The 144,179-nt window shown below is 41.9% G+C and overlaps 1 protein-coding gene across 2 annotated transcripts; it reads left to right on the top strand.

Annotated features, from left to right (window-relative positions):
• The first annotated feature begins 57,747 nt into the window (after window positions 1-57,747).
• On the top strand, window positions 57,748-139,661 carry LOC126335590 (cytochrome P450 9e2-like). 2 transcript variants are annotated; one of them, XM_049999029.1, is made up of 8 exons: window positions 57,748-57,924; window positions 90,492-90,883; window positions 112,285-112,416; window positions 112,493-112,695; window positions 118,054-118,234; window positions 120,492-120,719; window positions 124,520-124,786; window positions 136,300-139,661. In XM_049999029.1, the coding sequence occupies exons 2-8, from the start codon at window positions 90,526-90,528 to the stop codon at window positions 136,464-136,466; spliced, it is 1,536 nt and encodes a 511-aa protein (XP_049854986.1). In that variant the 5' UTR covers window positions 57,748-57,924; window positions 90,492-90,525; the 3' UTR covers window positions 136,467-139,661. The 2 variants fall into 2 exon arrangements, with proteins under 2 accessions (XP_049854986.1, XP_049854987.1); XM_049999030.1 differs by lacking the exon at window positions 57,748-57,924 and adding an exon at window positions 65,140-65,204.
• Window positions 139,662-144,179: the final 4,518 nt, after the last annotated feature.

The raw sequence follows: 144,179 nt of genomic DNA, 5'->3' as shown, positions 1-144,179 counted from the left end.
TCTCCGTTTGGCCATGCTGATTTAGACTTCGTGTAATTTCCCTAAGATATCAGCTTGTGGCCACACTCGCTTCTTCACCGTCTGAACGCCACTTCTGTCGTAACGAATCGCAAGCGATGCCTCTCGCTGTTCGACTTCCATACATCTCTCTTGCGTTAAGCTGAAAATAGGTCTATGAATGCAGCTCCTGGATTGTAATCGGCTTTTGTGCTTTTCACGGTTCTTATATATTCCAGAACTGGAATTCGCACACTGCTGCACTCCTTCCGTAACGCTGCGTTTTTCAGTGTCATTATAAATTCTTTTGATGATGAAAGGTTTTCACTTTGGTCCGATTTGCACGTAAAATCTGATTGTTTCTGGCACGTCTCTTGACAGAACATCTTTACTTCTCCTTCACATTCAATTCTTACAACCAAAAAGTCGTTATTTTTCGTTCTACTAAAGTTCGCTACCTCCATCGTCCTCCTTTTTTATAATGTTGTTGTTGTGGTCTTCAGTCCTGAGACTGGTTTAATGCCCCTCTCCATGCCACTCTGTCCTGTGCTAGCTTCTTCATCTCCCAGTACCTACTGCAACCTACACCCTTCTGAATCTGTTTAGTGTATTCATCTCTTGGTATCCCTCCACGATTTTTACCCTCCGCGCTGCCCTCCAATACTAAATTGGTGTTCCCTTGACGCCTCAGAACATGTCCTACCAACCGATCCCTTCTTCGGGTCAAGTTGTGCCACAAATTTCTCTTCTCCCCAATCCTACTCAATACCTCCTCATTAGTTATACGATCTACCCATCCAATCTTAAGTATTCTTCTGTAGCACCACATTTCGAAAGCTTCTATTCTCTTCTTGTCCAAACTATTTATCGTCCATGTTACACTTCTATACATGGCTACGCTCCATACAAATACTTTCAGAAACGACTTCCAGACACTTAAATCTATACTCGATGTTAACAAATTTCTCTTCTTCAGAAACGCTTTCCTTGCCATTGCCAGTCCACATTTTATATCCTCTCTACTTCGACCATCATCAGTTATTTTGCTCCCCAAATAGCAAAAATTCCTTTACTACTTTAAGTGTCTCATTTCCTAATCTAATTCCCTCAACATCACCAGACTTAATTCGACTACATACCATTATCCTCGATTTGCTTTAGTAGATGTTGATCTTATACCCTCCTTTCATGACACTCTCCATTCCGTTCAACTGCTCTTCCAAGTCCTTTGCTGTCTCTGACCGAATTACAATGACATCGGCGAACCTCAAAGTTTTTATTTCTTCTCCGTGGATTTTAATACCTACTCCGAATTTTTCTTTTGTTTCCTTCACTGCTTGCACAATATACAGATTGAATAACATAGGGGAGAGGCTACAACCCTATCTCACTATCTTCCCAACCACTGCTTCTCATTCATGACCCTCGACTCTTATAACTGCAATCTGGTTTCTGTACAAATTGTAAATAGACTTTCGCTCCCTGTATTTTACCCTTGCCACCTCAAGAATTAGAAAAAGAGAGTATTCCAGTCAACATTGTCAAAACCTTTCTCTAAGTCTACAAATGCTAGTAACGTAGGCTTGCCTTTCCTTAATCTAGCTTCTAAGATAAGTCGTAGGGTCAATGTTGCCTCACGTCTTCCAATATTTCTGCAGAATCCAAACTGATCTTCCCCGAGGTCGACTTTACCAGTTTCTCCATTTGTCTGTAAAGAATTCGTGTTAGTATTTTGCATCCGTGACTTATTAAACTGATTGTTCGGTAGTTTTCACATCTGTCAGCGCCTACTTTCTTTGGGATTGGAATTATTATATTCTTCTTGAAGTCTGAGGGCATTTCGCCTGTCTCATACATCTTGCTCACCAGATGGTAGAGTTTTGTCAGGACTGGCTCTCCCAAGGCCGTCAGTAGTTCTAATGCAATGTTGTCTACTCCGGGGGCCTTGTTTCGCCTCAGGTCTTTCAGTGCTCTGTCAAACTCTTCACGCAGTATCGTATCTCCCATTTCATCTTCATCTACATCCTCTTCCATTTCCATAATATTGTCCTCAAGTACATCGCCCTTGTATAGACCTTTTATATACTCCTTACACCTTTCTGCTTTCCTTTCTTTGCTTAGAACTGGGTTTCCATCTGAGCTCTTGATATTTGTACAAGTGGTTCTCTTTTCTCCAAAGGTCTCTTTAATTTTCCTGTAGGCAGTATCTATCGCACACCCAGTGAGATATGCCTCTGCATCCTTACATTTATCCTCTAGCCATCCCTGCTTAGTCATTTTGCACTTCCTGTCAATCTCATTTTTGTGACATTTGTATTCCTTTTTTCCTGCTTCATTTACTGCATGTTTATATTTTTTCCTTTCATCAATTACATTCAATATTTCTTCTGTTACCCAAGGATTTCTACTAACCCTCGTCTTTTTACCTACTTGATCCTCTGCTGGCTTCACTACTTCATCCCTTAAAGTTATCCATTCTTCTTCTACTGTATTTCTTTCCTCCATTCCTGTCAATCGTTCCTTTATGATCTCTCTGAAACTCTGTACAACCTCTGGTTTAGTTATTTTATCCAGGTCTTATCTCCTTAAGTTCCCACCTTTTTGCAGTTTTTTTCGGTTTTAATCTACAGTTAATAACCAACAGATTGTGGCCAGAGTCCACATCTGCCCCTGAAAATGTCTTACAATTTAAAACTTCCAGTATCCCCAGGCTTCTTCCATGTATACTAACTTCTTTCATGATTCTTGAACCAAGTGTAAGCTATGATTAAGTTGTACTCTGTGCAAAATTCTACCAGGCTGCTTCCTCTTTTCATTTCTACCCTCATTCCATATTAACCTACTACGTTTCCTTCTCTTCCTTTTCCTACTATAGAATTCCAGTATGCATGACTATTAAATTTTTGTCTCTCTTTAAAATCTGAATAACTTCTTTTATCTCATCATACATTTCATCAATCTCTTCGTCATCTGCGGAGCTAGTTGGTATATTGACTTGTACTACTGTAGTAGGCGTGGGCTTCGTGTCTATCTTGGCCACAATAATGTGTTCACTATGCTGTTTGTAGTAGCTTACCGGCACTCCCATTTTTTTATTCATTATTAAACCTACTCCAGCATTACCCCTGTTTGATTTTGTATTTATAACCCTGTATTCACCAGACAAATTCTGGGAATTCCGAGACTTTTGAGAATGTTTTAGGTTTGAAATCGGATAACAAATAGCAAAACAAATATTTTTTCTTGTGATATAATTACTGATTAGCAATTTTCTGGCTTTTAGGATTCCACGCCTCAGTTTGTAAAAATGGAACATTTATATGAGCGATTTGTTGTCCGTCAGTCGGTCTGTCTGTGGTCCCTCGTCTATGAAAAAAAGTGATGTTTCTAAGTCAGTTCACTCAAACGAAACGGTCATTTATCTCACATACTTTTATACTCGAAAACTCACTCATCAAAACCTATATGGTACCTCCCGTTGACCTAGAATCATGAAATTTGACAAAAGAGAAGGTTTCACAGTACGGTACAAGTAATGAAAAAAACCCAAAAATTGTTTATCTCTAATTATATAACACGAAAAAATATTAGCTTGTCATTGTCCATCGGTCTGTCTGTTTGTCTCTCTGTCTGTTACGACCCCTGTTTCTCTTCAACAAATTGGCACATCAAATTCAAACTTTTTTTTTTTTTTTCCCTACGGTGCCTTGGCGGTGGAAAAATTTGAAGCATCTACGTCAATGCAGTCAAAAGATGCGGCCATTTGTGTGACTAGAAAATTCACTCGTCAAAACCTATAGGGTATCCCTGTTGACGTAGAACCATGAAATTTGGCAATGAACAAGGTTTCACAGTGAATGTAAAGTAAAAAACTCTGAAAATTGTTAAACTGAAATCACATGAAAAACCTGTTTGTTGTTAGAACATACAGCATTCACCTTCCTTCAAAATTGTACGAGACGAACAATACTGTTGTAGTTATGTCTTTGTAAGTAAATAAAAATGTTTCATTAAATCTTCTCTCTCTACATATATAAACTGAAGTATCCTCGTCGCTTTTTTTTATGTCCGGGCTAACGAACTGGCGTAGAGATTCTGATAAGATCTTGGAATTTCGGGACCGATATCTTCCCAGTACCTACATCCAAAACAGGCAAAAATCGTTGAAATTCTTGATTCCCAGGGTGGCTGAACTATCTGTTTTCAGAATGAAGTATGTGCGGAACCGTTATTAGCACTTGGCCATTTTTTCCCTTTATTTGTGCTGTGAAGCGTTGCTTCTTACCAGATTTCTTGCTTCTAGGGCAACGGAAGTACGGTACGAGTTTTGATAAATGGGTTTGCGAGTATCAAAATATGTGACATACCTTTTGATTGCAACGACTTAGCTTACGTTTTTTTACACCACCAAAGGACCTTAGTCCTTAGTATGCGACATAAATTTCAGCTTGATAGTCTGTTAATTATCTCCTGAGAAAAGGGGGTCTTAACAAACGAGTAGAGAGACAATCGAATAACAAATTACAAAAAGAAGTATGTTTTCATGTGATGTAACTATAAGTTAGTACTTTTCAGATTATTTGCTTTCGTTATACTGTGAAAGCTTGCTTCCTGTCAAATTTCATGTTTCTAGGTCAATGGGAAGTACCATATAGGTTATGATGAGTGAGTTTTCGAGTATCAAAATATGTGACATGAATGGCCATATCTATTTGTGTTCACTGGCTTCGAAGCTTACACTTATTACGCCGCCGAGGGATTGTAGACCTTAGTATGTGACATAAATCTCAACTTGATACGTCTGCGAGTAGCTGAGAAAAACGTCTCTTAACAGACAAACAGAGAGTCGGTCCACAAATGACAAAAATTTTTTTTTCGTGTGACGTATTTACAAATTAACATTTTCTGACTTTTGTTCCTTTACTTGTAATGTTAAATTTTGCTCGTTACCAAATTTCATGATTGCAGGCTGACGTACAGTACACTAATAGATTTTGATGAGTGATTTTGCGAGTATCAAAATATGTGACATAAATGGCCATATCTCTCGATTTCACAGACTTAGAAGCTTACATTTAATACGCCGCCAATGGGGTATAGAACTTAGCATTTACCATAAATCTCAACTTGATACTCCTACCCGATCCTGAGAAACAGGGGTCTTCAACTGATGGACGGACGAACAAACCGTATAACAAGCGACAAAAAATTTTCTTTGTTTGATGAGTGATCACTTTCCGTATTTTTTCCTTTATTCGTACTGTGAATCCTTGCCTATTGCCAAATTTCATAGTTGTAGGCGAACGGTAAGTACCCTATAGGCTTTGATGAATGAGTTTGCGAGTATCATAATATATGACATAACTGAGGGTCGTATGTTTTGATTGCATTGACTTAAAGCTCACATTTATGACACCGCCATGCGACCATAAACCTTACTATGCGACATAAATTCGAACTTGATACGACTACCCGCTGCTGAGGAAAGGGGTTTCTAACAGTCGAACAGACAGATAGACGGACAGACGAACAAAAAAGTGATCCCATACGGATTACGTTTTTATCCGTTCAGGTACGGAAGCCTAAAAATATATCCGTAAATTTTTTGTGATTAGACGCTGACTGTTTACGAATATAAAATTTGCTAGTTGTTTCCATTCACGAATTAACCTTACATAAATTATCAAGAAGATAAAACTTGGAAAAAAAATATTTTAAAAGTTTATAGAGTTGGTACTTGTCACACACTTTGTATCTTACAGTGTGAGTAAATGGTCAAAGAGTTTCTATAGGAATGACCTTGTTGGTCTAGCCTCAGAGTTGAGCCTGGGGACCGTACCCACCGCTGCTTATAACAAGCAGATTGGAAGCAGTTAGTCCAATAAAGGCTCACACTGCAGTGTCCGTTCACTCAGAGGACATCAACGGCAATAGTGCATGGTGCGGTACTTTGCGACCACACGAACGGCGCAGTAACCAATGGCAGAACACCGCAGAAGGGGACGGGCCAAAGGGACTCCTAGTTCAGAATAGTAAGCGCCAATAGATGACTTAAGACCCAAAAGGCTCTTGACGTAACATGCTATATTATTTTACTATTTGTATGTTAACATTTCATACAAAACACAGGAAAGGTGGTCATGTAGTGCACCTATGTCCGGATGTATTTGAATCTGTTGTCAGCCACTGAACCGTATTTGTCTACTTCGAACTGAATGAAAGATACTACACTTACAAGTAAACTCAAGATGTGTAAGGGAAATATTCTAAACTTTCTTTCATATGTTACATAGTGAGCACTTGTTGCTGGACCGTAGCGGACCTCTACCGTCAAGCAGATCCACGAATCAGACGAATCCTTACTAAAATTAAATGGCTCTAAGCATTATGGGCCTTAACATCTGAGGTCATCAGTCCCCTAGACTTAGAACTACTTAAACCTCACTAACATAAGGACATCACACACATCCATGCCCGAGGCAGGATTCGAACCTGCGACTGTAGCAGGAGAGCGGTTCCAGACTGTAGCGCCTAGAACCGCTCAGTCACAACGGCCGACTTTCTAAAATAACATAGCATTATATAATACTCTTTTTTAAATTTTTATCGACCTACTATATGAAGCAATCGAAGAATTGTTTTTCCCTTTCAAGGCATGCAACAGCAATTCTTAAATGAAAAGTTCCGCCTTGGTTGGATATAGGCTCTTTCATATAAGGTCTGGTACTTCATTCTGAAAGGAAACATTTTCGCCAATCTTCACCTGTACGTGAAACTTCTTGTAGTTGACACTACCTTACATTAGTGAAATCATCAAAACTACATGGAATCTCGGGTGATTCCCGCACTTAGACGCAAACGCCGAACACTAATTTTTCCCAAATGAACGTAGTCTTCCATCGAGGGATTTCCATTTGAGTTAACGACGGGTCTCCACACTGACTGAACTTGTAACACATCTAGCGGCTCGCATCTGAACTGCTTCTACATCTTCCTTTAATGCGATCGGCAGGAGATTCCAAACACTCGAGTAGAACTCAAGAATGGGTCGCATTATTATTCTGTAATCGGTATCGCGAGAACGTGCTGAAAAGTAATGCCTCCAAATATTTATGCAAAAACTCTTAAAGCTTCTTAAATAAAACAAACGTTATAAATGCTCTACATCTTTAATCTTCGTGTCTACATATTTGCAACCCCCTGCTGCTAAGGGGCTGTAGTGTGTAACTTGGCAGCGGGCAACGTAACAACGTCGATGCGTGAGAAAAGCCGCGTGCTGTAATCGAGTTTACAATTAGAACAGTTCGTCCACATATGCAGCACCCTCCCCTTTAACACGACAATCCAAGACAACAGAGGAATGCCGCGACATCTGCAACAATCCGACTCCTTGCGTTCACTGTTACCCCGTAAAGTCCACACTTGTCCCCATTCGACTTTCATCTCTTTCCAAAACTTAAAGAGCACTTTCGGTGACTTCACTTTGACAGCGATGACGCGGTGCAAGCAGGGGTTAGCTTGTGGCTCCGTCAACAAAGTCAGACGTTCTACAGTGACGGGATCAACAAACTGCTCCCTCGGTGGGAGAAATGTGTTCGAGACAGCACCACCCCGCACACGTGGCTCGTAACACCGACCCATCAGTGTTGCTTACGTTGGCGCCGTCCCCGCTTCTGTGACGTCTACAGGATAAAAAAAAAAGGGTGGAGCGCCTCCTCGCCCATACCGACGTGGTGGCCATCTCAAAACATCTACTGTCACCTCCGTATTTGTCAGTTACTAATCGAGGACTTCACGTCATGTGAGGCAATGATGTTATCCCGGCGTCTGGGTAGGACTACACATTAACACTGTCGTATCGAGGAGATAATGGACGAAACGCGAACGAAGGGTAGCGGTTTTAAGGGCAGAGAGCGAAAAAGTGCCGAGGCAAGCGCCAGGGGAAAAAGACCTCTGCGAATGTCTGGTTGGGTAGTAAGAGCAGTAGCGGTTTTCTTGCAATCTCTGACAGAACATGGACGGGTCGGGTGGTTGTTAGTTTTGGGTATCGTGCATTGCTCGGTACCGTTATCACTGCTAGGTCGTCATAAAGAGCGTCAGTCCTTTCGACGTGGGCTACTGTTGGGCTGGACACCTGTGAAGTCTCCTGGGCCAGCTGCTGCGTCTCTACCTCCAACATCCCAAGACTGTCACGTAAGTAGGCGATTGGTGTGTTAATGTCCTGGTGGGGTTTGGTTGCGTTTAGTGTGCAATACGACTTACCTGCGTTACCGGTTGGTCGGCTAATTTACACCTCGTACTGCCAGCTAATTTTTCTGTGCTGCAGGGGTTCACCAGTGTTCATCAAGTTCTAGGCGCTACAGTCTGGAACCGCGCGACCGCTACGGTCGCAGGTTCGAATTCTGCCTCGGGAATGGATGCGTGATGTCCTTAGGTTAATTAGGTTTAAGTAGTTCTAAGTTCTAGGGGACTGCTGACCTCAGAAGTTAAGTCCCATAGTGCTCAGAGCCATTTGAACCTTTTTGGTTTCCACCTATGGTTATGATAGTAGTTACCCAGATTGAGGATGAAAGCATTGTTCAAGTGTCTCGTTTTCTTGTACAGTCGTGTGGAAAATTTTTTGAATACCTCTGTGCGACCCTAAAGGCTTCTCTGTCGAAGTTACGAACGATAATGTGGTATCTTGAGTTAGTTCCCATAATAACAGGGGAGTCAGAAATTTAAATAGATTTATCCAGCTACGTCTCACAAATGCAGCGCGTTCCCAGTCAGTTCGATCACACATGATCGCTTTTACCGCGCTGTTGGTTCTATGTTAACAATGAACGGTGAGAATTGGATCGTAGCATTTACTTTGCCGCATCTTGACTGTTTAAAAAACTAAAGAAACTTGTGAGTACTCAACGTTTTATGGTATGACACATTTGTAATTGTTCAGTGTTTCTATTTCATGTACTCTTCACTTGAAGATGCATCTCCGCTGATGCGAAGAAGGTCGTGACTTTTTAGTAAAACTAGTTAACAACCTGTGTGGGAGATTTTGTTCATCCTATTCACCATCGCCAGCGTGTTTATGTTGGGAAATAGATATGTATACACGAAGAATAAAATGTAACATCTCAGTAAAGTTTGTTTAATAGAAAAAGCATTAAGAGTTTTCACATAAAAAATTCGGAGGTATTACTCCTCAGCGTGCCCTCGTACACCGTTACATGCTTGAGTGTAAGTGTAAACTTCAACCGTTCGTTGTAAAACATGTCAACTTCTTCAGTGCTCACGATTACAAATCTGTTTGGAAAACGGTGTCAGCATGGTGAGTGTATTGCCCATTGACACTCGTATCGCCTGTTTTCTCCATCTATCTCGTTTTCATTTCACGTACGTTGGTACTTTTGAAACTATCTACAGCGGCCCAAACGATCAGAGAGGGCCTTTGAAGGAGTGACTAATATTTTGTCCGGCGTTTACGATTGTCTAAACAACAGACATCTCTTAGACAGGCGAAATATTTTTCTTATGGCTTTTACGTTGCAATGCCCAGAGCGCGATTCGAAAACTACCCGCTTTGAAGAATGGAAAACTTGATGCACCTAAAGTACGAGGCTACACGAAAGAATAAGTCCAACATTTACGACTTCTAGCTTAAACAGTGATCAGTAACAAAGGAACAGATTTTTGGATGGAAAATTTATTACGGACTAAAATAGTCATTCATCCAAAAAGAAACACTAACCACTTGATTGTAAAATCAATCTGACGCACATCATGTCTTGAAGACTCATCCTTCACAGATCACTAAAAAATTGTGTGCGATGGCGTGCTGAAAAGTAACGCGTCCGATTTGCTTATGTGAAAACTATTAAAGCTTTTTAAATAAAACAAACGTTATTCACATTCTTCATCTTTATTCTTCATGTATACATATCTGCAACCCTCTGTCGCTAGAGCATTCCGAATTTTACCTTGTCGGTGCTTGAGAAATAGTGTTGTAATCGTGTTTCGAATTCGACGAGTTCGCCTATCGAGGACTTCACTTCGATAGTGATGAAGCGCTGCAATCAGAGGTGAGATTGTGACTCCGTGAACGGAGACAGATATGCTACAATAACGGTATCAACAAACTGGCCTCTAGCTGGGAGAAATGTGTTCGTTGCCAGGGTTATTATGTTGAGAAACAGGATACTTATACGTGAAGAATAAATATGTAAAATGTTAACAAAGTTTGTTTTATTTAAAAAAAGTTTAATATTTCCTATATAAAAATTTGGCGGCATTACTTTTCAGCACGCCCTCGTATTTAGCTTACAGAGGCCTGCAAAGGCTCGCAAACCCGAAACATGTAGTGACACCAAATCAAATTGTTACCTGTCAATTGTTTTAGGTTATTGGCCAGATGATCAGAGAACGTTACGGTACGTACTGAACTACTTTCCGGCTTAGTAGCAACTACTCTAATGAAACTTTCGGGCAGATTAAAACTGTGTGGCGGAGTGAACTCGAACTCACAACCCTTGCCTCTCGCGGGAAACTGCTCTACCTGCTGAGCTACCCAATTAATCCTGTACTTTTTCCAGTCTCTCAGCTCCTACCTTCGAAACTTCGAAAAAAGTTCTCCTGCGGAACTTGCAGGAGAGATTCTGTGAAGTTTGGAAGGTAAGAGATGAGGTGCTAGAATAACTACAGCGTGTCTTTGGTAGAATACCTACCCACAAGCACAACAGATCCCGAGTTCGAGTCTCGGCACGAGAAACAGTTTTCACCTGCCAGGAAGTTTCGCATCACCGCACACTCCGCTGTAGAGTGGAAAATTTATTGTTGGAGCTGTACTAATGACTAACGAAGGTCATTTTTTTTCTTCTAATGTTGTAGCTGTGGACAGTGCTATTGTTACCAAAGTGAGATGCATTTTTACGACTAATTTCATTAGCTAAAATATTTGAGGGTGTAGTTATTATGCTTAACTCGTTGAAGAACCAGTTTCAGTATGAATATGGGCGAATATTACATACTGTTTTCACTTTTTTAGTGGTTAGCTGTCTAATAAAATTGTGTCACAAAAGTCAATAAATCTAATATCCAAAACTGTTACGTCAGAATAATTAGTTAACTAATGCAAAATTAACTAAAATGCATAAAGTGATTTTCCAAATACCACATTTAATATTACAAGAACAAGTAAATTAATAAATATTAGAAGACGAAAGTTAGCCCCCAAGTGCACTGGAGTGACGATGTACTCCGAGACCTGTCCCAGAGATAGTTCCACTGCACACGAAATCAGAGTGGTTAGGCATTTGCTGCACTCTACGAACCACATGGTCTGAATGTTCACAAAATGCATCTAAGAATGTCTAGTTCAGACATGATTCTCAACAGTAAGCTTTTACTTGCGGTTGTAACCTCCCCACAAAATAAAATAATAGAAATAATATTGACATTTAGTGTAACCTCCCAACAGACAAATTCCTAAACCTTCCAGCAGTAAAAAATATAATTATGTCGTTCACATTCAGTATAACCTACCAACAGAAAAACTGCGTAACATATCAATAATAAAATGTGACCAGTCTCTCAGTAATAAAAAGGTGACTCACTTATAACCTATCAATAATTGACTGTCAATTTACCCTGGTAAATTTTGGACGTCAGCAGTGCTGCGTCATGGCCCTGAAAAATCATACTGAATAAACTGAAAATTCTACCTGTCTGGTCGCCAGATAACGCATATATATCTGCTCCTATATGAAACTAAACTCTTCTGGCACAGCCCAGTGCCATGCTGGCCGATAGATTTGTCATGTATAAAAAGAAACAACTGATTTTTCTTTACAATAATCGGGATGACCATGGATTGGAGAAACTATTAAGTTCTTTAAATCGCGATAAATGATTATCAAAAGTTAATTTTTTATAAGAAAGATTATTATTAAGAGTCTTAATCTGCCAGGAAGTTTCATATCAGCGCACACTCCGCTGCAGAGTGAAAATCTCATTCTGGACGTTTCTCCATGTTCGCAAAATAACAGTTCGGTCTCAGTATAAGAAAAAATTTCTGGCTCGGTAATGTGCGTAACTTCAATGAGTATACCAAATTAATTTGTTAACAAGCTCGTCATGGATACATAATAACCAGTTGTTGCTGTCAGGGTGAGAGCGGCGAAACAGAATATTATTGCGTACAGTGTAATCGTTTCTGATGGTAACATTATTCCTATCTTGCCATAGGTGTTTAATTTCTTTCCATGCGTTGGCTTTGTTCTGTTCTTGTCTACGTCTCGTAATGACGACGAAATGAAATTTTCAAATTCAACTTGTTGAATATAGATGACGCTAGAATTTGCTTGGCAGAAGCTGGTTGCGATGTCTTGCTGATTGTTGCTGAGAGAACAGAATAGTGCGTCTGCTACAACATTTTGTGTACCGGGAATGTGAACAATTGTAAAATTAAATTCCTGTAAATAAAGTTTCCATCTGCTTAACCTGTCGTGTGTAAATTTTGCGGAAAGTAAAAACAGTATAGCTCTATGATCTGTGTAAACGGCCGTATGTCTTCCATAAAGCAAATGCCTAAATCTCGTAAATGCCCATACAACGCATAACGTTTCAAGTTCTGTGACAGAATAATTGCATTCAGCAGGTGACAGAATGCGACTTGCAAAGGTGAAGTTTTTAATTACTGTAGTACCGTCTTCAATTTCCTGAAAAATGTGTACGCCTAAAGCTGTGTTAGAATTGTCGGTGGCAATGGAAAAATTTCTAGTAAGATCTGGGTATGATAAAAGAGGTGCATTCAACAAGGAATGTTTCAAATTAACAAATTCAGAATGTGCTTGGCTATCCCGGGACCAAATAGCGTTTTCACCCATCAATTGGCATAATCTAGGGGTGTCTAAAGCAGAATAATGAATAAATTTACAGAAAAAGTTAATTAATCCCAGAAAGCTGCGTAATTGTTTCTTTGTCGTTGGGACAGTAATGTCACGTAAAGCTTGAAGCTTTTCCGGGTCAGGCGCAATACCTTCTGCTGAAATTACATGTCCAAGAAATTTTATGGAAGTTTTGCCAAAGTGCGATTTGCTAAGATTAACTGTGAGTCCTTGTGCACGAAAAGTTTGCAACAGTTGTTCAAGAATCAGATCGTGTTCAGAACAGTTAGCGTCTGCAATAAGAATGTCGTCTACATACGTTGTGATTCTGTCTTCTAATTCTGTCGGAAGTATAGTATTCAAACCGCGAATAAATGCTGTTGAAGAAATTGTTAAACCGAACGGTAATTTGCAAAACTGAAAACAGTCACCAAAACAGAGAAATGCTGTGTACTTCCTGCAGTTCCGATGGAGCTGAATTTGACAAAATTCCGATTTCAAATCTAATGTGGAATAAACAGCAGTACCATGAAATTTCTGTAGAAGCTCTTCTAGTGTTTGAGGGCGATCTGTTTCATTAATAATAATGTCATTGATGTGACGCGAATCAAGTACGAGCCGAAGTGATCCATCCTTTTTCTTAATAATATGGAGCGGGTTTATGTACGGACTAACTGCCGGTCCAATAATTCCTTGGTCAAGCATAGCTTGCAACTCTTTCTTACCTTGTTCTCTGTGAATATATGGTATGGGATGCTGTTTAACTTGAAATTCATACATAAAATCGGACATGGTACCAGGGATGTTGTCAAAAACTGGAGCTTGCTGTAAAAGAATTTTGCGTAGCTCTGTACGTTCGTCGTCTGTATTTGCACTGCTCTGTTTAACTTTATCAGAAATCATTTACATAACGACATAGTCGGCTTCGTCTGGTGTATTGTAGTTGTGAACATAGGTATCTGTGAACAATGTGGAATGACAGTTTATGTTACGTGATGCAGAAATGACCTCTGTCCGATTAATTGTTTGTTCTTCTGCAGATACAGGGTGCTGAAATTCTAATGCCAGTTGTACATTTTCATCCTTTAACATTAAATAGGAATTTTGAAAGTCAATAATTGCGTCGTGTTGTACCAGAAAATTCGTACCTAAAATAACGTCTGTTGTCAATAAGGGAACAATCCAAAAATTTGGTGAAACGTATGATCTGCAATACAAAATGATAAGTGTGTCCTTAACTTTACATCTACTCCTTTACTAGATACTGCTCCTTTTACTTTAGTTCTGCCTAATGGTAACGTAGGATAAATATTCTCTTTGTTACATTCATTGAAGGTTTCTTCATTTATGTCTGACATGGGTGATCCAGAATCGATTACTGCTCAAAATTTGGATGATCCAATCTTTACTTCAATGACAGGGTGCGAAATGGTTTTTCGAATAACTAGTTTTTCCTGCAAAAGAGTGTCTCGGATGTCGTCAAAAGTAATAACATTTTCCTGAACAAGATTCTCTGTGTCAAAAGTATTGCTTGCGTTGCTGGAAGATGCAACCTGTACTGTATCTAGTTAAATTCTTTCTGACGTGCTCTTATTTGCGGGAGGATGCTGTCGCATTTTAACTATTTGTACTGTTCTGTTATTTCTTCCTGACGTATTACGTTCAGGATGATATCTACTGTCTGGTTCATTAGTGATAATCTGTTGTTGCGGATGATTATGCTGCTCGTAAGACCGATGTTACGCTGAAAACTGTGCTCGTTACTTTTACGTGTCATAATAATCATTGCTATACGGCGCGTTGCAATAGGAATTGAAATGATGCGTCTTCTGTTCGTTGTGATTTCCTTGTTGCTGTGCGTTACTATTTGGCGGAGCCGACGCTATATGTGTAACATCAAGACTTGGTTGACATTGCAGACTACATTGTTGGTTAGGTATGCTAACCGACTGGTTTTGTTGATGTTGTGGGGAAAAGCCTCTATTGTTGCCAAACTGTCTTTGCTGTTGCTGATAACTATGAGGATACTGATAGTTAACATTTTGTGTTATTAAAGTTCTGGTGGTTGTCATTCCTGGACCGTCAATCACCTTTGCTATTGAAATAGCGTGGCTGATCGTAATTACTGTAGGTTGGTTGCCCTTGGTTATGTTGTGAAAAATTTTTGTTTATGAAAGAATAATCTGATTGCTGAACTTCCAAAAGCTGTAACAGATCTCTAAATGCCGAAATATTGTCTTTCTGCTGTCCTGTTAAAAGAGATACTCTTAACGATGGTGGTAATTTAGAAATACACAATTGGATAAGTGCTGATTCACTATATGGCTCACATAAGTATTGGTTTTGTTGGACCAGGTATTCAAAAAATTGCGTGACAGTGGGAAAATTTGAGTTCTCATAATTCGGTAAGCTAATTAATTGATCCTTGATTCCACGCTGTGTCGTCTTCGACCAATACGCTGACAGAAAAGCATTCTGAAATTCTTCTACCGAGTAGCATTGTCTCGCGATCGGTCTCATACGAGTTGCCGGTTCGCCTTCCAAAAAACTGCAAATAAATTCAAGTTTGTGTGTTACGGGCCAAGTTGGTGGAAAAGCAAAGCTAAACTGTTGTACCCAATCCAAGGGGTGAATCTGCGTTCTGTCAATCTTGAATACCTTAAATTTTCTCACGGATAGAAAGTGCTTATAATCAAAATTATCGTTTCGGAATGTCTGATCAGGTTCAGGATTGTATGCTAATCTGTTTGTCTGTGACGGTTCGGAATCTAAGTCACGTACTCTCTGTAAATTACCTAAATTATACTGGCTGTGCGAGTATGAGAAATGTTCGGAATGTGGCGTATGCTGTGCCGTGTCAGAGGCTGAAACATTTTTAATCTCTGTCACTCCTTGCTGTAAAGACGACATTTTTCTACGCAATGTATTATTGAACGAACTCATCTCACTGATTGTCTGCTGTAAATTTTGGAATTCGGGTGTCTGATTGAACGAAATTGGTGACGTATCGTCTGATTTGGTGTCATTGTTATTTTCGACAACATCAATACGACTGGCCAGTTCAACAAATTTTTCAGTCAATGCTTTAGCCTGATCATCATTTTTAGTATCACAAGCATTAATTTGTTTTTTGATTTTACGTGTGTTTTTGTTTAATTTCTTAACGTCTCCTTTAATAGCATCGGGATCCGGTATTAATTCCAATTGTTCAAGGCTGCTGGTCACTGTCTGAAAGTCTACTGTGTGTGTGTGTGTGTCTGTTTTGTTTTAAGATCGGAGATTTCATCATGCAATTCGGTGTTCAACTGTTTGGTTTCGTCTGATAGTGTAGCAATGTTGTTGCCTACGTATGTTTTTGCTTTCGTAAATAACTTACGCTTATCTTCCTGTCTCTGTGCCGTAATTGTTTCCATGACTTGTTTCTTTACTTTATTCTGTTCCTGTATAAATTTACGGTAACGCGTTTCGATGTTGTGTAGGTGGTGATTAAAACGTTCGTCAATTTGGCTATTTTGTTGTTCAAATTTCGTGTCTACTTTGGTATCCAATGTGCGTGAAAGTTCTAATGACATTAATTTAAACTCGACGCGTAACTGTGTTGCGTTTTCAGAACATTGTTTAGCGATTGCACTAATTTCATCTCTAAGTAATTTGGTTGTGGCTGCATGTGTATTACTTAAGTCTTGTGCCACAGATCTAATTTCTTCACTACTGTTCCTAGTACAAGCCTTAATTTACTCACGTAATTGTTCTTTAGTATCATGACATTGCACGGCAACGGCTGTAATCTGTTCACTAAATTGTTTGAAATGGTTGCCTTGTTTTTCATTCGACTGTTTGAAATTTTCATTAAGTTGTTTGTTCGATTCATTAAAGTTGCGTGTTTTTCATTCAACTGTTTGAAATTTTCATTAATTTGTTGTTTGAGATTTTCATTAAGTTGTAGCAATAATGCCATAACTTGATTCATGCCAAAATTAGCGACTCTATTTTCTGTGTTGTGTGATTGTGTACCTGCAAGTGTCACGTTTTGTGTGTGTTGTGTGATTGTGTACCTGCAAGTGTCACGTTTTGTGTAACCATTTGGTCATTGTCAGATTCACGAAAAGGTTTGTTATTTGGATGTGCACTGTTGGTCACTACATCGGAATCAAACAAATCTGACGTACTTTGAGTACATTGTTCACCTTCGTTAGAAACAATTATCGGTTCGCTATGTAAATTTTGCAAATCAGGCGTGTCAAACTGGACAGCGTTCATTGTAACGGAAAGTGCCACGGCATCAATTGTCGTTAAATTTACAGTGGACACAATTGAATTTGTTTGCTCATCATTTAGATTAGAATCATTACTGGTGGTCGGTACGCACTGATTGTCTGTAACTGGAGGATTATCATCAAGACACTGAGTGTCGCTAGTATTATCAGTCAAATTATTCAAGTCGGCTTTTTCACTCATTACGGATCGCGATGTACTGTTAGCAGTTTTTCGCGGCATTTTCACAACTTAAAGTTAAGCACAAAATCAAACAAAGACAAAGCAAAAACGGAACAAATACAATTACAACAAAGAGGAATAAATTGTCGATGATCTGTGAAAGAAAGAGTGACAAATTAGTATATGCGTTGCACCAGATGCAAACTACATTTAATATTAGGTAAATAAGAGCAGATATATAATTGACTACTTCTCAGAAATTCACAAAAATACGATCCTGGCCGGTTGTCGACAAGTGTAACCTCCCCACAAAATAAAATAATATCAATAATATTCACATTTAGTGTAACCTCCCAACAGACAAATTCCTAAACCTCCCAACAGTAAAAAATATAATTATGTCGTTCACATTCAGTATAACCTACCAACAGAAAAATTGCGTAACCTATCAATAATAAAATGTGACCAATCTCTCAGTAATAAAAAATGTGACTCACTTATAACCTTTCAATAATAGACTGTACCCTGGTAAATTTTGGACGTCAGCAGTGCTGCGTCATGGCCCTGAAAAATCATACTGAATGAATTGAAAATTCTACCTGTCTGGTCGCCAGATAACGCATATATATCTGCTCCTATATGAAACTAAACTCTTCTGGCACAGCCCAGTGCCATGCTGGCCGATAGATTTGTCATGTATAAAAAGAAACAACTGATTTTTCTTTACAATAATCGGGATGACCATGGACTGGAGAAATTATGAAGTTCTTTAAATTCAGGTGAGTGATTATCAAAAGTTAATTTTTTATAAGAAACATTATTATTAAGAGATTTTTTAAAAAACTTTTACATGGGGCTGGACATATCAATAGTACATATGCGCGAGGCTGCTTTTACGTTATATTATATCGCTCAGGCTCCGCCATCGCTCCACACGATCGGGCCAGCCAACTTCACTCTCCAGACTGCTCGCTAGCAACTTCTTACCCCAACTACTACACAGTTGCTACTGCATACAACACTGCTCTTTGGTCTGAGATTCTCTTATAGCTTACATATCGCAGGCAGCGCGTGAGCAATCCATCGAAATTAAATCTTCTCGAGTGCGCTAATAACAGATTCCTTAATCATGGACCTCTTACACGGTGACGTATTTAATTTTAGGTTCTTCAAAAATCATGGTATAGACAAGCAAGTAGCACGACGGATTGAGTTACAGGAACAGTACAACCCCATGTCAAAAGCAGTTAAGCATGTCTTCTTTATCTGATCTGCTTGGAATTATTTGAACCTAACAAGCGCAACGCCATAATAGACACGTCATTTAGATAGAGCGGCAGAAACTGTACGAATGCTTTGCGCCAGTGAAACATGCCAAGTATACCCGACCTTTGGATCAAATCACGGAGCAGATTAATGTAAATGCCTATTTTCAGGATTGTAAAAGCGTCTTAGTGAAATGAAAACCTAAATAAAGTATAAAATCAACCAATTTAATTTTTTTTTAGTTTCAGTGTGTGTCTCAGAATATTAACATACCTATGATTCCGTCGACGTATTTCATAAACACGTAGTATTTATTTTCTTATGGTCACTCATGGTGGCACAATGTGCCGAATTATTCCTTTGGAAAATTGTTTTCAATTATGGACTTCAAACAGGAAATTTCGAGATTTGTTTGTTAACTATATCTGGGGGACTAAAAGATAAAAGGACCTAAGAACGCATTGAGAAATGCAGGACTTTATGTCCAGTAGTGCTGATATCTGATTCTAATTTCGCTGTGGTATGAGAAAGAACTGACTAGTGCCACCAGCAAAGTAGGTGTGGATATTGGTATTCACCAGTCCCTTAACAGAAGTGGAGCACAGATTCCTGAAGATGTGGCAATGATGAAATCGTTGTTTTGTGTGTATCCGCCCGTTCTTGGACGGAAGTGGTGTCGGTTAGATCTGCGGCCCAGGCGACCAACACGTGCGGTTGCTGCCGGCACTCGGAACGAAAACACGCACGCCTCCCTCGGCCTTGACACAGTGGCTCAGGCTGCTTGCCTTGTCGAAGCGGGCAACAGCTCTGCCCTAACGACCTTCCTCTATTCTAGACACTCCGCTCCCCTCCACTTCCCACGCACGCCCATCCCCTCCCTTTCCCCCGACTACGGATTCAGTACACGTGGTAGACATGGCATGAATGTCATGGATCTTCGACGACTTACGCTGCGCTGGCTTTCTTTATACAGCAGAATAAGGATATTATAAAACTATCTACCCATTATTATTAATGCCGGTTTGTGGGTGTCACTCCCGGCAACAACAGTTGCTCAATTTTTTACGGAAATGTGTTCACGAGGTACTTGCTACTACCTTGTCAGGAGACGGATGCGATTGTTCACATTATAGCGGAAGTATTTGTCATTGTTTATCAGTGTGTAACTACCACCACTTGAGTGAAACATAATGATAATTACAGTGACAACCACATATTTATTAACACAAAGTTCCAATTTCCTCCTTGGCAGTGTCAACTTGACAATAGCGATGTTCTGTGAAACGTATCATGACTTTTACATTCACTTATGTATTTCGTTGCCGTAGCAGCGTTATCCAAGTGGTTGACGACTACGTTCTCTCGTTCGGGTTTACTAGGCCAGCAATTACAATGAACATGTTAGACGTCCACTGTATACACCCACATAGGGTGACTATGTAAAATACGATGATATGGCAACACGTAATGCAAATCTCAAGAGAAAGCACTTGAAAGGGGCACTTCAATGAAACACTGTGAAAATACATTAATGTGGTCGCAAAACAGCAGGAGTTGAAAACAGAACTGTCTTTTAATAAATAAAAATGATAATATATAGAAATGAGGATACGGATTTTGAAATGTGTCCATCTTGTCATCGTACTTAGCATTCTCCTCGTTAGGTTCTTGTCGAATGTCAGTAGTGACATCTAATGGACAACAGTAAATCTACATCACACGCCGCAAGTTTCAAAATAGCTGATCCCCCCCCCCCTCTCCGTTGTAGGTAAGTGTACGTCTACACTGCCTGTGATGCGGTGCGACGCGACACGATGTGATGCGATGCATTGCGGCGCATAATGGTCAAAGCGATGCAATGCGATGGAACGTTCACATTGCACACGATACAGCGCGCGCTATCTGGCCAGCAGTTCCTGAGCAGTCTCGGCACGATGTCGTTTTTCCTAGACCCAGTAAATTATTTTTTATTAGAAAACAGTGCTCTGAGAATTCAACGCAGTCGTGAATGGCTGCATGAACTCAACAAGGAGAGGAGGGCTTTAGGAGAATTTCATCATTTGTACAGTGACTTAGGAAAACATGACGATAAATTTTGGAATTATTTCAGAATAAGTACAGAGACATTTGATTATATAGTGTCGTCGGTTTCAAATAGATTACAGAAGCAAAACACAAATTTCAGAATGGCTATTACCCTTGAAGAGAAAGTTATGGTCACCATCAGGTAAGTACACAATATTAAGTTGACAGCAATCATTTTATTATAAAATATTTACAAATTGTAATAGATTGAAACTTTCTTTTAATAAATTTTGACGTAGTTGACAATGAGAAGTAAAATACATCACAGTTCACTCACTTAAGTATCTTAAGTTTTCAGAATCTTGGTGGCTTGAAATACAATGTCATCAGGTTGAATTTCAGAAATGACTATTTCATTTTGCGGATTTCCAGCAATTACGATTTCAAATGGATTTTCAGGTGCATAGGGTGACATCAACGAATGTGTAGAGGAAGTGGTTGATTGTTCCAATTCTTCCAAAAGAACCTGCTGAATTTTTATCCTGGCTCTCAACAGAGCAGCTGGTGATAGTTATCGCATTACTGTCAGCAAACTCACTACAAAATGATAGCTGTCATCTTGCGTTTCTGATTTCGACATATGCTGCTCAATTAGAATCAACTTTTGCTTCTCTATATTTATCAACTCAGGGTTTGTCGATTTCTTGGATCTCTTGTTTTGGTTTGTGTGTAGCTTGGGTGAGGGAGGAGGCATCGAAACGCTACGCTCTGAACTTACTGACAGTCTTGAAGAGCCGGCTTGGTTTCATCAGGTGAAACACACTCTCTCTCTGTAAGAGCTGGTGAGAATGGTACGCCGTCGTGTGCGTCGTCGTGTTGCGATGCTGTTCTTTTACTGTAATGAACATTAGTCTTCGTCTTCCGTGTCGTCATTATGTCAGTCAGGAAGGTCATTACCTTGTACCACGGCCAATTGGATTGGAAAGGCGGCATGCCACCTTCGTCTCCTGAACGTTCAGAATGGAAAGTGCCACGTAGGTTCTTCCATTTATTCTTCAGTACCTCGCCTGAAAATATAGACGTGAAAATATGCGTAAATAATTAAGTACACTGTATACTTAATACATTTTTGTCCTTAGCACTTTAAGTGGAACACCTACGAAGATCCTACACATCCTTCAATTAAGCTCCTTTCATTCTTTTTCAGACACTTGTCGGTTGAGATGTCTTTCATGCACTGACACAGTCGTTTCGGAAGGGTCTAACTACAGTCACACAATGTGCGCATGAACCGTGCGCCACAATATGTGAAATTCTGAGCCCAGTACACCTGCCTTCTCCTACTATACGATTGCTTCACACTGCTGCAAAACACATGTATGCCAACTGGAATTTCCCGAATTGTGGGGGGCCATTGATGGTAAGCATGTTCGGATTAAGTGTCCCCCTCATTCAGGGACAATGTACTACAATTACAAAAAATATTATTCGCTTGCTTTACTAGCTGTAGCCGATGCTAACTGCAGGTTAATAGTTTTTGACATTGGAGGCTATGGCAAGCAATCAGATGGTGGCACATTTAGAGCAAGTAACTTGTACAACAATATTTTGAACGAAACTGGAAACTGGCCTCCACCGAAAGAACTACCAGGTACTTCAGTAAAAGCTCCATTAGTGTTGGTTGGAGATGAAGCCTTTCCACTACTGGAAAACTTAATGCGCCCTTTTCCTGAACTCTCACTGACTGAGGAAGAGTGGTTATTTAACAGGATGCTATCGAGGGCTAGAACGGTGGTGGAAAGCACTTTCGGAATTATGGCCAGCAAGTGGCGTCTTCTCCGAAAGGAAATTGAAACTTCTGTAGAACATGCAGACATTATTATTCAGTGCATCTGAGTCTTGCACAATATAATAATCGATAAAGATAGGCCTGACATTTCCCTTCAATTGTCTATTGACCAGGACATAACATAACACAGTGCTTTAGCAGCATGCTTCCAAAATGACAGAGCAAACAGCAGTGCTTCAAAAAGAGCGAGGATTGTCATAGGCCTTTCAAAAACTATGTCAACACTCATTAATGAAAATATATTTCATGTCGAAAGTATCAAATACTGTAACTATTGTGAACATCATTTCATTATCAAAATACTGTAATAGTATATATACACAATTAAAATTAGAAAATAAACGAAGTTTTTTGTATTACTTATTTCTTGGAGCCTTGGAGCTATTTATTTTACTTTTTTGTACTTACTGTCTGTTCCACAATCTTGAGCTATTTCATTCAATGCTTGACGAACAAAATCCGTATTGTGGTAAAATATATTTTTCTGGTCCCACAACACGGGGCGTTCACGCACATTGTTACGTAGTCTTTCGACGTCCAAACGCATGCGCAAACAAGCAATCGCTCCAAACACTCGCGCGAAACACAAACTCAGTTGCGTCTGCAGCAGAGTCATTGCATCTCACCGCGTCACATCGCTCAGCCCTGCCTGCTGTCTAAACGGGCACCGCTCTGTTGCCACTGTTAAACCAAGCCTGGCCATTGTCACGCAGTTTCAGCGCGTCATCGCTCCACTTGGCTGTGCACCGCGTCACATCGCTCGGCCCTGCCTGCTGTCTAAACGGGCACCGCTCTGTTACCACTGTTAAACCAAGCCTGGCCATTGTCACGCGGTTTCAGCACGTCATCGCTCCGCTTGGCTGTGCACCGCGTCACATCGCTCGGCCCTGCCTGCTGTCTAAACGGGCACCGCTCTGTTGCCACTGTTAAACCAAGCCTGGCCATTGTCACGCAGTTTCAGCGCGTCATCGCTCCGCTTGCCTGTGCACCGCGTCACATCGCTCGGCCCTGCCTGCTGTCTAAACGGGCACCGCTCTGTTGCCACTGTTAAACCAAGCTTGGCCATAGTCACGAGGTTTCAGCACGTCATCGCTCCGCTTGGCTGTGCACCGCGTCACATCGCTCGGCCCTGCCTGCTGTCTAAACGGGCACCGCTCTGGTGCCACTGTTATACCAAGCCTGCCCAGTGTCACGTTGTTTCAGCGAGTCATCGCTCCGCTTGCCTGTGCACCGCGTCACATCGCTCGGCCCTGCCTGCTGTCTAAACGGGCACCGCTCTGTTGCCACTGTTATACCAAGCTTGGCCATAGTCACGAGGTTTCAGCGCGTCATCGCTCCGCTTGGCTGTGCACCGCGTCACATCGCTCGGCCCTGCCTGCTGTCTAAACGGGCACCGCTCTGTTACCACTGTTAAACCAAGCCTGGCCATTGTCACGGGGTTTCAGCACATCATCGCTCCGCTTGGCTGTGCACCGCGTCACATCGCTCGGCCCTGCCTGCTGTCTAAACGGGCACCGCTCTGTTACCACTGTTAAACCAAGCCTGGCCATTGTCACGCGGTTTCAGCGCGTCATCGCTCCGCTTGGCTGTGCACCGCGTCACATCGCTCGGCCCTGCCTGCTGTCTAAACGGGCACCGCTCTGGTGCCACTGTTATACCAAGCCTGCCCAGTGTCACGTTGTTTCAGCGAGTCATCGCTCCGCTTGCCTGTGCACCGCGTCACATCGCTCGGCCCTGCCTGCTGTCTAAACGGGCACCGCTCTGTTACCACTGTTAAACCAAGCCTGGCCATTGTCACGCGGTTTCAGCGCGTCATCGCTCCGCTTGGCTGTGCACCGCGTCACATCGCTCGGCCCTGCCTGCTGTCTAAACGGGCACCGCTCTGTTACCACTGTTAAACCAAGCCTGGCCATTGTCACGAGGTTTCAGCGCGTCATCGCTCCGCTTGGCTGTGCACCGCGTCACATCGCTCGGCCCTGCCTGCTGTCTAAACGGGCACCGCTCTGGTGCCACTGTTATACCAAGCCTGCCCATTGTCACGTTGTTTCAGTGAGTCATCGCTCCGCTTGGCTGTGCACCGCGTCACATCGCTCGGCCCTGCCTGCTGTCTAAACGGGCACCGCTCTGGTGCCAGTGTTATACCAAGCCTGCCCAGTGTCACGTTGTTTCAGCCCGTCATCGCTCCGCTTGGCTGTGCACCGCGTCACATCGCTGGCACTGTAACTTCAGCCTTAAGCCTCTAAGCCTCTCTATTAGCTCTAATGTCTGCAGCTCGTGGTCGTGCGGTGGCGTTCTCGCTACCCACGCCCGGGTTCCCGGGTTCGATTCCCGGCGGGGTCAGGGTTTTTCTCTGCCTCGTGATGACTGGGTGTTGTGTGCTGTCCTTAGGTCAGTTAGGTTTAAGTATTTCTAAGTTCTAGGGGACTGATGACCATAGCTGTTAAGTCCGATAGTGCTCAGAGCCATTAGCCTTAATGTCTCGAATTCTTTCACCCTGGCCATTTCGCGAGAGGTATGTGGAACGAAGTAATATGTTGTTTGACTCTTTCCAGAAAATACTCTCTCGTAGCGTCTGCCACTGGAGCATCTCTGTACTAAGGATCCCAAATTAGTGAACAGTGCCGGCTGATGTGGCCGAGCGATTCTAGGCGCTTCAGTCCGGAACCGCGCTGCTGCTACGGTCGCAGGTTAGAAACCCTGCCTTGCGCATGATTGTGTGCAATGTCCTAAGGTTAGTTAGGTTTAAGTAGTTCTAAGTTTAGGGGATTGATGACCTCGGATGTTAAGTCCCTTAGTGCTCAGAGCCATTTGAACCATTTGACGAACAGTACTCAAGAATCAATCGAACCAGCGCCTTGTAATTCACATCTTTCGTATATGACTTGCATTTCTTTAAGATTCTTCCCATGAATCTCAGACTGGCATCTGATTTTCCTACTATTTGCTTTATGTGGTCATTCCACCCAACTTCGCTCTGGAGAGTTACTTCCAGAAATTTTACGATAGATACTGTTTCCAACAGTTTGTCAACAATGTGCAGTAGTGGATTTGTTTTCCCATGTAGGCACAATATGTTAAGTTTATTTACGTTCAGGATCAACTGCTAGAATCTGCACCGTTCATCAGTCCTCTCCAGGTCGTTCTGCGAATCTGGCGTTGCTACTTTGTTATAGACAACCGCATCAGCTGTGGACAGTCTTCAAGAGCTTTCGACGTTTTCTACTAAATCATTCACATACAATTGTAGACAGTAAAGGTCTATCACACTTCCTTGCGGCATTCTGGAAATTACTTTTGCATTAGTCGATATTGTTCTCTTAAGAGCGACCTGTTGAATTCCGTCTGCAAGGAAACCTTGAATCCAGTTGAAAATCTGGTTCAATACTCGGTAAGCTCTTATTTTTTTCTCTAACCGGCAGTGCGGATAGGTGTGCAATGTCTTCCTGAAGTCAAGACACATGGCGCGTCAACCTGACAATGAACATCATTGTCTTCACCGCTATGAATCTCATGGGGGGAACAGAGGAGCTGAGTTTTACAAAATCTCTGTTTGTGGAATCCATGTTGATGTCTATGGAGGAGATTTTCGTTCTCCAAAAAGTCATGATTCTTGAACATAAAATATGTTCTGTAATTCTGCAACGATTTAAACCCAGAAATATGTGCGTCTGTCATACGACCCTTGTTGAAAACAGTAATGACCTGAGCGTTTTTCCAGTCGCTAAAAACTTTCGTCGTGCGGTTCTAGGCTCTACAGTCTGGAACCGCGAGACCGCTACGGTCGCAGGTTCGAATCCTGCCTCGGGCATGGATGTGTGTGATGTTCTTAGGTTAGTTAGGTTTAAGTAGTTCTAAGTTCTAGGGTACTGATGACCTCAGAAGTTGAGTCCCATAGTGCTCAGAGCCATTTGAACCATTTGAATACCTTTCGTTGCTCCACCGATCTACAATGAACTGCTGCTAGAAGGGGAGCAAATGCTTTCGTATAATTTTTGTAGAATCATACAGATATGTCAACTGGCCCTGACAATCTTCCGCGGTGAAACAATTTCGGATGACCGAATTCAGTACTTCGGCCTTCACTCTGTTACCTTCCCTTCCGGTACCAGTACTGTCACTAAGTGAATGAATAGATTTCGAACCGCTTACTGATTTTACGTGAGACCAAAACATCTTAAGATTTTTAGTCCGATCGGCTGACAAAATTTCACTTTCGAAGTCACTGATCGCTTCTCTCATTGTTCTCCTTACGCTCATTTCGCTTCGTTCAGCTTTTGTTTGTCAGCTAGGTTTTGACTGCTTTTGAATTTTTCCCATTTGTGTTCCACATGTTCGCCCTGTGATTTGATGCTGAGGGAATCTTTCCAGAGGAGAAGTTGACTGTTCAGAATAAGAGTGTGAAATAATGAGGTAACATTAGCAGATGATAGGAAGAACACAGATATAAGAGGGGACAAGATAAGTAGAAGTAGTATACAGCGTGACAGAGATGCTGCTCCCTGTTGGATAGAAAGAAAACAGTTGGAATAAGCCGAGAGGGAAACTACGCCGATGTAACAGAAAACGCTTTAATCTCCTCTTGAATGCGGAGCGGCTTTGGATTAGACGCCAGTTACGTGGTACTTTGTTCTACAGCCTCATGCAGAAGGAGGTGGAGAAAGATATAGTGTTGTGCAGAAGTACAGGAAAGATGCCGGACTTTTCCGATCTCGTATGCAGTTACAGAAAGACGATAGCTGTTTGACACGTGAGAAGACGTACTGAAACACTTGTGGTTAGAAAACTGATGAAGTAAGGAGTGTCTGTGAGAATCACGTCACCCATTCCGTCGCCTCCAGCCTAACTGAGCGTAGTAGCGTAGTGAGGACCGCTGTGATCAGAGAGACCACAACCAGTTTGAGTCGACAGTCGAAGTTTGTTCTTTTGGCGTGTACAATCAAAATGCGTCAACTCTGCGCTAGCGCATGTACATCTAATTGTAGACGCCTTCGTTCGGTCTAACGGAAAATTGAAATCAGAGGGACTTTTGTGGCTCTGAGCACTATGGGACTTAATATCTGTGGTCATCAGTCTCATAGAACTTAGAACTACTTAAACCTAACTAACCTAACCACATCACACACATCCATGCCCGAGGCAGGATTCGAACCTGCGACCGTAGCAGTCGCGCGGTTCCGGACTGAGCGCGTAGAACCACGAGACCACCGCGGCCGGCGGACTTTTGTGGAGCCTAACGGAAAACCACATGAAGAAACGTTTTGTACGAAGAAAGGAACGAGTGCTGACGCTGTGCGGACGCAACTGCGTCGTACTTGAAAGAAAACCATCACCTGTACACTGATGAAGAGCTGAATTGGAAAGAAGGTTCTCCTGGCGCTACAGCGAGTGGAACAGTTTGATGCGTCGCGTGTACGAGAATGACGGAAGTCTCCTGAGGCGATGCATCCATGTTGTTGACAGTTCACTACTCGTACAAGTAGTGAAGGTATTCTTGAGTAAGCCATCGTTGATCTACTTAAGAACGTACTTTCCACTCACACTACACAGTATAGGTATGTTCAGCAAGACAGTCCATCGTCTCTGGACCAGAATCCTATCGCCCACATTTGGGACTTCGTCTAATGAGATGCGGGCACACTGGACCCAGCCGCGATATATTTTCGTGGTTTTCGGCGGCGGTTGACCGTTTCAGAATCAGGATTACTTCCCAGCACTGCCACGATATTGCAGACTCCATGAACAGGCGTGTCATTGCCATCAGGACGTAAAGGTGTGCGCAGCAACACCTCTCAGTTTCAGTGCTAGTTCGATGCGTTGGCTGTCATACACCTCTGTTCTCGTCCCTTGGCAAAGACTGGTGACGGAAGCCACATACCAGTCGTGTCAACTCCATTCTCTTTCAGATTCAAATTAGTGCCTTGTTTGCCAATTTCTGTCGTCTCTCTGTCCAGCCTATCATCATATCTGCTCGTGGCTACCATATTACTGCTTTTTTTGGTGGTGTATTGTAAACATTTGCATCGATCAGCTCGTTTATAGCTTTCATGATGCGACGCATCGCATATTTAAAAATATTTTTCATTCTATCAATGAAATTCAGTTTTGTTATAATTCAGTTCCTAGTAGTAGATTACTGAAAAGACAATTTTGTTTTTGTAATTTCAGCAGTATGCGCCATTTTAGGATAATTTGCTTAGTAATCGATTTCAATTATAATTTTGGTAGTATTATTAAAAACTTATATTTTACACAAACTTCATCATAATTAATATCGAATACTGGGAAGAGTTAAAGTGCTGGCCTGTGTGGCCGTGCGGTACTAGGCGCGTCAGTCTGGAACCGCGTGACCGCTACGGTCGCAGGTTCGATTCCTATCAGTCTCGAACCGCGTGACCGCTACGGTCGCAGGTTCGAATCCTATCAGTCTGGAACCGCGTGACCGCTACGGTCGCAGGTACGATTCCTATCAGTCTCGAACCGCGCGACCGCTACGGTCGCAGGTTCGAATCCTATCAGTCTGGAACCGCGTGACCGCTACGGTCGCAGGTTCGATTCCTATCAGTCTGGAACCGCGCGACCGCTACGGTCGCAGGTTCGAATCCTATCAGTCTGGAACCGCGTGACCGCTACGGTCGCAGGTTCGAATCCTATCAGTCTAGAATCGCGTGACCGCTACAGTCGCAGGTTCGAATCCTATCAGTCTGGAACCGCGTGACCGCTACGGTCGCAGGTTCGAATCCTATCAGTCTGGAACCGCGTGACCGCTACGGTCGCAGGTTCGATTCCTATCAGTCTCGAACCGCGTGACCGCTACGGTCGCAGGTTCGATTCCTATCAGTCTCGAACCGCGTGACCGCTACAGTCGCAGGTTCGAATCCTATCAGTCTGGAACCGCGTGACCGCTACGGTCGCAGGTTCGAATCCTATTAGTCTGGAACCGCGTGACCGCTACGGTCGCAGGTTCGAATCCTATCAGTCTGGAACCGCGTGACCGCTACGGTCGCAGGTTCGAATCCTATAAGTCTGGAACCGCGTGACCGCTACGGTCGCAGGTTCGAATCCTATCAGTCTGGAACCGCGCGACCGCTACGGTCGCAGGTTCGAATCCTATCAGTCTGGAACCGCGTGACCTCTACGGTCGCAGGTTCGAATCCTATCAGTCTGGAACCGGGTGACCGCTACGGTCGCAGGTTCGAATCCTATCAGTCTGGAACCGCGTGACCGCTACGGTCGCAGGTTCGAATCCTATCAGTCTGGAACCGCGTGACCGCTACGGTCGCAGGTTCGAATCCTATCAGTCTGGAACCGCGTGACCGCTACGGTCGCAGGTTCGAATCCTATCAGTCTGGAACCGCGCGACCGCTACGGTCGCAGGTTCGAATCCTATCAGTCTGGAACCGCGCGACCGCTACGGTCGCAGGTTCGAATCCTATCAGTCTGGAACCGCGTGACCGCTACGGTCGCAGTTTCGAATCCTATCAGTCTGGAACCGCGCGACCGCTACTGTCGCAGGTTCGAATCCTGCCTCGGGCATGGCTGTGTGTGATGTCATTAGGATAGTTAGGTTTAAGTAATTCTAAGTTCTAGGGGACTGATGACCTTAGATGTTGAGTCCCATAGTGCTGAGAGCCATTTGAACCAACCAGTTAAAGTATACAATAACGAAAACAAAATCGTTGCAATAAACATGGCTTCACATACTAAACTTTCAGGAGATAACTAAGAATGTGCATATATGAGCCCCAATTGATATTAGTATATCATATGTCATTGTACATATTTCTTTAAAGTGTGAAGTTTACGGCCAAAACTCCTTGCAATTGGGCTCAAATTACATATGATCTGTGGCAGTGGCTCCCAACCTTTCTGAATCACTATCCTAGAGTGAATCAGATGTTAGCTGGTAACCCCCCCTCCCCCAACCCCACGTGCTCCCTCCACCATTTTCAACAATGACACCTAGTTATACTTTAGAACGGAAAAGAACTTTCTTTGGACACTTTCATTTTTAAAATGATGACAGATGAATGATATTTAGTTTCTGTAGATGTTTTTATTAAACTACAAACTAATGATTCAGTGAGACAATTGGTATGGCTTATTTCTAACCACATTTTTAACAAAATAATGTCTCAGTTCTCAATGCGTCACGAGTGCTACCTACATCTCCTCCTCAGAGAAGAAAGCTATCTTCATTGTGGGCGGACACTTGTTACGAAACATGCTTCCTTTGCACCGCTTCTCTTCCGAGCGACACTTGCTTCAACCACACCTTGCACCCCATCTAATATAATAATAATTCCGTGTGGCTTAACGACTGGTCCGTCTTTCAACTGGAGGCCACCTCGGCGACCTGTGTGTCCCTAACCCACCCCAGTTATCCAAGCACAGAGACAACTCCTACATTTTAACTTTAGGAATCCGCGTCATTTCTGGCGATTCATTACAGCGTTACGGTTTTGGGTTAAAATACAAACTGAAAAACTCGTTTTCTGATCGGTATTCGATCCCGCAAGCTTTCCGTTTCCACGCGTTCGTTTTACCAGTTGATCGCCAGGCTCAACAACCAACACTGAGGCCTGCTGTCTGCACCTCACTTACTTGCTGGTTTCCTTACTTCTGCACAAACAGGAAGAGGAAGCCTCAGGCTGCCATTGCTTTGTTCAAAATGGCTCTGAGCACTATGGGACTTAACATCTGAGCTCATCAGTCCCCTAGAACTTAGAACTACTTAAACCTAACTAACCTAAGGACATCACACACATCCATGCCCGAGGCAGGATTCGAACCTGCAACCATAGCGGTCACGCGGTGCCAGACTGAAGCGCCTAGAACCGCTCGGTCACAATAGCCGGCTGCCAGTGCTTCGTGCCTGAGCACTGCCGGTAATAATAATAATAATAATACAGTTTAGGCTCTTCAGCAGAATAGTAGCCACTACATAGTTACTGTTGTGTTTTGCTGCCAATTAATTCGTTTATTGTTGCGAAGTGAAGAATGAAGCAATTTATGGCCTATTGCTGGAGCTACCCACAATTAGGAGAAGGCATTTGCATGAGGTGTTTAAGCATAGGTGATGTATAAATACATCTCAGTTTTACTGTCATAGGCGAGTACGGGTGGAAATTATGAGAAAGACAATGTTTATGCATTCGTTTCATTGTTGTAACCTCCACCACATTGTGTCACGTATTATTGTTACTATTTAAAAATTTGTATTATTATTTGTAAAGTATGTAACAGTATTACAGTTTTTCAGAATAATGATAACAGTTTCTTATCCCTCAGAGAAATATATTTTACCCCTTACAGGGTACTTACTCCCACATTGGGAAACACTGATATATGGCAGGGAAAAGTGGTCGATTAACGATGAGGCACCGACATATTTCGATGCTAGAGCAAGACCATATCTAAGGCGCCAATGTGGACCAAGACTGATTGGTCGACCACGGATACGGCCTTGAAGATCACCATGTAGCGGCTGGTCTGCAGTTGATGAATGATATGAATAACACTGGGGAAATCACTGCCTTTCACTGGGTCCGTTTCAGACTCATCTGCTATGTGCTGTCACTGGACCATGAACACTTCTTCACTTGGCAGCTGTTTAATCACCTAATTTATAGTTTACTTTAAAGTGAACGAGGCACTGGGAAAGTTGCAGAAAGACGTCAGCCAGTAAATGCGATTAAATTTGAATGTATATTGCAGGAACACTCACAAATGCGAGGTAGACTGTCACAGTGTTTTATAGAGAGCATCAAAAATTCCGGACGGCTTGGCGAGATGCCGCCTTATTGCAGGACAAGGAACACAACTTAAAAAAAAAGCACATATCGAACACAGCAGTGAGATATCTACACGAGAGTAGATCCAGTCCCTACAGAGGGCGGGGAATATTCAACTGAAAGGAATAGATAAATACAGCTGCTATCCACGAGTTGCGTTTTACGAAGCAGAAGCAAGGGTCAAACGACATGTGGATTAGTATATTTATGCCGGTTTCTCAAGGCCAAAAACAGCTTGATCGCGCGAAAGCAACCACCGTAATAGCTCCGACTTCCCTAACGCGAAACATGCTGGACAAACTACACGGTCTTAACGTAAGCCTTCTCCCACGATGATGGAGGGCAATACTTGCAAAATGGCGGTTACTGCTGCACTCACTCTATCTGTGATGTATGCTCGTCCAAAATGAACAACAGGATGGGGCTGGAGAAAGTCAGGGGACTTGGAACACCTGTTTGGGCGCCAATTCCCCAAATGAGGTAGGAACTGGCATGCCTCCGCCAGCACGTGGCGTCAACATAAATTAAGATCTAACGGCCAGGAACTATTAAGGAATTCCACCGTCTGGAGCACTTCAGAGATCCTCTTGGGCGGGGAAAAATTAGTTGCATATACTCATCGATTAAGTTTTATTTCTTATCAATTAGTAATCCGTGCAGTCTGTAATTACTACCAATATCATCGGATAGTTGTAGGCAACCCTAATCACTGGTTGGAATTATTTTATCTATTTTATCTATCCCTCTCTGTGATAGGGACTGGCCGAGACAGCTCATGTGACCGCGGCTTGCGCGCTGTAGGCCTTCAAAAAGTCTCCACATTACAATCTGACTTCGGTTCTCCGGACTTTTATGTCTAGGTTTATGTCAGCAGTATCACTGATATGAATTAAAAACTCGAGCAGTGAGTTATACAGCTTTCTCCAGATTTAAGGGAGATCCGGGATTTGGAATTCACTGGGGACGAGAAAAGTGTTGCACCCAAATGCGAGGGCGACCCACAGGACATCTCCTTAACAGGTAGGAGATTAGACCTACAGTAAAGTGCAACATGTATCTCGCCGAAGCAATACAGTTTTTGTCAAGTTACACCGTAGGTGAAATTTGAGTGCAAGTTGGTCGGAAAGTTTACATTTCAAATAAACTTGAACTAAGTAGAACAATATGTCATACTATAGATGGCGGTCCTTAATCACACTTTTGTAATTATGTAACAAATTAGTCATTTGTAGACCATGTCTAGTGGAACGTTTGTGCTTATCTTATCGTATACTTTCACCAGCTATTGATTCTGATGCGCCCTGCACAGATACAAGCTCACATATTGATCGCAGTGATCATTTTACGTACTTCAAAATTTAGGGTCCTAATGTCAAAATTGAAAATAAACAAAAATATTTTTGAAAAGTGTGGCTATCGAAAAATATTGAAGTCTTGTGAAATTCAAATATCGATCGCTATTTCGTACACTTTTCTTTGTTGTAGCACCATTATTTGCCAGCCGCATGACTGTACAAGCTAGTTGTAGGGTGCAGCTCTTGTGAAAATGATGTTGTTTGGTAATAATGGAGACAACTATGAATTAATAATATACCGACTCTTGTGGGCAACCAGTTACTGTAAGCAATGTACGGCGTGTTGACGAATTTAATAAATGAAATATGTAGGCAATTTGATTTTCCACGTGGTAGTATGAGCCCGACCCCGTAAATTTGCCAGTACTACAGAAAAACACCCGCAATCGAGCAAAAAAAGATTTCAACTAAGACTAAAAAATTTCAGCAGTGGCAGATGAGTATATATTTTATTTTACAGTTGTGTTTGTCACATTAAAAATTTTTAAAAAGTCCAAATTGCAGTAAAGTTTGAATCACTTGGGCACTTTCATGAAACCTTCAAGTGAAGTGAAACTAAAGTATATTTGTGCCAGTTGTGTCTATTGTCTAGTTTTTATTAAAGGCAAACATGCTCCGCCCGTCACGGGTTATTTTCCTGCCTAGATACCACTTCACGTCGTCTACTTCGCGATTCCCAATTCTGATGTTAAGTTTCTCCCTGTTCTAATTTCTGCAACTTCTCACTATTTTCAACTTTCCTCCATGTACTGTCAGTGCATGTTCTGTGCCCATTAAACCGTTCATTCCATTCAACAGATAACTGCACTATTGTCTTACACACTTTTTAATTCAAGCACTTCGTTGTTCGTCTCCTGCCCTTATTGTTCCCTATTGATTCTTGTACAATTTATACATTACCCTTCTATCCCCGTCGCTTACTTTCTTCATCTTTATCTTTCCTAAAGGGAAACTGATCGTCACCTAACAGATCCTTAATTTTCTTTTCCATTCTTCTCTACAATATACTTGTCAGCAACTTGTATGCATGAACTGTTAAGATGATTGTGCCATAATTCTGGCACTTGTCGGCTCTTACAATGTTGGGAATTGACTGGTTGATGTTTTTCCGAAAGTCTGATGGTGTATCGACAGTCAACAGTTTTATTACCACTTCCAGTGGCGTAGCTGGTGGGGGGAAAGGGGGGGGGGGGCGTTTGGTGTGGCTCTCTCCAAGTGGGGATAACACCCATGTATCGAGTACTTTTTTTATACGCATAGTAACCAAAAACTGTTGTTTCTTTCTTTTGATTAAAATTCTGTTCGTGACCTCGAGACTGGGTAGAATACTGACACAAATATATAGTCTTTGCATCAATAATGAGCTCACTACAGGGAAGTTTGCTGACAGATGGAATTTCCGTGCGGGGAAAAGCGCAATTTAATAACTCTCACGTTTAAATGTGGTATGGTATGGCAGCAACAACACACACAGTGGGTAATAAGTCGTACCACAGCTAATGCAATGACGTGCTAGTGCGGAATATTGTTGCAGTGTTGCACAACTCCCAACAATTTTACACTACATATGTTCCCTTTTCTTATATATATTGATTTAGTAGCTTAACACATACCATGCAATAAGTTACAGGACTTTAAGCGCAGCTGGGTTCGAGGTAAACTTCGCTCTGGGGGACAGCGTGGTCCATCGAGCTTAAAGCGGGATCCAGTACAGACCTGTCTGCAGCTTAAGGTAGCTCTGCAGTGACTTTACTGCCTGTTGTAATCGACGAGAAACAATTCTAAATGCACTGCGAGGGGGTGGGGGAGGGGTAGTATAACTCTATGCAGAACATTTCTCCCAGTCTTCTCCCACCCCTAAAAGTTACTTTTTTAACCTCTAGCTGTTGGGGTTTGCACTCAGAATATGACCAATATTCATATTCCAGCAGCAATCATAAAACGTTTGCTTCATTCACATGTTTTGAGGGTAAAAACTCACAGGAAATGTCATCTGATCAGCATAACTGTATTTTATATTTTTGTCGGTCGTGAATAAAGAACGTCTGGACCCCAGGCGCCGAGACACGCGATTCTCTCCCTTGTAAGCGTCACAAACACGCAATCTAGAAATTTCAGTGCAATACCCACCGGCCGGCACTGTTAGAATGAATTCCAGTTACCGTGCTTAGTACGAAACAATAGATCGTTAGTTCGGCGGCTGTGATAAAAGGCACGAAGTACGACTTTTACGGAGTTCAGTTTCAGTGTTTGAGCTCACTATGGATTGTAGAGCCTGTTTTGGACCCACTTTCTATTGGAATTTATTTGAACAGCTCTGCGGCTCGATCGGGTTTCCCCCAAAATCATCGTTGCTTGTCCGCTGTTTCATTGACTGACTTGCAGTGAGTCATTGTTATGTTAATAGGGTGTTGTGAAAGAGCTGAAAAGGTTCGTTTTCGTACCATCTCTTATTTAACATCCTGTTTTTGCCGTACTGCCACCTCGTTATTTTAATTTGAATTACTTGTGTCGAGTGGCTGCTTTGCCTGCCCGTGAGCGGCAGCAGCAGCGCTTATCGATAATAAGCCCTGCTGTATTATCTTCGCTGGACTGCAATCACTTGCCGTTCGTGGTGTGTCAAGCAGTGAGTGGAATGCGCCAGCAGATAGTCCGGGCCTGTTGGTGTCTGAGTTGGCACGCGGCACAAGTTGAGTCGGGGCGCGGCATACCGCCATGGCTCGCCCGACGGTTGAGACACGCACGATCTGAGTGGCGGCGACTGGCTGGCTGCCGGACGGTCGCCTTGCCGGCCGGCGATCGCTTTATGGGTCGGCGGTGCGTCCCTGTAATTGTACGGGCACTGCCGTTAGCATTCTCTAGTTCTTCGTGCAAGTGTTCGTGAAACTGTGTGTAGTTTGTGGGCTTTTGACTGAAAAGTTACTTCAAATGCTGTCGGCGTACTGCCTCTGAGGAGTCGGTCGGTTGGCGTGGAGCCGTGAGGAATTCTCGGCGGAGCGTAGTCTGGCCTCCAAGCAAGTCATGGCTGTACACATTGTGCCGTGTGGAGTTCCTTGTCGGCTGTTGGGACATTCCGGCGAGCAACAACCTGCTTTACAAGTTGGAAAATTCTAGCCAACCTCCGGTGGAGTTTCCCTGTATTCGGTGATTTGAATTGAAGTGCACCAGCGGAATCTTCTGCGTTGTGGCCGTCAACGTTTCGCTTACCTGCCCTGGGCGTTGACGTAAATTTCAAGTAGTGTAGTTTCCTCATTGTGTCGTTGCTGTCCAGCACGGTGTGTAGTTTGACAGCTCCGTGTATGATTGGTTGTGGGCGCCAATATCTTCTACGTTGTTCCGTTGACCTCCCTATTGTGCCCTGGTCGGATGAAGTGGACTTTATCTTGTCGGCGGGTCCGCTGACTCGGTCGGTTGGGTTGTCGTCGGATCGTGAATGGTTGGTCCGACTGCCCGTCTCACGTGAGCGAGCGTCAGTGTTTGAATTACAGGCCGACCTTCGAACATCTGGGCAACCTTGTGTGGACTGCCTTATTTTTTTCTTTTTTAATTTGTTCTTGTTGTTGGTACTTCTATGGCTTCTAGCCGGTTTTGTGTTTTAAATTAGAGTTCTTTCACTCTTGAGGTCTTCAGCCTAGTTTAAAGTACTGTTTCACGTGACCCCTATGGCATTTAATTTTTTTTTTATTTTTAAGTCTTCGGCCTTCACCCAATTTGAGTTTTAGTTGTTCGTTCTTAAGGCCTTCAGGCTAAATTAAAGAACTGTTTCACGTAACTAATTTAATTTTTTTTAAATTAATGTTTTGGAATTTTAAGTGTTCGGTCTTAGCCGATTTGAATTTAACCTGTTTACTTCAGCCTAACTAAAGAACTGTTTTAAGGTAAGCCTTGCCTTTTATATTTCTTATTATGCTTGCGTTTTAGCTTATTGGCCTTCAGTCGTTTTTAAATTAAAGTGGCTTTCAGCGGGTAATTAAGTCCCAAAGATTAAAGCTGTGTGTTTCAAAAAAAAAAATTGGGCTCTTGTAATGTTTGATGAAATAATAAATTTGTATGTTCGAGTGTAACTGACAGCGCCTTATTTTGGCCCCTTTCCACAATTTATTCTATCTGTCCTTTTCTGCGAGATAAGCAGGGTGTTTCAAAGGTACTTTGTAAAAAACTAAATCCAAAGTAAGTGGGTAGGATACTTTAATAATTTGTATCAAAACATATCAATATTGTATACATGACTGCAGTCGCTTTTAGAACTGTGATATAACTCAGGGCCGCGTGGCGGGTGTGGCATCTTGCCACGGTTCGCGGGGCTCTCCCCGTCCGGGGTTTGAGTCCTCCCTCGGGCATGGGATTCAGTTAATGTGTAATCCTAGGTACCGATGACCTCAGCTGTTTGCTCCCATAGGAACGTACCACCACCATACAGTTCAGGCTGAAAAATATAGCCACCAGTTGAGCTTGGAAAGGAATTTATCTTTGGTTGGTTTCGTTTAGCATACACTGTCTATTTTCAAAAATTGGACCCGAAATATTTGTGGCGTGTCTGTGTGTGGGCATCATGCCACATACATAAGTCATAACAGATATAGTAATAATCACTTTTCAGTTAATCATAGTGCGGCCAGCTCATTCGTGCTGACTGTACCTCTTCTGTTAGGGTTTATGTATGCGACTTAGAATGCGCCTAGCACAAACATGTCATAAATCATCTCGTGTAACTTTAGAGGACTGGTTATGCTACTTGAAACTGTTTGTAACATTACCGTATCATTTTTAGTATGTAATGTTGCGTTTTGCAGACACGTGTAGTAACTAATATTTCATTTCATTCTGTGGAAATAAGCTTTTAGAAAGCCTCCTTTCTGCTGGACTCAGTAGAGCGTCGATTATCTGAACTAAGGGACAATGGACGTCGGGAAAACTACTGTAGTCTATGTGGACAATCAACCGAGCGAAGTGGCGCAGTGGTTAGCACACTGGACTCGCATTCGGGAAGACGACGGTTCAATCCCGCGTCCGGCCATCCTGATTTAGATTTTCCGTGATTTCCCTAAATCGCTCCAAGCAAATTCCGGGATGGTTCCTTTCAAAGGGCACGGCCAACTTCCTTTCGCATCCTTCCCTAATCCGATGAGACCGATGACCTCGCTGCTTGGTTTCTTCCCCCAAACAAACCAACCCCCTATGCGGACAACCGAACCGCATTCAGCAGAAACTCGTTTAGACGTTTCTGAAGACAACTGATTACTGTAAAAGTGAGATTAACTTTAAAATGAATCTTTTTAATATATTCGTATTAACTTTAAATAAAAGTAAAATGGAAGATACATATACTGCAGGTAGTTTTCAGGGGTGGCCATTGTTCAGCTGTTCAGCACGTTTTTTCACAAAGCAACATATATATGATGTCGGCTATAATAACTTAGAACACTTTTTTTATGTAGGTGTACCAAAGACCTGTTCTTGTTGTTGTGGTCTTCAGTCCAGAGACAGGTTTGATGCAGCTCTCCATGCTACTCTATAATGCGCAACCATCTTCGTCTCCGAATAACTACTGCAACCAACGTCCTATTGAATCTGCTAAGTGTATTCATTTCTTGGTCTCCCTCTACGATTTTTACTACGATTCCCTCCAGTACTAAATTGGTGATCCCTTGATGCCTCAGAACATGTCCTACCAACCGATCCCTTCTTCTAGTCAAGCTGGGCCACAATGCGGATTTATCAATAAGTGTTTCATTTTTCTTCCAAGGGTTCACCTTCAAGCGAACTCGCCCGTATGGGGTGTAAAGGCGCATGGTGATTCTGGCAGCAAATATGTTAACTTTATTCGACACCTTCTGCCAATTTCACTTGTTTCTGCATGCCGTCATGTGTTAAGTTTCCTTAACAGATGAGTCACACTGTCCCAGGATTCTTCCAACAAAGTGAAGCTTTCCATTCAGCGTGCCTTCTACTGATATCCCATGTTTCATATTTTCCTTGGCCATACCCCCGAAATGGACGACCATTAGTGTAATCGGATTCTAAGGCGCTAATTTTCTTATTTTTCACCAAATCCACTTATGGATTGTTAAAATGACTGTCAGTACACTGAGTAAAGATATGGTGTACGCTGTTCAGTATTTGCTTGAAATCGCCCAGGTACTACGGCAGCATGTTCCGCGAACAACCTGAGGCTGCTGTTGACGCTGCCTTACATCGCTTATGTAAATTCTTAACATTAGGATCCTTTTTCTTAGCCTGGGGCCGTATCTGGTGTCAGTTACCTTCCTGTTGAACTTTCGATGTCTCGCAGAATGTGACGGCTTCTTTACGCCAGTCACAACAGGGGAAAGAGGACGCAGAACGACGTGTTGACGTTTGTCTCCAGCTTCTAGCAACGACTAAAGTTGACTAGGGCTGGCCCTGGACCATCCTGTGGACAGAAGAAGCTCGGTGTTCCCTGCTGCTACCTGAAGGACAAGGTTTACCTGGAAAAATTCAACATGTGCTGATATGAAGCGCAGCACATCAAGAGAAGAGAGGTAGCCAGCATAGCTGAGGACGTGATTCGTTGACCTGCCCCATCAGACTCTTCTGTAGGCTGATGCGCGCCGCATTGAGCCCCTTCTCTGGCGGTGGTTCGTAGCAGCGCATTAAAAGTGTCTCAGTTGAATCGACTCTTCATTACTTCTGTTCCCCACGTCCTTGACATTATTGTTACTATCTTTGGTCCTCGTACGATAATTAGTTTCAGTGTTACAGAGTGTTAAATGGGGAGAGTTTAATTACAACCATCGGGTACTCTACAAGCATTCAACAGCATTAGGGGCGTAAGTTATCTCTCAGCATATTACTTTCATGTTAGCTTTTAGTAAAGAAATACGAAGTGTAAGATAAGAAATAGAAAATAAACTATTTGAGGAATGAATTGTTAAGGAAACTTTACAAATATAGTAATTTCTTTGAAAAACATTGATTATTGTCTCATTGATAAGTATGTAAATGTAAACAGCATTAATTTTTATATGTCAGTACTTGATGAAAACTCAATAGTTATTCTAAAGGTCTTCGTTCATTTATAGTTTTGCGCTCTCTGTGCCTCCCCAAATTCGATCAGCTCGCGGGAACAAAGAGCCCCCCCCCCCCCCTCGCAAATTGGTTTAGCTCGCGGGAAAAAAGCCGAAGATAAAAAACCAACGTATCGAAGGACGTCACAATACATTCTAAAATATTGAACTTTTATGCTTACACACATGTTCATGACTCACAGTCATACTTATTGTACAGATGGAATCTCAGATTTTATACACCTTTCACTATTTACACAAATATAAATGTTTGTTCATAGTGTTCAAAACAATGTTTTTCCAACGTAGAAACTGACTAATAGATTGATGAAATTCCTCTCTTTGCTTTAGGTCGATATTTTTTGCGAGAAGTAGGGTTTTGGAGCATATACTGTATTCAAACATTATGAATCACCTCGAAGGGAACGATCTATTGACACGTAATCAGCATGGCTTCAGAAAACATCGCTCTTGTGCAACGCAGCTAGCTCTTTATTCGCACGAAGTAATGGCCGCTATCGACAGGGGATCTCAAGTTGATTCCGTATTTCTAGATTTCCGGAAAGCTTTTGACACCGTTCCTCACAAGCGATTTCTAATCAAGCTGCGGAGCTATGGGGTATCGTCTCAGTTGTGCGACTGGATTCGTGATTTCCTGTCAGGAAGGTCGCAGTTCGTAGTAATAGACGGCAAATCATCGAGTAAAACTGAAGTGATATCAGGTGTTCCCCAGGGAAGCGTCCCGGGACCTCTGCTGTTCCTGATCTATATAAATGACCTGGGTGACAATCTGAGCAGTTCTCTTAGATTGTTCGCAGATGATGCTGTAATTTACCGTCTAGTAAGGTCATCCGAAGACCAGTATCAGTTGCAAAGCGATTTAGGAAAGATTGCTGTATGGTGTGTCAGGTGGCAGTTGACGCTAAATAACGAAAAGTGTGAGATGATCCAGTACAATTCTCAAGGCTATCAATTCAACAAAGTACCTGGGTGTTAAAATTACGAACGACTTCAGTTGGAAGGACCACATAGATAATATTGTCGGGAAGGCGAGCCAAAGGTTACGTTTCATTGACAGGACACTTAGAAGATGCAACAAGTCCACTAAAGAGACAGCTTACACTACACTCGTTCGTCCTCTGTTAGAATATTACTGCGCGGTGTGGGATCCTTACCAGGTGGGATTGACGGAGGACATCGAAAGGGTGCAAAAAAGGGCAGCTCGTTTTGTATTATCACGTTATAGGGGAGAGAGTGTGGCAGATATGATACACGAGTTGGGATGGAAGTCATTACAGTATAGACGTTTTTCGTCGCGGCGAGACGTTTTTACGAAATTTCAGTCACCAACTTTCTCTTTCGACTGCGAAAATATTTTGTTGAGCCCAACCTACATAGGTAGGAATGATCATCAAAATAAAATAAGAGAAATCAGAGCTCGAACAGAAAGGTTTAGGTGTTCGTTTTTCCCGCTCGCTGTTCGGGAGTGGAATAGTAGAGAGATAGTATGATTGAGGTTCGATGAACCCTCTGCCAAGCACTTAAATGTGAATTGCAGAGTAGTCATGTAGATGTAGATGAATTAGTTCAGCAGAAACATTTTGTACATAACAACAAAATGACTTTGTCGAGGACTGAACCAAGTCTTGCCACAACGTTGTCGAGGGCAGGTGGCTGAAGCGGGCATCGTGTGTCGCCAGGTGACGTCAGGACGGCGCCCAGCTTAGCGTCAACAGGGGCAGCGCCCGGCCGCTGCGCGGGTCGGCTGGCGTGTTACTCTTCAAAGCGCTGAACATCAAATGTCGGTAGGGGCAGTATCCGTTTCTCATTGAGTTTTGACACGATTGCTGCCCTGTGATAAGGTTGATTAGCACACATTCATTTTACAATTATAATTTACACACACACACAATATACAGTATATATATATTGAGCCAACAAACTGGAAAATGGTATGCCTCCCTATTATCGTGTAGCGCCCCCCGCGAGCACGCAGAAGTGCCGCGACACGACGTGGCAAGGACTCGAGTAATGTCTGACGAAATGCTAGAGGGAACTGACACCATGAATCCTGCAGGGCTGTTCATAAATCCATACGAGTTCGAGAGGGTGGAGATCTCTTCTGAACAGCACGTTGCAAGGCATCCCAGATATGCTAAATAATGTTCAAATGGCTCTGAGCACTATGCAACTTAACTGCTGAGGTCATCAGTCGCCTAGAACTTAGAACTAATTAAACCTAACTAACGTAAAGACATCACCCACATCCATGCCTGAGGCAGGATTCGAACCTGGGACCGTAGCGGTCTCTCGGTTCCAGATGCAGCGCCTAGAACCGCACGGCCAATCCGGCCGGCTCAATAATGTTCATGTCTGGGGAGTTTGGTAGCCAACGGAAGTGTTCAGACTGAGAAGAATGTTCCTGGAACCACTGTGGAGCAACTCTGGACGTCTGGGGTGTCGCATTGTACTGCTGGATTTGCCCAAGTCCGTCGGAACACACGCTGGACATGAATGGATGCAGGTGACCAAACAGGATGATTACGTACGGTCGCCTGTGACAGTCGTATCTAGATGTATCATGAATCCCATATCACTCCAACTGTACACGCCCCAAACCAATACAGAGTCTCCACCACCTTGAACAGTCCCCTGCTGACATACAGGATTCATGGAAACATGAGATTGTCTCCATACCCGTAGATATCCATCCGCTCGATACAATTTGAAACGAGACTCGTCTGACCAGGCAACATGCTTCCAGCCATCAACAGTCAAACGTCGACGTGCCCAGGCGAGGCATAAAGCATTGTGTCGTGCAGTCATCAAGGGAAGACGAATGGGCTTTCGGCTCCGAAAGTTCATATCAATGATGTTTCATTGATTGGTTCGCACGCTGACACTTGTTGATGTTCCACCACTGAAATCTGCAGCGATTTGCGAAGGGGTTACACGTTTGTCATGTTGAATGATTCTCTTCAGTCGTCATTGGTTCCGTTCTTGCAGGAACTTTTTCGGCCGCAACGATGTCGGAGATTTGATGTTTAACGGATTCCTGATGTTCACGGTGCGCTCGTAAAATGGTCGTAAGCGAAAAGCCCCAGATTGAAGAAGAAATAGGAAAAAATGTCTTAGAAATTGGATGCCCTGGCCATGTTCTCCACAATATTATATCAAGCGCTGCTAGAGTCTTAACAGTCGACATTGAAACAATCGTAATGAAAATATGCAATTATTTTTCAAATTCACGGTAAAGAGAGAGAGACTAAAAGAGTTTGCTTATACGTTGATGTCAGTCATCAGACTCTTCTACCTCACTGCAAAAAAAAAAAAAAAAAGGCTGTCTTTAATGCCCGCAGGAGAGGAAATTCTTAAGCTTCGGAATCCACTAAAACAATTTTTTGACGCCGAAGACAGGCCACGTAAATTATTTTCGGATATATATAAAGCGTGGAGAAGAATAAAGTCTAGATAATTGAAATAAGAAATATATTAATCAACACTCAAAAATGTCTGAATGAAAGGAAGACTGCCAGTTTTATTGGCGTGCAAACCAAAGTGAATTTGAACAAATTGAAAAATGAGAAGCCTAACCGAGAAGCAATAAATTTTATTTCGAAATCTGAGGAAGAGGTAATGGTTTTCTAACCATTTCATTTGCTTTACTTAGAGAAATGGGCTATTTATGTTAATAAATATCAAATATTTGATTTGATGACGTTACCTAAAAACCCCAGATTGGGTGATGATTAAAAACACTATTGTATACCTGACTAAAAATGATGTGAAGAAGTCGGGCGGTAATTTTTATCAGGACTCAGCGTGACTCGACAGAATGGAAGTCGAAACAGTCCATGGAAGATAGGTGGATTTACTTTCTTAAGGAAACCGAAAATCCCGAACTGAAATGGTAACCGCTAAAATTATGCTAGTATTTCTTTTCTATTCCTGCACACAACGCCACTATGGAAATAGTGTTTTCGCTGATGTCGGTCCAATGGACTGATGAAAGAAATCGACAGCTGCCATGGACTGTGGAATCAGTCGTACATTGAAACTTCCTGGCAGAATAAACCTGTGTGCCGGACCGAGACTCGAACTCGGGACCTTTGCCTTATCGCGGCAGGAGAACTTCTGTAAAGTTTGGAAGATCGGAAACGAGGCACTGGCAGAAGTAAAGTTGTGAGGACGGGGCGTGAGTCGTGCTTGGGTAGCTCAGATGGTTGCCGACACGGTAGCTCAGCGTGTTCGGTCAGTGGGTTACGTGCCCTCTGTAATAAAAAAACTGAGTCAACCGATCAACAACGAACATAAATGGATGTCTTACGACGTCCGCCCCGAGCAGATGCAACGAACAAAAGCGAAAAAAATCAAAATGAGAGTAAAAAAAAAGGGGGTAGAGCCCTTGCCAAAGAAAGGCAAAGGTCCCGAGTTCGAGTCTCGGTCCGGCACACAGTTTTAATCTGCCAAGAAGTTTCATATCAGCGCACACTCGGCTGCAGAGTGAAAATCTCATTCCAGTCGTACATTGCTAGCTTAACTACAAGCTGACTTGTATGGAGTTTTATAGATACGTAAAAGGGAAAAAAGACTTGCTGTAAAAGGTGACATCTAACGAAAACAGTGGCGTACCAACTGCTTCTGTTGCAAAAAGTTCCATGTAATTGTGTTCTTAATAAAAAGTAATTGTATTAAATAAATTTTTTCGTTAATTTCTACACTCCAATCTCAGGGTATCCCGACGAGGTACCAGCTAGATATGGAAACCTGACCTCGCCCCTCTCCGTTCCTGAGTCGCATGAGTTCTATGTGGTGTCACCGCCAGACACCACACTTGCTGGGTGGAAGCCTAGCAGCGGTCCGGTAGTATACGTCGGACCCGCGTGTCGCCACTATCAATGATTGCAGACCTAGCGCCGCCACACGGCAGGTCTAGAGAGACATCCTAGCACTTGCCCCAGTTGTGCAGCCGACTTTGCTAGCGATGGTTCACTGACTTCTATGCTCTCATCTGCCGAGACGATAGTTAGCATAGCCTTCAGCTACGTTATTTGCTACGACCTAGCAAGTCGCCAATATCAGTACTATTGATATTGTAAACCATGTATCGTCAAGAGCGACGTTCGTCATTAATGGATTAAAGTTAAGTATTCCACCAGCTACGTCCGTTTATCTCAATTCTAATTCCCTTGTCATGTTCCAGACCTCACGCAGGCTGCGTGAGCTGAAACGCCTGCATTTTGGCCTCCTTTACAAACACGGGATTGGCTCTCCTGCCAACCACAACATTCTACACGGTAGACTGGCTGCTTTCGCTTCGTTCGGATGTAAGCAACTCCAAGTCCGCAATGTGACGTCGATAGTTGTAAAAGAGACGGGCAATACTTGTTAGCTGTTACATTTATTTTTTATCTCGATTGTTAGAAAATAATTAGTAAGTATATATACCGTAGCCTGGAAAAATAGGTGTATATATGTACATATACATATATTGTAATTTCGAGTCGCTTAAAAATTTGTAGAATAATAAAAATCTATTAAAATTCGAAATGCACACATACAGAATTAAGAATCAAGTATACTGCTGTATAGAATTAACATGGTATATTGCTGAAATGTAATTTAATCTACACTCCTGGAAATCGAAATAAGAACACCGTGAATTCATTGTCCCAGGAAGGGGAAACTTTATTGACACATTCCTGGGGTCAGATACATCACATGATCACACTGACAGAACCACAGGCACATAGACACAGGCAACAGAGCATGCACAATGTCGGCACTAGTACAGTGTATATCCACCTTTCGCAGCAATGCAGGCTGCTATTCTCCCATGGAGACGATCGTAGAGATGCTGGATGTATTCCTGTGGAACGGCTTGCCATGTCATTTCCACCTGGCGCCTCAGTTGGATCAGCGTTCGTGCTGGACGTGCAGACCGCGTGAGACGACGCTTCATCCAGTCCCAAACATGCTCAATGGGGGACAGATCCAGAAATCTTGCTGGCCAGGGTAGTTGACTTACACCTTCTAGAGCACGTTGGGTGGCACGGGATACATGCGGACGTGTGTTGTCCTGTTGGAACAGCAAGTTCCCTTGCCGGTCTAGGAATGGTAGAACGATGGGTTCGATGACGGTTTGGATGTACCGTGCACTATTCAGTGTCCCCTCGACGATCACCAGAGGTGTACGGCCAGTGTAGGAGATCGCTCCCCACACCATGATGCCGGGTGTTGGCCCTGTGTGCCTCGGTCGTATGCAGTCCTGATTGTGGCGCTCACCTGCACGGCGCCAAACACGCATACGACCATCATTGGCACCAAGGCAGAAGCGACTCTCATCGCTGAAGACGAGACGTCTCCATTCGTCCCTCCATTCACGCCTGTCGCGACACCACTGGAGGCGGGCTGCACGATGTTGGGGCGTGAGCGGAAGACGGCCTAACGGTGTGCGGGACCGTAGCCCAGTTTCATGGAGACGGTTGCGAATGGTCCTCGCCGATACCCCAGGAGCAACAGTGTCCCTAATTTGCTGGGAAGTGGCGGTGCGGTCCCCTACGGCACTGCGTAGGATCCTACGGTCTTGGCGTGCATCCGTGCGTCGCTGTGGTCCGGTCCCAAGTCGACGGGCACGTGCACCTTCCGCCTACCACTGGCGACAACATCGATGTGCTGTGGAGACCTCACGCCCCACGTGTTGAGCAATTCGGCGGTACGTCCACCGGCCTCCCGCATGCCCACTATACGCCCTCGCTCAAAGTCCGTCAACTGCACATATGGTTCACGTCAACGCTGTCGCGGCATGCTACCAGTGTTAAAGACTGCGATGGAGCTCCGTATGCCACGGCAAACTGGCTGACACTGACGGCGGCGGTGCACAAATGGTGCGCAGCTAGCGCCATTCGACGGCCAACACCGCGGTTCCTGGTGTGTCCGCTGTGCCGTGCGTGTGATCATTGCTTGTACAGCCCTCTCGCAGTGTCCGGAGCAAGTATGGAGGGTCCGACACACCGGTGTCAATGTGTTCTTTTTCCCATATCCAGGAGTGTATATTTATTTGTAAAACACCTAGTTTCATGAATTTATCCAGCTTATGGTAAAATTAAAATGTATATTTCGGCGTGTATCATTGCAACTTTTATTTCATTAACCATAAACTTAGAACTAGTGGTGGGATAAAACCCTACTTATTAAAAGCGAGAACCTGTTTTTTTAGGTTTGACTTCCGGTTTTTCAGTTTTTTTTGTCTTACTTAATGCTGGTTATTTTATTTATTTTCTATTAAGAATCGATTGGTAAAACCACCAAAACCATCTTTCCTCGTCTTTGCTCCCAAAACTTTCTGTTTTTAAATAAAGTGTTCGTTTACGATTTTGAAACGCAGTGTTTTTTGTTGTTGTCCTGGATCGTAACTTTAGACACTGGGCAAAGCAAACAGAACAATTCCAGCAGATTTAACGAGGCGCAGTCAAGTAAAACAAGAGCTGGCTGTCACCACATTCGTGATCCAATAGACGGGATGTTTGGCGCCCTTGTGTGTGTCACGAGTATGGTACCACCGGCAATATGGAAATATATTAGCATACGCAGTGCGAGTAAGAAGTTCTGAATTTATGTTTTAAAGGGAATTTAAGTCGGGGGGAAGCACCCAAAACAGTCCTTGGAAGAGTAGATTTTTCTTCCGTAGGAACTCGTTGTATACTATAGTACACGATTTTATAATCGGCAGCCACTTCTTTTATGTAGGCGGAGCTCTTGAGATTGTTGCCTCAGCATCAGATTTGACCTCTCGCGGAAAAGTTATTGTTCTGCACTAAGTACGCATTAAGTTATCAGTTGATCTATAGCTTTCTCGTTTACAGTTCCTTTCTTTTCAATATCCATCCATTTCAAAACTTCTTGTAGCATGATTTTCTGGAGTGATGGGTGGAGATGTACAGACAAACGATGATTAGAGGTTCCGATAGTGAGAGGTGTTCGGGAAACTTAATGAACGGCAAATCCCAGGCAAAAGCTGCCAGCCATCATGAAGCACCTTCTATGTGCATCGAGACGAACGCATCCACCGACAAAGTATTTTAGCCACTGACTTTCATGTGGATGGAAAAATCGACGCAAAGTTGAAACGCTACGTACAATGCCTACTGCAAAATTTGACATGGGCATTCGCGTAAATTTTTTTGAAAGTCTAAACCAAAACAAAGGAATAAATAATGCCTCTCATATGACAAGTTTGTCTTCAGAAATAAATGAATACTTCAGTTACTTACCTTTATTTCTTAATTTCAGCGCGACCCCCACCTTCAGTTAGTTATCCTGTATCACCGTGCACAATCACAGGAACGTCCGGTATTGGCTTTTCCTTCCTTCCGTTTTTCTCATAAAACCGGTCGCTTTACATATAATGTATAACCTTAAACGTACAGGTAAAAACGTAACATAAGGTCAAGAAGATATACTGGCGGCAACAATACAACTTCTAAAAGATATATAAAAGTATTGCATGGGTACAGCTTACATTATTTTCCGCATAAAATATCTAGAAGACACACAAAACGAACACAACCTAACATGCTCCTTGAGTGAAATGTAGAGCGGCGTAGAGAGCGCGCACGACAATGGCCTAAGCGAAAAGGACGAGGTAATGATGTCTGTACCGCACCAGCTTTGGAGTTTTTATAACTTTCGATTGACCTAACATCGGAACATTTGGCGTCCCGAATGTGGATGAATCGAGTGGTCCCGCGAAAATAGAGGACTCCTGGCAAACTAGTTCGGGCACTTAACCGAAAAGTGATGAATGAAAAGGTACTAATTATGTCTGATTGTTCGTATCCGAACAATCTGCCGCCAACATCACCTATTTTTGGCTGAAACATGAGAAGATAATAGCATAAAAGATTAAAAAGCCAGGTAAATGGCATGAATTAATAATAGAGCCGACAAAATTCAGAAAGTTTCGGCATGTTAAATGCAATCACAAACGTAGCTTCTTTATCATTAAAATATACATTAGCAATTACGAGGATAAAATTAGGGCAAAAAAAATAATGAAACGTTTTAATCTCCCCCAGGTACTAGGTATACGAAATGGAATGATCTCATAGGGTCATTCGTGGGTAATGTAGTTGGTGGGCTTCGGTTTACTAGTAGAATACTGGGAAAATGCCATCTGTCTACGAAGAGTGTGGCGCCACTGCATTGCCTGTCGTTTGGAGTATGGGGACGAGCCCAAGTTTCATCTCCTGCCACTACTGAGTTGAGAAAAGCCTCGCCTTCAGTCTCAAAACGCTCAATAAATTCGCTAGCGGCACCGACAGTTGATTTTGTGTGCTTCAGTAAGCATCATGGGCACCCATCTCGCACGCAACTTGCGATGATTTAGTCGATCAGTTGTGATTTCATGAACAACAGTTCGTGAAATGTTTGGACAAACTGCATGCAGGCCGTCAATTGTCGAACGGCGATCAGAGAGAAGACGTTCAGTTGTCTGCACCACATCATCAGTCACAATAGACAGCCATCCGCTGCTGTCTTCACCGTGAATTTCGGTCCTTCCAAAATTGGAATTCCTTACCCATTTCATCACAGGCTGCCTTGACATTACGTTCACTGCATAAACTGAAACAATTTCGCCAAGAATCGCAGCGGCGTTCATGCACTTAGCATTTAGGCAGCGAATTACAGCGCGCACTCCGCATTTGGCTGGAGCCGGAATGAGGACGCTTATTTCCATCAGTCAGCACAACACTAATGGACCAGTTACTAATTGCTGGGAACGCTCGTTCCTTCCGCTGGCTTCCCGCTATATGGCAGTGGTACCAACTAACCCCACGGACATTCAATGCTGAAGCTACAAGCCTTGTAACCGTATTTTCCGGACAACACTCGTACTACGAACAAGTGAATGTCTAAGAGCATTAGTCCCTATTTTAAGTTCACTTCAGAACGAACTAAATATCTGAATACTGTCTGAATTCCAACGGTCTGCTCAAATTTGTAATATGCCGGGACTACAGAGCGCTTTCGCTGCAGAAGGTGGCAGCGTCATCGACGCCGTCCTGCTGGACTTAAATTTTACTTTAAAAATATCGCGGGAAGTCATTCTTTCTTTTTATCCGTCAAAAATTTTACCTGTTACCGCACTATTTTTCTCGCAAATTCAACTCTGACAGACCACTCCATCGACTGAGGGATGTCTTAGCATATTTATTTTCCGGAAACTTTAAGTCCAACTACGTGAGTATTCTCGGCGTTGAGCACTGTGCTTTCACGTGGACACCTTCCGGTCACGCAGCTACTTTGTATCCCCACCTACGGCAAGGCTGTGCTTATTACGTCATCTCCTGACACGACTCTGAATGCTGCCATCTGGCGTATCGCCTCTAACCTACAGTCCACTGGTTTCTTTTATGGCTGAAATATTTATGCATTTCATCTTGGAAAAAATTCATCCTTCATCTAGACGTATTGGAAACTCATCAAATGATCTTCAATTACGATTAAAAGATGTTATGTTATGTCAGATACAGAAAGTAACGTGTGTACGAGAAGGCTATATTAGCTCGACATAAAAACAGTTGAGTTGCCATGCATTACACGTACATAGTAAATATTGACTGTTGAAATTTGTCGTCATTAGCTCTATTAGTGGTAAATTTTGTTTTAATAGCAATGGCGGTAAAAGTAGACTACTGCCCATTAAAATTGGTACACCATGAAGATGACGTGCTACAAACGCGAAATTTAACCGACAGGAAGAAGATGCTGTGATATGCAAATGATAAGCTTTTCACAGCATTCACACAAAGTTGGTGACGACACCTACAATGTGGTGACATGAGGAAAGTTTCCAACCGATTTCTCATACACAAACAGCAGTTGACCGGCGTTGCCTGCTGAAACGTTGTTGTGGTGCCTCGTGTAAGGAGGAGAAATGAGTGCCGCCACGTTTCCGACTCTGATAAAGGTAGGATTTTAGCCTATCGCGAATGCAGTTTATCGTATCGCGTTGGTCGAGATCCAATGACTGTTAGCAGAATATGAAATCTGTGGGTTCAGGAGGGTAACACGGAACGCCGTGCTGGATCCCAACGGCCTCGTATCACTAGCAGTCGAGATGTCAGGCATCTTATCCGCCTGGCTGTAACGGATCGTGCAGCCACGTCTCGATCCCTGAGTCAACAGATGGGGACGTTTGCAAGACAACAACCACCTTCACGAACAATTTGACGACGTTTCCAGCAGCATGGACTGTCAGCTCGGAGCCCATGGCTGCGGTAACCCTTGACGCTGCATCACAGACAGGAGCGCCTGCGATGGTGTACTCAACGATCGAATCTGGGTGCACGAATGGCAAAACGTCATTTTTTCGGATGAATCCAGGTTCTGTTTAGAGCATCATGATGGTCGCATCCGTGTTTGGCGACATCGCGGTGAACGCACATTGGAAGTGTGTATTCGTCATCGCCATACTGGCGTATCACCCGGCGTGATGGTATGAGGCGCCATCAGTTACACGTCTCGGTCACCTCTCGTTCGTATTGACGGCACTTTGAACAGTGGACGTTACGTTTCAGATGTGTTACGACCCGTGGCTCTAATCTTCATTCGATCCCTGCGAAACCCTACATTTCAGCAGGATAATGCACGACCGCATGTTGCAGGTCCTCTACGGGCCTTTCTGGATACAGAAAATGTTCGATTGCTGCCCCTACCAGCACATTATCCAGATCTCTCACCAGTTGAAAACGTCTGGTCAATGGTGGTCTAGCAACTGGCTCGTCACAATACGCCAGTCACTACTCTTGATGAACTATGGTATCGTGTTGAAGCTGCATGGGCAGCTGTACCTGTACACCCCATCCAAGCTCTGTTTGTCTCAATGCCCAGGTGTATCAAGGCCGTTATTACGGCCAGAGGTGGTTGTTCTGGGTAGTGGTTTCTCAGGATCTATGCACCGAAATTGCGTGAAAATGTAATCACGTGTCAGTTCTAGTATAATATATTTGTCCAATGAATATCCGTTTACCATCTGCACTTCTTCTTGGTGTGGCAATTTTAAAGGCCGGTAGCGTAATAGTAGCAGTAGAAAATGGGTTGTTGATGACGTCACAAAATTGGAAATGCAGTATAGTAGATTATTGTTGAAAATGAAATAGAGTCACATTTAAAGAAGGATAACAGCAATGACAAGGCGAGAAAAAGTTAATCCTTTTCTGCTCTATAAACGGATGACCAACTATGAATTGGAACCGACGGGAGAGTAGAACTACACACAGAGTACAATGGGTGATCAAAAAGTACCTGTCCCAGAGCCGTGCAGTCCAAAATCGCCACACCAGTCAGGCAAAATCGCCATGACCGTCGAGGCAATCATCCCACAGACGCACCATTTTGAAGGTACCTGTTTGATAAAACACCGAATCCTGATGCGTGGAGAAGTTGGTAACTGCGTGCCCCACATCCAGGTCCGACAGGGATCGTCGACCTCTCAACGACCTTTTTAAGGGACAGAAGGCGTGACGGAGTGGAGAGATCTGGGCTTGGGGGCGTGTCCTCGAGTGCTTGCCACGGTGATGAGCTCGACCTCCCAGAGCGATCGGCGTCTTGTGTCGAATCGCGACCAGAACGGAACTTGGTGCAGCATTCCACAACGGTGCCCTTCTACAGATATGCTGCGCCATAAACGTTCTTCACTCTCCGATGGGGCATTCTCCGATGGATATCTACCAGTGTTTTTCTTATTCGGCAGCCAAAACGAGAATAGCAGCACGCTGACCTTGCTTGGACGCATATGGTAATAGCGTTGCTATATTTTACTTTCTCGCAGTTGCCGCACGCACACTAGACTCTTACCTATACGTCGGTGCTTATAGACGCTGAGCGGAGCCCCGCTACGGTGTATCTTCACTCCAGCTAGGCCTCTCAAATAGAACCCGTTTAATCGCTCCTTATAATATATCAGGCGACTGTAATAAAATTAATGCCACAGCATAAGAATTAGAAAATTGTCCTTTTGTGTGCAGCTACTGTAAGTTTCTTAATGGGAGTCATTTTCCTACGTACGCCGTTCTTTTATTTCGTTACTTTACTAATGAAATGGAAATGTCTCCATTGAAGATAATAAGCACCAATACTTTTAATTTTTATGGACACTATTCTTTGCAAACAACTGTAAACTATAAATGTACCCTGTAAGACTCCCTTTTAGACACCACAGTGAAGAGCCGGTAGAGAATAAATAAGAAAAGAAAGTTTGTTTTCCCTACCGCTCATTAAGCCACGGAGACGTTCGAAGGCTATCGAGCTGACGATACAACGCACTAAGTGCCTACCAGATGATGCAATTCAACATAGAACAAAGTAATTAACACTCACCAGAACTGAGGTGTGCAATGCATCCGTGATGTAAGCCTCAGCTAGTCACAACTGACAAATTTAAGATGACTAAATTTATGTCTGAAAACGCAAAGAATTTTTTTCAAACCAGTCGCTAACGATTTCAGTGTGCGACATTCCGCCGTGGTTCATGAGAAGGGGAATTCGACTGTATGACTGTTCATTCAGATTTAGTTTTCTATGAGTTCCCTGAATCTCTTTACGAGATTTCCAGAGCGGCTGCTTAGAAAAAGCCATTGCCACGTAATGTCTCAATCCAGTTCCAAGAAAAAGTGCTATGTCTCTAAAAGAAACCTAAATTTTGATTAAAAGTTAAACAGTAGCCTCCCAAAAGTTTGACAGCTCTTAGCTCTGCAGTGTACTGCAGACTCAGAAAATAAAATCTTTGCTAAGCTACGCAAATTTCTCAAAATGGGTGCAGTGGAAGGCTTAGCACTTATTTCCAAATGACTGGATCTGTTTTACTGAAGGAGCTAAATCGACGCACATACCAGTATAAATCAACATTATGCTGCACAGTAACCTGTACCAGTTTAACTCTTGATTCACTGTGGAGAGCTATGCTTTTTAAAGATGTGTAGAAATCCAATGAAAGTGATTGCGTGGTCAGCATTTGAGCTGTTTCCGATCGTCTGGGAAGAACAGAAAAGTTAAGAATTAACATTAAGTATGCTGAAATCAGTGGAAGTGCGGAAGTAGTCCAGTTGGACAAAGGCAACAATAATTGGCACATTCCTATTAGGGAAACCAGGCAAAACCTAAATCACGAATTTGAATCGCAGACCTTTCGGTATGAATGCAGTGTTTCGTCCACTCCCGAAGTTGCGCTGTCAGTAAGTCGTCAGGATCTATGATGAATCTTTCACTCTGCAGAGGAGTGTCCGCATCCTGACAATTTAAAACTACATGCCCGAACAGTTGACACTCGCGGTCTAAGCTCTTACTGATTGAGCAATGAAGGAACGACACGTTCTGTCATCCTGAAATGTGCCAGTATTTCACTCGCGATTTCTAAACTTCAGAGAAGTTCTTTTACATAACCTCTCGAGTAGCAGTCGTCGAGGAAAGCGTATCGTGGAGAAATTGTTTAGCCAGAGTCTACAGGTTGCTCCCTGAAGAGATCTTTCACTCTACGGCTGAGTGTGTGCTGTTCTAAAATGTTCTGGGAACTTAAAACTGCATGCCAAGTAGTCTCAGACAACTACTGCTACGCCCGACTTGCTTTCAGAGGTCAAGTTATTATTCAGCACACAATTTTTACTTCTCTGGAATGTTAATTTCAGCATTCAGCCTGCTGCCGAGTGAAAGTTTAGTTCCTGTAGTTAACAACAGAGCCAGGTGGATCTCTTCCCTCTCTACCCCCATCAGACTTGTGTACCCATTAGCGCCTAATGTTACCCCATGCGAAATTGTGTGAGCGTTCTACACGTTTGCGAATCGTGGAACTGTGGCGGTATGTGGTTACCAGTACAGTATTCTACAAGCAAGATGTGGGAAACCGAACAAAATCCACATCCAGGCCGATCTGAACAGCGGCCCTCGTCGTCATTCCACAGGGCGGTAAGTTAATGAATGAATTACGTATACTTTAATTCAGAGATGTCTCACCTATTCTGAAGTACCGTTTCATGGGGTAAATCTAATTAGGATCATAAATAACACTGAAAGCTGTACAGTTCGAAAACTTCCATTTCACTACGTGAGAGTTCTGAGAATTCTAAAAGCAATGTAACAGTGTATTTCCTCCCTGAGGAACTTTGTTGAGAACATCTCACTTGATAGCAACAAAATTATTCCATATAAAAAATCTGACAAGGGCGATCTGTGTAAACCATTCTCTAAAGAGTTTCGCGTTGGCCACTAACGAAGCAAAGTGTCTGTTAAACAGCACAATAGTGTTTAAATACCTACTAGATTTATTTCTCGCTGACAACACCTCCTCCGCGATACTTGAGTTCTTGAGCAAGATTGTTGTATTCCCCGTTCATGGCAAACAAATCTGCCACAGCTGCAAAATATCTGGTTGATCGAAGTCTTGCAAGACAGATGCCACTACACATTGCCACGGTTTCGAGGTCCTAGCCCTATTATCTGGTGTATCTGAAATCTAGCAGCAGCAGGACGTCATGTCCATGTCAATTCACGCTTACAGAAGTCTTTGATAGTTCTACCATGCGAAATATGCTGTTTCATGCAGCTAAGGAGAATTCGTTACTTCATCAGCTTCACGGGATAAAGACCATGAGGTGCAATAACATTCGGACAACTCTTGGGGTTATCGTATTACGTTCATAGGCCACTGCAAAGGAGCGCTTGAGTATTTTGATTTGCTCTCGTTCGGTGTGAACAAGATAACCTCAGATCGTGATTCTGCAAATTTCAAATGCACAGACGTCTAACCCGACGCAAATACTTACCAGAAAACGGAAAAAGTCGGCACAGATTAGTTGAGCGTGACAAGCGTTTCTAGAGTCTATATCTATATTCACAAAGTTACTACGTAAAAGGCGGGCCATCAAAGGTTTGCGAGCAAGATATTTTAAGTATATAAACTGCAATGTTTGAAATTAGGTCATAAAATTAACCCAAACACAAAAAAATCTGAACACGCATATAACTCACGGTGAAAAGTCTTCATCCAAAGGAAGGGCTGGAAATTTATGTATATAAGTTATCGTGAGACACAGCCCCCAAGGAAAGGCCAAATAGTAAATCGACCCTTTGAAATGACATGGTTCCAAATGACAAAATCGAAGAAAACGAGTGGTTGGTGTGACAAGGTTCATCTAACTTCTGTTACAAATACAATGTACTTGCGCTGCAGTCTTTGGAGAAATAGCCGAGTTAGAAGAACGCCCAAGTTCCAACTGATATCACTTTGATGACAAGGTTCTGTTTGACAGATGGAACTTATTTTTTATTATTGAACCATTATCCTTGTATGTAATAATAAATATAGTTGAATATTTGTATAATTACCAGTTTTCATTAATCAAACATTATCATATAAACAAACGTTAGCATTTAAATGGGGAATTTATCTACCATCTAAAGTGTTCATTCTTGGGAGCGGAAAAAACAAGAAAAAGGAAATTAGCTGTTATAAATCGAATGAAGAAACGAGCGTAGGCGTAAGTTACACGTGAAAATGCATGAGCTGCTTGAACATCGTGATCAGATGCTAATTTCTTGTAGTTTTCAAAGGTCGTTCGCAGCAGCAATTTTACAAAGAATGAGGCAGTAGGAAGTTTAACAGAGTTACGTTGCATTTTTATTACAATGTTTCTGTAAATGTTCCTTACGGTTCATTGTGACAAACATTGATTGGCATCATATCAGAAAATCTCTACTGTAGGTGGAGAGGCAACCGAATAATGAGTTAATGAAACTTTGACCATCAGTTCTCCGAAACCAATGTAGTATTATTTGACACCTTGTCATCCCAAAGGGTCGAAATGTATTCCGAAACATTTATTTTCGTTTATGACATTGGATCCAGCCGCTTTCCATCCTTGCATTGTGTAAGCCTTGCATGAAAACGACCGCACGTTCGGCATGCGTTTGTACAACTGTAGATGGTGCGGTATACATCAGTACAATTTTACTGTCATGTTGGTATCTATCGCGGCTAGTTTCTGTATTTTGGCATGAGAAAGCTGTGTGCTGTTGCGTCGATATCTCCCACAGACGGGTCCCGGCAGCCAGCAGCAGTGTGGACATTGTGCCTCGGTTACACGATAAGCTCACACGGAGGATAGTAAAGCAGTGCTGCCAGGGAAGAGACACGTATCAGCTGACCAAAGTATTACTGCAGCTGGTAGCGAGGCCGCTTCAGTCGGCTTACGGCGAGTCAGCGAGTAGTCGGGCTTGTGCAGGGAAGGAAAGACGGTAAACTACAATTACGCAATGATAACTGCGCTCACCTTGGTGATGGGTTATGAATATTGTATGTCCATCATACAAAGGGTGGCCACCAAGTTCTTCATCTGCTGTATCTGCTTCATTGAATCGCTGTCTTCGTCGTGTGCTACATATTCATCTTCACTCTCCAGGCCAATGTTGATTATTGAGAATTCCCTCCCTAGGCCCGACAAGACGCCTCCTGAGACGCGGCAAGGTAGGAGTAGGCAAAATGCGACAGGGAATAACAATATTAATGTGCTAATAGTAAACTGCAGGAGCGTCTATAGAAAGGTCCCAGAACTGCTCTCATTAATAAACGGTCACAACGCCCATATAGTACTAGGAACAGAAAGTTGGCTGAAACCAGACGTAAACAGTAATGAAATCCTAAACTCTGATTGGAATGTACACCGCAGAGATAGGCTGGACAGTGAAGGGGGAGGCGTGTTTATAGCGATAAGAAGTGCAATAGTATCGAAGGAAATTGACGGAGATTCGAATTGTGAAATGATTTGGGTGAAGGTCACGGTTAAAGCAGGATCAGACATGGTAATTGGATGTCTCAATAGGCCCCCGGGCTCAGCAGCTGTTGTGGCTTAGCACCTGAAGAATAATTTGGAAAATATTTCGAGTAGATTTCCCAACCATGTTATAGTTCTGGGTGGAGATTTTAATTTGCCGGATATAGACTGGGAGACTCAAACGTTCATAACGGGTGGCAGGGACAAAGAATCCAGTGAAATATTTTTAAGTGCTGTATCTGAAAACTACCTTGACCAGTTAAACAGAAAACCGACTCGTGGCGATAACATATTAGACCTTCTGGTGACAAACAGACCCGAACTATTTGAATCAGTTTATGCAGAACAGGGAATCAGCGATCATAAAGCGGTTACTGCATCGATGATTTCAGCCGTAAATAGAAATATTAAAAAAGGTAGGAAGATTTTTCTGTTTATCAAAAATTACAGAGTACCTGACGGCTCAACACAAAAGTTTTGTCTCAAGTGCAGATAGTGTTGAGGATCAGTGGACAAAGTTCAAAACCATGGTACAATACGCGTTAGATGAGTATGTGCCAAGAAAGATCGTAAGAGATGGGAAAGAGCCACCGTGGTACAACAACCGAGTTAGAAAACTGCTGCGGAAGCAAAGGGAACTTCACAGCAAACATAAACATAGCCAAAGCCTTGCAGACAAACAAAAATTACGCGAAGCGAAATGTAGTGTGAGGAGGGTTATGCGAGAGGCTTTCAATGAATTCGAAAGTGAAGTTCTATGTACTGACTTGGCAGAAAATCCTAAGAAATTTTGGTCCTATGTCAAAGCGGTAGGTGGATCAAAACAAAATGTCCAGACACTCTGTGACCAAAATGGTACTGAAACAGAGGATGACAGACTAAAGGCCGAAATACTAAATGTCTTCTTCCAAAGCTGTTTCACAGAGGAAGACTGCACTGTGCTTCCTTCTCTAGATTGTCGCACAGTTGACAAAATGGTAGATATCGAAGTAGACGACAGAGGGATAGAGAAACAAAATCGCTCAAAAGAGGAAAGGCCGCTGGTCCTGATGGGATACCAGTTCGATTTTACACAGAGTACGGGAAGGAACTTGCCCCCCTTCTTGCAGCGGTGTACCGTAGGTCTCTAGAAGAGCGAAGCGTTCCAAAGGATTGGAAAAGGGCACAGGTCATCCCCGTTTTCAAGAGGGACGTCGAACAGATGTGCAGAACTATAGACCTATATCTCTAACGTCGATCAGTTGTAGAATTTTGGAACACGTATTATGTTCGAGTATAATGTCTTTTCTGGAGACTAGAAATCTACTCTGTAGGAATCAGCATGGGTTTCGAAAACGACGGTCGTGTGAAACCCAGCTCGCGCTATTCGTCCACGAGACTCAGAGGGCCTTAGACACGGGTTCACAGGTAGATGCCGTGTTTCTTGACTTCCGCAAGGCGTTTGACACAGTTCCCCACAGTCGTTTAATGAACAAAGTAAGAGCATACGGACTATCAGATCAACTGTGTGATTGGATTGAGGAGTGCCTAGATAACAGAACGCAGCATGTCATTCTCAATGGAGAGAAGTCTTCCGAAGTAAGAGTGATTTCAGGTGTGCCGCAGGGGGGTGTCATAGGATCGTTGCTATTCACAATATACATAAATGACCTGGTGGATGACATCGGAAGTTCAGTGAGGCTTTTTGCAGATGATGCTGTGGTGTATCGAGAGGTTGCAACAATGGAAAATTCTACTGAAATGCAGGAGGATCTGTAGCGAATTGACGCATGGTGCACGGAATGGCAATTGAATCTCAATGTAGACAAGTGTAATGTGATGCGAATACATAGAAAGATAGGTCCCTTATCATTTAGCTACAAAAAGCAGGTCAGCAACTGGAAGCAGTTAATTCCATACATTATCTGGGAGTAGGCATTAGGAGTGATTTAAAATGGAATGATCATATAAAGTTGATCGTCGGTAAAGCAGATGCCAGACTGAGATTCATTGGAAGAATCCTAAGGAAATGCAATCCGACAACATAGGAAGTAGGTTACAGTACGCTTGTTCGCCCAATGCTTGAATACTGCTCAGCAGTGTGGGATCCGCACCAGGTAGGGTTGATAGAAGAGATAGAGAAGATCCAACGGAGAGCAGCGCGCTTCGTTACAGGATCATTTAGTAATTGCGAAAGCGTTACGGAGATGATAGATAAACTCCAGTGGAAGACTCTGCAGGAGAGACGCTCAGTAGCTCGGTACGGGCTTTTGTTAAAGTTTCGAGAACATACCTTCACCGAAGAGTCAAGCAGTATATTGCTCCCTCCTACGTATATCTCGCGAAAAGACCATGAGGATAAAATCAGAGAGATTAGAGCCCACACAGAAGCATACCGACAATCCTTCTTTCCACGTACAATACGAGACTGGAATAGAAGGGAGAACCGATAGAGGTACTCAGGGTACCGTCCGCCACACACCGTCAGGTGGCTTGCGGAGTGTGGATGTAGACGTAGATGCAGATTGTATTCTCATTGCTTCTTCCATTAAATCTTTGCGCCAATGTTCACTTTCAGTTGTCTTTAAGTATTCGCAAGCTTTTATCCAGTCATGTTGGATAATCTCAGGTAAAGATTCTTCGGTTATTTTTTTCAGGGTAGTTACACTCATAAAATAAAATGTTTTTTCTGCAGTTTTTTGTTTCATTGTGTTTAGATTAGCACTATAGGGTTCAAATCACAGTGGTTTGGAGGTAGCGTCAGAATCGTGTATCCATTACGTATTAAAAAAGCATCTGTTCACAGTGGGATAAATGTTCTATGGTTACAGCTGTGGCAGCTACTTTTAAAATAACGAACTGTTTACTGGTATTTAATATTTTTGTTTGCAAGGGCATGTTTCGCAGCATTTGTTAAAATCAATTGTCATTGGTTTTCCGTCTTGAACTTACTGCAATTTCGTTAAATAGAATTACACCCCAGACGGATTTCGCTTTTATTTATAAAGCATCTTCGGTGGTTATTCTGCAAATTGCATACATACAATTATGCATTCATGGTTGTTTTAGGTTGAAAACAGAGTTTTGTTTGTAAACTGGCTATTCAACTTAATTAAGGTGTTGTTTACATATTCTCCAAACCACTGCTTGTTCCCTCCTTGCTAGCAGCGGTTGACGTCGAAATATTTTGATTCGCATATGCACTTCGCAGTTTTTGTCATTCTGCAGTATTTCTTGCGCTGCATATTTACACCTCATTTTTGTACATTGAACTAAAGTTATGTGTGTTTCTTACTCTGCACAGTAACAGTGTTTATGTCTGTTCGTTTGTTTTCGCTCACGTTTGAGTGTTGCCAGCATGTGACACAGTGACATACACACATGAATTAATGAAGAACTAATTTCACAGGTTGGCAATATTCAAAATGGTTCAAATGGCTCTGAGCACTATGGGACTCAACTGCTGTGGTCATTAGTCCCCTAGAACTTAGAACTACTTAAACCTAACTAACCTAGGGACATCACACACATCCATGCCCAAGGCAGGATTCGAACCTGCGACCGTAGCAGTCGCACGGTTCCGGACTGCGCGCCTAGAACCGCGAGACCACCGCGGCCGGCGGCAATATTCACATCGTGAAGGAAAACAAATGAAGAGACATAAACATTGTTAATGTGCATAGTGAGAAGCACACGGAACTTCAATTTACAAAAGTGAAGTGTAAATAATGCAGCGCAATAAATACTGCACGATCGCAAAAACATCCAAGTGCATATGCGCAGCGAAGTCTTTAGACGTCAACCGCTGCTACCTAGGAGGGAAGAAACAGTGGTTTGTAGAATATGTGAAGAAGCACCCTAAGTAAATTGCACATCAACTTTAGGAACAAACCGCTGCTTTTAACCTAAACGACCATAAATGTACAAACGTATGTATCCAATCTGCAGAATAACCATGGAAGATGCTTTATAAATAAAAGTGAAACGCGTCTGGTGTAAGTTTCTTTAATTAAATTGCAGTGAGCTCAGCGCGGAAAACCAACAGTAACTGAGTTTACTTACTTCTTTCCGTATGACAACCTATTATATAAGTTTTTATAAAGTTATTCGTGTTGCGAATTGTTCTTGCCAGTTATGAAATGAAGTAAATCAGTTTCTACCAAACCTCCAATTTCTTTTATTAATAAGTATTGAGAAGGAGATACGGCATGTTGTACTACAGTAACGGGGTACAGACTGTCGATGATCACCTTTCAAGTATCAAATAAAATTGGAAACCGTAATTGTTCATTTAAAGTTCCTGAAGATCGGCGATTAATCCTACGAAATTCGCAGAATTATTTAAAAAGGGCACTATCGTGCAGCTGGAATTTTATTTACAGTAAACAAATACTTTAACTGGCGTATTTCTGCAAATAACAGAGGTAGATTTTCCTGCTGTTGCCACAATAATTTAATCAACTTTACTCTTACATAGAACAGACGGAAATCTTTCGTTAAGGTTGCAACCTCAGGGCAATCGTAGATCTTCGTCTCGCAGTACTTAAGAGTGCAAAACACTTCGCACACCTGTGAAGCTCAGTGGCATACTTCAGTCTAAAGAAGTTTTGTAATGTGTACCCAAAAGAGTAAAGGATCTAAGTCGACCCAGGAAATGATGGAGCTAAGAGCTGACGCTAGAATAGGTTCCTCGAAATTAATCCATAAATGTAGATGATGAAGACTTCATTCTAGGGGTATTAAAATATCTGTGTTTTAATTATTTTTCAACATATCACTTTGATTCATTCTAAGCTCATCCACAACAACAGATACACAATACCAAATGTAAAACGTGTAACGTTTTCGCATTGTTTCCAATTCTCACTCAGTACATTACGGTTTTATTCTTCTTCTTTTCTTCCAGTATCTAGAGGTAGTTCTTATGATTCGCTCTGAAAAAATAATATCCTCGAAAACTGTAGATACTGCCTGTTCACAAATTGCTGTGGCTTCTGTTTGTATTCATTCGCAAGGACAAAGTTTTCTTTCATTTCTCAACAGCTCTGTTGCTATTCTTTGGAACAGACTACTTCCTTGAACATTGCCAAAAACAAGGCAGCAGTATATCATTGGCTTAAAGCGTAAAGGACATACTGCAATTGACTGATATGGGTGTTTCGCATTAACAAGTTTTGAATTTAATACAAGAAAGCTTACACAGAAGATTTTATAAGATTCAGCACCTGATACTGAACCAGCAAACACATGTGCTAAAAGTTTTCTAGGAGAATCTGTGTACACCTTATTTTGGCAACTTAATCTCGTTGCTCACATCGGTTCCCAAATGAGAGTTTTGGAATATTTCTTAAGGTATACAGTTCATTTTGTACCGAACAAGCAAACATTCATCTATAGAAACAATTTTACGGCACATACACGAGCGACTTTGCCTCATAAAACACAAGTCTAATGCCCCAGTTTCCTTACGGAACACACTCCACTCGTGATAGTTACGTCTAGTGATGGGGAGCTCGTGAATGAGTCGTTCAAATGAACGCTTCACTCCAGTGGAGTGTGAACTAACAGCTCGATTTCAATGAACTGGTATTTCAAACTCTTCACAGATAGCACACTCCACACTTTTCTCTAGTTCACTCACTCTCTTCCCCTCTCCCTCTACATCGGCGCTACGTCACTCATCCTCCCTTCATTTCAGTCCTCCCTCTACTGCCTGTCGACAAATCGCGCGGTGTTTGTGGGGAACGTTGGGTTTACGAAGGGTTGGGGAGGTGAGGGGCGAAGGGAAAGCAGCGTCAGTTGCTTCCTGCTCTGCTGACACTTTTACCCGTGACTATTCGTGCAGTTAAACTTCGCGTCTACGGATAGCCTACCGTTGGCAGCGCTTGCAAACGAACGAATATTAAACATACAAACGAGGCACACCCAGCCAACATGAAAATAAAAGGTTTGTTTATAACACTGAAAGAGGGATTTTACCTGAAATCGTACCAATGGCTACAGGTGACAGTTTACATTTTGAATCTGGAGGGTTATTATTCTCAACAAAAATAAAATATACAGGAAAACTTCTGAATAATTGCTTAACGTAGGTATATAGACTTTGTGACAGTGGTAAACATACTCATTCTATTTTGGATTAAATTTTAAAAGGAACATAAAATTGGACTGCAATTCGTTGGTAGCTCTAGTTTTCAGTCCACAAATACATCAAATAATGTTTCATCTGGCAAATAAAGACTTTTTTGGGCGCTTCATGAGAAAATGTCGCGCAAGATTAAATGTAATACCTTCTTTATATGTGACAGGCTTCTCTGTTTATCTTTCCTTTGTCCCCTTCGACCATGCTCTATTTAACTCAGGCGCTGTAAGAGCGTAAAACGTTTCGTGCACGTTACTGCATAGTTCGGCCATCTGTTGGTAAAATTATGAAGTATTACGAGCTTTATTGTACGAGCGAGGCGAGGCGAGCGTAGCCGCAGCTTAGCGGCGAACTGGGCAACTTCGCCAAGCTTCCGCTTTTCATGAATGAACTACTTCATTTGAATGCTTCACGGCAAAGAGTGAAATGAATGAAGTAATTCACGGGAATGAACGAGTTCGACCCATCTCTGGTTGTGTCGCTTGCTCGCGCCTGTTTTGTCTGGATGAACTGCGCATGCGCAGCAGTCTGGCGCCCACGTGACGACAGCCATTTTGTATCCTCGCTAACAGAGGTTCCCTCTAGCGGCGTCGCGTGACACAGCATCAGTTCGAATTGGCAAGGTAAGATGGTAGTACACGATCGTTTGGTGCTGTTCGGTGATTAAAGCCCCCATTTTGTACTGTGATTTCAGCTGCTCATGTCACTCCGTTGTTCGTTTCTGGATTAACTGATGAAATTAGTGAGAAAGTGGCCTACATGTTAATGCAGTTGTCTTTTGTATGCAGACTTTCGCGATCCTAGCGTAACTGAAAGTTGTATCATATGAAACCCAGCTCCACACATGTGATATCCCGAGAGGTAACGAGTTGTTGTCTAGTGCGCTTCAGACAGCCTTTTATTCAGGATTCCACATTCCACTGTCGTAAAAAAAGTAATACTGGAGTCGTTACGTTGTGTCAAGCAGAGTGCTGTTCGTTTTACTGGTCGAAGAAGCACCTCAACAACCTGAAATAATTTTGGGTGGGGCCAGTGGAAATCTCACAACACCGGCATACCAGCACTGCTCATATTACATATTTATACATTAGCAGATAATATTGGTTGCAGTTTCGAACTATTCACAGATGAAAAGTTCCAGAAGGCGGTAGCATATCAAGAGGGCTCTGATATTGTGGGCTGCCTCCAGAATAATTTTAAGTTGTGGGCTTTACAAAAGATAAAAATTTCCTTTCCTTCATTTACCTAGCTAGCGACCTCTTAAAATGATATATGAATTGCAGCTTGTGAGGATACGAAGAGAGAATATTACAAAAGCTCAAACACAGTACAGACAAGCAGTTGTGAACTTCTAGACGAGATACTGCGATAATGTAGTTAATCTGAAAAAGAGATTAGAAATTTCTTAAATGGCGTATATTGGATTTCGTATTTCTTTCACAATCTATTATGATAATTACTAAAAGATGGAACATAACTCCAAAATTTCTGTATGACCATTATATTTATGATAATTATTATTATATGCTAAATGTTATGTTCCCAAAAAACTACATCCTACAAAGTTATTTACCCCTGTCCCAACAACTGTTCCTATTATTGCTACTGCGATTAAGGTCACTACACTTGTTCTTTTCTTAATTCACTCCTTACGACCACCGTTTCTTTGTGATGTATATATTTTTAATGAAACCATTCACCACTGGAACCGTCCAGAGTCCACCCTGATAAACAGCCACTGTCTGCAGGATTCCTTGAGCACTGGACAGTACGTATGTAGCGTTTCCATTGCAGCAATCGATTCCTTAATTTACTGAACCATCACAGTTTTCAAATCACTTGCGTTACTACACATTCGAAATTAACACCAAGAACAGTCTTGTAATCAATTTCCTGTGGCGATTTCCGAATTAATGCTTCTGCAAAGAAGTTCCACTAGCAGAGAAGGTAAGAATGTCATGTATATACTGAACTCGTGATCATTGCGAGCAATTGCTTTAACCAATTAGACAGCTAGCACATGCCGGCAGAACTGACGCAAACGTTTAAGGTCACATTTGTTTTACAATGTTTTCCGCCAGACTGAAGAACAAACAGCCGTAACTGTTTAACTTCTTGTAGCTGGTTTCACGGTCATCAAAAATTTTGTAAACGACATTATGTTTGTCTCTGACAGTTTAGTTATTTATTTCCACAAACAAATATTGTCATTTCAGCCGTGTGGCCATTATCAAGTGGAAGTTATTGATGCTCGCGGCTAGATAATGGTAAGCCACATACTGAGTACATAGGAGATTTTTTACACTGTTAATACCTGCACAGGATGGCAAGTCACTGGTGGAGTAGGATTTGAAGAGACCAAGAGATGGCACCACACACTCAATTGTTACGTATTGCATCAAGAGACAGCACGTCAATTTTGTGGTTTAGTATGGGATGCAGAAGGAACAGCGAGACTTATTCAGCTGAAAAAAATGCATCGTGGAACCTATAAGGAAGCCAGTTGTTTTGAGATGGCTATGACACGTTATGTAATTATGGAGCATTCTATATTACAGCACGTTATTATGTGGTTATCAAGACAGTGCAGTACATGTAGTACTCTTAAATAATACTAACATTTAGCTAAACCATAACTATGAAACAATTTCTTAGACGTTTATCTGGAGCCCACTGAGTGTAAACCACTTTCGTGCTTGTTATGGACACCACTAGTGGTTGCTGTTGGGGTTATTGCGGCTTGCCATTGTAGTACTTTTCAATTTAGTTTCATGTTATCAGTAACTTTTGCATTTTCTCTTTTGTATGGATAAATACAACAAAAAGAAATATTGTAATGTATGGATACGCGATTAACTTTTCAGAAGCTATAATGCTCTAATTTTTGGTCCCAATCTCTGATCCAGTTTTCCGGAAGCACACTGTTCATCGAGACTCTTGTAAAATTAATGTCAAGAAACGTGGCCGTTGATTGTGAGCTTAACATCAGAAGTATCGTACGCCTGTTTCTATACAGCACAAATAAACAAAACTTTTACTGGGGCAAGTAAAAGCATTCTCTTACGTTACATTATTTTTAAAGTTAAATGATAGTGAGATAACTGACTGATGAAAGAAGCATCTGCATAGAGTTAAAGGAAGTGGATTTTCGCGCTCTTTGCTGGACATAAGAAGGTCTGATTGTACCCTCCCCACGCCTCCCTTCATTAGTCGTCGCTGCCTTGGCCACGAATTATTCATCTTGTTTTGATTTTGGCGGTATTTCTATCGTATTTTGTCTGTGGTTATTAGAAAGTTTCCTCCGCCCTTTTCAACTGCTGCCAACTTAGGCGGTATACCATGCATGACGCTGGAATAGTCATTACACGGTGAACAGTTTATTGTTGTTACTGTCGCTTTGTTAGACGTTACGTGAAACTGCATCGCGATACGAAGAAAGCTTGCAACCCCTGTTCCAGTCAGTCGCACCCCTTTCCCCGCACCCTATCGTCGTACGCCACAATTTCTGAAAATGTCAAGTGATACGCAAAGACAAAAAGTCTGGGAATCCCTGCTATAAGGCATAAGAAAGTCTGACGTAATGGACCTGCTTCTCTATATACCTGCGGTACATCGTGGACATTTTTTAGCCCTCATTCAGTATGAAGCCATACAGCAGGTTGAAGAACCTGACTTGACTGATGGCAGTATGTTATATTAGCCTGAGAGCAAAGTGAATTGTGATTAGTAAAGCCGGCCGTTGTGGCCGAGCGGTTCCAAGCGCTTCAGTCTAGAAACGTGCGACCACTGCGGTCGCAGGTTCGAATCCTGCCTCGGGCATGGATGTGTGTGTTATGTCCTTAGGTTAGTTAGGTTTAAGTAGTTCTACGTTCTAGAGGACTGATGACCTCAGATGTTAGTCCCATAGTGCTCAGAGCAATTTTGGATAAGCGAAGCCAAATATTGGCACTGAATCTTTGATGATATACAATGACAAGCCAAAAGGTTATTGTCTTGCTTCATAATACTGTTTTTGACTGTACCCAGTAGTTAAAAATGTTCTTTTTCATTTGAAAAGAATGTTTTTGAGTTCGTGGTTCTACTGACTAATTATGTTGTTTTCGTCGCTCCCTTGTGGGATGCCTTGTAAAAACTGAAATAATAATAACGTTTTTTATTATATATAAAAGTTACGTATAGAATACTGCTACCCTCCGTGCGAGACTTCAGCTTGCTACTCGTTAAACGACTTGTCAAATTTCGGTACGAAATTACGTACAGCTACCCTCATTTCTTTCTTCACACAAGGTCGTGATCTGTACTTCGTTTTAATGACAGCCACTGTCGAAAACCACTCTCGCAAGATAGACGGTTGCGAAGTTGGTTAATACCTTCAGCGCTTTCTTGCTCAAGCTTGGAAACTCTTTTCTTACTGAATACCACAATTTTGGCAATGTCGGTTTTGAAAACGTCACTTGTAGCGAAGAATCTGACGAAAATTCTATCAACTTCCCCTTCTGCAGTATCGAATTCAAAAGGAGAGCCATTACTGAAGGGATTTTGAACCCACTGAAATCTATTACATTTTTCAGGAGGTCCGAATAAATGTCCTTGGGTTATGGAAAACAATATCTGCACTAAGGCCTACCTCATTGTCGATTATAAAATGCTAACATGGAAATTAGTTCACTTTTCTCTTCCAAAGAAGAAGCTTCTTTTTGATGGACGAAATTTATCAATAATCTGAATTAAATGAGTCCCATTTCTTTGCAGAGACTTGTTCAGTGACTTTAACTTCTCAAATATACCACAAAAGTATGCAACCTTTAAGGAAGAGTGAGTGTCTACAAAGTACTTCGCACTGTTATGATTTTCTTCTTCCAGGTAAGAACAGACTTCTCGCATACGTTCAAGAACGCGCGGTAATAAATTCCCATAGAAAACCAACGAGTGCTGCTATAAAATAAGAGAAATGTATTAGATTGGTGCGTAAGCTCGTAGAATGCTATGGCAGCATTTATTGACTGTCATTTTCTATTTGAAATGATAATTAAATGGACACCCTAGCTGCAAACAGACGTTGATGTACTTCATGTACTACTATTTAAGCAAGAGATCCCGGGTTCGAGTCCTGGTCGGGACACACATTTTCAACATGTCCATAATGAAGTACATCAACGCCTGTTTGCCGCTAGGGTGTCCATTTAATTATCATTTCATTTCTAGCAAAAGCTGCATGGTCATCTACGGTACTATCGTCATGTATTTTTTCTATTTGCCTTTCACCGTTGCTATTTGAGTTTAAGTGTTGTCATTTTGTAATTTGGGGATAGTGAGTGGCGTTGTGGACGCTAGAAAATGGAATGACAAGTGGCGAAATCGGAACGATTCTGACACATTCTTCTGTTTGGGTGATAGCATCGGATGCAGTCGGTAACACGTGCGCCTGTATGGGGGTTAATGTCATTAGTCATAGCACGGCAAAAAAAGGGTTTTCTCGTTTCAAACAGGATTCTTTTGACATTAGTGTCTTTCCAGGTTCAAGAAGAACTTCAGGGTTTGATGAAGATCGCTTGAACGCATTAATCCACAATAATCCACGTTAGTGCACTGGAGGACTGGTAAATGCCACGAATTTTTCATCATTCCATCATTGAGTGACATTTGATGCAGTGGGAAGGGTCAGAAATCGGGCGTATGGGTACAGCATGCTCCAAGTCCAAAAACCAGCGGGTGGCCACGAGCGCTTCGCTGCTTGCTTACCGTCAATTGGTTCGTGAACAACACCAACCATTCCTGCCCCTTTTCATTATTGGTGTCGACGAGTTTAGTTTTTATGCTAACATAAGGAAACTACAGTAGTACCTGCCCTCCATGAACCATGGACCTTCCCGTTGGTGGGGAGGCTTGCGTGTCTCAGCGATACAGATAGCCGTTCCGTAGGTGCAACCACAACGGAGGGGTATCTGTTGAGAGGCCAGACAAACGTGTGGTTCCTGAAGAGAGGCAGCAGCCTTTTCAGTAGTTGCAGGGGCAACAGTCTGAATGATTGACTGATCTGGCCTTGTAACACTAACCAAAACGGCCTTGCTGTGCTGGTACTGCGAACGGCTGAAAGGAAGGGGAAACTACGGCCGTAATTTTTTCTGAGGGAATGATTAAATGATGATGGCGCCCTCTTGGGTAAAATATTCCGGAGGTAAAATAATCCCCCATTCGGATCTCCGGGCGGGGACTACTCAAGAGGATGACGTTATCAGGAGAAAGAAAACTGGCGTTCTACGGATCGGAGCGTGGAATGTCAGATCCCTTAATCGGGCAGGTAGGTTAGAAAATTTAAAAAGGGAAATGGATAGGTTAAAGCTAGATATAGTGGCAATTAGTGAAGTTCGGTGGAAGGAGGAACAAGACTTTTGGTCAGGTGACTACAGGGTTATAAACACAAAATCAAATAGGGGTAATGCAGGAGTGGGTTTAATAATGAATAGGAAAATAGGAATGCGGGTAAACTACTACAAACAGCATAGTGAACGCATTATTGTGGCCAAGATAGATACGAAGCCCACGCCTACTACAGTAGTACAAGTTCATATGCCAACTAGCTCTGCAGATGACGAAGAAATTGAAGAAATGTATGATGAAATAAAAGAAATTATTCAGATTGTGAAGGGAGACGAAAATTTAATAGTCATGGGTGACTGGAATTCGGCAGTAGGAAAAGGGAGAGAAGAAAACGTAGTAGATGAATTTGGATTGGGGGTAAGAAATGAAAGAGGAAGCCGCCTGGTAGAATTATGCACAGAGCACAACTTAATCATAGCTAACACTTGGTTCAAGAATCATGAAAGAAGGTTGTATACATGGAAGAACGGTGGAGATACTAAAAGGTATCAAATAGATTACATAATGGTAAGACAGAACTTAGGAACCAGATTTTAAATTGTAAGACATTACCAGGGGCAGATGTGGATTCTGACCACAATCTATTGGTTATGACCTGTAGATTAAAACTGGAGAAACTGCAAAAATGTGGGAAATTAAGGAGATGGGACCTGGATAAAGTGACTGAACCAGAGGTTGTACAGAGTTTCAGGGAGAGCATAAGGGAACAATTGACAGGAATGGGGGAAAGAAATACAGTAGAAGAAGAATGGGCAGCTTTGAGGAATGAAGTAGTGAAAGCAGCAGAGGATCAAGTAGGTAAAAAGACGAGGGCTAGTAGAAATCCTTTGGTGACAGAAGAAATATTGAATTTCATTGATGAAAGGAGAAAATATAAAAATGCAGTAAATGAAGCAGGCAAAAAGGAATGCAAACGTCCCAAAAATGAAATCGACAGGAAGAGCAAAATGGCTAAACAGGCATGGCTAGAGGACAAATGTAAGGATGTAGAGGCTTATCTCACAAGGGGTAAGACAGATACATCCTACAGGAAAATTAAAGAGATCTTCAGAGAAAAGAGGACCACTTGTATGAATATCAAAAGCTCAGATGGAAACCCAGTTCTAAGCAAAGAAGGGAAAGCAGAAAGGTGGAAGGAGTATATAGAGGGTCTATACAAGGGCGATGTACTTGAGGACAATATTATGGAAATGGAAGAGGATGTTGATGAAGATGAAATGGGAGATACAATACTGTGTAAGAGTTTGACAAAGCACTGAAAGACCTGAGTCGAAACAAGGCCCCGGGAGTAGACAACATTCCATTAGAACTACTGACAGCCTTGGGAGAGTCAGTCCTGACAAAACTCTACCATCTGGTGAGCAAGATGCATGAAACACGCGAAATACCCTCAGACTTCAAGAAGAATGTAATAATTCCAATCCCGAAGAAAACAGATGTTGACAGATGTGAAAATTACTGTACTATCAATTTAATAAGTCACGGCTGCAAAATGCTAATGCGGATTCTTTACAGACGAATGGAAAAACTAGTAGAAGCCGACCTCGGGGAAGATCAGTTTGGATTCCGTAGAAATGTTGGAACACGTGAGGCAATACTGACTCTACGACTTATCTTTGAAGCTAGATTAAGGAAAGGCAAACCTACGTTTCTAGCATTTGTAGACTTAGAGAAAGCTTTTGACAATGTTGACTGGAAAGCGCTCTTTCAAATTCTGAAGGTGGCAGGGGTAAAATACAGGGAGCGAAAGGCTATTTACAATTTGTACAGAAACCAGATGGCAGTTATAAAAGAGTCGAGGGACATGAAAGGGAAGCAGTGGTCGGGAAGGGAGTAAGACAGGGATGTAGCCTCTCCCCGATCTGTATATTGAGCAAGCAGTAAAGGAAACAAAAGAAAAATTCGGAGTAGGTATTAAAATCCATGGAGAAGAAATAAAAACTTTGAGGTTCGCCGATGACATTGTAATTCTGTCAGAGACAGCAAAGACTTGGAAGAGCAGTTGAATGGAATGGACAGTGTCTTGAAAGGAGGATATAAGATGAACATCAACAAAAGCAAAACGAGGATAATGGAATGTAGTCGAATTAAGTCGGGTGATGCTGAGGGAATTAGATTAGGAAATGAGACACTTAAAATAGTAAAGGAGTTTTGCTATTTGGAGAGGAAAATAACTGATGATGGTCGAAGTAGAGAGGATATAAAATGTAGGCTGCCAATGGCAAGGAAATTATTTTTGAGGAAGAGAAATTTGTTACATCGAGTATACGTTTAAGTGTCAGGAAGTCGCTTCTGAAAGTATTTGTATGGAGTGTAGCCAAGTATGGAAGTGAAACATGGACGATAAATAGTTTAGACAAGAAGAGAATAGAAGCTTCCGAAATCTGGTGCTACAGAAGAATGCTGAAGATTAGATGGGTAGATCACATAACTAATGAGGAAGTGTTGAATAGGATTGGGGAGAACAGGAGTTTGTGGCACAACTTGACAAGAAGAAGGGATCGATTGGTAGGACATGTTCTGAGGCATCAAGGGATCACCAATTTAGTATTGGAGGGCAGCATGGAGGGTAAAAATCGTAGAGGGAGACAAAGAGATGAATACACTAAGCAGGTTCATCAGGATGTAGGTTGCAGTAGGTATTGGGAGATGAAGAAGCCTGCACAGGATGGAGTAGCATGGAGAGCTGCCTCAAACCAGTCTCAGGACTGAAGGCCACAACAACAACAACAAGGAAACGAAAGGAACGGTTGAGTCCAAACAAAGCAGCAACTCTCTGCACAATGATGTGCGCATATTCACAAAAGGTAATGCTGTGCATCAGGTGGAACAGCGACAGTGTGCTGTACTACGATCTGCTTCTGCGAGGTGTACCCATCACTGCCCACATTTATTGTCAACAACTGACGCGTCCTGCAGACAAAATCCAAGAACAACGACCAGGAAGACTGCGTGAAGTTATACTATTCTATGATAATGCCCGCACGCATTCTGCTAGACTGACAAATAACACTATACAGGAATTGGATTAGAAAGTCATTCAGCACCCACATTATTCACCTGATGTTGCGCCCTCATATTTTCACCTTTTCGCCACACTGTCGAACAACCTTCAAGGATTTTCCACTACGAATGAAAATGCTCTCGTAAAATCACTCGACGATTTCTTTGCCTCAAAACTAAATGATTTCTACCGTCGCGGATTCGAAAAGTTACCCCAGCGTTTGCTAACTGTTGTGAATGGTGAAGGAGAATATATTATTGATGACTAAAGTCTCTTTATGTGTAGCTGTTGTATTTATTAATCTTACGGAAAAATGCTACGAACTCATGCCCCAACTTAGGATGTTTAACTCCTATACTGTGACATATTTGTCTAAAAATCTAGCTTCTTGAGGCCGAGTTTTATTAAAGTTCACCACATTTATGACAGTTTACAGTACTTGATTTAGATCAATACTAATATTACGCAGCAAGAGCTTTAGGAATAATGCTGTGGGTCCGATTGGTGCTTGTAGACCGCTGTAACTCCCAGACATGGATCGCGCGCCATCAGTACACAAACCACACCGCAGTCCGGATTAATCTGATTTTCTACCGTGAAGTTGTCCTCTATTTCGAACAAACCATTGTCGGTAGTACCTGGACTTATTTCGTAACAAAAAAGATCTTCAATCATTTTGTTACTTTATTCGTCAACAAATGGCACGTAGGAAATTAAATGAGCGTCTCTATTGTTATCAGTGGCCTCACGAAGCTGCAAGCCAAAATCTTTCCCTCTCATTTTTTATATAATTTGGTCCTGAAGGTCTTCCGCTAAATCTTGAATTCGACGACTAATTGTGATGTCGGGTATAGGAATGGGCAACACTGTTTTGCCATGGACACTCCAAGCTAAACACCATGTGTACAGCACACCGTAGAATTAATTCTTTTCCAATCGTGCGAGCTTTCTCACATTTTGCTACTCGGCAAGCTACAATGTAGGATGCTAAAAGTGCTTTATTCGAGATTTCGCTAACTTAGAAAATAATGACTTTCTTGTTTTTTTTTTTTCATTTCACACAGTTTTCTAGAAAAATATTCTCTAGGTTTGACCACGTCACTATTACGAACACTTTCTAAATGATGCTTTATTTGTTAGATTATATAATTTCAACAGAAAGTACTTTCAGATACCAAACACGCTGTTGCCACTCTTCATTGTTCAGAACAGGATACAGAAAACCAATATCTAAGTAGCTATTGTCGTGTTTTCCGTACTTGCGTTTCCCGTATTCGTTACCACTTTCCTTGCAGTCTGCAGCGACTACTCGCTTTTTGCTTCCGTAGTCTATCGCCTTTATCAGCTTTATAACAAAGTCACAATGTAATAAAAACTGGTTGAAAATAAACAACAATCACTGCTGGTTCCAAGGGTAACTCGCGATTGTTCGTTTTCACAAAGGTGACACTACTACTCACGCAGGCACGCTCACATCTAAGGTGGAATTCCTCCGAGACCACACAGGCTGACACCAGAAAAGAAATTTCCCACAGCTGTCTTCTTTGCAGCTACGAAACAAATCCACGGCACCCCAAGCGGTCATTCGTGGCTCACAACGGGCGTCGCAGCACACGGGTTAAATAGCACTGCCGTAATACATGTAGTACGTTGTAACACAGTAAACAAACATCTCAGTCCATCACCTGATTTTTGAAGTTTGATGAACCTTCCCATGTGTCTCTCCTGCAAAGATTAGATTAGATTAGACTAGTACTTGTTCCATAGATCATGAATAGGACACTTCATAATGATGTGGAACGTGACAGGTTAATAAAAGGTGTCTATGCAAGATATTACATTACACAAAATATTACATGACACTTAATATTACAAGACACTTTTAATTTTTTGGGGGTGGGGGATGGGGAAATTATCACTTACTATATCCAAAAATTCATCTAATGAGTAGAAGGAGTTGCCATTAAGAAATTCTTTTTATTTCCTTTTAAATGCTATATGGGTATCTGTCAATCTTTTGATGCTATTAGGTAAGTGACCAAAGACTTTGTGGCAGCATAATTTACCCCCTTCTGAGCTGAAGTTAGATTTAACCTTGAGTAGTGAAGATCATCCTTTATCCTAGAGTTGTAGCCATGTACACTGCTATTACTCTTTTGAGTTCGTTCGGATTGTTAGTAACAAATTTCATAAGTGAATGCTACAGTGAAGATCCCTAGCTCAGCAGGATGATCTTGGATGAGCTCCATTCTGATTACACGCTTGCTTTTGTGCAATGAACACTCTTTTACTCAATGATGAGTTACCCCAGAATATGATGCCATAGGAAAGCAGAGAATGAAAGTTGACAAGGTAAGCTAATTTACTCAGAAGTATGTCGCCAAAATTTGCAATGACCCTAATAGCATAAGTAGCTGAACTCAAACGTTTCAGCATATCCTCATTGTGTTTTTTTTTTTTCAGCTCATACCCTCATCAGAGCATACACCTAGAAATTTTGAATATTCTACCTTACCTACCGATTTCTGATCGAAGTCTATATTTATTAATGGTGCCATCCCATTTACTGTGCGGATCTGCATATACTGTGTTTTCTCAAAGTTTAATGAGAGCCCATTTGCAGAGAACCACTTAATGATTTTCTGAAATACATCGTTTACAGTTTCATCAGTTAATTCTTGTTTGTAGTTTGTGGTAGCTATACTTGTATCATCGGCAAAAAGTACCAGCTTTGCATCTTCGTGAATATAGAATGGCAAGTCATTAATATATATTAAAAAGAGCAGAGGACCCAAGAGCGAACCTTGCGGCACCCCATTCTTGCTCCCTAGTTTGAGAAATCTCCAGTTTTTTCCATATTATGTGAACTGCTTATTTCAACTTTCTGCACTGTTCCAGTTAGGTATGATATAAACCATTTGAGTGCTGTCCCATTCATACCACAGTACTTGAGCTTATCTAGAAGTATTCCATGATTTACACAACAAAAGCCTTTGAGAGTTCACAAAAAATTTACTTAATGTAGCTTACCATTATCTAGGCCCAAGCGTTTCAATTGTGTTTCAGGTTTTGACATGTGTCCATTATGAACAACAGTAACAACTCCATTCTACAATAGCATCACAGAGGAACGGGTAAAATGGAGCACAGTGGCTCACCCTTTCGTAGTGATACACATTGTTTCGTCCTGATATAGTCATTTTACTGCCAGTTCAGCATTTCTGAATTGTTGGTGCCCGTATGGTGAGTGATTCCGTGACCACGGTAGCCGAAGTGATGGTGTATCGAGAGGCACACATTACCTTGCTTAATACGGTTTAGGAAATCTGTTGCCATTTCAAAACAACTTCCAGCCGTCTCGGAATGGATACATACAGGTCCTGTATGGTTTTTAAGGGACTCTCACACCATTCTTTCGACACAATAGTGGCAAATCTTGGTAATGATGATGAAAGCAGATAGTGTTAAAGCACCATTCCTTCCGAATGGGATCACGAAGGCTCAACAATACTCAGATCTGGTGATTGAGTTGCCAGGGTTGATGAGGATTCATCTTCGTGCTCACAGGATCAGTCCTGGAAGATGTCTGGACAGGGCCCCGTACTCTAAGAACACGTCATCACCATTAGGGAACAAACATTATACCATGATCAGCCAGAATGGTCACATCCTCGGTAGTAGTGTGAACTTGCAGAGTAGCCATGGGGCTGTTGGAGAACCACGAAATCGCTTACCAAACCATCACCGGACCTCCGTCATGTTTCACCGTTTGGACATAAACTCGGCCAGCAGTTGGAAACTGTGAAATAAGAAGCATCAGACCAAATGACTTTCTTCAGAGGCATTGTCAGAATTCAGAAGTGAGTTATTGTCCCATCATATGAAATTGCGCGGGCTATTCATCGTTGCCTGTCGGCCTTACGAGCTTTCCTGATTGTTTCTGACCACCCTTTATAAACTAGGAAAAGTACGCTCTCAGCAGACTCTTTCTAAAATTAAGGCCTATGGTAGACTAGAAGGAAGCGAAGGAAGCTGGACTGTTAATTACTCTTTCTAAACATTATTTCATTGTGCTTTCCAAAGCTATTTCCCAATGTGGACAAGTGAAAATAACAGTCCTGTTTAGGCGCTGTACGACTCACTGCTCATTTATTGCCAACACGAACAGGATTTGTTCTTTAATTTCAAACGACGTATCCGGACGAAAACCTATGCATGACGCAATGCTTGGGCTGTTGAACAATGCGTCGTGTACTGCGGTCACAGTTGCACTCAAGAACGTAAGAGGTCTGTGCCAATAGTTCAAGGAAGCTGACTGGAAAGAAATCTTTGTGCAACATTGTTTGCCTCATATACACTGTCGCATCCAAATAAGACGAATAAGTATACCCAGCACCTATTTTCATGTGTGATCTATTTCATTTTAGCCATCATACAGTGATTTTTTAATATCTGCGAATATACAACGAACATTCCGATTATAAAGTCAGAAAACATTTATTAATGGAAGCTATGACTGTTTATTTAATTTAAATGATAGATAAAAGGTTCTAGACGAAAATAGAGGGCAGCCATCAATAACTCTTACTTTATATTACGAACGTAGCTAAAGGGTACCTGTTGTGTTTTCCTTACTCGGTTCGTCCAATAGCTTTACAGAAGTCCATCTTTTAAAGAAACTCTTCTTTTCATTTATTCCTCATTCCAAACTAAGCCCAGAGTGCCATTAAAATTACATAAAAACTGTCATTATTAATATTTCTAAAAGTTTCCAACCCACACACATCTTGTGATGTTCAGTATTTTACATTGATTTTACTCAGCTTTCAGGAACGTTAAGTAGTTAAATAGTGTATAACCAGCGGAAAAATGCTACCATCGGAACACAAAAAAGGGAACTATCCTGTGACACAAAAATGGCATACCAGTTGTTTCCTCAGCACCTTCAAAATTTTTCCTAAAAATTTTAGCATGTGAACATTTTCGCTCTCTTTTTAACATGAAACTCACTTCTCCCTCCCAAAACCTCCCCTTACTGTTATTCGCTCACATCCACTACTCCATCGTTGTAGGTCGCTCATACCCAACCAATTTCAGTCGCTCATTCTCACTCGCTCACTCAGCCCAACTCATTGTCATTATCTGTTTGTGTCTCTCTGTCACTGACTGTCTCATGTCCCACAATCTCAAGTCTCATTCGTTCTGTCCCGCTGTCGCTGTCTCCTCTTATATTTGTCTCCTGCTATCTCTTATTGCTCCTGCGTCAACTCCTCCTCCGTGTCACAGACTCCGTTTTCCTCCTTATCACTGGCTCTTAGCCACTTCCACCTTCTCCACCTCTCTATTCCTCTCCCACTGACACTGTATCCTTCGCTCTTTCCCTAGCACTGTTCTGTCACTGTCAACTATGTTCCAGTGCCACTGCGTCCATTATTTCCCTCACTCTGCCTTTGTCTCCTTCACACTTTCTACACCACAACTAATGTCTTCTATCTTCCAGTAATTATTATTTTTCCCTTACGTACCCACTGCCACTGCCTCCTCCTCTTTCAGTATAAAAAAAACGCGAATGTATTCACTTACCACAATTTTTAAAGGTGTTGAGAGGCGTAGAAGAAGCAGCTTCTATCCCACTTTTCAGTCAATCTTTTAACAAACACGAACATATTCGCCTTTTTTCTCCCCCAACAGGGGTATTTTTCCACTGGTTCCCTTCATTTTCTTACCACAGCAGGATGTGTCACTACTAAGAAAATATCACTACCGGTCTGATATATTTTGATAGTTTATTTCTGGGGTGCTGGAATAATATGTGACTAATTTTATACCCCTAACCCCTGTTAGTTGAGACTTCTAGTTCCCGTCAAGTCGCTGCCCTTCGGAAAGCAACCTGTCTAGGAGAGTATGCTGATGAGACCGAGCTCCACTCCACTTTAAATTATAGTAAGGGTGTTGTGACGTGTAGGGACTTGGTGGATATCCCCATAGACGAGTTGAAATCTGAGTGGGCTGACGAAGGTATTGTTGACGTGCAGCATATTATGAAACGAGTCGATGGGGACCTCGTCAAATCTGACTCGTTTATTCTCACGTTCAGTTGCCCGAGACTCCCAGAGCATGCTAAAGCGGGGTTCTTACGTTTGCCAGTACAGTCATATTTCCCCAACCCAATGCGCTGTTTTAAATGTCAGCGCTTTGGGCATACTACGTTGGGGTGCAATGGGATAGCCACTTGTGGTAAATGTGGTCAGCCTGCCCATGACGGAGCCGATTGTTCATCGCCTGTGAAGTGCGTGAATTGCTCTGGGAGTCAGCCTGTATGGAGTCGGATCTGCCCCATCTATCTCGAAGAACGGAAGGTACAGGAGATTAAAACATCTAAGCGCATCCCCTATGGTGAGGCCAAGAAGCTCTTTAAGGCCATGCAACCTCCTGTGTTTTCAACATCTTTCGCTTCCGCTCTCAAAAAACCGGTACAACTGGCCACTGTTGCTACGCAAAATACCTGCGCTTGCCAGTGCACTTGTGCCGCTGCGGTTGTTTTGCAACCTGCGGCTCTCCCCGCTACATCGGACAAGGCCGTGGTTGCTGACATTGGGGTACTTCCTGCCTCTCCCCATATGGCGCCTTCTGCCCAGGCGAGTAAACCTCCAACTGTTGAGCAGGCTCTGCATTCCAAGCCCCCCAAGACAAAGCCTCAGAAGGTGAAGGTTCTGCCACCTGAGGAGACTCGTCAGCGGCGGTCCGATGACGAGGCCATCGTACTGTCTGACATCTCCCGTGGCCAGTACGGTCTCTCCTCCAAAGCACAGAGGCAGGGTGAAAGTTCAGCCACACTGATCACTGGCTCCCATATTACAGTGGAACCTGAATGGGTTCAGGACGCATGTGGCCGAATTACAACTCCTTATACGAGAGTGCCCCTTGTGCTTATGTCTCCAAGAGACACGTTTTCGGGCCACTGATGCTCCTTCTTTATGGGGCTATACCATATATCGAAAAAATGATCTGACGGGGGAAAGGACAAAGGGTGGTTTTTGTCCGTGACATGCACCCCTCATCTGAGCTCCCTCTCGTCACCGACTTGCAAGCAGTTGCAGTTGACATTCTTGTGGGTCGGAGGCTCACAGTCTGTTCAGTTTATTTACCGCCTCAGTATGCGATAGACTCTGACGCTCTCACGGACCTTATTAGCCAACTCCCCCGCCCATTTCTTCTTCTGGGGGACTTCAACGCTCATAATGTCTTATGGGGCTCTCCGACTACTTGCCCCAGGGGTCGCATTCTGGAAAGCCTCATGATGTCTGAAGAACTGTGCATCCTCAACTCTGGTGCCCCCACTCATTTCTGTACTGCTTCCGGGTCGTCATCGGCTATTGACCTGTCCCTTTGCTCTCCAGCACTTGCGGATTCTGCTGCTGCTGACCTCCATTCTAGTGACCACTTCCCCCTTTTGATTCGCCTCCTGGATGAGGCTGTGGCATTACCAGTGCCGCCCCAGTGGCACCTCTGCAGAGCTGACTGGACACTCTTCATCCAACTGGCTGTTTTGGAACAGAGTGCCAGCGTCCACGAATGGGTAGACCATGTAACAGCCGTGATTTCCCATGCTGCTGAATTGTCAATCCCACGGTCATCCGGTCATCCCAAGAGGCGTCCTGTCCCTTGGTGGACCACTGAGTGCCGCTCAGCCATCCGAGCCCGCCGTGCAGCTCTGTGCCGCTTCAAGTGCCGTCCCTCAGCTGACAATCTTGCGGCCTTTCGGGTGGCAAGGGCCAAAGCGCGGCGAGTGTTTAAAGAGAGCAAACGACGGTCATGGCAATCGTTCTTGAACTCCATCTCTCGCTCCACTAGTTCTACGAAAGTATGGGAAGCCATCAGGAGGATTTCCGGGAAACTCAGCCAGCTACCTGTCACGGCATTGCTGCATCAGGGATGTCTCCTCACGGCGCCGAGAGACATTGCCCAGACACTGGCCATGCATTTTGCGGACTCTACCGCCACTATTAACTGTGATCCAGATTTCTGCCGCTACCGCACTGCCATCGAGAGGAGTCGCATGGACTTCCGGTCTCTAAATTCTGAACCCTATAACTGTCCTTTTACAATGTGGAACTGGATTCTGCGCTGTCTGTGGCTCATGAGACTGCGCCTGGTCATGATCAAAGCTGGTACAGCATGGTGCGGCACCTGTTGCTGCCATCCAAAGAAGTTCTCCTGAACAGTTTCAATATGATATGGTTATCCGGCACGTACCCTGACTCGTGGAGGGAGGCGATTTTGATTCCCCTCCTCAAACCAGGGAAGGACCGAACGCATCCCAGTAGTTATCGGAGTATTGCCTTGACGAGCTGTGTTGGGAAGACGTTGGAACGCATGGTCAACCGCCGCCTGGTTTGGCTGCTCGAGACCAGGCAGCTCCTTAGCCCCTCTCAGTGTGGCTTTCGGAGATGTCGTTCCACTATAGACAACTTGACCCTGCTTGAGGCCGCCATCCAGCAGGCCTTCCTACGTAACCAGCATTGTCTAGGGGTCTTCTTTGACATTAATAAGGCGTATGACACTACTTGGCGCCGCCTTATCCTCAGTCAACTCCATGAGTGGGGCTTTCGTAGCCGTCTCCCCATCTTCATTCGGTCCTTTCTTTCTCACCGCCTCTTTCGGTATCGGGTTGGTAATGTGCTATCTGATTTGTACGTGCAAGAGAATGGTGTTCCTCAGGGCAGCGTTTTAAGTGTTGCCCTCTTTGCCGTCGCTATTAACAGTATCACGTCCACTATCCGGTGTCCTGCCCAATGCTCCTTGTTTGTGGACGATTTTGCTGTTTTCTGTTCTTCCTCCAGTCTTGTCACTGCTAGTCGGCAGTTGCAGCTTACGATAAAGCGCTTAGGGGCATGGACTGCAAAGACGGGTTTTACCTTTTCTGCAGGCAAATCTGTGTGTGTTCATTTTAATCGTTCTCGGCGTCCTTTTACCTCCCCTGAATTGCGTCTGAGGGACACCGTTCTTCCTTTTAGAGACACTGTGAGGTTCCTGGGCCTCAGTTTTGATCCCAAGTTGTCGTGGTTGCCTCACCTTAAAGACCTCAAGGTGCGGGCCCTGAAGGCACTGAATATTTTGAAGTGTCTGAGCCATCGGTCCTGGGGGGCAGATCGGGAGCGTCTGCTGCAGTTTTATAGGGCTTTCGTCCGATCGCGCCTTGACTATGCTTGCACCGTGTATGGGTCAGCAAGGCCTTCGTATCTGAAGATCCTTGACGCAGTACACCATGAGGGTATCAGGCTGGCCACTGGTGCCTTCCGTACCAGTCCCATCCCCAGCCTGTGTGCTGAGGCAGGGGAACCGCCGCTCGCCATCCGGCGGAAACTCCTCATGGTGCGACGGGTGTGTCATTTCCTTGCCTGTCCTACCTCCCCTGCGTACCCTACTGTTGCCCGACCGCCTATGGAACGTCTCTTTTCCAGTCGTCCCAGGGCAACGAGACCATTTGGGATTCGTGCCAAGCATTTGCTTGAGTCCCTTGGTGTGGAGCGTGTGGCCCCCCAACGACAAGGTTTTACTCGCCTGCCTCCCTGGTTGCTCCAGAGGCCCAGCATCCTTCTAAACTTGTCGGAGAACCGGAGGAACTGCACTCCAGCGTATGTTTTTACCTCCTTATTTTACGATATTTTAAACCAGCATCCGGACCATGTACCTGTATTCACAGATGGCTCTAAACAGGGGGACTCTGTTGGTTGTGCTGTTGTTTTCCCTGATCGAGTCGTCAAGTTACGGCTTCCTGCGGCGTTTACCGTCCTCGATGCCGAATTGTTTGCAATCTTACAGGCATTGGAGCAGATGAGATGTGTTCCCAGTCTTAAGTTCCTCATCTGTTCTGACTCCCTGAGTGCCCTTCAGACCATGCAACAATTGTACCCAGCGGATACGGTCGTCCAGAACATCCATGATGCCCTACTCCACCTGCAATGGCTTTCTTTCTGCTGGGTGCCGGGGCACGTGGGTATTAGGGGAAACGAACTGGCGGATGTGGCTGCCAAAGATGCATGTTCCCTCCCTCACGTTGTTGAATGTTCCGCCCCCTCCATGCTGTAACCTCCCTTTTGCGTTTTCGTGTTATGCATCAATGGGAAGAGGAGTGGCTGGCAGTTTCTGACAATAAGCTGCGTCTGGTAAAGGCCACTACGCGACCATGGCGTACGTCCTACCAGTCATGCAGGCGGGATGAGGTTCTCCTCACTCGCCTCCGCATTGGGCACAGTCCCTTAACGCATGGTTTTTTACTCCGGCGGGAGGACCCCCCAATCTGCAGTGCTTGTGGCGTCCAGATTACTGTCCGCCACATTTTACAAGACTGTCTTTTATTCTCTGACCAGGGGGCGGTGGTTTCTTTGCCACCGGATTTGCTCTCTATTTTGCAAGACGACGCAGCGACTGTGGTTAAGGTCTTACGGTTTTGTGTCCTGTCCAATCTGTTGCCTCGGATTTTAGGGAGAGGGTTTTAGTGTGCTGCTGGGTGACTGGCTCACCCAGGTTTTAGGTAAGAGGTCCGCCAGTCACGATTACCTCCATGTTTCCCTTCGGTTTTTTTCGCCTCTGTATGTGGGGATTTGGAGCTGCGTCAGGTCTGCGTCTTTTAGCCATTCTCCTTGATCGCTTTTCGTCTTAGTCCCTTCACTGCATGTGTTCCTGTTGTTATGTGCTTGGGCGCTGATGACCACGCTGTTTAGCGCCCGTAAACCTCACACACACACACACACACACACACACACATACACACACACACACACACACACACACACACACACATACACACACACACACACACACACACACACACACACATACACACCAATTTGATGACTGCTTCAGTACAACAACATGGAATTGCCAATATTCTTATGATGGTTAACAGAAACACTTTACAGCGTATTTCTTCATGCTACATCACTTTATAAACTAGGTTTTCGCTTCATAACGGTTTTACGTGTGTATCTTTCTTCTACAAGAAGGGTGACATTGAACATGCGCATCTCGCAAATTGGTAAAGATATCAAGAAAACTTTCAAGGTACTTCTGGATTGGGATCTTAGGAATATTTCGTGAAAATTGCAGCCATTTGCTGTGCATAGCCGTCTCGAAATCCTTGGCTCCTTTTTGGTACCCAAAAACCATGTTTTTCGATGTTTCTCGATAACGGATAAAGATTTTTGAAGACGAGAAGGTGGAATTTGTGGATAAATTGCTAGAGAAGATGCCGTTAAAATTTGAGCAATTTGTTACTGTTAGTGATTTACATACGCGTTGCTGACGGCCAGAAAAAGTTAAAAAAGGCTCCCGGTTTTCTCAAGAACTAGGCATGAATTAAATGGTGCCTTCATAAGCCCCTTAAAGCCCAGCGTAGACCACATTTAGTGCAGATAAAAACCAATAGATTACCTCCATTTGCCTAAGCTGTAGGAAGCGTACAGTATTCAAAAATTGATCTTGTACTCTAGGATGGTTACAGTAATACGATCATTCTGTTGGATAAACAAATAGTCCCTAGCCCAAGGATTATCCAACATACTTGACCCTACCTTTTCGTCGCCAATAGAACCCGACGTAGGAGCAGCGGAAAAATTCCGTTTTTATGCCCGGGGTTTTTTAACACATTGGACGCAAGCAACACAACATGAAATCGAGGCCCAGGCCGAGAACTGGTGAGACACGTGTGTCTGCAACGTTCCCGCTGGCTTACCACCCTCTGGTCACCGCAAGTTTGCTGCTGCGTCAGTCAGCTGTTGAAATAAAAGCAGTAGTAACTCTGCTGCGTATTGACGCTGCGGTCAGCATACTCTTCTGAACTCACCAGGCACCAGAAGAAAATCGTAGCGGCTTTCGCGTCTTCTAATACTCAAAACTAGCCGAATGAGGTAATACAGAATAGGGAAAAATACTGCAAAGATTTATGTGACGCATGAAAATCTGTTATTTTAACGTCGAAACCATGTCCCGTAAAAGTCAAGTTATTGTAAAGTAAGTCTGGCATTCAATCGATAGACTAGTGCAGACGGTCACAGTGACTTGTGGTCCGCAGAGTCCCGAAACAAAGGTTCCTAAAGTGAGGGCTCACGCCATCACCGTTAGGAACATGAGAATTTCTCTTACTCAGCTAAGAAATCACAACATTAAAATATAATTAACGCAGGGCAATGAAATTTCGGAATACATTTGTCTAGGTAAAAGATTTATGTGATTAACATTGCATGGTCACGGGTCAATTGGGCTAATGCAAGCGCGAGGTACGCCTTTGCAAATGTTACAAAAATGGTTCAAATGGCTCTGAGCACTATGGGACTTAACTTCTGAGGTCATCAGTCCCCTAGAACTTAGAACTGCTTAAACCTAACTAACCTAAGGACATCACACACATCCATGCCCGAGGCAGGATTTGAACCTGTGACCGTAGCGGTCACGCAGTTCCAAACTGAAGCGCTTAGAACCGCCGCACGGCCACTCCGGCCAGCAAATGTTACACGCCGGTGCGATAATAATTTGTGTTGTCCAGGTGCCGGATGTCAGTTTGTGAGGTGGACTTACATGCCTGTTGCACTTGATCGGTCAGTACAGGGATGGTTACTGCTATTTGTGGATTATGGTGATGTTGTCCCACTTGGGCTTGACTGGAGACAGACCTGGTGATGGAGCAGGCCGGGCCAAGATGTCGACACCCTGTAGCGTATGTTGGTTACAACAACGGTATGAAGGCGAGCATTATTCTGTTGGAAAGCACCCCTGAAGTGCTGTTCACGAATGGCAGCTCGACAGGTGTAATCGCCAGAGTGACGTGCAGGAATGCCGTTAGGGTGCGTGGGACAGCCAAGAGAACGCTCCTGCTGTCATGGGAGTCCGCAGCCCGGCCCATAACTCCAGGTGTGAGCCCGGTGTCCCTAGAGCAAGGCGGGTTGGTTGCAGGCCCTTGATTGACCTGCTTCTAACCGACACACAGCCGTCGCTGGCACCAAGGCACAGCCAGGTTTCATCAGGAAACACAACAGATATTAGATTGGATTAGATAAGTACTTGTTCCATAGATCATGAATACGACACTTCGTAATGATGTGGAACGTGTCAGGTTAATAAAAGGTGTCTATACAAGATATTACATTACACAAAATACACTCCTGGAAATGGAAAAAAGAACACATTGACACCGGTGTGTCAGACCCTCCATACTTGCTCCAGACACTGCGAGAGGGCTGTACAAGCAATGATCACACGCACGGCACAGCGGACACACCAGGAACCGCGGTGTTGGCCGTCGAATGGCGCTAGCTGCGCAGCATTTGTGCACCGCCGCCGTCAGTGTCAGCCAGTTTGCCGTGGCATACGGAGCTCCATCGCAGTCTTTAACACTGGTAGCATGCCGCGACAGCGTGGACGTGAACCGTATGTGCAGTTGACGGACTTTGAGCGAGGGCGTATAGTGGGCATGCGGGAGGCCGGGTGGACGTACCGCCGAATTGCTCAACACGTGGGGCATCAGGTCTCCACAGTACATCGATGTTGTCGCCAGTGGTAGGCGGAAGGTGCACGTGCCCGTCGACTTGGGACCGGACCACAGCGACGCACGGATGCACGCCAAGACGGTAGGATCCTACGCAGTGCCGTAGGGGGCCGCACCGCCACTTCCCAGCAAATTAGGGACACTGTTGCTCCTGGGGTATCGGCGAGGACCATTCGCAACCGTCTCCATGAAGCTGGGCTACGGTCCCGCACACCGTTAGGCCGTCTTCCGCTTACGCCCCAACATCGTGCAGCCCGCCTCCAGTGGTGTTGCGACAGGCGTGAATGGAGGGACGAATGGAGACGTGTCGTCTCCAGCGATGAGAGTCGATTCTGCCTTGGTGCCAATGATGGTCGTATGCGTGTTTGGCGCCGTGCAGGTGAGCGCCACAATCAGGACTGCATACGACCGAGGATCACATGGCCAACACCCGGCATCATGATGTGGGGAGCGATCTCCTACACTGGCCGTACACCTCTGGTGCTCGTCGAGGGGACACTGAATAGTGCACGGTACATTCAAACCGTCATCGAACCCATCGATCTATCATTCCTAGACCGGCAAGGGAACTTGCTGTTCCAACAGGACAATGCACGTCTGCATGTATCCCGTGCCACCCAACGTGCTCTAGAAGGTGTAAGTCAACTACCCTGGCCAGCAAGATCTCCGGATCTGTCCCCCATTGAGCATGTTTGGGGCTGGATGAAGCGTCGTCTCACGCGGTCTGCACGTCCAGCACGAACGCTGGTCCAACTGAGGCGCCAGGTGGAAATGGCATGGCAAGACGTTCCACAGGGCTACATCCAGCATCTCTACGATCGTCTCCATGGGAGAATAGCAGCCTGCATTGCTGCGAAAGGTGGATATACACTGTACTAGTGCCGACATTGTGCATGCTCTGTTGCATGTGTCTATGTGCCTGTGGTTCTGTCAGTGTGATCATGTGATGTATCTGACCCCAGGAATGTGTCAATAAAGTTTCCCCTTCCTGGGACAATGAATTCACGGTGTTCTTATTTCAATTTCCAGGAGTGTATTACATGACACTCAATAATCTTTTTTCGTGGTGCTTGGGAAATTACCCACTTACTATATCCAAAAATTCATCTAATAAGTAGAAGGAGTTGCCATTAAGAAATTCTTTTAATTTCCTTTTGAATGCTATATGGCTACCTGTCAGACATTTGATGCTATTAGGTAAGTGACCAAAGACTTTTGTGGCAGCATAATTTACCCCCTTCTGAGCCAAAGTTAGTTTTAACCTAGAGTAGTGAAGATCGTCCTTTCTCCTAGTGTTGTAGCCATGTACACTGGGACAAAATAATGTGGGTAATAAAGGGACAACCTTGTCACGCCCCTTCACAGAGGTTTCTCGCAAACGGACTTCCTTGAACTGGTGTATATGAAACCAACGAAGTAAGATTGTTCGACGTGGAGACATGGCAGAATGATAAAAAGGAGGTATTGTGTGTGGAGGCTTTAACAGGCTCGTGTTGGCTTCTGTTATCTTGCCACCAACAAACAATAATTTAACGTTGAGCATTTACGAACAATGCGATTATTTGCTTTAATAACAGAAAATGGGCAATTGGCTGTTAAAAACAATAAATGTTATTTAACATTGGTTTCGTTCATGTAGTATCTTTCTTTGATAGGCTGTCTAGTTCGATGATATCGCCTCCTACAAGGGGCGGGGTGTTGCATTAATGTACGTACAATGAAATGTAACAATGAAGCAGGAACTGAGCTTTCGCTTCAGTTTTTAACGTTATCTACTCATTCATTTCACAATACCCGAAACACTTTTTATGATTCGAAGAAAACATTTACAAAAATCAAAATTCAGTTCAGCTCAACATGCTTGCATCTATCTCTTTCCATCTCAACTGTACAGTTCTTGATAGCACTGTCCAACGAGATACACCAGCACACAACTATAACTGAATGACTGCTACACAAACAAAACACTGATACATGAAGTCGCATTTCAGAGATATTTGAATACATCGGTCTTCCATGTTACAAATATATGCGTAGAGTATAGATCTGATCGAAATGATTTCCAAAACGTTACAAACATATTTGGCATTTCATTAATAAAAAATGATTATAGGAAATAGTATTATATTAATGATATATCAAGACGGTAAATACTTCAGCATTTGAGGTATTCTGGCCTGCAATACTTCTGAAAAAATAAAAACGAGGTGTTTTGAGCAGTTTCATTATGTGGTGTCCATTAGTGCACTATAAATGAAGTTAAATATCTTCAACATTTCGCGGCGCTGTCATCAACTGTGTAAATATTAATTTTAATTATTAACAGCCTTAGTTGCCGTGTTTGCCTAGAATTTACGTAGGTTTCAGTCGCGAAGAAGGTTGGGTTATCCCGACTGAAACCTAGGTAAATTCTATGCAAACAGTGCAACTGAGACTCTTAGTTATTAAAATAAAAATAAATGAAGTTTCCAGATTTTCTGGCGCATTAAAGTCAACTAGCCAACGTGTCCACAATGAACCATGTACTACGCTTGATGTGGTCGTAGAAAGATCCCAGATGGAGAAGTGTATCATGCCTTTTCAGTGACGGTCGGTTTTAGCCCATGACAGTAATTCCTCCTTACAGTGGATGCGGGTCTGTCTCAAACAGGTTCATGCATCAGAGACCTGTGGATTTCAGGATACTACGAAATGCGGCTGTTTTACGCATCAAAGGAGTCATGCAACAGTGTGGGTACTTGTAGCTTATTTATATTACAAAGTGTTGACTTTGCTTATTGTCCATTTTCGTTTTCCTTTTAGGTGTAATTTGATTCCTGCAGATTATCACTGGAACACGTAACACACAAGAAAGTTATCGTGACAGTAAACATCCACATTATTTTAAGCTATCGCCATTACTCTGATTCGTTTCTGTGTGCTGTTTAAAGCGACTAAACGGCAGGAGCTCTGTGTGTAGCGGTCAGTTTCACCTGACAGCGGCGCTGGCAGACTGCTCCGCTGAGGTGGAGCGATGTGGCCGACCCCTGTCCTGGTCGTCGTGTGCGCCGCCTGCTGGCTGCTGTGGAGGTACAGCCGCTTCTGGCGCGCGCGCCTGCCCTTCATCCCTCCCTGGCCCGTGGTGGGCAACATGGGTGCCGTCGCCCTCGGGCAGACGCCGTTCCACCACCTGGCCGCCCGCTTCTACCGCAGGCTGTCCCCCCACCGCTGCGGGGGCCTCTTCACCTTCACCACGCCCGTCCTCCTGGCCAGGGACCCACAGCTGATTGGACTGCTCTTCGCCAAAGAGTTCGACCACTTCACTGACCGACAAGAGCTCATCCCGGAGACTGCCGATCCGCTTTTTGGGAAAAGCCTCTTTGGTCTCCAAGGTTAGTCATCATTCTTTCGAATAAAAAGCTGACAGAAAAAATTACAACACCACAAAATATTTCATGTACAGCAGTAAAATTTGTCCAGGTAACATCTTTAAGTGATTAATATTTGACTGGAATACTCTCTTTCAAATTCTGAAGGTGGCAGGGGTGAACTACAGGGAGCGAAAGGCTATTTACAACTTGAACGGAAACCAGATGACAGTTATAAGAGTCGAGGGGCATGAAAAGGAAGCAGTGGTTGGGAAGGGAATGAGACACGGTTGTAGCCTCTCCCCGGTGTTATTCAATCTGTATATTCAGCAAGGAGTAAAGGAAACAAAAGAAAAATTTGGAGTAGGAATTAAGATGCATGGAGAAGAAATAAAAACTTGGAGGTTCGCCGATGACATTGTAATTCTGTCAGAGACAGCGAAGGACTTAGAAGAGCAGTTGAACGGAATGGACAGTGCCTTGAAAGGAGGGTATAAGATGAACATCAACAAAATCAAAACGAGGATAATGGAATGTAGTCGAATTAAGTCGGGTGATGCTGAGGGAATTAGGTTAGGAAATGAGACACTTAAAGTAGTAAGGGAGTTTTGCTATTTGGGGAGCAAAATAACTGACGATGGTCGAAGGAGAGAGGATATAAAATGTAGACTGGGAATGGCAATGAAAGTGTTTTTGAGGAAGAGAAATTTGTTAACATCGAGTATAGATTTAAGTGTCACGAAGTCGTTTCTGAAAGTATTTGTATGGATTGTAGCCATGTATGGAAGTGAAACATGGACGATAAATAGTTTAGAGAAGAAGAGAATAGAAGCTTTCGAAATGTGGTGCTACAGAAGAATGCTGAAGATTAGATGGGTAGATCACATAACTAATGTGGAGGTATTGAATAGAATTGGAGGGGAGAGAAATTTGTGGAACAACGTGTCTAGAAGAAGGGATAGGTTGGTAGGACGTGTTCTGAGGCTTTAAGGGGTCATCAATTTAGTATTGGTGGGCAGCGTGGAGGGTGAAAATCGTAGAGGGAGACCAAGAGATGAATACACTAAGCAGATTCAGAAGGATGTAGGGTCCAGCAAGTACTGGGAGATGGAGAATCTTGCACAGGATGGAGTAGCATGGAGAGCTACATCAAACCAGTCTCTGGACTCAAGGCCACGATAACAACAAGATTGCAAGATCACAGGTTACTGTAAGCGGGAGATAAATCGTTGCAAATGTGAAAGGCTAGTATATTAATAACTGGTGTAACGGCCAAGATTTTGAATAGAAGCATGCAGACGTGCAAGCACTCTGTTGCAAAGGTGCCGGACGTCAGTGTGGGATGAAGTTCCACGCCTATTCCACTTAGTCAGTTAATACAGGGAGTTTTAACGCTGGTTCAGATGAAGCTGGAGTTGTCATCCAATGAAGTCCCATATGTGCTCGACTGGAGACTGATCTGTTGATCGAGCAGGCTAAGGCAACATGTCGACACTCTGTAGAGCGGTATGTGGGCGATCGTTATCCTGTTGGAAAATACCTGGAATGCAGCACGACAGGTCCAGTCGCCAGCCTGACGTACAGGTGGGTACGTGGGACGACCATACAAAGTCTCAACCCAGGCCGTAACTGCAGGTGTGGGTCCAGAGTGTCTGGCACACGCAGGCGCGTTGCTTGCACGCCCTCAACCTGGCTCTTTCTGACCAAAGCACGGCCATCACCGGCACCGAGGCAGAACCAGCTGTCATTAGAAAACAGAACAGACCTCCACCATGCCCTCAAATGATCTTTCTCGTGATACCACTGAAGTCACAAACTGCGGTGGTTTGGGATCAGTGGCATGCAAATTACAGGCCGTCTGACTTTGAGTTGTCCTTGAAGTAAACGACCTGTAGCAGTTCGTTGTGTCACTGTGGTGCCAAATGCTGCTCAGATTGCTGCTGCAGGCTCAATACGATGCGTCAGAACCGTACACCGAACACGATGACGTACACCGAACACGACGGTGTTCCCTCTCGGTGGTGCTCGTTGCTGTCTGCAGCCTGGTCTCCTTGCGACCGCTGGCAGCGATAATGTACAGTTGCTGCGTTCCTGCCAGGTCTGTCTGTAATATCGCAGAAGGAACTCCAAGTTTTCGTAGCCCTATTACACAATCTGGTTCAGACTCAATAAGGTATTGGTAATAGCTCTTTGTTGCTCTAAAGGCATTCTTGACTAACATCGACTCACCACGTCAAATCTCAAAGGTAACTAACGTTCCCGACCGTTACAGCGGCGTATTTAGAGCAAATCTCACAGTCTTATCAGACTGGCGCGAAATTTGAATAGAGATGTAGAAAGACACCTACCGACGATTCTTTACGGCGCACAACTCCTTGGTGTTGGGATTTTTTTCCCGACAGTTTAATTTACTGAAGTTCCCTTTTACTTTCGACAACCCATCCGTCACTATTATAAGAATAGAACATAATCTCGATCACAATTGAATAATCTTTTCGGACAGCGTACACATCGTTATTATTATTGATCGATAAAGCCATCTGAGGGATACAGAAATATGAGGGAAATGTTGAAATAATCGAAGAGTACAGCTACTTTGGCATAAAATTTACTTTTCCTCTAGATCAGTGGTGCGCAGCGGAAGCGCAATTACCACTGGACATTAAATTAAGTTCTCTGAGGGGTACAAAGAAAAAAACTCTTGTTTTTTTTTTAATTATCTCTATTAGCGTATATTTTCCTGACGTGGAAGACGCCAAGCGCCATTTTCAGAGAATGTAATTCAGTCCAAAATATAATTTCGCAGACTCCGTGAAAACAATTGAAAATAGACTTAGTTAACTCACTAATAACAACATTTTGGTGAAACATTGGTGGTGAGTATCCACCATTATCTCGTAAAACATGAATAATGGTGAATCAGTTCGTTACAAATTGCGGGAGTGATAGTCCATTATCGACTTTGCTACGAATAATGGCAAAATCCAGAGACTGAGTGAACGTGGCAGCACGAAGTACGACGCGCATTGGTCATCACCAAACAGAAACTCAGACATATTGTTGGTGTTAACTGTACTGTCGATCTCGATTGCTCACTCGTCATTGGTTTGATAAAATATCAGGAGACTGTACACAATAACACTGAGAGCTGCAGAGTACTTGCAAACTACTTCAAAGAACTACACAACTAGGATCAACCAAAACTAGAATTTAATATTGATAACAAAAAGCAAATATAACCACACTAATAGTCGCCAATAACAAAAGAAATCATTAAAAGTACTTAAAATAACAGTGTGCCATCAGGCTACTGCTTTTCTTCTGTCCGTCCTACAAACTTATCATGTCGATTTGCAAACTGACTGTCATGCGATTACGAACTCTCGGACAATGAACAAAACTTTATTCCATCGCACAGAAACGGCAACTATTAAGATGTAGTGGCTCGGAGTAGTTCTATAACAGGCTACCACGCGAGGTCTGAGGCGACTTTCCACAGTTCGTGCGGCTTCCCCGTTGGGGGTTCGAGTCCTCCCTCGGGCATGGGTGTGTGTGTTGTCCTTAGCGTAAGTTAGTTTACGACAGATTAAGTAGCGTGTAAGCCTAGGGACCGGTGACCTCAGCAGTTTGGTACCACAGGAACTCACCATCACTGACTGCCAACAGGTATAATCTTCCCTGAGATTCAAGAACCTTATTTAGTCCACAGCCAAGTAAATCTACAAACATATTAGTAGACTAGCAGTACCGTGTACAGTATCAGCACTTTAGAATCGCAATATGGCGGCGAGAGCCAAGGACGTGGAAATAGCTGTTTGTTTACTGCTAAAACAGTCATTAGACATGGGGATAAAATGATACAGCTACGTTACCTTCAGAGTTTCGACATAATGGCCAATACATGCATCGTGTTCGACTGTAATTTTTCATACTACAGATTTAAGATACAAGGAAAGGAAAGTCTGGATACAAGCATAGCTAGTAACATCTTTGTACTGAATATGGGTCTAAATAATTACATTACATATTCCATTCTCTAAAAAAACCCGCAGTGTTTAAAAAGTGCACTTACATTTTGAGGGGTTTAACCAAGTGTAGTATTGACAGATGTAGCTTAATGATACGCTTTTAAACATTTTTGATCAAATTCGGCTTTTCTTCGAATAGTATATTCGTTATGAAAGTGCTCCTACACGTAGAACGTGCTATTTGTGCCTGATAACAACCGTTTTTATTCATTTGAATATTATTACGAAAACTATAGTCTGTTTTAAACGTATTTTTATGTAACCTGATGTTATTCTCATAACACGATTCAACACCGTGTGACTTAAAAACAACTAGTACGCAAATATTTGCTCAACTGCAGAACTTGTGTAGACCACCTTGTACAGTTTACAACATCATTTTGTCTCAGAAAATCGTAATGGTGCCATTAACGAACTTCCTGATGCCGTCATCTTACCTGACAAAACGTCATGCTTCAGTAAAAGATGCATGTTTACCAGTCTAGTAATGTACGTCTGTGAGAAACTCGATAAGAATATACCATTAAAAACAGTTCATCTCAAAGCTAAGAATAAGCGCATTACTAAGTAAATGAAACGACGCCTTTGGGGCTGGCGCTAAAAATGTTTGATGTCCGCGATGTAAAGAAATACACGCGCAACACTACACACACAGACGACACTGCACCAACAGGATGTGAATCGCTGAAGAACACCATACGAAGACAATTTAGTTTCTACATTACCTAAACACTCTATTGAAATCATTAGTCTATGTTAACAAAAACGTCTTTGAATGGTCGTAGGAGGAAAAAATGGCGAGAGACACACATAATAAAAATCGTTTGTTCAGGAACACAAAATCGATAGATTATCAAAGAGTGGTAAGGCATGAAGCACTTAAACTAACAAGATTTAGGGATCACGAAAAATTGGAAGAAGTTGAAAGAAGAACTGTAAGGAAAATATTGGGACCCAAGGTAAATCAGAGAGATCTATTTGAAAATGGAAAAGTTGCTTGATGTAATGAGGAAAAGAAGACTGCAGATTCATGGATTCCTATAGTGGATGAACAGTAATAGAGTAACCAAATAGATCTTCAACTTAATAAATGTCAACAAAACTAAACCCACATAGTTCCCTGAAATTAACAGGAAAAACACTGCAACTAGTATGGTCATGATATATAACCAAATACATGCAGTATCAATATTGGAAATCGTAAAAAGCACCAAACGATGATCTACTCTCACAAAACTTGCGCTTCAAAAGTTGTTTCTAATCTGAAAAACAAGACAAAAAATATGGAAACACGTAACATGGCAACGTATTTGTAACTACTACGTAATGTATCTGTGCTGTATATAAAAGTAAACATGTTTTACAGGCCACTGAAGATGCGCCACTGAAGATACGTCATAAATAAAAGAAGCGAAACGCTTATGGCAAAAAAACCTCCTTTCATTTAGTTGCAAGTATGGAACATACCTTCATGAATTTTGAATCAACTAAAGAACGACGGAAAAAGGGAAAAACTAGGATAAAAAATTCCATTACAGAAAGTCAAAAAGCATATCTGCTAACCATGCAGTCTACGCGAGCGAAGCAGCGGTCTCTGAGCTAATAGGCCGATAATTATGTGCATCTGCATATGGCCTTTCTTAAAAACGGGAGTGACCTGCGTTTTTTTTTTTCCAGTCGCTAGGTTCTCTTCGTTGTTCCAGGGAACTATGACAAACTATTGCTAGCAGGGGAGCATGTGCTTTCGCATAATCTTTGTAGGATCTTAGAAGTATCTTAGCTGCTCCTGATGCCTTTCCGCTATTAAGTGATATTAGCTGATTTTCTGTTCCGCCATTTCGACGTTCATACGATGGTTGAAAGGAAGGCCCGTATTACGATCTTTCATCGATGAAACGATTTCGGAAGACCAAATCCAGTATTTAGGCCTTCTTTCTGTTATCTTCCGTTTCTGTGCCGTTGTGGTCACTCAGTCATTGAATAGATGATTTAGAACCGATTACAGATTTTTCGTAAGACTGAACCTCTTACGGTTTTTACTCAGATCAGGTCTCCAAATCTTACTTTGAGTGTCACTGAACGCCTCTCTCATTGCTCTCCGTACGCTAATTTTCGCTTCGTCCAGCTTTTGTTTGTCTGCTGGGTTTCGACTTCTCTTGACCATGTGATGAAGTTCTCTTTGTTTACGTAGACGTTTTGTTCAGATGGTTAAAAAAAATGGTTCAAATGGCTCTGAGCACTATGGGACTTAACATCTGAGGTCATCAGTCCCCTACAACTTACAACTACTTAAACCTAACTACCCTAAGGACATCACACACATCCATGCCAGAGGCAGGATTCGAACCTGCGACCGTAGCGGTCGCGCGGTTCCGGACTGAAGCGCCTAGAAGAGCTCGGCCACACAGGCCGGCAGCCGTTTCGTAACACGGCTATTAAACCACGGTGGGTCTTCTCGTCCCTCACGGCCTTGCTCAGAACATGTTTGTCTGAGGCATACTGAACGATGCTTTTGAATTTCTTCCATTTCTGTTCTACATCTTCGTCCTCAGCGCTAAATGTTTGTTGTTAACTACTCAGATACTCTGCAGTTCTTTATCCCGGCACTCTTGTTGCGCAAAAATATTTTCCTGTCCTTCTTATCATTCCCTGCAACACTCATAGTCACAGTTACTATCACAGCCTTATAATCATGATACCTTGCGCAAAGTCAACTAATCCTATAAGTTCAGGTCTGTTTGTAACTACATCTACATCTACATCCATACTCCGCAAGGCACCTGACGGTGTGTGGCGGACGGTACCCTGAGTACCTCTATCGGTTCTCCCTTCTATTCCAGTCTCGTATTGTTCTTGGAAAGAAGGATTGTCGGTATGCTTCTGTGTGGGCTCTAATCTCTATGATTTTATCCTCGTGGTCTCTTCGCGAGATATACGTAGGAGGGAGCAATATACTGCTTGACTCCTCGGTGAATATAAGTTCTCGAAACTTCAACAAAAGCCCGTACCGAGCTACTGAGAGTCTCTCCTGCAGAGTCTTCCACTGGAGTTTATCTACCATCTCCGTAACGCTTTCGCGATTACTAAATGATCCTGTAACGAAGCGCGCTGCTCTCCGTTGCATCTTCTCTATCTCTTCTATCAACCCTATCTGGTACAGATCACACACTGGTGAGCAGTATCCAAGCAGTGGGCGAACAAGTGTACTGTTACCTGCTTCCTTCGTTTCCGGACTGCATTTCCTTAGGATTCTTCCAATGAATATCAGTCTGGCATCTGCTTTACCAACGATCAACATTATATGATCATTCCATTTTAAATCACTCTTAATGCGTACTCCCAGATAATTTATGGAATTAACTGCTTCCAGTTGCTGATCTGCTATTTTGTAGCTAAATGATAAGGGATCTATCTTTCTATGTATTCGCAGCACATTACACTTGTCTAGATTGAGATTCAATTGCCATTCCCTACGCCATGCGCCAATTCGCTGCAGATCCTCCTGCATTTCAGTACAATTTTCCATTGTTAACCTCTCGATATACCACAGCATCATCCGCAAAAAGCCTCAGTGAACTTCCGATGTCATCCAAAAGGTCATTTATGTATATTGTGAATAGCAAAGGTCCTACGGCACTTCCCTGCGGCACACCTGAAATCACTCTTACTTCGAAGACTGCTCTCCACTGAGAATGACATGCTGCGTTCTGTTATCTAGGAACTCTTCAATCCATTCACACAATTGGTCTGATAGTCCATATGGTCTTACTTTCTTCATTAAACGACTGTGGGGAACTGTATCGAACGCCTTGCGGAAGTCAAGAAACACGGCATCTACCTGTGAACCCGTGTCTAAGGCCCTCTGAGTCTCGTGGACGAATCCCGCGAGCTGGGTTTCACGCGACCGTCTTTTTCGAAACCCATGCTGATTCCTACAGAGTAGATTTGTAGTCTCCTGAAACGTCATTATACTCGAACATAATACGTGTTCCAAAATTCTACAACTGATCGACGTTAGTTCTGCACATCTGTTCGACATCCCTTCTTGAAAACGGGGATGACCTGTGCCCTTTTCCAATGCTTTTGAACGCTACGCTCTTCTAGAGACCTACGGTACATCGCTGCAAGGAGGGTTCTGCACCAAGTAATTTTCAGACAAGATACTCCGAATAATGTCACACAAATCGCTGTGTTTAGCACCACTTTTGACAGCGTGACTCTCGCAGTCTATACGTGGCAAGCTGAAGTCACTCCCTGTTACAATGGCACGATCAGGAAAGTTAACAATATTCTGGAAGCTCTCTCTCTGAAGCGTTCTACCGCTACATCTCCCGACCCAGATGCTCTACAAAAGCATCCGATTAGCTTTTTTGACCGACCATTGTTGAAAAATTTACCTGGATTAATTCACATTCGAAATCAGTGATACCTTTGCTAGATACAGGGTGGGGCAAATGTAAGTGGCCAGGGAGAGCATGCATATAACCATACCACGTGGGCAGTGCAAAGGGGACGATGGTACTTACAGTGGAGCAGCGGCTGTTCGTCATGGAAAGTTACGTGACAACAGAGGCGTGGCAACGGTGTTGTCAGTTGTTTGCTGAGAAGTTTAATAGTGTCAAAGTGCCCATGCAATGCTTAGTCCGAAAATGGCGTCAGAAACAGTCTGTTTTGGAAAAAGTCAAAAAACATTCCGAAACGTTGTCCGCACACCAGAAAATATGGCTGCTGTTCACCGGAAAATGCTTCAGAGTCCTAGTAAATCAATTTAATGCCTGTCGCGAAAGACCAGCATGTCACGTCTATCATGCAGACGAGTATTCCACCTGGATCTGTACTCCGGGTTACTGTTGTTTGCCCCACACTTTATTATCGACTTTTTACTGTAATAAATACTCTGCTACCACTAGCAGCGAACCTATCATTGCCGTAAATTTTCCAATCTTACGCATAATTTCGTTGCTATTCACTTCCGGTTTCAACCAACATTCTGTTCCCAACATCATTCGTGCAGTATAGTATAACCTTCAATTAGCGATACTGATCCCAAGAGAGGGGGAGGGGCGCGGAGGGTTAAGTTCCTCTAACCTAAAAAAAGAGAAAAAAAGGAAAAAGAACGCGGCTTAGGTCACTTACGATCTAAAAATAATCATCTTGCCTCCTGCAATGTATTCCGTAAAACGTTGTTTCATGTTTGACCACGAGGCTCTTGGCTTCTGGCATTTGCTTTACGCGTTAAGGGTTTTTTGCTGAAAACAAATCCTCCCAAGAAGGACATCACCAGTTGCTAAAGAATAACAGTAACTGAGTGACTCCTAGCATGCATGACATTGATGTGGGAGGACCTAGATGCGCTGATCTATACGGACAGGAAGAGATAGTGGGGGTACAGCAAAACCAACTCCATAATGTTGCCACTAGTATCTCTACGCAATCTGGGTCGTCAGAGCAGCACAAAGCCGTTGCAAAACATCTTCTACTGAGATCTGGACCAGACTCCGACTGCTCTCACAGTTCTTCAGTCAGAGTCTCAGGCGTAACTTTCGCTACGTACGTACGATGCTGAGGTCCACCAGCCACCACCGACTGGAGGAGCCACTGGTGCTGCCTGCCTCCACCATTTCCAGGACTTGGCCTCTGCGCCTCCACCACCTCCAGGACTTGGCCTCTGCGTCGGAGACGAACAGGAACTTGGAACTGGCCATCGACCTTCGCTACGCTATTTTGTTCTACTTTCCAAACGAATATCACACACCGACTGTTTCGTTATCAACGTCTGCAGACAAAGTTCATTTTTGTCCAAAACCAGCGCTAATCACGAAATATCGCAAACTGTTGTAGTGATTATTTTCTCTGAAGAAGGGTTATTTTGGTCTGGATACTTTTCAATGAAATTGTTCTTTTAGATTTAGATTAGATTAGAATACAATAGATCATGAATACAACACTTCGTAATGATGTGGAACGTGTCAGGTTAATAAAAGGTGTCTATACAAGATATAACATTACACAAAATATTACATGGCACTTAAGGGGAGCCGGAGGTGGTCAAATCCAAAAAATTACGATTTTTTTTTGCTACCGAAAATTAATTGGAACATTCCTCTTTAATGTAAACTTTGAATTATTCTTCTACTCGCCCTAGAAGTGGAGTTATTACCATTTTCCCCCACGCCTGCAGAGGAAATGGGCAGCCGCTGAATGCATCTAACACCCTCTCGTGACTTCCTGGCGAACTGCTTGGGATTTTCTCGGCCTGTTACACATACAGCGCCTTATGTTATGCATACAGCGAGTGTGCAAGGGTTGGCTACATTGTTTTCTGTGACAAATGAAGCGCTACAAGCGCGGAACATCGTCTCTTTGCTGTTTACCCTTTCGAATTAGTTCAGTGTTGCACATGTTGTTGGTAGTATTATACTTCTTGTGTAAAGCGTTGTTCTGGTTACGATGCCACGTTTTAGTAACCGTGTATATAAGAAGAGGAAGAACGTAGGGAAAAGAAAATTAACACTGACAAACTGCTTATTTGCTTCTGTCTCGGGTTCTTCGGCCGACGTTCGTGTGATGATTTTGCTGACGTTTCGCCAGCACGAGTGGCTGGCATTGTCAAAGCTTCACCCTCCATTGCCGGTCCGGCAATGGAGGGTGAAGCTTTGACAATGCCAGCCACTCGTGCTGGCGAAACGTCAGCAAAATCATCACACGAACGTCGGCCGAAGAACCCGAGACAGAAGCAAATAATCAGTTTGTCAACAAGTGGCCACGAAAGTCTTAACAATTTTGTAAAATTAACACTAATACCAAGTTGCGATACTACAATTACTGAAACAGTGCGTTCTTCTGCTAAGCGACACACGGCCGGCCATTGCCCTGTGACATCTTCTAGCAAGAGGCTGACTGGTGGAAGTGACTGATTTCGTGAATATGTTAGTGACAGTGATGATATTAACGAAGTACTGAATATTGTATTATTATCTTTTGTGCTGAAAGAAAGTGTTCTGTGCAAAATGTGTTCAAGTCTTAGGTCCTTTACTGTTCTTGATATACATTAATGACTTACCATTCCACATTGATGAAGATGCAAAGTTAGTTCTTTTTGCTGATGATACAAGTATAGTAATAACATCCAAAAACCAAGAACTAAGTGATGTAATTGTAAATGATGTTTTTCACAAAATTATTAAGTGGTTCTCAGCAAACGGACTCTCTTTAAATTTTGATAAAACACAGTATATACAGTTCCGTACAGTAAATGGCACAACTCCAGTAATAAATATAGAATTTGAACAGAAGTCTGTAGCTAAGGTAGAATTTTCAAAATTTTTAGGTGTGTCCATTGATGAGAGGTTAAACTGGAAGCAACACATTGATGGTCTGCTGAAATGTCTGAGTTCAGCTACGTATGCTATTAGGGTTATTGCAAATTTTGGTGATAAGAATCTCAGTAAATTAGCTTACTATGCCTACTTTCATTCACTGCTTTCGTATGGCATCATATTCTGGGGTAATTCATCGTTGAGTAGAAAAGTATTCATTGCACAAAAACGTGTAATCAGAATAATTGCTGGAGCCCACCCACGGTCATCCTGCAGACATCTATTTAAGGATCTAGGGATCCTCACAGTAACCTCACAGTATATATATTCCCTTATGAAATTTGTTGATAATAATCCAACCCAATTCAAAAGTAATAGCAGTGTGCATACCTATAACACCAGGAGAAAGGATGATCTTCACTATGCAGGGTTAAATCTGACTTTGGCACAGAAAGGGGTAAATTATGCTGCCACAAAAGTCTTTGGGCACCTACCAAACAGCATCAAAAGCCTGACAGATAGCCAACTAACATTTAAAAATAAATTAAAAGAATTTCTAGATGACAACTCCTTCTACTCATTGGCTGAATTTTTAGATATAAAGTAAGTAAAAAAGCACTTTGGTTTAGCTTGTGAGATGAAGATAATCTGTGCATGTTGCAAGTATCAAGTGACTTTCTACAATTCACATGCCAGTCTCTTTTGTGAAAATGGACGATCTAGAGTGTTTGATATGAATGTTCGACTTGTGTATGGTCTTCGGTCCATTTGAAAAGGGTCTGCTGCTGGTAAATTGTTTTGTGGTATTATGAACTTGCCATCGCCTCCAAGCACATTTGGGTACTACTGTGAACTGGTAGGATCCTCTGTTGAAGATGTGGCTTTGAAAACCATGAAGGAAGCAGTGGAGTAATCTGTAGAAATTAACAGTGGTTCTAGGGATTTGGTAGTGGCATTAGATGGTTCCTGGCAAAAGAGGGGTCATAAATCCCTGAATGGGGTTGTGTCTGCTACTTGTGGTGATAGTTCAAAAGTGATAGATGTTGCAATATTATCAAAACATTGTAGGTGAAAAAATAAAATCAAAGGAGAGCACAGTGGAACCTGTGAGGCAAATTTTAGTGGATCAAGTGGAGCAATGGAAGTGGATGGAGTGAAACAAATTTTTGAACGTTCAGTTCCCAGATACAACATTAGGTACAAATACTACCTTGGGGATAGTGACTCCAAAGGTTTCAAGACTATAGAGGAACTGAAACCATATGGTAATGAATTTGTAGTTGAAAAGTTGGAATGCATTGGGCATGTGCACGGCTTCGAAGCCTCAAACAAACTTCGGGTTCAAGTAAGCTCAGTGATGGAAAGACAATAGGAGGGAGAGGCAGGCTTACTGATGAGGTGATTGAATGTCTACAGAGATACTATGGGTATGCTATAAAGCAAAATACTAGTAATGTTAGTGACATGCGAAAAGCAGTGTGGGCATTGTTCCTTCATACCGCCTCTTTCAATAAATACCCTCAACACAGCCTGTGCCCAAAAGACTCCTGGTGCAAATATAATGCAAAAAAGAACTATGATCACAAACATGGTTCGCCAGCAGCTGTGATAAATGCAATAAAACCAATTTTTCATGACTTAGCACAGCCAGAATTGTTACACACATGTCTACATGGAAAGACGCAGAATCCTAATGAGGGTGTAAACGATTTGATTTGGAAAGTGATTCCTAAAAGGGTGTTTGTAAGCATAAAAACACTGCACTTTGGCATTTATGATGCAATAGCAACCAACAACCAAGGGAACAGTGTGAAGTTCTGAAAACATTAGGATTTACAGCTGGGGTGAACACTGTACGAGCACTAAGAAATATTGACAGAGAAAGGATAAGAAGAGCAGAAAGAAGAGAAAGGCATATGAAGTATGATCTAACAACCAGCCAGAAAATAAGACAGAAGAGGAAGCTTTTGGAGGATGAAGAAGAAGACCCTGATAATCCATCCTATAGTGCAGGAATGTATTGAGAAACCTTGATAGCCATTTCCCGTAAATTAGAATTTTTCGAATATAAGGAACATTTTCCCAAAATCCACTCAAGCTAGAGAGATGAAATTTTTATACAGCACTCCTAGTGGTCAAACTGCATTGTAACACAGCTATTTGGCAATATGTTCAGTAGTTTCATTTCAGTTTAATTATAAAGCAATTATTTGTAAAAAAAATGTGGGTCATTAATAAAAAAAGTAATTGGAAGGAAACTAGAAAAGATACTCCCAAATCCCTCTGTCATAACTGCAACACTAAACTACTCTATACTTTAAAAAAATTCAAATTTTTCTGTTTAGTAGTTTATTCATAAATGTTCCTCAAACTTGGTGATTTCAACATGGGCTGCATAGGCACCTCTGGCTCCCCTTAATATTATTAATTTTTTGTGGGGGTTGGGGAAATTACCCACTCACTACGTCCAAAAATTCATCTAATGAATAGAAGGAGTTGCCATTCAGAAATTCTTTTAATTTCCTTTTAAATGCTGTATAGCTATCTGTCAGACTTTTGATGCTATTAGGTAAATGACCAAAGACTTTTGTGGCAGCATAATGTACCCCCTTCTGAGCCAAAGTTAGATCTAACCTTGAGTAGTGAAGCTCATCCTTTCTCCTAGTGTTGTAGCCATGTACACTGCTATTACTTTTGAATTCGTTCAGATTGATAATAACAAATTTCATAAGTGAATATATATATATATATATATATATATATATATATATATATATATATATATATATTCTGTCCGGGTACAGTCAAGATCTCTAGCTCTTTAAATAAGTGTCTGCTGGATGATCTTGGATGAGCCCCAGCAATTATTCTGATTACATGCTTTTGTGCAATGAACACTCTTTTACTCAATGATGAGTTACCCCAGAATGTGTTGCCATATGAAAGCAGAGAACGAAAATAGGCGTGGTAAGCTAATTTTCTGAGATGTATATCGCCAAAATTTGCAATGACCCTAATAGCATAAGTAGCTGCACTCAAACGTTTCAGCAGATCCTCACTGTGTTTTTTCCAGTTCAATCCCTCATCAATGCGTACACCTAGAAATTTTGAATATTGTACCTTAGCTACTGATTTCTGATCGAAGTCTGTATTTATTAATGGTGTCATTCCATTTACCCATGCAAGACTTATCAGTATTGATGTACACTGGCAGAAAAAAACTAGTGCGCCCTTCTAGAGGTTTCGAATTCACTCAAGATTTATTGTGGGGACAAGGAATATGGAACATATGAAATGATTACATTTGCAGGTCAAGAGTAGAAGCAGTTCTGAGGTACCGGGTATCGACCCATGCTGCAACACCCATATCAGTACATGGTGTAGCGTCCACGGGCGGCAATGCAGGTGTCGGCTGTGGCGTCCACTGGATTGTACAGACTGCGAATGCTGTCCTGCGATACCTTATGCCATGCCTGTCGACTTGTTCACGTAGTTCCGTAAAGAGTTGTTTCATGACGAGTAGCATGAGTCACTTCCCGTCCCATCATATCCCAAATGCACTCGATTGGAGACAAGTACGGAGTACATGTTGGCTGGGGACATTGCTGCACGTCTTACAGCGCACGTTGAATTTCGGGGGCAGTGTGTGGACGAGCAGTATTGTGTTGGAACAACACATCACATTCCTGTTGCAAGAACAGCAAAAGAATGGGTCTAACAACATTCTGCATGTACCGAGTGCATGTTAGCATCACCTCCAGAAAAACCAAAGGTGTTCAAGAATTGTAGCTTATTGCACACCAGATCATAAGGCCTTGGTGGTGGGACCAGTGTGTCTTGAACGAATGCACTGTACAAAACAGCACTCATCAGCCCCATACATGCAAACGACCGTCACTTGCAGGCAGAATCTGCTTTCATTGCGGAAGACCCATTATGGGTCCATCTTCCGACTTATCCTCTGACGGCACCAGTCGAGCCGTGTACGTCGATGTTGTGCCACGAGTGGTATCGGACCAGAGGTTTGCGTGCCCGTACTCCCACTGCTAATGTTTGGTCCGTAACAGTTCATGCTGACACATCTGGGCTCAGAAGCTCCCTTATCTGTGCTGTGGTACCTTCCCTTATAGTACGACAGTCCAGACAGGTCTGTTCACATGACCATTGATTCCAGCATCTTTGCACAACTGACGCAGTGCGTCCAACTTCTTGTACAGTTCTCTGAAAGGACCATGCCGCCACTCGGGAGGCCACAACTTGACCCCCTTTCAGAGTCGCCTATTTGGTTGTAGGAAGCATGAGAGCATCACCATAGCATGGCTGCCTGCTTACTTCACATGTCTGCACCACACTGAGCTTTCTGGCTATGAGCGTTCCCTATTAAATGGTAGATACAGATGGCGATCTGGTAGCTACGCCACTAGGCTGTCTGTTTGCAGACAATGCTGAAACCATTATCAGTGCATGTACTATCCTCCAGGCGGCATATGCCATCATCGGATCAAAATCGATGCTGTCTGTCCAGGGGTCCAGCAAGGTATGTATATGCAGATTGAAGCGACAAATGAAAATTTGTACCAAGGCTTGAATTCGAATGCGGGTGCCCTGGTCACTAGGCAATTGCACAGACTACCCTAGCACACTTCCCTCCTCAATCCAAGCTCCCATATGGTAGGGAAGTACTGGCGTAGTCCGTGCAGTTGTGCAAAGCCACGATGCCAAGGTGGCATACTGGTTAGCATGTCTGCCCACTGACCAGGAGACCCGGATTCGAACCCCAGCCTTGGTACAAATTTTCATTCCTCGTGTCAGTCTGCGTATATACATCACAGATTATGAAGCTTGAAAAAAGGTCTTTGGAGCCATATAGTTTCATTTGATTATCAATATTAGCCTGAAATTCTGTGCATCGAATCTTTTACGCTAATTCGTGAACTGGATTGATCTGTGCTCTTTCCCAGTCATGATGGACAATTCGCAGCCCTGAAGATTGTCGATAAATATGAGATAGGAAAGCAGCTAGTGCCGCAGTGCATTTAATGTAAAATCTAACTGGAATAAAGTCGGGGACTGGTGCCTTGTTCACTGTAAGCAGTGATCACTGTTTTTCAGTGCCTCGGATGCTGATATAAAAATCGCTCATTGATAAATCTGTACGGTAGTATCCTTTTGTGTATGTATATTTTTAAACGCGGAATTGAATATTTTTGCTTTCTCTTCAGTTGTGACATGAGACGGGTAACGAGAGGTTGAATGGAAGATTTGAACATATTCATTGAGTTTACGTATAATCAGAACATCCCAAGACCCTCTGATAGCTCTTTCTTCAGGATATTACTGTGAAAATTATTGCAGGCTTCAAGCATGGCTCTTCTTATGAACTCATGAGTTGCTTGTAAGATTATTTTACCAGTGTGAGTCTTTGTTGTCTTTTATTACGTTCCTTCTTAGGCGTAGATGTAGGACAATGCTTACAACGTCTTTCATATTTAACCACTATTGTGCATTTGCTAGATCTGAATGAAATGTTTTCCGTTCATCCTTTAAGTGTGTTGTTATTGTCGAGCCATCAGTTTGACCAAACACAAATACTCTCCCATCTTTCCTGAAGATCTTTTTGCCGGTGGTGTCCATCGTTCCTGTATTAGGACCATGGTCGCTAATCCCTCTCTCAAATGAGGCTGCAGAAGTGCGCTTAAGATACAGGCGTCGATCCAATAACTAACGAAGAATTGAGGAATGTACAGCAGTCAGTCACCAACAATCTTGTTATTGCAGTTCTAGTTGGATTACAACCACTGTATGGCTATCATCAATGTTAAAATTTATAAGAATACACTACAATAAGACACGTGCATGAATCGAAACATTATAGTTGTAAGCTATCCGGACAGAGAATTAGTTACCCCTAGAGAAATCATTACAAGCGCCATTTAATGCCCTGTGATTGGGTCCCCGGACTCGATAACCATCTGGATTCAGTTGAGAGGTGACGCCGCAAGGTTGTGCAGTTACATCACATTAGGATTAGGCCACTCACTGGGGATTTGATCGCGCAGTTCCACCAGACTACGAGTATACTAATGTGGTGTTTTACTCGCTTTTCCAACGTATTCAGCAGTTTTTCTATGGAATGATTTTGCAGGCCTTGTTCAGAAAACCTGTCAATACTCTTCCGACAGGATGGAAGTTGCTATTGTCGTCTTCATGAGCCTGTGTGACAAGTGGTCTCTTGCGAGGTGACTGGCACCAATTTTCTCTCTCTAAGAGATTGGGATTGACATCCATTCCTATTGAGTTTGGAAGCGATTTTGATTCACAAGCCGTGAAACGCATCTTTGGGCTTTTCAGTTAGGATCTTTTCCCGACCACAGTTCTGACGGCGGGTTTTGTGGCCACGTGTGTTACACTGCTGCATCTAGACACGTTGAACGAAACACCACCAAATCCAGCAACTTCACATAATCTATGGCAACGGGCATGACTAAACACTATCGCGTCCTTAGATTTTACCCATGTTTATGTACAATTTCCACTTAAAACATGGATGTCTCACTGATCGCTACTGTCTTACACTCATGTAGAGGAAGTGCACCTAATTTTCAGCATTCTACTGTAGCACCACGTCTCAAATGCTTCGATTCTCTTGTTTTCCGGTTTTCCAACAGTCCACGTTTCACTACTATACAATGTTGTGCCTCAGACGTACATTCTCAGAAATTTCTTCCTCAGATTGAAGCTTATGTTTGATACCAGTAGGCTTCTCTTGGGCAGGAAAGCCCTTTTTTCCACTCCGAATCTGCTTTTCATGTCAGCCTTCGTTCGTCGGTCATGGATTATTTTGATGCCAAGGTAGCAGAATTCCTTAACTTCACCTACATCGTGATCACCAATCCTGATGTTAAGTTTCTCGCTGTTCTCATCTGTGCTACTTCTCACTATTTTCGTCTTTTTTCGATTTGTTCTCATACCATACTTTGTACTAATTATACTGTTCATTACACTCTGCAAATCCAGTAACTCGTCTTCAGTTCCATTGACGATAGGTGTTTCATAACCGAATTTTATCATTAATAGCTTTTCACCTTGAATTTTAATTCCACTCTTGATCCTTTCTTTTATTTCCGCCATTGCTTTCCGATGTATACGTTGAACAGTCCCTTTCTTACAATTTTTGTAATCCGAGCACTTCGTTCTTGGTCTTCGAGCTCTTTCTGTCCCCTCTTGTCTCTGGTAGATATTGTATGTTACCCGTTTCTCACTGTAACTTACCCGTTTTTCTCAGAATTTCGAAAACTTTGCACCATTTTACATAGTCTAACGCTTTTTCTGGCCAACAAATCTGTGAACGTGCCTCGATTTTTCTTTTAGTCTTTCTGCCATTATTAACCGCAAATTCAGAACGTCCTTTCTGGTACATTTACCTTTCCTAAAGGCGAACTGGTCATCATCTAACACATCCTCAATTTTGTTTTCCATTCTTCTGTGTATTATTCTAGTCAGGTGCTTGGATGTGTGAGGTTCAAATGGCTCTGAGCAGTGTGGGACCTAACATCCGAGGTCAACAGTCCCCTAGAACTTAGAACTACTTAAACCTAACTAACCTAAGGACACCACACATCCATGCCCGAGGCAGGATTCGAACCTGCAACCGTAGCAGTCGCGCGGTTCCGGATTGAAGCGCTAGAACAGCTCGGCCACCGCGGCCGGCCAGGATGTGTGAGGTGTTAAGCTGATTGTACGATTGTTCTCGCACTTGTCGGCTCTTGCAATCTTCAGAATTGTGTGGGTGATGTTTTTCCGCAAGTTGAATGGTATATAACCAGAGTCAATACATTCTACACACTAGTTTGATTGATCGATTTGTTGCCACATGCCCCAATGATTTTAGAAATTCGGCTGGGATGCTACCTATCTCTTCTGCTTTATTCGATCTTCGAGAACTCTTTTAAATTCTGATTTTAACACCGAATCCCCTATCTCTTCTATATCGCCTCCTGTTTCTTCTTCTATCAAGTCCTCAGACAAGGATTTCAATGTACTCTCTCCACAGATGGATGTAGCTACTGCTGCTACTACTACTACAAGTCTCCACAACATATGTTTGTGCCGTAAGCTCGTTAGATGGTGCTACTGTAAGGCTACACATTTTCGTCAATTATAGAAACTACGCAGTGCGCATTAAGTGAAGAGTGCAATAGCTAAACTCTGTAGTGGGCTTGCCAAATGTATAATTTATTACAGTGATAACGTGTATAATAGTTAAAAACACGAATTAAAGTTAAATTTAAAATTGTTGAAAGGAAATGGTTACGTGATAATATATGATTCTGAGACGGTCTTGTGCTCATTTTAGATAAACGGAATAGTATACACAAGAACAAGTTTATGGAGCTAATTAAATAACATGAAGTTGGCGGAATAACTAAGGAAAGAAGCGAAAAGTATAAAGATGACAAACTAAAATAAGTAAGTAACGACATCTGTTGACGTAGCCTCCAGAATGTCGGTTAGGCAAGAAGTCGGAGTAACTTACCCACGAGAATGCGACACGCCATTCCAAAAACAGTATAATAACAATTTATAACAGTCACTTAATAAGATTACGTTGTTAATGAAATGTATTGCATAAACAGAGAAGGGAGAATCAAACGCGAAGGTAAAACGAAAAATACTTGATGCACTCTCTACTATGAAACGACAGTGCAAAGATACACTTACGAGAGGCGTTCAGTCATTAGTGTGAGACGCTATCAAATAGAGCAAAGTAGACATTACATGCAAAATCGCGTTTCTCATTGAGCACTTCTGCCATCGGCCAGTTGGTTTTGTAAACATCAAGCTACTTCAACAAATCGAGAGCATAGCCTTTTTGCGCTCTGTAAAGAAAACGTATACTTTCTTGAATACTTCCTTTAGCATGTCCGGTTGCTGCTATGTGCAACGAAAGGCAGTTTTGTTACTTGGCTGTAAATGCTCCATAAACCGTGCATTAAATGAGCGGTCGATTTGTCCGATACAATAGCCCGCCAATCAGATCCTCTATACAAGGCAGCCGTCAAAGGGATGGTTTCCATTCTTTCTGTTTGAGTGTGCGTTGTCTATTACTTGTTCCGTGTTTCTTTAGCCTCTTGTACATAGTTTACAGAAAAACTGTCGACTGTTGCAATTTGCTTTAAAATACCGAGTTCTTTACGTATTTCGTTGTTGTTCGAAGATGAACGAAAGAGCCGGTGAACCATTGAGGTACATTAGGCTATTCTATATCGTGTCGCACGACATGAACTAGCATTGACGATAATATCTGTGCGTGTGGGTTTTCTGAAAATGGAAAATTTGTATTTGTGGTCGACTTTCTTAACAGTAAAATCTAGATAATTAATGGAGTTCTCTTCTGCTTTTTTGGGTGCATGCTACATATTGCTTACGCAAATGCGTCAACCTCGGTAGTGTAATCCTCCAACAGTAGTGTATTATCGTTGACATAACGTTTACAGCAAATAGCAGCCTTTACTTGCAGCTTATCTTGTATGTTTCTAGCACTGATGTTAGTCACACAGTGGTTGAAATCTCTCTAGATCTGCAGTAAGCATGTTATTAGCGACTGACGTCCTGTACATTTCTCAGTTTCAATAAACACAGTCACTGAGCACAATTGTTCCAAATGGGACCGAACCTGAGCTAACGAAGAGGTACTGCACCTATTGGCGAAGAAATGAAATTCTTGAACAATTTGACTAAAAGAATGGATCAATCGGGAGGACACATCAAAAGCCACCGAGGAGTAGTTAATTTTGTAATACAGGAAAGTCTGACACGTGAAAATTCTAGGGATAGATCGAGACTCGGCCAAACTAAGCACTTCCAGTATATCTGTGTTGCAGTAGACATGCAGATATGAAGGTACTTACACATGACAGATTAGCAAAGAGCTTCATCAAATCAGTTTTCAGACTAAGGACCATAACAACAACACATTTAATTAGAAGTGATAAAACTCCTGATTTCTTCGGATAATATAATGTAACCAAGATCACAGTATTTGTTGGACTTACACAAGTTTTTGTGAATTCCACAGGACAACGATGGAGAGACATGCGTCGCATCCTAACTCCGGCTTTTACACCAAACAAGATGCGCAACATGGTGCCCTTCATTCAAGAAATTGGACGTCAGATGAGGGACTACCTAGCAAATGAAATGAAAGAAGGTGGTATACGACTTATGACCTGTTGTTTCTCTTAGTCCTGAAAACTGAAATTGTAATTGCAAGTTTGTTTCTTCAGGTGAAAGCATCACAGTTGAAGCAAAAGATTTCTTTTCGAGGATTAGTAATGATGTAATTGCATCGACTGCATTTGGTGTCCGGATTAACTCGCTGGTGGATAGAAATAATGATTTCTATTCTATGGGAAAGGAGGTTACTGATTTTGGACCACGAAAAAGTTTCATTATATTCGGCTATCTTCTCTTCCCAAAGCTAATGGAGGTAATGACTTCACATGTGAAACATTTGCTGTTATTATAACACATATCATTATTCTTGTCATAGTATTTCATCCAAGACACACAAGATACTGTCATGAGAATAGTGTTTCTCTGTTAAAACAGAGAAATATCTTTACTTAATAACAGTGTATTCTGAATGAAAATATTATTTCATTTGCATTCTTCATGTGTCACACATTCTCCTTTCTTTCCTCTCACTTTACAAGGCTACGAACACACCCAGCTTGCTTAAACGTTAGTATCACCACTCTCCTGCATTAGCCATCATTTTCTTTTCGTCAGCTCATCTCCAGTTCTTGCTTATTACCTACTTCACGTAACTAAGTTGCCATATTTTTAAGACGTCTGAAAACTTCTGCAACTGCAGTCTTTTCCCGAGGTATTGTGGATTCTCTCTCCATTCTTCTACAATTACGATATTGCAGAAAAGCTTGAAGAACCATTATCCTCATATGCAATAGCAATGGCAGAATTCTTTCAGAGTCTTCTCGAGACTTCCCTGGGTATCACAAATTTGTTTGTATGGCCATTAAATTAAGTTGCATAAAAAAGGCGGCTTTATTTACAAAGTAGTGCCCCGAGTATGCTGAACTCGGCTATTATATTTTTACTTCTACCATTGTGTTTGATTGTTGAATTGTACATTACATATTGTTGTTTGTTACCATTCCTTGAAATCCAGATCCTGAGAGGAAGCCTGGCCATCTGATAGAGGCACCAAGATGAACTCTTTGTCTGAGTGCCTTTTGTGGGACGACACACATTTCTCATACTCATGCCATCTCCTGGTAACATTCCCATGGGAGGGGATGCCTGTGATCCTCTGGACAGTGGGTAAGTCGCTTGGCAGATGGTTCACCAGTGCCAGTGCAGTATGCTGCAGTGGACTCGCTGCATGAACTGGCTTGCAAAACCACGTCATCCCCCCTGAGTATAGGACTGCACCCAAAGATTGGTGAGGTCACTGACTAAATGAGGGCTGCCATTATCTTGCCTCTCCTTTGAGATGTCTGGTCTTCAGTATTTTGACTGTTTCCTAATTCCCTGAGGTCTCAAAGCAGTGATCCTAATCGGCACACATGACACAGTCAGACAGACATTTCTCTCATACTTTGCAATTATGCTTTTTACAGGGTGTGACAGAACCGACTAAGGAGTTTTAAGGAGCAATAAAAAGTAAATCTGGATGTATAGAGAAAAAATGTTTTTATTTTCTGAATTAGTACAATACACCATTTTACATTCACTTAGTTTTGAAAATAATGTCCTCAAGATGGCGGCCGTTAGCATCAATACATTGTTGTACACGATCCCACAAGTTCCCAGTAGCTCTTGCACACATATTGTGGGGTACGGCAGTCACTTCGTCAATAATCTGCTCTTTAAACTCTGGCATGGTGTGAGGGCGGCTTTTGAAAACCTTTTCCTTCAGTTATCCCCAAAGAAAGTAGTCACAAATGCTGAAATCTGGTGACTGCGCAGGCCACCCAGCATCACCCCTCAAAGAGATGAAGCGTCCCAGAAACATACCTCTCAAAACACCAAGTGAAATTCGAGCTTTTTGAGCAGTAGCTCCATCCTGTTGGAACTACAAGTGCCTCCAGTCCATGTTCTTCAACAGTCTCGTCCATTTGCTCAAAAATTTTGCAACATAGAAACATAATGTGTGGAATTCATTGTCACGGTCACTCCTACCTCCTCAAAAAGTAAAAGTCTACCACGCCAAACTGTGATATGGCACACCACACTGTCACTTTTGGAGAATGTTGCGGTCTATCATGAATAATTCTGGGGTTATTTTCAGCCCAGTAGCGAAAGTTTTGATTATTCACGCACCCACTAAGATGAAAATGTGCCTTGTCACTACTGAAGAAAGCTGCATTCAGAGGAATCTGAGCAAGCATTTGCTCACACAGAATTTGACGGTTGGCATAGTGTGCTGGGCGTAATTCTTGAGCAGTCAGTACTTTGAAGCAATGGAACTTCAAACTGCATTGTAGAATCCTTCCAAATCTGTGGTTTGAAACCCCCAATGCAACAGCAAGTCGTCGAGCAGAATGTTGCAGCGATTGTTGAACTACTGTTCTCACCCGCTGCACATTTTCTGGTGTTCTGACGCCTCTGTGTCGGCCATGTGTGTCTATTCTTAGCGTGCTACCAGTTTCCTCCAACTGCCAAACCCAGGTGGCCGGCCAAAGTGGCTGGGCGGTTCTAGGCGCTGCAGTCTGGAACCGCGAGACCGCTACAGTCGCGGGTTCGAATCCTGCCTAGGGCATGGATGTGTGTGTTGTCCTTAGGTTAGTTAGGTTTAAGTAGTTCTAAGTTCTAGGGGACAGATGGCCTCAGAAGTTAAATCCCATAGTGCTCAGAGCCATTTTTTTTTTGTCAAACCAGGACCGAGTTGTGTTTGCATTAGGAACAGCATTTTTGTGTGGAATGTTGAACCGTCGCTGAAAAGCTCGTTGTGTAGCATCCACGGATCTGTTGTTTTCATAATAAGTGTGAAAGGCAAAACCACACTGTACACAGGTCCAGACCATGTTGGCTACTGAAATGAGGTCAACGACTGAACAAAGGCAGACCACGTGCAACTACATACCACCACCACAGCCTCAGCAGCAATCGATAGAAATTGCTTAGTCAGTTGTGCCGCACCCTGCACTTCTCCCTGGACTACCAAATTAAATAACGCTCAGTACCTTGACATTCCTAACATTAACTTTCTCATTCTCATATGTCTCTCATGAACTGCGTATGCTTGTTTTTCCTAATGATGTTACTTTTTGTGTAATAACTTCACTTTTACCATTTTTAAGCAACTGCTCATTATACAATCCATTAATTTCTTCCTACCGCTAATTTGTTTTGCTTCAGATTTATTATACGTGTTCTTCTGCCTGGCCTTCCTCTCTCTCTCTCTCTCTCTCTCTCTCTCTCTCTCTCTCTCTACCCATTTGATGGCATTATTATCTTATAAGAATATTTAACGGGGCTGACACTGTCTTATTCATCACCACTGTCAGTATTATTGCAATTATTTCATTATTATTATTATTATTACCACTATTGTTGTTGTTGTTAAGTAAGGTTCGGATGTGGGTAAGCATAGGAAATGAGATGACAGAAGTAATTAGCAGGGGATCATGGGAGAAGTGTTAGACCATGCTGTTGTCTTCTGCCTACTCTGCTTAATATTCGTTCATATGATTTAATTATCAACCATTTCAACAAGAGAATGGGGGGAGGGGGCAGGAAGGTAAGGAAATGCATAATATTTGCTGATGACATCATATTACAAAGTGAATGTCTTTAAAATAACTGAACACCAGATTTGGGGAGTATGGAATGAAGATAAATCTGAAAAAGATTAAGACAGTAAGTTTTCACAAAGCAAACAAGAAAAATAAAAGATGAAACTAGTGATTAGTTGACACAATAGACAATCAGGGAAAAGATTTGGAAAATGTTTTGCGTGGGGTGTTGCTATGTAGGCTGCCAAAACATGAACAGTGTTGTGCTGAGAGTATAAACACTAACAGGCTTTTGTGACGAGAAAAATGGGAGGTGTAATGTCGAAAGATAAAATGAGAAATGAAGTTGTGTACCCAGGCTGAATGAGAAATGACAATTACAGAAACAATTAAAAAGAGGAAATGAAATTGCCTATGCCACTGCAAGGAATTGTATGTAACAGCCTGGGGTGGATGGCCTCTACGGTTGCATGGTTGGGTAGTAGTGGTGGGTCATTGCCAGGATGTTGATCATAGGAAATACATGTAAACAGCATCACTGATCAGTGATTCATAAAGACTCATTCTGCAACACTAGTAGCACTGCTCCACATTGACCACACCCATCCTGGCACATGCTGTGGGCAACACATGAGGGACCGCTGAGGCCAGCAGCCAACGAGAGATCAGCCATGATACGAATGGCTAGTGGTGTGCTGATGCCCAGGGACCGTGTGATGGCACACGCACTGCCTACAAACACTGTGGCCGCTGGCAGCGAGGTGTGCCAGTGGCACGGAATCCTTGCAGGGGGCGCCAGCCCTTAGCAGTGGAACCTGCCCTGCGAGTGAGGCTGCGTATCGTGAGGATGCCTTCACAGGGGTGAGTGGCAGCACTGCCCTGTTCTCCAGAGGCTGCCTTCCAGGGAATGCCTGCTGTGGCCAGAGTGAGCCATAAGGTGGCCCACCATTCAGAAGGCACCAAGTCCAAGAAGCTAGAATTAGTGACTGGAGACAGGCTGGAAGCGGTGAAGGCCAAAACGCACGGTGACTGCCTGCAGAACTATATTGCCCCATTATCTCATGTAGCCTTCTCTTCACAGTTAAGCTGCCAGACTGGAATACCTTTGGTTACAAATGACAGGTATTTATACTGGTTAGGTGCTCATTTGTATCACTTCTAACCGTGCACAGTACAACACCATGGCTGCTTGCAGATGTGGAAACCATCCGGCTGACACTCCTAGCTACCCCTCTCACTTTGCTGCATCCTCGGTATTGTGGTGCTCGACAGGGTTCGGCCTGCAGTGAGTAAACTGACCAGGTGCCGCAACTGCCGTAGTGGTGTTTTGGTTCCTGCCGACTTATAATACTTCTTGCACCTGCTGTGGCAGAGTTGCTATTTTCATAGTAGTGCCCAAAAAATAGTGGCTGCTCTACAGTGGGGAGATCAAATATGGAATCTTTTGTATTACACAATGTGAATGAGAAACAACAGATTCGTGAAATAGTTAAGAAGAGGAAAAGAAATTGGCTAGGTAATGAATTGTACTAGAAGAAATATTGACTTAGAACATGAAAAGAGGAAGAAGAAAAAGGTAACTAACTGATGACATCACAGTAAATGCATCATATGCAGCAGTGAAGAGAATGGTGCAAAACCCGTATGACTGGATAATGCTGAACTGGCAGTGATGGACCTGCCTTATGTGCACAACACATATTACCACCACCACTCATTTCTTCTGCACAGTGACATATTAACTTATGGAGAGACTTCAAGGATGCATGGTCAAATATGAGAGAGTACCTGAATTCTCTAATTTTGCAAGATGAAAAGAGCCTGAGAAACTTCATTTCATTTGATGCTAATATAGTTTTACTGTATTTCATTCTTGTCCTATACCTCCCTTTTTTAGACCCCATTGATAACGTTATCTCTTCCATTTCTGCAGTGCGATTTCTAGCAATGGTTTTTTTTTATGATATTGACTGATATAATTTTTGTTGAATATCAGTCATAGGCAATTGTTACTCATTTAGTTATGTGTAATATATTAAGCAAAGTTCCAGCATGACTGACAATCCTTCCGTGTCATTCTTGTAAAGGCACTCGGCATCAAGTTCATGAGAGATAAGTGCTACAAGTTCTTCACTTCTTTGATCATGGAGGCAATTGCTCAACGGGAGAGGCAGCGTGTGTTACGTCATGACATGGTGCACCTGTTGATGCAAGCTTCCAAAGGCGAACTCCAAGACACATCTGATGACAGCAGCAACCAGAAGTCTTGTAAGTTTTTGAGCACTACTATAATTATATAGAGATGCCCTACGTTGTTCTGAAATTGACAGATAATGAACACTGGTTATTATATCATAAGTGGTTATTATATCATAAGCATTTCAGAATCTTGAAGTTGACTATGCAGGAATTCAGAATCATGCTTGTTTTTAGCGCCAATATCATGAACAAATCCAAGATCAATACATTCTTCTTTTTTGACAGTAAATTTTGAATCTAGCATATGCTTGGGAGAGGAGAAAGGTAATCTATATTTTGAGGTAAATGTCCATGTGTAGGGGCAGGAATAATACTCTAGCCTCATCACATGCACTTGAAACTCAGACACAATGCTCTACAGATAATGATTTTTCTCATCGACTATACAAGTACATTGTAAGGGCTACCACTATCCACATAAAAATAAGGTCTCTGAAGGGAGTGATTTCTAGAAATCATCGCTCATAAACGTAGCAGTATACTTTTTTGTGGGACATCAACAAATGTTGCTAAAATTTTTCATGATGATTAAATTTGCTCCAGTAGTATTTTACAGATCCTTTACTTGGATAAAATTGTATACATGACTTCAGGATGTAAATCCCATGTCTAGGAGCTACAAAAAACTAAGAGAGATGTTTCAGAATTAATTAACATTATATGCTTCCTTACAAATGTGCACTTCAGCTCATATATCAGCTGCATACTAGAAAATCGTACCAGTCATATAAGAAATTTATCAAGTAGTGTGTGAGATCCCATGTGGGTGACCATATGCTTTGAGTCTGCTGGTACACACTAGGTAAATGGGGACAACTGATTATAAAATAAATGAATCAGCAAGTAAATGCTCAGTGCCAGACTAATTTAACCTAAAAACCAGCTGTTAATGGTCAGGCATGAGAAACACATTTAAAAACGTAAAATGAAGGCATGAATGTCAAAGGTATCTTACTATATAAGTGCCCAGCCCATCACTTATTCTCAGCATCCAGCACAACTGGTTAACAGTCTGCTCGGCAAACCAAAACGATGCACTTATAAGTCATAGAGTGGCTACCATCAGAACTGATACCGCAGGTGGGAGGGCAACTGCAGAAATCAGCAAAGCCACACTCCCTATGTTTTCTCACAAGTGCCTTCCACTATTAATAGTGCTAAAATCATATTTCTGTATGACATTGAGTAAAGTCAGAGCAAACAATAAAAGTAAAACATACAATAAATAATTCAGTTGTCAAACAATAAAAATAATAAAAACATAGCATAAAACATTAGATGTCAAACTGAAATATCACAAATTAAACAAAACAGTGCAAGACGCAGAGTATCTGGTGTTAAGAAGTTAAGAGACACAAAAATGTATGTGCACTGAATGTCTACATAGTCATAGAGCTACACATTACGTACATAGTTGAGGAACAGTATATTATATACAAACCCATTAAAAGAAAAACTGTGCCTAGCTGCAAAAACATTATGCAACACCTCTCAGTTGGCATGACATGCAACTTCCAAGACCAGGGGATAGATACTATAGGTACAACTTATGCAAAGATGACCAAATATGACAACCTACTATAGCAGAAACCACAGAAGAGATAAACATAGTGATCTCTTACAGTATGTGCAAACTGTGTCTTGAAATGATAGTTCATCCTGGACCATTGTTCAGATTGCCTTAAGAGAATGTAATCCTTTTCTTGAGATGTGCATCATATTTACTACAAATTTACCCTGCGTAGCAATGGCAAGAACTCAGGTTTCTGATTTCATACCACATAAGGATTCTCACTTTCACTGTACCTGGACATTGTGATAGATGTTATGTCCAACAACTAGTTTAGTTAGAAGCCTGTAATAATGGCTGTATTTCAATGGATGAATTTAACACTATTTTGAATAGTTATATTGGTTATCTTGTTTTTTTGGGACAGTGACTTCTCGCACAGAACCTTTTGTTAGAATAGTGCACTGCATGCAAGAAAATGTTCTTGGATTTCAAATATACATTTTGAGGAGTATGTTCTTATATGTTTTCAGTCACATTTATTTCAGTATCTTAGACACTGTAATATGATTGAAACAAACCATATTTTAATTAGCTTTATTCAAAGTTCTACTGAATTTTATATGAAGTAATGTTATCAAGCATACATCATTAAGAAGTTCATATTGTGAAATGAACATATATCTCTCTTTCTTTCCTTATTATACTGGCTGAATGGTCATTATAGTGATGGTATGCATTACTCTCTCTCCATAGCTACTCTACAGGATATAGACCTTGCTGCACAAGCAATGATTTTCGTGTTTGGTGGTTCTGATACAATTTCAAATCTTATGAGCTTCACAGCATATCTATTAGCAAAGCATCAAGAGGTGCAGCAAAAACTTCACCAAGAAATAGATGAGCTTCTGCATGAAAAACACGATAAAGGTTTCACATATGAGGATGTTGCAGCTTGCAAGTATTTGGATATGGTAATATCAGGTATGCAAAATATGTGTACTTGTTTTTTAATTTTCATTAATCAAAATTCTGAACTCAGTGCAGGTTTTGTTACAGCATCTTTTGAATGAATCTACTGCTCAGTAATAGAAATATTTTGTTTGAAGTGGTTTAAGATTACATGATTTATTGCAATAATTATGATACTAGTAGAGAAAATGTCACTTACACATTTTGAAATGATATTCATGCATGTGCACTGTATCATTTATAAAATATGAACATAGGGTTATATGTGAAAGCTGACTCAGTGAAAGTGATGTACTTTCTTGTTTTGTTTCATGGCATAAAGTGACACCTCTTAAAACTACACAAGTAATTGTCCTGGCACGAAATCCCATTATGTTAAAACTCATAACAACTATTTTTCTGTCTTATGAATTATTTGCAGGTGGGAAAACTGCAAAACAATTTCATCTTAATGAATTAAGCATAAAGTAAATAGTATGAAGCACTGCATTCAACTTTTTACAATGGCAAAGGAAATTTATGGAAAAGTATTAATATTATTAAGAACAAGACAATGTAACTTGTATTCAGGAACAAACAAACATTTTGTATTAGAGAACAGATATAGATTTAACTACAGAAAGTATGTTAGAATAAAAGTAATTTTCAGTAAACACTCTGAAGGGCAATCTCTTGACATGAAAGAAACGACTGCATGAAACTGACTAAAAACCTAAAAGCTGATGTATGACACAACTGTGAATGTTTGCTGTTGGAATTGCATGGGGTGCCCGTAAAAGATATACCAGTTGCAATGGTATAGTAAAAGAGTTTAATTTAAACTATGTACAACAAATCACACGTGAAACTGAAGGTTAACTAACCATAGTTTTCTTATAAATATTCAATATGTGCATGTTTTATTAAATGGCACACATCCAACATAAAACAGAATTCTTCGAAGGCTTTAGTTAACTACTCCAGATTAATGGAAGCAATAGCCTCTTCAGTTCTGTGTCTCAACTCTGACAAATCATTAAGTAGTGATGGAATGTAAACACAGTCTTTTATGAAGTCCTATAGGAGGGAAAAAGTGTGGTGTGAGGTCAGGTAAAGTTGGAGCAAGTGGAAAAGAACTTTATAGCATTGACCATTACAACCAGTCCTTTGGTCGGGGATGTAGGAATTCAACCACTCTCATACAAGCCTTCTGATTAGGGAAGGAGCCATTTTGCAACATATTCAGACACACCACCTCTGTTACAGTAGTTTCAGCAGAAAAGAAAAAATGGTCCATTCATCTGATGTTGGGACGTAGCACAGAAGACATTTAATTTTGAGGAATCTCTTTCATGCTCTACAGGTGCATGAGGGTATTCAGACCTCAAGATATGAAAAGGAATGAACCCCCATATCAAACCTTCCCACTTAGATGAAAAGTTGCCTCCTCATTGAACTTCACATAATCAAGAAAGTCAACTTCTCAGTGCAATGTTTCACTTGCAGAGTTATTATGTACATCTTAGTCATCTGGCTTTAGGGCAAGTACCAACTGTAATCAATATGGACACATGTATAAACTTTTTCTTAAAATCCTCCACACTGTTGTCTTTGGCAATAGAAGTTAAAGTCTTGCCTTCTGTACAAAATTATTAGAACTACAAAATTAAGATTCTCTGATACTCCTCTTTAGACACTTTTAATCATCCTGGGATTTTCCCTTTACACATACATCTGGTCATTTCAAACAGACTATACCATCAGCAGATGTTTTTGCATCATGAAGAATCACAATTAGACTTTAAATGAAATGTATGTTGAACTGAAATTACAGATTTTTTAAAAAAAAAAAAACTACGTAATGTGAAATACTTTATGTTTGGGAGGTGCAGTCTGAATATCTGGTGCAGAGAGTGGGAAAACAACAAAGCAGGATTCACACACATGGTTCTATAAAACTGTTGGAGTTCCTGTTTAATTGTTAATATGAACCAACAGTCTATAATGCTTACAGTTATTATTAAAATCTAGAGCTAGGATAGTCTTGTATGGACACCCTGTATTCCCTTAGTGTGTGATAAATTGCCAAACCATGTTCTCTAATAACATTCTGGTTATAGAAGAGCTTTTCTCTTGCCTCAGTGATAATAGAGTAGTTTATTTGCACAGGTCACTTCTCAAAAGTATTAGGGAAACATGAATTTGTGCATCTGCCATACTCCATTGAGCATTAATGCAGGACTAGGTATGTTATTTAATTATATCTTTATCTTTCACAAATTATGTACACAACAAAATATCATTACTCCTCTTCCCTTTTCATTAAAAGACCTGAAATATATGACAGGTGTTGAAAACAAAGTGGAAACAACCCTTCATCCTTTTATCTTGAGTGCTTTTTATTGGATTTTGATAACTTCAGTAACATTTATGCGCTCTGTGAGCATTTATTACTGCCCTACACTTATGCACCATGGGCTTTATAGGTCTACAGAGGTCACCGTGTCATATCCAGTCCATATTGTTCAATGAGATGTCGTGAGAGTTCTTGCAGAGTTGGTGGTGGCACAGGATGGCCATGAAGACATTTGTCAAGTATGTCCCACAAACGCACGATGGGGTTTAGACTACGACTCATCGCCATCCATTCCGTTACTGCAATGCCCAGCCTTCACAAGGCATCCGTGCTGTTGCCTGCCACACAGGTCCAGGCATTAGAAGAAAATAAGGGCCACAGAATCAGTCTGACGTTCTGCTTGGCAGTAAGGCAAATTCATATGACTGTCAACATTGAAGCCTCCCCATCACATCACAGAGCCTTGGAAATCTGTCTCCACCTTGCTTCAGAGGATATGTGGACGCAACTGCAAATAACACATTTTGCCAATGATGCATTTCCTGGTTGACAAGGGAATGATAGAACTGAAGGTGAGCTGCAAGATGATGTCGTGTCAAGCTGGGTACTTCGACAGGACAGTTTGGTCATAAAGCCCTTCTTGTAATCTGTTCACGACAGTCTGATCAGACACAGCAGCTCCTGTGGCCTCCCTGAAATCATCTTGCAACTCTCAGGCAGTAACAGCATGATACTGAATGCAGATATGGCCAGATATTGGTCTTCATGTTGGGTTGTACTGTACCAGCTACCTTGTCCAACTCACCTTGTGTATCCACCTGTCTCCCTGCAGTGTGTCCAGAACCTATAGATGATACATGGAGAGGCATTGGTATCTGCAGCAATGTAACTGAAGTCAAATGGACTGTCTTAATGACTTGCACTGCATTAAGGGGTCGCATTGCATGCGCTTGGTTGAATACAAAGACCACAAGTGACAACTGCCATCTGTCTACCTCACTAGAAGACACTGGCACACAAGTACTTACTTCCTTCTGAGGATTCATTTGACACTGTAATGCATAATATAGCCACTAGATGGTAAATGATTTTAATTGTTGCGTACACTGAAAGCAAAGATGTCAAGTAATGCAATAATACCACAGGTACTGCCTGCAACAAAACAGATTAAACATACCAGACATTGATACACATGTTCCCCTAATTCTTTTGAACAATATATATTGCCAGTTAACTATATGTTTTATGTAAAGTATGAAATAATTGAGCTTGTGAGGTCTTTAATGCACACATATGAGAAGTAGTAGTACTAAAACATAATATCAGTTGGATGGGTTCATTGTTGTTAAGAATAAAATATGTGTATTGTAAATGTTGCTCTAAATACTGTGTTGACAATGTTTTCCTCTAAAATGCCATTTTTGGAGCTTTTCTTTTCTTTATCAATTGTTTTAAATAAAGACACTTCTCTTTGCAGAGTCCCTTCGCCTGTATCCACCATTTGTAGTGATGGCTCGTAAGTGTGTGAAAGCATACAAAGTCCCTGAGTCAGAGACAGGGGAGCCAGCCATTAATGTGAATCCTGGTGATATTCTGTGGTTCCCAATATTTGGACTGCATGCTGATCCTGAACTGTTCCCAAATCCAGAAATGTTCGATCCAGAACGTTTCAGTGACGATAGAAAGAAACTTATTAAACCATATTCGTATATTCCATTTGGAGTTGGACCAAGATTCTGCATCGGTGAGAGACATAAAATAAGTCATCTATTTGTCACAATGCTTGCAAGATACATGCATCAATTGGCTTTGAAAAGAACTTATTTGAAAATGTAGTAGTAGAAATATTTTCATTCAATATGTGTAGAAATTGCACTTTCATTTTATGTGTGTATCTTCAGTCAAGAGATATTTGGTAACTTTCTTGACTTTCAGTTCATCTTTCATCCATCCTCCATGATGAATCATATTTTTTATTGTTTTACTGCAAACCATGTCAAGGAGGAATCGAATAATGGAAAACATCAACAAACTTCAGTTTCTGCACGCAAAGATTTCCAGATTTCTGCATTAAGGAACTTTTTCAATTTGCTACCATATATTAATCTGCTACCTTAACAAGTAGTTTCAGCAACTGTTTGCATGGTCAAAATTTTCAGGAATGTTACTGATGACATCATTCAGAGGACCTTCACAGTGTACTGTATTTTGCAGTATGCTATAAACAGATATGGAAAGTATATAGTTTTTCTTTAGTGACGATAGCTTCATGTTTGTTGCATGAGTGAAAACCTTCAGCAGAGTTTTGTTGTACAGTGATTGTAGAAACAAAGAATTTGCACTATAGGAGAAATTGCAGATATGCGGAAGTACAATCATTTTCTTTTTCGTAGGTGTTACTATTAGATGGTAATATTATAATTAACTATGCACTTTAATAAAATAAATAATGTTTTATGACACATGTGATTAGAGTCGAATTCACGATTTTGGCCTTGGAGGGGGGGGGGGGGGGGGGGGGGGGGAGTACTGAGCTCATTGAAAAAATGTATCATTGTGCTGTCTCCAGATTCTCCAAATGAAGGTGTTTCCTTAATCTAGTATAATACCAACTACAATAGTGCAAAAATCTTTGGGACTGTTAAGTCTAAAAGCTAAAGACGTTTATGAACATTAAGAAGAATCAGGTGTAGATCTGGGAGGGAGGGGGGGGGGATGCTGCAGCCTGGTGACCCCTCCCCCTCTTGGATGTGCCACTGCCTGTGATCCAAAATAGGGAGCAAACTCTATAATGCATTAACTAACATGCAGCTTTAAGAACTTCCATACATACACCCATTAAACAAAATATTTTTGTCTTGAACTCAAGAATTTTTCATTAGTTGTGGTCATTCTGATGGGAGTACGGCAAGCATAATAAAGAATAAACAAATTTTACAGTTCGAAGATTACTGCTTTACCAATTACAGGATATGTAAAGCATTCCATAGCCATATTAGAATCATTATCATTTGCTCTGTAAAACTGTGTTTGTGAAATCAGGCTGAACTGTGTGAGTCAATGACAATGCCTTGTTTTCTCTTAAGTAGTAGCTTTTATAGTTATGTGCTAAGCAGATAGTTTACAGTTGCTTGAAGAAATAAACACATAAAAGAATGCCAGCTTTTATGTCATTAGAAACCAAAACTGTACTAGATATTGATTATCTATCTCTAGGATTGGCTCAAGAATATTTTTCCACAGAAGCAGCCTATCACTAGTTGCTTCTGCTTTCTCTCTCCTTTCTCCTCATGCCTTTTCACTCTTTTCAGTTTTTGCTATTAATTGTGATACACACTGTATATAATTCTTGTACTCGAGCACCTCATTCAGCTTGATACCCCAAGCTGCTGTTGCTAGTTGTGACATGTTCTGCATAAAAATCTTGCCATTGCGGTGGTCCTGGCATCCCTCTCAGCTTGGCGCCTGAAGCAGTGACTCGTGTCACTTGGGCCTTAAGGGAGGATAGGGGGAGGGGGGAAAAAGGAAACACTTTTGTAGTTGCAACAACAGAACAAAAATACCCTAAATACGGACAGTATGACCACTCAAATGAAGAATTCCTTAAAGGCATTCTGCAGAAAAGTGTTATGATTCTGAACCCTACAACAAAGTACTTACCCTTGGCATGCTATCACTTACAGAAAACATTGTTTCAATATTGCTTGTGTGTCCACATTACAAAGAGGCTTGCTACTTTGTAATTATTGCAGAAGATAAGAGATTTGATCTTTGTGATGAATCAGGGAACAGAGTGTTCTTTAGCTTTATAAACCTCAAATAAATAAGCTGTTCTCGACTTACGCCACTCTTAATCAGCTTCCCCCCTGAAAAATGTTTTACTTTTTACATGTTTGTGATATTTAAAATAAGTTTTGTTTCTTAGACTTTGCTCCTGATCTGACTCTAAAATTTTGCAATATTTCGACTAGGCCCATACTTGTCTTCAGACAATAATGTCAACATAAACCAAACCAAATGTGGACTGTGTCAGGTTTTACCATCTCTTTACTGCTACATGTGTGTCTTGTATCTCAGAATCTCATTTGTTATTTGTTCTTGATATTTCATAATTAATATTTAATTCAACATCTGAGAGGCATGGAACTGTTTATTATGAGCATCACCAAACTATAACATGTTATATTTACTGGATAATATTTTTGGCAAAATTTGCTCATTATCTTAACATTCCCATAGGCCTGGAGTGAAAACACTTTCATTGAGTTTGCTTTCACTCTCTCCTCTCAACCCCCCCCCCCCTCTCTCACTCTCTCTCTCTCTCTTTCTCTCTCTCTCTCTCTCTCTCGCCCCCCCCCCCCCCTCCCTCACCTGTTTTTTAAGAAATTTCTGCCTTTTGATTGTTAATTATTTAATTGTTCATTTACTTTACACAGTTATGATTTCAGCAGCTGTATAGCCATTCTCAGTGCATGTTGTAGTGAAAATTAATAATGTGTACATGTCATACAGTCAGGACTTGATACACAGTATGGCATATTTTACAGCTGATATATACCTGAGACCTACATTCATCACTTCTCTTAATCAACTGACATTAACGTACACTGAAGCACCAAAGAAACTGGTATAAGCATGCCTATTCAAATACACGGATATGTAAACAGGCAGAATATGATGCTGCAGTCAGCAATGCAAATATAACATACAAGTGTCTGGCGCAGTTATTAGATCAGTTATTGCAGCTACAATGTCAGGTTATCAAGATTTAAGTGTGTTTGAATGTGGTGCTACAGTCAACACACACTCAGTGGGACACAGAATCTCCAAGGTAGTGATGACATGGGGATTTCCCCGTACGACCATTTCACAAGTGTACCACGAATATCAGGAATCCGGAAAAACATAAAATCTCTGACATAGCTGTGGCTGGAAAAATATCGTGCAAGAACAGGACAAACGACAACTGAAAGAGAATTATTCACTGTGACAGAAGTGCAATCTTTCCCCATATTGCTGCAGATTTCAATGCTCTGCCATTAACAAGTGTTAACGTGCAAACCGTTTAACAGAACATCACTGATATGGAGTTTTGGAGCCAAAGGCCCACTCGTGTACCCTTGTTGACTGCACAACACAAAGCTTTACACCTTGCCTGGGCCTGTCAACACCAACATTGGATTGTTGATGACCAGAAACATGTCCAGTTGGATGAGTCTCGTTTCAAACTGTATCGAGCAATTGAGTATGGAGACAACCTCATGAATCTGTGGGCCGGGCATGTCAGCAGGGGACTGTTCAAGCTGGGGGAGGCTCTGCAATGGTGTGGAGTGTGTGCAGTTGGAGTGGTATGGGACCCCAGACAGGTACATAAGCATTCTGTCTGATCACCTGCATCCGTTCATGTCCATTTTGCATTCTGACAGACTTGGGCAACTCCATCAGGAAAATGCGACGCCTCATACGTCCAGAATGCTATAGAGTGGCTCCAGAAACACTCTTCTGAGTTTAAACACTTCCAATGCCCACAAAACTCCCCAGTCATGAACATTATTGAGCATATCCAGGATGCCTTGCAACATGCTGCTCAGAGGAGGTCACCACCCCGTCGTACTCTTATTGGACAGCCCTGCAGGATTCATGGTGTCAATTCCCTCCAGTAGTACTTCAGACATTAGTTGAGAACATGCCACATCATGTTACGGCACGTCTGCATGCTCGTGGGGGCCCTACACAATATTAGTCAGGTGTGTCAATTTCTTTGGCTCTTCAGTGTGTATCAAAACAGTGGCAGAGATTGTAACCAAGTGGCACCACTGTATGAGCCACATGATCTTTACATTACCAGAGTTATTACTAGGAAAGGGAAAATGCTTAACAAATTCTTGTCATACTCATTCATAAGAGCCTGTTACAGGCATACATTGTAATACTCCAAATTCAGAGTGTAAATATAACCATTTTAGATGCACAATAAAAGTTTGATCTCAAATCCGTAAAAAGAATTATATGTGTGTCAAATTGAAAATGTATATAGAATCCATTATGTTTGTTCCACCTGTTCACATGCTTTAAGTAGTAAGACAACATTAATATGTAATTAATAGTATTCATGTAATACTGCAGTGTATGGTTTAGGTACATGATATAGCATTCTGATATATGATCTTTGAAATGTATGTAGAACGTAGCCTGCTGTTCCCCCTCCCCCCTCCCACCTACCACCTTCCATGCACATCCCAAAATCTGTTCCATCCCTCAGCCTCACCAACATCTCCCACTTGCCCTTAACTGTCCTCATCTCTCTCTTTGTCCACAACCCTCACGCTCTGACACCAGCCACTTCCCTTCTCCCTTCTCCTTGCCACCCCCTCCACCCCTCTATTCTTCTTCCACTGAACATTTTTTTTGTTGAAGGAGTGTTCAGAGAATGTCATTGGTCCCACCATTCGGCATGGGTTGTGCAAGTGTGATATCTTCTGTGTAAATGCCCATGAATCTGTGAATTATAATTTCATAATATTGCAGCCATGTGTTAATAAATTGTTGTCCATCTATAATGGTTATATTTACACTATGAGAATGGAGTATTACAACATATACCCTTAAGGGACTGTTATGAATGAGTAATACAAGAACACATTAACGATTTAGCTAAATAAATATCCACCTTCCCTTTCCTGATAATACCTCTGGTAATGGGAAGATCATGTGGCTCATACAATGGTGCCACTTTGTTACAATATCTGCCACTATTTTGACATATATCAATGTCAATTGATGATCAGAAGTGACGAATTCATGTCACAGGGATGTACTGGCTGTAAAATATGCCATACTGTGTGTTAATTTTTTTTTAACTCTGTGCAATGTCAGCCATACCATGAATCCTAAATATGTACTCATATTTTGTGATATGGAAACTGGTTTATAAGGTGTGAAATATGTTTATTTGATAATGACAAATCACAGATAGGGTAGGCATTTTTTAACAAATAAGTAATGTCTTCATATACATGCCCCACATTGTATGACATGTACAATTTATTAATTTTCAATTCAACGTGCATTTGTGAAGTGAAGCTATGAAGCCGAAATCATGATTGCATAAAGTAAATGAACAATTAACAGTAAAATGACAGAAATTTCTTACAAAATTTCTACCAGGCTGGGCCTTCACAAAGGAAAGATCATCAATTTTCTTTGAGTATTTAGAATGGATGGCATATGTCATAACCATTGTGTATATCATAACCAAATGTAACTGCTGTTCATATGAGGAATTGAATTTGCCAGAAAACTGTATTTTCCTGACCTGAATTGTTTACTTCTAACTTTAGCAGTCTGTTTTCACTTCTCATTTTCAGCAAATGGCGTTTTCTCCTGCACATATTTCATGTCTACATTTACTGACCTCCACATTCTCTACAAGAAATAAGCAGGAAGAAATATTTATTTTATCCTGTTTTATTATCTGAGGCATATATAAATGCAAAGAACTGTAGATTCCTGTTGGTTATGACTCAGATTTATGAAGTTAAGAAATTTTGTAAACACACCCAGCTTTCTTTTCCATTTTTGTTGCTCCAGTCAAACATCTTGTATTGTATTGCAGCTGTCATGAGATACGATGTAGAGGTCAGCTCCTAATATAATACAGTGTTAACTGAAAAGAGTTTTATGCAGTAGGTACCATAATTTTCAGGCCAAACTTACATTAAGAAAAAGATGCTACAATGTTAGTCATTATTAGGACCTTATTCTCATAGTCAACTGTAATATCACAGAGTGATCAATTTGGTTGTTTTTTTGGCTTGCCTGATGTGTGCATACATTTTGTTCCAGTTAATTTGCAGTACTTTTCAACATTCTTAATATGATCAATGAAGGCTGCTCTGTGAAAGTCACTGAATGTTGCCTCAGTGGTCAAACAGACATCAGTGATTTCAGTTTCCATTCTAATATCTTACTTCTAATGCATGTGAAGTTGTCAGGAAGTAAAATTATAAACAGTCTACATTCCTTCCTCACATGAACTGGGAGGAGTGTCATTGTGCATATATACACTAATATTTCAGTGTTTAATTCTCAACCATTACTGCAGAATTTTTTTATCATTGCTACAAAGAGCCAAATTTTCATTTATATTGTTATTATTGTAAATATTTTTTTGTTATCCTCATTACCAATATTATTACGCATATACAGCGTGAAGCGAAATTCGTGCACTTGGGCTTCACAGTGTGACTCCTCATATTCCAGCGATAAAAAAATGTCTCTCACAAAATTTCATCCGGCAAGTACATCTAGCAGAAAAAAAGACATTAAAGAGTGGCAGTCTGGCAACACTGTTACCACATGTATGGTAACTACCTCTGTCAGCACATACTAGCTTTTCTGTACAGTTAGTGAGGTGGACAGATTTTGGGTTAGCCTGCAGGAGGTCAAGGGTTCGATCCTGGGTTGGGGTGCATTTCTTTTATTTACTAATTTCATTCTGAGCTTTCATACTGTAATATACACTATTTCTTAGGTCACATGTATCCTAAATTTACAACATTTTGTAACGCTGAACATAACAGATATGTGGTTATACCAGTAAGAAGTAGACAGTTGAAACAAACGACCTGACATCTCAGAAAAACTACTAAACCAATATCAGTTTCGGTATCAGAGTACAATAACACAACATCTACTTGTCATTTATACTACATGTAATATGAGCACTCAGATGTTTCATATTAGCAAGCAATTACAATAATAATGTCCATATTAATGACGGCATGACCTTCACAACAGAATACGTTGTCCTCAGAACAACAGACGCTCAAAGCAACCTCCCTGCACATCCAAACACTGTACAACCTACCATAACATACAGCTCTGGACCCTACTCAGCAAATTTGTGTCCCCCGGAAGAAGAGGGTTGGTTGGGTTATTTGGGGAAAGAGACCAAACTACGAGGTCATCGATCTCATCGGATTAGGCAAGCATGGGGAAGGAATTCGGCCGTGCCCTTTCAAAGGAACCATCCCGGAATTTGCCTGAAATGATTTAGGGAAATCACGGAAGACCTAAATCAGGATGGCCGGACGTGGATTGAACCGTCATCCTCCCAAATGCGAGTCCAGTGTGCTAACCACTGCGCCATCTCGCTCGGTCCTGGAAGAACAGTAGCATGAACATGCGCTACCAATTCTTCCACATTTGCCAGCAGAGTAGAGTACACGTGCTCCTTCAGGTGTCCCCACAGGAAGAAATCCAGGGGATTTAGGTCAGGTGAATGCGGTGGCCATACAACTGGACATCCACGTCCAAGCCATTTCCCTGGAAATGTTCTGTCCAGATACTGTTGCACATTTATTCCTGAGAGTGGAGGTGCACCATCATGTTGGAACCATATCTTCTGCTGAACGTGTAGTGGAACATCTTCCACAGCATCAGGTAGATAGTTTGAGAGGAAAGCATGATGCCTTCATGCAGTCAACCGGTCAGACAACATGTAGGGCCCCAAACACCTGTCACCCAGTATTCTGGCCTGGAAGTTGATGCCAAAGTGAACTTGATATCCCCAGTTGCAGGTGACATGTGGGTTAACCTCACAGCAATGGTGGGCATTGTGCATATTGAAGATATCCTCAGGAGTGAATGCTGCTTCATCTGACCATTTTATGGTGCTCACAAAGTCATTGTTGGCATCCCGTTGTTGTTGGAACCATTCACAGAATTGCATCCGCTGATGCAGGAGTTGCATGAAAGCATAATGATAGGGGTGCAGCCCATACTCATGAGCCTGTTAATAACCGTGCATTGTGAGACACACAGCTGTCTTGCTATGGTACATGTACTTTGCTGAGGTTCTTGGTGTAAGACGTCCAGAATAGCTTCCTCAGTAGCTGGAGTACAGCGAGTCCATGGATGACCTCTGTCTTGTGATGGTGGAAGAGGAGAACTTAATTCCTGAAGGCATAGCTCCAGATGATGAAACACATTTTTATCTGGATGGCATCGACGAGGATGTCTAGCAGCATATTCAGGAGTGGCAACACCAGCCATGTTATCAGATGCACCAAGTATCAGAAGCATATCCACATATTCATTGTTTGTGTATGCCTTATGTCTACCACACTGGTTTAGATTTTTATAACGAGAACATTTGATATGTGTACACATGTACACTGGAATCTGTCACGAGCAGGTTACTCCACTCGCCACTAGTCCCTGTCTGGTGGACACGCCGTCAGTATAAACACATGCCTAACGAACATTACCCCTCTGACAGATATTGTTCTGCATCATTCATCCCAACACCGCTAATTGTGAAATGTCCACTTTTGAATTATGCTGTTTCCCTAATGGTAATAGACATGACATTTCCACAATTCCATCTATATAATAATAATAATAATAATAATAGAAGCACTCAATACACTTACTCAATCCCAATGCCACAAATATAGAATACATCACATATATTCAGCAACAGAAAGATTCACATTAAGCAGAAAGGATGGAGGAAGGGGATTTATCGACATGAAAATCCTACATTATGGACAGGTAGACAATTTAAGAAAATTCTTTATAGAACAAGCAGAAACTAGCAAAATACACAGAGCAATCACTCATATAAATATATCGGCTATACCACTGCAATTTCACAACCACTTCTTCAACCCTTTAGATCACATATCATCAACAGATACGAAATACATCCATCAACAAAAGAGGTGACCTGCAAAACACTCGTTCGACCTATGCTTGAGTATTGCTCATCAGTGCAGGATCCATACCAGGTCGGGTTGACAGAGGAGATACAGAAGATTGAAAGAAGAGCGGCGCGTTTCGTCACAGGGTTATTTGGTAAGAGTGGTAGCGTTACGGAGATGTTTAGCAAACTCGAGTGGCAGACTCTGCAAGAGAGGCACTCTGCATCGCGGTGTAGTTTGCTGTCCAGGTTTCAAAAAACGGCTCTGAGCACTATGGGACTTTAACTGCTCAGGTCACCAGTCCCCTAGAACTTAGACCTACTTAAACCTAACTAACCTAAGGACATCACACACATCCATGCTTGAGGCAGGATTCGAACCTGCGACCGTAGCGGTCGCGTGGTTCCAGACTGAAGCGCCTAGAACAGCTCGGCCACACCGGCCGGCATTCAGGTTTCGAGAGGGTGCCTTTCTGGATGAGGTATCGAATATATTGCTTCCCCCTGCTTATACCTCCCGAAGAGATCACGAATGTAAAATTAGAGAGATTCGAGCGCGCACGGAGGCGTTCCGGCAGTCTTTCTTCCCGCGAACCATACGTGACTGGAACAGGAAAGGGAGGTAATGACAGTGGCATGTAAAGTGCCCTCCACCACACACCGCTGGGTGGCTTGCGGAGTATAAATGTAGAATGTAGATGTAGAAGAAAGTAAATTGGAAAAAGAAAACACTACATGGCAATCACCCATATCATCTAACACAGCCACACATCGATCAAGACACATCCAAGACATGGCTAAGAAAAGGCAATATATACAATGAGATGGAAGGATTCATGATTTAAATACAGGATCAAATAATAAACACCAGATATCAGCAAGCACATTATTAAAAATCCCAATACCACAACAGATAGATGCAGACTTTGCAAACAACAAATAGAAACAGTAGATCACATCACAAGTGGATGTACAATACTAGCAAATACAGAATACACCTGAAGACATGACAATGTAGCAAAAACAATACATCAACAACTTGCCATACAACATAAACTAATACAACAACACGTTCCCACATACAAGTATGCACCACAAAATGTACTGGAGAATGATGAATACAAATTATACTAGAACAGAACCATTATAACACATAAAACAACACCACATAACAAACCTGACATCATACTCACCAATAAAAAGAAGAAATTAACACAACCAATCAAAATATCCATACCCAATACAACAAATATACAGAAGGTAACAGGAGAAAAAATTGAAAAATACATCCAACTGGCTGAGGAAGTCAAGGACATGTAACATCAGGATAAAGTTGACATTATACCAATTATACTATCAACCACAGGCGTCATACCACACAATATCCACCAGTACATAAACGCAATACAGCTACATCCAAATGTATATATACAACTACAGAAATCTGTCATCATTGATACATGTTCAGTTACGTAAAAGTTCCTAAATGCAATGTAACATATATCATACAGTTGAAAGGGAGTCACGCTTGATCAAGGTCCACGTCGCTTTCCATTTTTAGAGAAAGGAAAGAAATAACAGTAATAATGCGTTGAGATGTGTACTAAATGGCATGTGGTTACCACACTCAGTGTTGAAAGGCATAATTTGTGGGACCATGGTGATAACACATACAAATAGTAACTGAGTTTGGACATTATTTGCAAAGCACCTTGCTCGTCCTATTGGTAACATAAGGTCCTAATGAAACGTAATGGACCTGAATGATGCAGGAATAATAGTTGGTACTAATTTATGGAACCATTGGAGGAGAGTGCAAAGAAAACAGGTTTTGCATCTACTAGATGAAATGGTGGCAATAAATTCTCATCCATGACATGGAAAGGGCTTGTTTCAAAGTTGACCAGTCTTCTATTTCTACTACTGTAGTACGTAAGTGCAAATATTTTCTAGAGGATCTGCTGCAATCGCTGTTGATGATTAAGATGCCTGATACCATACCACCTGTACTACATTTAACAAATAAAAAAGATTGTCTCAACCCAGGATCAAAACATCATCCTGCTGCATGCTAACCCAAAACTCTGTCCACTGCAGCACAAATAAGAAGTGCTGACAGAGGTAGTTACCATAGATGTGGTTACAGTGTTGCCAGATTGCCACTCTTTAATGTCAATGTTCTGCTGGATTTAGTCGCTGGACGAAATTTTGTGACAGACATTTTTTTATCGCTGGCATGTGAGGAGTCACGCTGCAAAGCCGAAGTGCACAAATTTCGCTTCACCTTGTATAATTCATTTTGTAGCAACTGCATAGCATACCTGCTGGCACACAAATTTTAATCATTCTAATTGGAAATGAGATGCATCTGAGAACTCATGTTTGAAGAGGAAATATTGGATGCACAACTTCAGCTGATAATAATATACTTTACTATTTACTTATGCCCATAGCACAGGATACCTAACTTCTACAATAGTTTATTATTATAGAAACAATAATTATGACCCATACACTGTTAAAGCATTGGTATTTGTTCTACTCTGTTGCAGCTAATCGTTTTGCACTGATGGAGGCCAAAGTGCTGTTGATCTATCTATTATCACAGTTCACTATTGAGCCATCAGACCGGACACCCAGTCCACTTAAATTCACAGCTACTGGTTTCAGTCTAATGGTTGATGGTGGTGTTTGGTTGAGTATAAAACCACAAAATTAAGAAAATATATACAGCTCATGCTGAATATGTGCTACAGAACTTATGGGGGGAAAAGCCTGAAGAATACGTACAAGAGGTATTCTAACCTCCAACTATTTCCTATAATATATAATTAATTCCTATATCTATTTTTACTGGCATTACAAAGTCATGACAGGATGACTAAGTCAAGATCAAGCTAAAACTTTTCATTTGATCAGAAGATTAGAGTTTTTCATGTGTTCACTACTGTGTTGCGAGGGTCAATAGCATCCAAAACTATAGTCTAGGACCATCCCTTGTGCTGCACTCACCCACAAGGTACATATGTGGTTTCCTTCTCTGAAAACCTTCACCGTTGTGGTTACAGTTTCAGTTTTGTGAAATTGACGATTCGTGGACAATGGCAGGTTCATACACTATGGAGAACTGAATTTACGGCAAGTACCAATGTGAATATGTATTGTTTGATGGTTCGTTAACATTGCAGAATATTCCACGAATTTGATATTAAATGGGGATCTGATTTCTAATCTAAACAGTTTATGACTGGTATGTTTGGTTGTTAAATCACTGCTCTGAAAATGATACAGTGTGAGTAAATGGTACGAGGGCCAAGGACACCTTCACACCTTTATTCCACAGACTGGCAACAAGTCAGGGGTCACAGCACCCTAATAACATACTGCCCTGGCATAGTTGTGAAGCTGACAACTGCCTTCCATGAGACATGTGTCATAGTATAAAACTCAAGGTTTCCCAAGGAGACTTTACATTTACTAGATAACATAATTACTCACCATTCTAATACATAGGTGCCTGTAGGCCATGCCAGCTTGCACTTCTTGTTTTATGAATGTAGATGAGCAGCTATAACACCACAGTTTACCAGAGATTTTGTCAGAAATGTGGGAGATACTCTTCTAGCACAAGAAAGAGTGGATTGAATATGGTTACAAGGCCAAAATTTTAAGAACATTTAATACCCTTACACTGTTTTAATTTATGAATCTCATAATGAACATAAAAATGGTCATCCAGTTCCTACTGAGACAACCACCTGCTGCTAAAGATATCCTCATCATGACCTACAGATGTCATGTGACTAGGACCTCCCACAGGGTAGACCGTTCACCGTGTGCAAGTCTTTCGATTTGCTGCCACTTTGGTGACTTGCTGGTCAGTGGGGATGAAATGATCATGATTAGGACAACACAACACCCAGTGCCTGAGTGGAGAAAATCTCTTACCCAGCCAGAAATCGAACCCAGGCCCTTAGGATTGACATTGTGTCACACTGACCACTCAGCTACTGGGGGCTACAGATCACGTGGAGTTATGTTTAGTACTGAACAGCTCATAATTGATGAGTGGCAGCTTCCTTGAAGTATACGAAAATATTAGTTAATGCAGATGAGTGGGAAAAACAATCCTGTAATGTTTGAGCACAGTAGTACTGAGGTGCTTCTTGACATAGTTGTTGATGAGTCTTTCAGGCTGTGTGGCCATGGCCGAAGAAACTTTTCAGTTCCTGACATTTCCTTCAGAGCTGTGCTGAACAAAACAGTTGATGATTACTGTTTTTCCAGAGCTGCACTGGACAAAATGTCAGGAACCAAAAAGTTTTTTCAGCCACAGCCATACAGCCTGGAGATTCAGCAACAACTATGACATTGTGTTGTGAAAGCCTTCTTGACATAGTTGCATTGGTTAAATATCTAGGTCCAATGTTTCATGGTATCATGAAATGGAACAAACACATAAAGTTAGTAGTAGGGAACATAAATAGTTGACTTTGCCAACTTCGGCAGAATTCTAGGAAAACATAGCACATATATAAAGGAGACGCAGTATACAAAACTAGTGTGAGTCTTTCTTGAGTATTGTTCAAGTGTGTAGGATCAGCATCAGGTCAGATTAAAGAACATCAAAACAGTTCAAAGGCATGCTGCTAGATTTGATACTGGTAGGTTCAGTCAAAATTCGAGATGTTTCATGATTTCAAAAGGGACTCCTCTGAGGAAAGACAAAGTTCGCTTTTGCAAAATACTGCTGAGATTACTAACAAAACTGACATCAGCAGCCCACTGCAGATCAGGTCTGCTGCTCCCAACATATATTTTGTGTAAGGACCATGAAGACAAGATAAGAGAAATTAGACCTGACACAGAAGCATATAGGAAATCATTTTCCCCATACTCCATTTGCGAACAAGAAAGTGAATGACTATAAGTGGTACAAGGTAGTCCCTGCCATGGAGTGTATTGCATAGTATGTACACAGATGTAGATTGATTAGACATTTTGTGTATTAAATGCAAGTTTCCACAAATTGATTGATTCAATTAGTTTAAGGAATAGACCTCGCAGCTATAGTCTACTCCACGGGCTGCCTACAGCAATCATGGTACTATATTTCATGGACAGCCATCCCTCTGATCTGGTACATTGCTCAAACCTTACATCCCAAAGTACGGTAAAAAAATTTCTGGCAGTTACACCATGTTTCCATATGTTACCTCCAAGGGATATCAATGAAACCCATTTAAATATGAGCATAGGTATCTTCAGTCTGAAGATAAGGTGGTGGTATTTTCCTGCTAGCTGTCAGTATGGTGTCAAATTGGTTTCTTTTCTGAGATTCATTCCTCTTTGAAGTTCAGAAGAATCCTTACTACAGGCTGGAGTGTTCGGCAGTTACAAGGCAAATTGATTACATCCAAGTGGTTTTGTTTGTAGGAGCTTCCCAACCTCACTTGTTGAACGTTTGCCTGTTAGTGATGTTCCTGGGTGGATCTACTCTAAGCGCTCTGGTATTCCATATGAGGAGTGTATGTCTTTGCCAATGGAAAGCATAGGCTTAATGATATGTTCATTTAAGTATTTCAACAGTATGAGAAAATGACTCTAATTTCTAACATAGAATTGTCTAAATCAGCTACAAATTGCAATGAAGCTGACTAAGGTATTTTTGAATATGAACTCTAATGGCAAACAGAACACATGACGTCTGTTAATTTACTTTTACATTCATTGTTCCCACTCTTGAAGTGTTTAAATGGACGCATCTTGGAGCAGAAAGAGGAGGACAGAGCAAACGTTTATTTGATGTTTCCTCTTCAGAATGATTCTTACTTTCACTGGTTAACATACATCTGTTTCATCTGAGGACACTCTATTTTCAAAGTCATAGCATCATTTGAAGATTATTAGAAAATACACAGAGATTCACAGGTAATCAGTATCTTGCAGACATTGGCAGTCAACCTTCAGTATAAAGAAAAACACCACTGCTGCTGTAAGACAAATTAGTTAAATATCAGTTAAAGAGAACTGATATTCCTGGTGTATACAATTGCTGACAGGCCACTAATTCATCTCTTAGTACAGTCACTATAAAAATATGATCTTAAGCTCTGCCCAGTCCCTTTTGTCGTTTACTGACTGTCATCTCATGGTCTTGTGCTATTCAGATGTAAAACTTTCATTTATTTTTGTAAATACAAGGACATGCTACATGTAACATGATGGTGTGCAAAAAATCTATGTCAGTGCATGAGAAACAGTCTGCTGTAATAGAGTTTTGAATGTGAAGAGTTAATCCAAAATGGATGACAATGCCAGATGACACACAAGCACTGTGACATCTATAACAATTCAATGCCTAAGGTTCACTGTCATTTACCATCCTCCATATAGTATCAGCTTGGCCTGATCAGTCTTTCATTTGTTTCCAAAACTTAAAAAAGACCTTTGACGGCGTCTCTTTGATAGTGGTGAAGCGGAGGTGAGGTGCCTCCATTAGTAAAGTCAGATATTCTACAGAGATGGTGTCAACAAACTGGTCTCTTGTTGAGAGAAATATGTTCATTCTCAGGGTGAATATGTTGAGAAATAAATATGTAGATGTGAAGAATAAAGATGTGGAATGTTAATAACATTTGTTTTATTCAAAAAGCTTTGATTTTTCACATAAAAAATTTGTAGCATTACTTTTCAGTATACCCATGCATATTGACTCAAATGTATTAGCACGTATAACTGTACTTTTCATCCTTGTTATGGTCCTCCCACTGATAATCTTTAATTGAGAAGCAGAATAAATTCTCAAAACACATACACACAAAAAATTGAACATTAGTATATTTAATTATATCATCGGAAACATAAAGTAGGACAGTTAGTTCTTGTGTAGGATTATCACAATATTTATGTTGAATGCTGGTATTCTTTTATTATTTGGTTGCATCATAATGAAGTTTACAGAGCAAGTATTCACAAAAAGCTTTCTCAAGTGAGATTTTTAAGGCAATGTGTCATTCAATATGTATTGTTAATTAACTTCTTGTCACTTACAGCAAACTCTTATAATATTTCCATATGAACATCATTGTTGACTGTATACTTGTAGAGAAAGAGTGGGCCAATGATGAAATTGTGCATAAATCTGCACCATACAGTGAACTTGGGACTGTCACTTTCTATCACATGTGCATGTGAGGGCACTTTCATTTTCAGTAACAAATGTTATGATGTTTCACTTCGTGGGGTACATGAAAAGTTGCCTCATGCACAAAAAAATCTTTTCTAAAAATTATTGTTTGAGTCAGTCTTGGCTAACACATTGGCTGCGTACTGTTCACACTGAAGTTTGTCCATTGGCTTTAGTGCCCAAAGCAGCTGCACCTTGGATGCATAAATAGCTTACTTGCCATGCAAGACTTTGTCAATCACGGCATTCCCAATTATCTGGCCACCATATGCATTAATTTTGATGGACTCCATGCAAACATTTGCCACACATTGTCTATGTTGGCGTCTGAAACAGATAAGTGACCCACCCCCTATTTATGGAAAACACTTCTTGTTTCCATAAATGATATATGCCAAGCTCGAACAGCTTCATCGGGATAGTTGTTTCCTTCCATACTATGTCCTGAAGCTTCGTTACACTTGAGTATCAGACTTCTTGTCTGTGAACCAGTCTACAAACTAAGCTTTCTCCTATAGTATTCACATTCATTGTGAAATCTATGGCACCTGGAAAGTGAAAAAAAAATTCCAAGTTACTTGTTACATGCTGAAAACTAGTTGTTATTGTTTAGTATAGTTTTTATAATTACTAATACTGTAAGGATAATTTATGGCCAGTATGTATTTTCTTCTCCTCTATACTCTTATTTATATAAATGCCCTTCAAAATCTTAATGTTCTTGGTGTAATATGTGTTACTGCTCATCATAAACATCCTCTTTAGCATTTTCTTTTCAACATTACCAAATGAACTCCAACAGTTGGCATTCACTTTATATCACCTTCTGCACTGATAATTCATTCTTACTGCCTTGTACTATAACTTGTCTGCTGTCAGCCAACTAGGCCAACAAACACCGTTACTCCCTTCCTGTACAATGCCATTGTAACAAGTTATGCATATTCATCATGAGTCCTGCACCAAACGTTGTCAAGTGACATTGTTTAAACAAAGAAGTTTTTCAACTGCCTTCAACTTCCTTTTCCTCTAAGCTTATATAGATACAGTTCCTCCAGGTATAGCATTCACATTATAAAAAATATTCATATAGAATATTATATGCATAAATTTGCATATATAACATAGATGGCACAAATGAAAGAAAAGAAAGAGCAAAAAAGTAACCCAAGACAGTTCTGTCGCATGTCCATTTCTAAATTCTGTAATTTCATGAGACCAGACCTGTTGCTTCATCCACAAATTTATAGTACATACTGCACACTATTTTTCAATTTTCTAGTAGCAAATCTGCATAATTGTGTGGACAGGCTCTATTAAAAGAATATTATGTGTATTTGTATCAGCACCATTTGATTAACAAATTGCTGCAAGACAAACACGATTCTTCAGTGTGATGGTATAATGTATGTGCATTATGGATTTTAGATGCTGCTGTTGTATCGTGCTCATGTGTGCAAGTTCCATAACCTGCAGAAACAAGTGCACTGAGATCAGCTTTGTACTGCTCATATACAAATGACCCCCATCTGTATGCAACACCGTAGTACCAACAGGTTCAATCAGGGTAATACTGTGCTCCATTACTATTCTCACACCCCACTAATGAATAAATTTTGAGTATTTTTTTCAGAAGCACTATTTATATCTAATACTAATTATATGCACTACAATGGCTAGGCCATAAATTGAACCTGGATAGGGGAAACAATACAACAGATCAAGGTAATTGGTACGTAACATTCTATGATGTTTTGCAACAGTGTAATCAAATAATACACCAGCTCATGACAGTTGAGGATGATGTCTCGCATATCTGCTGTTATTGACTGCCCTAGATGAGGTGCCTTTTCTAGTTGGTATCATCTCCAGACAAACTCGCACAATGAATATTTGTGGTAGCCAGTCTGGGAGAGTATCCTCTTCCACACTGCTTTAGATTTGAATGTCATTTTATAGTAACTGGGACTTTTAAAAAGTAATTATTTTTTCCTAATGGCTTGGTAGAAGACCAACTATCTTTCCACTAATAACCTTGGCATTGAGCACCTGTAACCTCCTCCTCGTTCCGACTGTCTTTGTCTACTGGTCTCAAATTCAGGAAACAGGCTTTTTCATGAAATAGGACACAAATAATTAACATGCACGGATATGATTTGTTGACTAAGACTTTGGTAGACTGTTATTTTTAAGGCATGCAAGACCGCTCGTACCATTGGGGCACTCCACCCATGAGATCAACAGCTGAACCTGGCAACACCTTGTCAGCAGAACCTGTCATGCTGGCCTCGCAGGAACAGTGGCTTTTCTCTTAAAACTCTCAGCCAGCCTGCATTACCAGCTTTCCACTCCTGTGTGTGCCCTCACATGATTAGATTAGATAAGATTCAGTTTATGTTCGATAGTCCCAAAAAATGAGGTGGTTCTCATGGGGGTGGAATATGTCAGTTTTAGAATAACCACAGCAGTTGGTGTTAAACTTGTTGTTTCCTTAGATCAACTGTTCTCAAACTTTTTTGTTCACAGAACCCTTCTGAAACAGTAAATATTTTACAGAGCCATAAGGTAAACAAAACCTGGTTTTATTTTCATTCTTTAATTATAGTCATTAAATTTTTTTCTCCATATAACAGGTGGTGTGAGGTTGCTTTTACTTTTGGCCAACTTTGTAAAGTCAGTCTTGATAGAACAGAGTTGAAGACACACGTCTAGTACAGTATCCACTATATTCTGAGCTTTGTCTTTGTAGCTGCATATTCTGAGAATCTTGTTTCACACAGTTATGTTGTTGGAAACAGGAGAAGAACAGTCAGAATCTGTGTGACAAGTTGTGGATATTCAGCATGAGTCCTGCACCAGACGTTGTCGAATGAAATTGAACAGTGATGCAATGTTTGAATCTGATGTTGTTTCTAAAAAGGATTCATAGGTTTTGTTTCACATATTTTCTGGCTTTGCACATTCTGTGCAAAAGGGTTCTGAACCCATGAATTCATTTTCAGGTTTCTATTGTGCTGTTCAGGAATATACATCGAAAAAGAAGTGCACATATTATGGAGACACTGGATCAGTTTTTGAAGTATATCATTTGGTAATTCTTCTGTCTCACAAATGAGCACATTCAGTGTTAAAAAGCTTTCAGGTCTTCCATGCCAACACAAATTAACCAAAAATATGATATTTATGGCAGTTACTATATTTTTTAAAAAAATTGTATTGAAAACCATTGCCACCTTTCCTTGT

This window comes from Schistocerca gregaria, chromosome 2 (assembly GCF_023897955.1).
Source record: "Schistocerca gregaria isolate iqSchGreg1 chromosome 2, iqSchGreg1.2, whole genome shotgun sequence".
NCBI lineage: Eukaryota > Metazoa > Arthropoda > Insecta > Orthoptera > Acrididae > Schistocerca > Schistocerca gregaria.
Note: the sequence above shows the minus strand (reverse complement) of the source record. Positions and strands in the feature narration are given on the sequence as shown.

Bases quoted from the DNA above. Each gene is read 5' to 3' on its own strand.
- LOC126335590 (XM_049999029.1), top strand. From the start codon at position 90,526: ATGTGGCCGACCCCTGTCCTGGTCGTCGTGTGCGCCGCCTGCTGGCTG. The intron at 90,884-112,284 runs GTTAGTCATCAT...TGAATTCCACAG, and splicing joins AAGCCTCTTTGGTCTCCAAG to GACAACGATGGAGAGACATG. The intron at 124,787-136,299 runs GTGAGAGACATA...ACTCTGTTGCAG, and splicing joins TGGACCAAGATTCTGCATCG to CTAATCGTTTTGCACTGATG.